The following is a 144,179-nucleotide window of genomic DNA, read 5'->3' as shown; positions in this document are numbered from 1 at the left end:
GGCAGGAGGCTCTGCCGTGAAATAAGACAATAATCACTAAACAGAACAGCAATGGACAAGGCATATTGACATTAGGGAGAGGCATGCATAGCCGAGTGATCATATGGTTCCAGTGATTAAAGCTGGCTGGAGACACGGCGATACTTTGAAGAATCAAAAATCAAAAATATATTTTGATTTGTTTAACACTTTGTTGGTTACTACATGATTCCATATGTGTTATTTCATAGTTTTGATGTCTTCACTATTGTTCTACAATGTAGAAATAGTAAAACTAAAGAAAAACCCTGGAATGAGTAGGCGTGTTCAAACTTTGACTGGTACTGTATGTCTGTAAATTAGTTTGATCAAGCTATGTAGCCTATTTATTTTTTTATTGATGAATAAATCAAACAAAAATTGGTGTTGTTTCTCTGTAATACTAGCCACCTAGCAATTTTATGAAGTTGACTTTAGCTAGCCAGCTAGATAGGTTCCCAATCTCCCAACTTCGTAACTCGCTACCAAGCCATCAGGCTATCAATGAAGTTAGAGTAGCTTATCTAACTATCTTGCCTGCTGGCAAGGTTTCTAGACTTTAGAAGACACTAAAATTGCTTTAATTATTTGGTTATGATACTATATCCCAGTGGTAGTTGTACTAAACTCCTAAGGCATAAAAGTTCTTAAAGAATCCATGTGCATTATTAAAATGACAAGACTGCAGGAAAAAGCTGTTTCAGGCATTTGAAAAATGAAACATTCTCTGAAATCTGGACCTACCTTCCTCTATACACATGTACTTCTTGCCCCTTCTAAAATAATGGGTGGATAACAATGGCCCCTCTTCATCTTCACCATGTCATGCTTCCTTCCCATCTCACCATCAGGCAAGCATGCATTTGACCAGTTTAGAGAATAATATCAAGAGGATGTGAGAACACAAATTACAGCAGACAAAACAAAGCCAACATTCCGGATGCTGTACCTTCTAACGTGTGCCTTTCTACAGCTAGAGGTCAGCAGAGTACCATGTACAGTTTTGAGAAAGTTATAAATAGTTGGTCGGACCACTTCTTTTCATTGTTCAATATTATCTGAAAGAACAAGATATTCTTCAATCTCAACTAAAAAATTCAAAAAGTTATACAATTGAGACCTGAGCTAAAAAAAAATAGTGTCTGAAATCATGGTACAATACTTTTAACAGAAAATCACCACTGCCACCAACCACGACAGCTTAATATTTTGTAATTGTAAAGCTACTACCTCATGACAGTTTCCCGCTCCCCACTTCCCTCTTTCACCAATTACTGCATGAGTTCAACCAAGCACAGGACAAGAATTTCAAGAATGGTCATTCTGTAAAGCCCTCACAAAAGCCCCACCCCGAGCAGTGCACCCCAAGTGTGTATGCTGCTTGGGCTGACAGAGGGGCCAGAGATGATCCCCACGCATTTAAAAGGTTGATTTGTTTGTTCTCCACAGTATGGCGACAAATGCAGGTCACGACCTGGGAACAATGACCTGCCAGCCTTGCTGAGAGGATAAGAAAGCCTTGTCTCTACTCTCTTTCTTCCTCTGTAGTCAACTGTAAAATACATTTAAAAAAATAATGAAGTCATATCTCCTAATGCAGCCTGGTTTCCACATATGGTGGGAGGGTGCATATCTCTTTAACACAAGGGATCAATCATGTCCTTTACCCCTGAGACCTTGGAGGACCTGCCCTGCTGTACTTTGGTGTCAGGTGCTGGACACAGGATCAATATGCTTCAGCAGGAAAATACTGACCCACTGAGTTCCATATTAAATATGGGGGGTGATATTGACACAGCTGCTTTGGCCAGACGATAAAATAATAAGTAGGATGAATGAGGTCACACTGAGAGGATCATAAAGCATTCACGCACCACTGAGGTCAATCCTTTCAACTTCCTCATACAACTAAACACTCTCCAAAGTTGCTTATTTTGTGTACCTAAATAGATCAGAAGAGACAGATGTGATCAGCAGTATGATTTACAGAGACAATAAGCATGTGAGATTAACTAAGGATAACTTTATTTCATTTTAGCAGGGTTTTTAGTCTCAGCAAAGTACAGATGTGTACATACAGAGAGGTAGAGGCAGTATTTCTTCTCCCCCCCCCCCCCCCACACACTCCAAAACGCCTGGAGGAGGCACACAGCCAGAGACCTCTTCTTCATTCCATATGGCAACAGCCTTGGAAACCTTCAGAAATAATCCCTCGGACAGTGCAAATCATCACAGTGTAGCTAAACAGATCGATTGTCAATACAGCTCACCTGTAGAAAGTCCCTCATCATATAAACTTGCATAACAGAGGACAGTCCCCTCCAACAGATAATATATAGGCACAACAGATGCTTATAACAGGTACTGACTGTATGGTCATATAGCATATTAATATGCTCCCCACAGAGCCACATAGCAAATACAAACACAGGTATTCAACAACAAAAAAATATTGTTCATTTTACATTAGATTGACTCGTATGTCCAATATTAACACTGTTTAGTTCTTGGAGGATATACCATAAATAGCTTCTTCTCACATTGTAACATGTTTCTGGTAAAAAGTCATATTTCTATGAAATACAGAGATGAATCACTTTTAAGCAAAAGTAAGGAATGTGTTTGTTACTATAATGCAAAACAAATTGACAATTGATTTAAACAATAATCTCAGGAGTAACAGAGCAGTCCCAGTAGTTAGTAGAAAAGCCCAACTAAAAATACACAGTAGAACCTTGATTTGAGAACGGTGATCTAACCAGTCTTTATAAAAGTTCTACTGTATCTTATTTTAATAAAGGCAGGGTTGAATACTGCAATAAGTCAGGAGTCATAAACCTGAAAACAGAAGTGATAAAACCGAGATGTGTTCTGTAGACCACGCTAACATTATGGATGGATTACTATTCCTTATTCGGGTTGGTTTTTTAAGAAACAAAAAAGCATCTGTATAAAGAGGAATCCCTCATACAAATGTCCCTAAAAACATATTGCCCTTCATTCAGCCATTTCTTCATATATTCAACAGTAAATAAATAGCAAATATTTCACTCAAATCAATTTAAGGCCTTACACTCTGCCTGACTTCATTACAAAATTGAATTGATATTCTAATGCACAATACAACAATGAATGTTTCAAATGACATTTGTTTCTATCAGACTTGATAAGCGGCTTGACATATTTGATTAAGGATATAAAATCTAGTGAGGGATTAATACATTTCAAAAAGGCATAAGAGGTTACAGAATGCTGTCCTTCACAGTGCATAATTGGACTCCCTTTACATCTCTTTGCTGGATCATTCATAAGATGTAAGAAGACACATGCAATGATTAACTTAGAAATTGTGCTGATAATTCAACTATTGCTAAATTATAATCAATAATTTACAATACATTGTAATTAATCAATAATTATTATCTAACCATTCCCTGTCAGTCTATGTACTGTGAAAGGAAGAGCAAACACGCATCACTATGCTATTTGACCGGTTTTCCAAAAGCACGTCGTGACCTGAAAGTGGTCTCTCTGAATAGGAGTCAGTCCACTTGGTCCTTGTGTAGTTTTAGTGACATTCTCTTTATTATGTTGGTTCACAAAGAGAATGTTGATATGATGTTGTCTTGGCTAGAGGAGCGTTTATAGCCAGATGAAGAGCGGAAGTAGGTCTCTCCGTCCGTGCTGATGTCATCCTCATCATCGTCGTCCAGAGGAGCAGAGTTGGTCTTACGCCTTCAGGGAGGGGAAACTAGTGTTATTCTGGGTGGAGGGCTGGGTGAGGTAGTTTACACAGTATGAAAGAGTTACAGTTTGAGAGAAAGTGGGCTAAAGCCTACACACATTGCATTTGACTATGTTCGTGTTAGACTACATTGTTCAGGAAGGTGTGAGTAATACCCTAGAGCAGTGGAAGGGAATATGTTCAGATGTTTTACAGTGGGTTTACATAATGTGCGTGCCCCTGTGAAACTTCATAAACATGTGCTTTACACTGTGGAATCTCTTGGTGCTGTTAGCTTCAGCTGGCTAGAGCTGCATTACAATTAACTAGGTGAACAAATATCAAAGGAGAATGAGCATGTTCTTAGTGTCTTCTGTTAGCCATGTGTATTTAGCATTTTTACCTCATCTCGCTACGCAGGGATTTGAGCTGGCTCTGGAGCTGCTCGTTGGCCTCCTGCTGTTCATCCAGGTCTCTCTGCAGCTTCTTCTTGCCGTGTTCCAGCCGGTCAATCTCCTCCTCCGCCTCGTCCATCTGCCTCTTCAGGGCCTTCAGACGCAGGTTCAGCTGCAAGAGGAACACCAAGGGTTAACACAGCTGTGTGTGTGTGTGTGTGTGTGTGTGTGTGTGTGTGTGTGTGTGTGTGTGTGTGTGTGTGTGTGTGTGTGTGTGTGTGTGTGTGTGTGTGTGTGTGTGTGTGTGTGTGTGTGTGTGTGTGTGTGTGTGTGTGTGTGTGTGTGTGTGTGTGTGTGTGTGTGTGTGTGTGTGTGTGTGTGTGTGTGTGTGTGTGTGTATGTTGCATCCTGACCTGGTCCTTCTGATCCTGCAGTGAGTGGTGCTCATCATCAACTTGCATCATCATCTCCTTCACCTTCCTCTCCAGCCTCCGGTTCACCAGCTGCAGGTTGGCACGGTCCCTAGAAAACAGAGCACCATGGGTAAGACTACCGATCTGCTACATGTCACATACTGTAGCAGTACATAGAACTCTCTGGAAACCACAAGGTAATTGGCCATATGCCACATACTGCATACATCTACACATAGTATGCAGTATGACCTAAGAATGTAAAACTAAACTAACCAACCCAATGAACCAAGGTTAAGTGCAATGTGACCTAATTACTATGAAAGCCAGACAGCTTCTGTAATGAGTCTGTAGGCAGCACTGGTCCCTGTAGCAGGACCTCTCTTCTCCCTCCAATCCCTACCCCAACCCCACCTCTCCCTAGGAACCCATCCCTACCCCAACCTTAACCATACCGCTCCTCTCCCTCCAGCCTCTCCTCCATCTCCTGGATCCGGCTCTCCAGTTGGCTAACCAGGCCCTCCTTGTTAGACTTCTGGGAGCCCTCCAGATGGGCTATTCTGCTCTTCAGGTCCTTGTTCTGTTAGAAACAGTGTGAGAAACAACTTTGATACGCAGTCTTAATCCTACTTTATTTAGCTAATGTTTTGTTCAACAAGACCATTTTCAGAGCAGGAGTATAGAGATAGAGAAGGAAATATAAAAGACAGATGGATTAGATGAGTGCATGTTTTGGTATGAGCCTAATGTACTTTTCACAGATAGACTGCTGTTGTTTCCCCCCAGACAGGAAGGGAGGAAGGAGTGGGCAGAACAGAGCAGTGTGTACCTGTCTCTCCAGAGTCATCTTGTCACACTCCAGGTCCTGTCTGCCAGCCCTCTCCTGCAGGAGTTCATTCCTCATCTGCTCTACCTGTCAACCAGAGCGGAGAGGACTGTCATCGCAATGGTTACACACTCTGAGAACACAATTATTATGAGAGGCTGCTTGTGTCGGTAGGAAGAACCCTTCCTGTATGTGTAGGTGTGCAGTTGTTGTAGTGTCTTACTCAAGGTGGAAGGAGCCTTCCTGTAGCTAATTGGGGTTTTGGATATTCTTATTTGGTTGCATTCCCCTGAACTGATCTCACGTCAGCTCTCAGTAATGTACATTCAGATAGAGTGGTAAATCAGTTATATTTAGAATAACCTATCATAGCTAGTGCTAGGAATGCACTTAAGCCCTACAATTTCTCAGGGAGTTGAACTTCTCTCCAAAAACCAGACAGAGAAAAATGTAAATGTTAGCTTTTAAGCTTGACTATTTCTGTGAAAGATTAGCAACCAAGAATAATAAACAACCTTTGACTCCTGGTTGGTTTGCTTTAATTAGTTATGATTACAAACTCAAACTACTTCACTGTCTCAGAGAGAGACTAGTTCAAGAGAAGGGAATACAGAGGAGGATGGAAAAAAGAAAACTAATCGACACATTTTCTTGCAAGGGGAGCTTAGTATGGGTGATATTTTATGCCAATTAGTGTGTGACAGTGGGCTGCTCTGATGAGCGATGGGCCACATAACTGGTGTGCCCGGTGCAGTGCTTGAGGGAGCTGATTCAGCAGACTGGAACATACAGCAGAAACTAATCTGCTTTGTGAGAGACAGCGGGAGGAGAGATTACTCTCATTTAGACAGGAGAAGAGCACCTGGTGCCAGGAGAGGCGCAGGTGTTCTTCCTGCCGCCCCCGCCCCCCTTCACTTCCAGCCATCATGGCCGTGCAGACCCCACTCTCTCCGCCCCCCTCTCCCACTGACCACCACATCCTCCTATCCTAACCCCATCCACTTCACTATGACTGTACACCATGCCACCGTTGCCTTGGCAACTCACCTTGACCCAGTGTTGCGGTGATGCCACTTTGTCTAGTGCTACTCTTTTGTCTGTGCCAGGAGTTTCTTGCCTTTAAGGAGATGTAAGTACTTGTTCACTCCTTTAGGCCTCTCATACTTTAGTTCAGTTCTTTACATTTTCATCCATTTCAAGGTTGGAGGACTGTGCAGACTTAGCCCTTTAATCTTACTACTGCGGAACAATGAGCCTGACTGTAAAATAACTAGTCCTATCTTTGTTAGACATGAAGAGTGTATCATGATTGCACTGGCAGCATGTACATCAATGAGAGCACAGTGAATTGCAGAGGTATTGCAACAGGGCAGAACCTTGGAGGTAAATGCCCTTAGCACGTGTTGAATAATACAAAATACATCCTAGAGGAAAAAGCTTGTCCTGTATATGAATTGTATCTGGAATAATTCCTCATGAAAAAGCACCGAACCAAACAGTCTCCTGATCTGAGTTAGCAACCCTTTCTGACAACAACCCTTTCTTCAGGGAGCATGTACTCTGATCTCAATCTGAGTTTATAATGGCCACATCAGCAGGTTTATCAGAGGGGAAGGAAAGCTGCAGTGTTGAGGGCTGACTCCCTCAGGATGTGAGAACTATGATCAGCCACAATAAATGGATTTGTCCCTGGATTTGTCTCTTAGTCACAGCTAAGTGAACTCCATAGCCATAAACTCGATACATTTGGCAGTGTGCATATTTTGGCTGAGGTGTTGCATTAAAAGGGGTCTTTTGTGACTGATGCATGAAAATTGGATTGGCGCTTTTACACCGAGCAGGCAGCCTGCCAAACTGAACGATTATGCAAGATCCTCTTACATGGCAATAATCACTCTGCTCTCTCTAGAACACAAATTAACTGGGATAGTGGGATTTTTGGGCGGCTGTTCCATACGGGGGGGGGGGCACACACACATGCAATGAAGAATGGCTCGGTGTGTAGGTCTGTGTGTGTGGGTATTTGAGCTGCCAACGGCGGCAGGGGATGGCAGACAAGCACAAAGAACTGATACGGGGTGTAAGCTTAGATGTCACATTATGCCAAGCTGCTCTGGAAAGACTGTACTTGAAATGCTTTCTGCCTTTTGCAGATGATAATGAAGTTAATGGAGTTTGATTAGTGTAGTGTCAACAACGCACCCACTGCCAGCTAGCCTACTTCAGCAGTACTGTATCATTTTAATCATTTTAGTCAATAAGATTCTTGCTACGTAAGCTTAACTTTCTGAACTTTCGAGACGTGTAGTCCACTTGTCATTCCAATATACTTTGCATTAGCGTAGCCTCTTCTGTAGCCTGTCAACTATGTGTCTGTCTATCCCTGTTCTCTCCTCTCTGCACAGACCATACAAACGCTCCACACCGCGTGGCCGCGGCCACCCTAATCTGGTGGTCCCAGCGCGCACGACCCACGTGGAGTTCCAGGTCTCCGGTAGCCTCTGGAACTGCCGATCTGCGGTCAACAAGGCAGAGTTCATCTCAGCCTATGCCTCCCTCCAGTCCCTCGACTTCTTGGCACTGACGGAAACATGGATCACCACAGACAACACTGCTACTCCTACTGCTCTCTCTTCGTCCGCCCACGTGTTCTCGCACACCCCGAGAGCTTCTGGTCAGCGGGGTGGTGGCACCGGGATCCTCATCTCTCCCAAGTGGTCATTCTCTCTTTCTCCCCTTACCCATCTGTCTATCGCCTCCTTTGAATTCCATGCTGTCACAGTTAATAGCCCTTTCAAGCTTAACATCCTTATCATTTATCGCCCTCCATGTTCCCTCGGAGAGTTCATCAATGAGCTTGATGCCTTGATAAGCTCCTTTCCTGAAGACGGCTCACCTCTCACAGTTCTAGGCGACTTTAACCTCCCCACGTCTACCTTTGACTCATTCCTCTCTGCCTCCTTCTTTCCACTCCTCTCCTCTTGACCTCACCCTCTCACCTTCCCCCCCTACTCACAAGGCAGGCAATACGCTCGACCTCATCTTTACTAGATGCTGTTCTTCCACTAACCTCATTGCAACTCCCCTCCAAGTCTCCGACCACTACCTTGTATCCTTTTCCCTCTCGCTCTCATCCAACACCTCCCACACTGCCCCTACTCCGATGGTATGGCGCCGTCCCAACCTTCGCTCTCTCTCCCCCGCTACTCTCTCCTCTTCCATCCTATCATCTCTTCCCTCTGCTCAAACCTTCTCCAACCTATCTCCTGATTCTGCCTCCTCAACCCTCCTCTCCTCCCTCTCTGCATCCTTTGACTCTCTATGTCCCCTATCCTCCAGGCCGGCTCGGTCCTCCCCTCCCGCTCCGTGGCTCGATGACTCATTGCGAGCTCACAGAACAGGGCTCTGGGCAGCCGAGCGGAAATGGAGGAAAACTCGCCTCCCTGCGGACCTGGCATCCTTTCACTCCCTCCTCTCTACATTTTCCTCCTCTGTCTCTGCTGCTAAAGCCACTTTCTACCACGCTAAATTCCAAGCATCTGCCTCTAACCCTAGGAAGCTCTTTGCCACCTTCTCCTCCCTCCTGAATCCTCCTCCCCCTCCCCCCTCCTCCCTCTCTGCAGATGACTTCATCAACCATTTTGAAAAGAAGGTCGACGACATCCGATCCTCGTTTGCTAAGTCAAACGACACCGCTGGTTCTGCTCACACTGCCCTACCCTGTGCTCTGACCTCTTTCTCCCCTCTCTCTCCAGATGAAATCTGGCCGCCCAACAACCTGCCCGCTTGACCCTATCCCCTCCTCTCTTCTCCAGACCATTTCCGGAGACCTTCTCCCTTACCTCACCTCGCTCATCAACTCATCCCTGACCGCTGGCTACGTCCCTTCCGTCTTCAAGAGAGCGAGAGTTGCACCCCTTCTGAAAAAACCTACACTCGATCCCTCCGATGTCAACAATTACAGACCAGTATCCCTTCTTTCTTTTCTCTCCAAAACTCTTGAATGTGCCGTCCTTGGCCAGCTCTCCCGCTATCTCTCTCTGAATGACCTTCTTGATCCAAATCAGTCAGGTTTCAAGACTAGTCATTCAACTGAGACTGCTCTCCTCTGTATCACGGAGGCGCTCCGCACCGCTAAAGCTAACTCTCTCTCCTCTGCTCTCATCCTTCTAGATCTATCGGCTGCCTTCGATACTGTGAACCATCAGATCCTCCTCTCCACCCTCTCCGTGTTGGGCATCTCCGGCGCGGCCCACGCTTGGATTGCGTCCTACCTGACAGGTCGCTCCTACCAGGTGGCGTGGCGAGAATCTGTCTCCTCACCACGCGCTCTCACCACTGGTGTCCCCCAGGGCTCTGTTCTAGGCCCTCTCCTATTCTCGCTATACACCAAGTCACTTGGCTCTGTCATAACCTCACATGGTCTCTCCTATCATTGCTATGCAGACGACACACAATTAATCTTCTCCTTCCCCCCTTCTGAGGACCAGGTGGCGAATCGCATCTCTGCATGTCTGGCAGACATATCAGTGTGGATGACGGATCACCACCTCAAGCTGAACCTCGGCAAGACAGACCTGCTCTTCCTCCCGGGGAAGGACTGCCCGTTCCATGATCTCGCCATCACGGTTGACAACTCCATTGTGTCCTCCTCCCAGAGCGCTAAGAACCTTGGCGTGATCCTGGACAACACCCTGTCGTTCTCAACCAACATCAAGGCGGTGGCCCGTTCCTGTAGGTTCATGCTCTACAACATCCGCAGAGTATGACCCTGCCTCACACAGGAAGCGGCGCAGGTCCTAATCCAGGCACTTGTCATCTCCCGTCTGGATTACTGCAACTCGCTGTTGGCTGGGCTCCCTGCCTGTGCCATTAAACCCCTTCAACTCATCCAGAATGCCGCAGCCCGTCTGGTGTTCAACCTTCCCAAGTTCTCTCACGTCACCCCGCTCCTCCGTTCTCTCCACTGGCTTCCAGTTGAAGCTCGCATCCGCTACAAGACCATGGTGCTTGCCTACGGAGCTGTGAGGGGAACGGCACCTCAGTACCTCCAGGCTCTGATCAGGCCCTACACCCAAACAAGGGCACTGCGTTCATCCACCTCTGGCCTGCTCGCCTCCCTACCACTGAGGAAGTACAGCTCCCGCTCAGCCCAGTCAGAACTGTTCGCTGCTCTGGCCCCCCAATGGTGGAACAAACTCCCTCACGATGCCAGGACAGCGGAGTCAATCACCACCTTCCGGAGACACCTGAAACCCCACCTCTTTAAGGAATACCTAGGATAGGATAAGTAATCCCTCTCACCCCCCTTTAAGATTTAGATGCACTATTGTAAAGTGACTGTTCCACTGGATGTCATAAGGTGAATGCACCAATTTGTAAGTCGCTCTGGATAAGAGCGTCTGCTAAATGACTTAAATGTAATGTAAATGAGTTTAGGAGTGTGACTCCCGGTCACAGGAGAGTCAAGAGACAAATTGGTGAATGACCTTGGTGAACCACGGTAAATGAATGTTAGAATGCCCCACTGACTGGAGGTCAGTTCGAGTGGTCAGTCATAGTGATAGTGGTAATAGACTCACCTGTTCTCTTCCTCGGTCTATCCTGGCAATCAGCAGGTCTCCACTTTGCTTTTCCTCATCCAGATCCAGCTCCAGCTGATTGATCCTGTCCTGCAGTACACAGCATCAACATTGACATGGTAATACCAATGACATTATTATTAGACCTTGCTGTAAACATGGGGTTGCTTTTCCTCATCCAGATCCAGCTCCAGCTGATTGATCCTGTCCTGCAGTACACAGCATCAACATTGACATGGTAATACCAATGACATTATTATTTGACCTTGCTGTAAACATGGGGTTGCTTTTCTGAATGACAGCTTTAGATTTCCTTCTGCAGTGTTTTGCCATCACACCACAGTCAACAGCAGAGTCCACATGACTTCTGTCTATAACAAACTCAGGTAAGAACCCAGCTAGCACATGTGTTTCCTTGGAAGTTGTGGGATTGTATATTTTTGATTTCACATTGGTTATGGGAACAAAGCCATACGTTTCCTGACCGGTAAAACTAAACTTTAAAAATACAATTCTGAGAAAAAATTCTGAGAACAGAAGTAAAAATGTTGCCTGTTCTGGGAACGTGCATTTTTTTGGTTGCAAGGAGTTCCTGGGAATGTTTTACTCTGGTTCATTGAATGCTTTCCTAGGAGGTTTTATTAACGGTCTGAGAATGTTTTACTCTGGTTCCTTGAATGCGTTCCTAGGAGGTTTTATTAACGGTCTGAGAATGTTTTACTCTGGTTCCTTGAATGCTTTCCTAGGAGGTTTTATTAACGGTCTGAGAAAGGAATTTCTAGGTTATTTGGAGGTTTTTGAATAATTTAATTAAAATATTCACTGAATCGTTTAATAATACTGCCATCTTATTTTAACCCTTTATCTCCAAGCACAGATATTACTGTCTAAATTAATTTGTGTCCTATTTTATTGTGACACGGCATCAGTGAGATTCGAAACAATAAATTGTTGAAGGAAGTAGGTTCTTTTTAGATATTGCAAAGAGAAACTAGAGAGTATAAAGCATTAACATAATAGAAAACGGTTATTTCCAACATGACAGCGGATACAACATAGGTAGCACACTTGAATAACCTGGCCAACAACCAATGAGGGCCTGCCAATTAAGCTATGCGCATTCAATCAGATCCATATTTCCAATATCACACACTGAACACGTGCATAATAACATGCTGCTTATCTCTCAAAAACTTCAATAATCTTCTGTTCTCTATCAATGGAATTAGCCCAATCAGCAAGTACTGAAATACCCACAGAACAACGTTGTTTCTTAACGTTCTCTGAACTATTTGAGAACATGCCCAATATCAAATCAGTTGGTGAACGTTCCTAGAACATTACGAGAATTTTTACTAAATGTAACCATGTTTTAACTTTTAGGAAACATTCTGTTTTAAAGTAATGAAATAGCAAGAAAATTATGTTATTATCTTGTTAAGTTCTTTAAATGTGCTAAGAATGTTCTAAAACCAAGCAACTATCCTGCACCATTCCCAGAAAGTTGTGGGAAGGTTGTATGCAAAATAACCATAGGACAACCCTGCTCTCACCAAGCTCTGAGAAACATATGGTTCTCAGAACATTATGTGCTAGCTGGGAACTGTTCCTTCCTCGGGACTGGAGTACAAACAGAGACGAAATGGAAGGACTAGCATAGACTGAAGACTCAAAGATAACCAATTAATACAGCACAAAAAGGCTGACACGTTAAATGGCAGAAGAAAGTCTCCATGTATAAAGTATATAATTTAGAGACCATGTGAAATGAATAACTAAGATATTCCTCCATACCTCCATGAGTTTGACCTGTCGGATGTTGTCATCCTTGGAGTGGGCTTTGGTCTCTGCCTCCACCTCCAGGTGGTAGACTTTCTGATCCAGGACCTTCTCCTTGAGGACCGCATCATCCCTTTCCCTCTTACACTGCCTCAGATCTTCTTCCACGTGGCTCAGCTGCAGGACACACACACCACACATACTTTTAAAACAGAATGGGAATGAACAACAGCTTTTGTGAATGGCTTCTACTCATTTAGCAGTAGGCCACAGCGAACAAATAAACCACACCTGTCATACTGTTACAGTAACATCCATACCTGTCATGTCTGCTTTAGCAATGCAATTTCAGCAGTGGCCACAATATGCCATCTGTTCCTTTAACAACAGTGACTTAAGAGAAACTTTCACAAACACTAGCCTGGTGAGTGAAGAAGATGAAAGAAGAAAACACAGTTGCCTTTAGCAGGTCTTAACAGGCATGCTTATAAGATATATGTGGGGGTTGGGAGAGACTGGAGATCTGAAGCAGATGAAACAGTGACCTCATCACCAGGCCTTAGAGGAGTGTATGGATCAGCGGGGAGGAGAGGAGGATGTGTGGTCTGTCATTCCAGCTCTCACAACTAAGACACGACATCCCCCTCTTCCTGTAGACCAGCTGGACAAAGATACATCAGCATATCCCATACATTACACTGGGTAGACTACAACACAAAGATGAACCCTTAGCAGCAAGGAATCTCTCTTCTGTAAAACTGACACGTTTCCATGGAAAAAGTGAACACAATTCCAATGGAGTTTGGACTGTGTCGGACTGAGTCTGGCCACCTGTTTTTAACCTGCTGTAGGAAATAGGTTTTCTTTAATGACAGTCTGCAGGGGTTAGTAACTCAGACACACAATGAGGGAGGACATTATTAGATCAAATAAGCCATGCTTATCCCATATTCAACAAAAACATTCAAAAGGGGAAGTATACGAGGGGAGAGGACACACATTCCAAAGCCATGACCTCACTGTACAAACCCTGAGTTGGGACACTGAGTCAGGACAATGGGTTATCCTCCATTGTCATGGGGAGCACTGGCCAACCCACCTCCTCCTGCAGGGACTTAGCAGCCAGACAGGACTTGTCCAGCTCCACACCCCGTTCCCTCAGCTGTCTCTGAAGCTCAGCCATCTCCCGACGGTTCTTCTCCTTGTACACATTTATCTGCTCCTGCAGCTCCTGGGTGGACGACTGAGAGGCCTCCACGATCTCACTCATCTACAGGGAGAAGGTAGAGTTAGCCTTGCTAAAAAACAGACATGCATGCACACACTGACACATGCCTGTAGTGTGATATTTGATTGACTAAAGCAAGGATGTCTGAAGGCCTTTAGTTGGTCCACTCACCTCCCTCTGTAGTTTCTCCACTGTGCGGTCCAGCAGACTCCTCTCGTCCTCTATCTCATTCTTAGTGTTCTTGAACTGTTCTTTTTGACTCCTCTCCTCCTTCAGCCTCTCCTCCAGCTCTCTGTGGTCATGGTTCAGCTTGGTCAAGTTCCTCTGTAACAGAAAGAGTTTAGAAAGATGGGTCAGAATGGTAAGGAGGACCAGCACTTATGCTTTATTATTCTCACCAGTAAATTCTCCCGAGCTTGTAGTCAAAGCCTGGTCAATCTTACCTGTACATCCTCTAACCATGTTGTCAAAGTCCGGTCAATCTTACCTGTACATCCTCTAACCATGTGGTCAAAGCCCGGTCAATCTTACCTGTACATCCTCTAACCATGTGGTCAAAGCCCAGTGAATCTTACCTGTACATCCTCTAACCATGTGGTCAAAGCCCAGTGAATCTTACCTGTACATCCTCTAACCATGTGGTCAAAGCCCGGTCAATCTTACCTGTACATCCTCTAACCATGTGGTCAAAGCCCGGTCAATCTTACCTGTACATCCTCTAACCATGTGGTCAAAGCCCGGTCAATCTTACCTGTACATCCTCTAACCATGTGGTCAAAGCCCGGTCAATCTTACCTGTACATCCTCTAACCGTGTGGTCAGAGCACGGTTGGCACGTGACATCTCCTCCTCCTGCTCCTTGATTTCCTCCAAAGACTCTTCCAGCTGCCTCTTCTCTCTCTGTGAGCTCACACATACACATATGCACACACCAGCATTAGACAATAGGTAACAGATCTGGTCTTCAATGTGAAAAGTTTTATTACTGTCAATCTGATTGACACTCCTGTGCAGTTTACAGTGGCTCTCCTTTATATAACTAGCAGCTCATGTTACACCCGAGGATCTGTCTTTTTCAGCCATCTATTTCCTGTGTTTGAGGGACGCAAAATCCACTTGTAACTTAAATCTTGCTGGATTGATTGCTTTCATTTTACTCCTACGACTCTTTCATACTTTGCTTGTGCCTATTTGTTTTATTGGTTAACGTTACCGACCGCAGAAATGTTTGTAATGACCTGTCAAACACACTCCGGTAACTTCTGAAATGGGCTGAATGGAATACATTGTCTTTCCGTTGAAACGATAAGAACACTAAAGCTAAGAAAGAAAGAATTTAATACAGTTGAAATGTTAACAAATTACATGCACGGGAATGAAAGCCACTTCTGAAAATGAACACTCTAGATTATAGTGATATTATGTCTGATCTAGCAAACAATCTCGCAAACAATGTAAAGTATGTTTATATAGGTGTAATCTAGAGCCATCTGTGTTTATTTTTAATCCAAGGGTATAGGGTAGACAGAGTTTGGCAATACATTTTATACCTGCATTCCTACCAAAATCTCTGAACTCCATTCATTATTTGTCCGTGCCAGTAAATGTTTTATGCACTATAATTCAGTCAACATCTGATTGATTATACAAATTCTAAAAGTTTGGGTTTCTCTATTCCTCACCTCAAGCCGGCCGACTCTGTCCCCCAGCTTGCTCTCCTGTAGCTTGGCATCATCGATGATGCGGTTGAGTTTGGCCACTTCGTTCTCCAGCTCCTGTGCCCGCTTTCTCAGCTTCTCGGCCTCCTGGCTAAGACGTCCCGCCTGGCCCTCCACTGCCCCCTTGGCTGCCTCCACTTCAGCCTTCTCCTTGCCCACTGCAGCACTACTCTGGAGAGCAGACAGAAGGGTCAGTTCAAAGTAAATACAGGGTCGAAAGATGCACCGTTGCACAGAAAAGGACGCAAAACTGGCTTGACAACTGGTTAAAAACAAAAGTCTACGGTCTTATTTACAAGGCAACTCAAAATCCTTCACAACTCCTCTGCAAAGAGACTCCCAAAACAATTCCTTCATAACAAGCTCAAGGGGATTAAAGAGGTGGATGCTTGACAATAAATCTAAGCCTCTATTCACTTCCCATTGAACTGATGTAGCTTGGCCCACACAAAGACAGCATGTCACCCGCAAAAGGCTGGGGAGATTGAGGTGAATGGTCCAGTCCAGTAAATCTGCCCCCTGGGCACCAACACCAATGTCTCCATGGCTTTACCTGCCAGAGTTGTACAGTTGTGGGGCTGCTGCTTAAGCCTCATGGCTCTGGCTTGTTCAACGCTTGTCACTAAACAGGATCAAATTCCATAATTAGATGACCCACTGTTGGTGGCAAGCCTGTCTTTGTATGAATTTGGCTGCTGTGGCAGGACAGTGTGAAAGGAGGTCCCTGTGTGCTTTGCCTCTGCCCAGTTTTATCAATGGAGAGCCTGCCCTGACTAGCCTGTCTGGGCTGCTGCTGTCCTAAGGGAGAGCAGTCAATGCACTCTGGGAAACCTGAATTCTGTCTTCATGTAACCTCTTAGCTGACAACAACACATAGCACTCTATCTAGGCGCGCATTAAGTTTTGCATAGAAAAACAGATAGCAGGTTTTGCTGTGATGACGCTGTCAGAGAGGGATGTGCTTTATATCCTGAATGTGACAGTTTATGAAGATATAGTAGCAGCCAGGCTCCCACATATTTGTTCAGAAACGAGAATATCTGGAAATGAGGCTATGCTTGACAGAATGCCAGACAACAGGTTTGACAGTTTCTTGTTCTGTTTACTACAGTGAGAAATGTCTGTGCTGCACGCCTCCACAGAAACAACCAGGAACTGACATCCATATGGGGTTCATTACTGATACAAAGGGCCAGAATTTTCCCTAACCAGGAAAAACTGGAAGCCCTAGATAAAAGTTATACCCAGGGCCCAGATTTTTTCCTAGTCAGATCACGTGGCTCCTGGCCTTTCTCGTTACAGTACTGGGCCTATATTTAATTGACTAAATATGATTCTGTAAACACAGGTGATATTTAAGCAATAATGCACGAGGGCATGTGGTATATGGCCAATATACCACGGCTAAGGGCTGTTCTTATGCACGATGCAATGCGGAGTGCCTGGATATAGCCCTTAGCCGTGGTATATTGGCCATATATCACAAACGCCTGACTCGCCTTATTGCTATTATAAACTGGTTACCAACGTAATTAGAACAGTAAAAATACACGTTTTGTCATACCCGTGGTATACAGCCAATCAGCATTCAGAGCTCGAACCACCCAGTTTATAATATAGGCTATTAGTTTTCTCCCCATTCTTGTTATACAGTATGCAGGCAGGGAGGGACTTAGCATTTTCATTATGAGGAGGAATGTCTGCTCCCAGGGGGATTAGAGGTTAACGGTGCAGATTAACACACTGTGGTTCAATTCCCCTTAGCCTCGCCTGGACAAGCAGGCAGGCACCTCTCACTGGACAGGTCCAAGAGAAGCCTGTGTACACACACACTGCACACACCTGGTGCACGTACCAGTCACATACTCCACTCCCACTTGACGCACGCACACTGACGCATCTGTTTCTCTCTCACACACACACACACACACACACACACACACACACACACACACACACACACACACACACACACACACACACAGTGCTCCAGGTGAGCACCAACGCTGACTCCCTCAGTGGAGAGTGAAAACCATTCACTAATGAAACAGCATGATAAATAGCAGACACCTAATAACATGAAACTACTTCAATTACAAGACCTGTGATCATCAGTCATAGGTTTAGATACATATATCTTACTAAATGGGTGTCTTAAAAGGAATCTGACTTAGTGCTTGGGAATGTGTTTGAATCCCCTCATATGTCATTAGAACCACTGTACTATGGTCCCTTAGTGACTCATTATCTGTCCACAGAGCTGAAAGCGTCCAAAGTCCGACCACCTCGCCCCCTCACTCATCCCCTCACCACTGGGTGAAGTGGAGGACCCTCATTGGTCACTGAGGCTTGGTGTTCCAGTGTTTGAGCGGAGGGTGGTAGGTGAGGGGTTAAGGTCACCCAGTGGAGGGGAGAGCAGAGAAGACAGATCATTAACCATACCACCTCTAGGACCCACTGAGGCCTGTTGGGCCTGTTCCCCTCCCCGACACACTTATCCCTGCCTGGGTCAGCTGGGGCACAGGGGGAGCCTGCAAGTACACAGACTCACTGATATGCAGTTGTCATGACGTTGGCCTGGGGGTTAGGTTTATGACAGTCATAAATACCTCTTCCCCCCTTTTTCCTCTCTCTACCCTACTGAGGTTACATTTGCAAAACTCTTGGTTAACATAGAGATTCTGGGAACATCAGTAGGTGGGGTGAAATTAACTATATTCTGGTAATCGGAACAATTTAACATATGCGGTGGTACTTAATGAATATGATGTCAGTTCGGTTGTCATCTGAGACATTCTCATCAATGATAAGATGACATAAACTCTACAGTGGAAAGTCTACACATCAGAGTTATCGGATTCACATGGAATTGTTGTTCAATATAAATGTTTGAATATGAAATTATTTGTGATGGGATGAAATGTGATTTTAGCTTCTAAAATGTGAGATGTGGGTTTTCATAAGATAGGGCGGGCCACTGATTGAGCAGCCCTGTCAAGGGACATGGGCTATAAAACTCTCCTCTCCCTTCCTATATAAGCCCTTGACGACAATAGAACTTCCTGTTCCGGGGATGTGGGACGACGGTCCTATGTCAGAATGGTTCAGATAATAACTACAGAACGAAGCCAACATCAGTGTGAGCTTTGGTTGCGAATGGTATGAACTTTGAACTCTCATTCACTTCAGAAGTGATACCTCCTAGCCGTTGAGTTAGCAACCGCAGCTGCAACCGCAGGTTAGGAAGGAACAGACAGAGTATCCCGTCTACCACACAATGACGTTACTACAACGTATCCAATTGACCACCAGAGACATTCTTCAAAGGACTCGGTTGGGCAACACGGCCTTCCATCTACCACCAACCTATCGAAGTGCAGCTCAGAGTAAATATTTATTACATTTTCCTTTTCCAAATGGGCGGTAATTTAGAATGCATAATATACTGTATTTACGATAGCACAGCTTCTTCCCTTTGTTCCTCAGTCTTCCCGCTCTTTCACTCAACCCAGCCCCTTTTCCTTTGTGCTTTGTGTAACAAGCTGTCATATCCGTTCCGCCGCTAGGGACGTTTTCCTTTATGACGTAATTTGTAATCAAGTTATGATTTAATTATGTGTATGTGTAATTCTGTGTGATTAGTTAGGTATTTAGTAAATAAATGATTAAACCCAATTTTGTATTTACGAGTTTATTTGGAAGATAACAGCTCAATAAATATTATTTTGTGGTGCCCGACTCTAGTTAATTATATTTACATGATTAGCTCAATCAGGTGATATTAATTGCAGAGAAATGATTTTATATAATACCATGTCATATCACTTGATAGCCAAAGACACGACACAGGTGTCACTGGAATTACCTATAAACCAGACGAGGATATTCCCACACAAAAAAAAAATATCCTTAAAATGTGTCAATGAAGGCAGTCTTATCTCTTTCAAAACATTAGGCATCTTTCACCGGTCTAGGACTTTACAGAATCCAAGGACAGCAGGGGGTAGAAGCTTGTGAAAAACATAGCCTACTTAGCTGGAATATGTGAAGATTGTAGTATCATCTCTGTATTCAAAATGTAATCAACTGGGGCTGCGGGTTGAGGGCAGTTTGAGGGGGAGGTGAACATACAGAAAATGTAGAGTTGAGTTTTCAGTTTTTTCTCATACAAACATCCCCTCACTCCCTCTTTCACTGTCCCATTTCCCACCCTGGGTTCTTTGAGAGTCCAGTCTGGGCACTACCACTCAGAGGGTGAGGGGGAGAAAGACCCATGGGTGGTGGAAATTCACAGGGTGACCTGGTGATCATTGTTCCTTGTGTTTGCCATTTTGTACTCACTCAGACTGTTACAAAGCCTCAAAATTAACCATTTGGGGTTTTCACGGGCTGTCTTGTGCACTCTTAAACTGTGTGTCTATAGTCAGACATTAACTACCATTGTGCGGCCAGTAAAAAGAGTGGCACTAACAATGCAGTGAAGTATGCATGGCCCAGTGTGTGAACTCAGATTCAAATCAATCAGCTTTTCAGGGTGCTCTCGGGTCACTGAGAACACACACAAACCACTGCTGAATCTGCTTTGGAGCCCAGGGAACAAACAATGGAGTTTGCTGATATTCCTGCACCAATTACGGTCCATAAGAAACCTGCCAGGGTAATCCCACACCCAGCAGGGCCCCCTTCTAATCACATTTATAGGCACATAAATATAACTTTTTTAAATGACAAGGCAGTTAATCCACTCTAAATCCACAATGCATCAAAAAAGTATAATCTGATTAACTGAATCAAAATGTTTATTTTTAAACAAATCCTGGAAATAAAAGATAGTGGTGTACTCATGCCCTTGTCAGTGAGTAGCATACCCTCTGATTGGTTGTCACAGACAAACTGGTGTCATCTATACTACAGAGATTAATGTAAAAGTCCTGGCACACCCCATAACACATTTTATGTGTTCACTATCGCATGCATTTACGTGGTCCTTCTGTAGCTCAGTTGGTAGAGCATGGCGCTTGTAACGCCAGGGTAGTGGGTTCGATCCCCGGGACCACCCATACGTAGAATGTATGCACACATGACTGTAAGTCGCTTTGGATAAAAGCGTCTGCTAAATGGCATATATTATTTACAACAGTGAACACAACCTTTTATATGAGTGCACTGTTGTGGGCATACAGCATTCACACGGTTTTAAAAATAATACCTATTTCAGACAGTAACTCTCACAGTGTAAGATTGCAGTAAATCATAAATAAGTAACTATAGTAGAGCACAGTGTTCTGCTCCCTCTGCTCTACCATGACCTTGGGAAAGGTACAAAGCAACACTTCTTTGATTGAGCTGACACATTGTCAAGTTGCTATAATGTCCCTGCAGCATCCCTGACAGATAGGCTTTGGTTAGGAGCTGAGGGGCAGTGTTCCCCCTACCTAACCCAGGACATAGGCCAGGATGCAGAGAAACACAGGATATCCCTCTACCCCAGCTACAACAACACACTGGTGGTGACATCGTTCAAACAGACACATACTGGCCACAATCACAAGTGAATAAAATCAACATCACATAATTCTTCATTGTTTACTTCAGACTACCTTAGTTAGAGGGTACTGTGAGCCAAGGTTGATGCAGCCTCATAGCATTATGGTCCTGTTTTCAAATTTCCATTCATGTGCTCTCCCCAATGGAACGTAAACATGGGATAAGAGGGGAAGTCAAGATGGTCATCTTTGTGCTTCTATTTAGTCACGATTGCCTAAGGTCCTTCCAGGAACGGGTCATATCCTGTGTGATATCAGGTTAACGGTATTCAACACCATGTATTCTGTCTTCAAGGAAAATAAATAGCACCACAGATCACTCAAGCTCTTCTCTGGCAATGAATAAGTCTTAGTTTGTTTCACCAGCAAGAAGGTATGCATTACAATAGCGTCGCTCTCCAACAAAAGGCACATAGACTAGCGTCTGCCTAGTAAAGACAGGTTTGTGATGGCTTGGGAGAAAAGCTTGCAGTGGAAATTAAAACTTGCTGCTTGAGGAGCACTGGCATCTCTCCAGTCACCATAAGATGCCAGCCATCAAATCTTGTCTTGTCCTTCGGGACTTGAAAACAGAAACTTTTTTAAATGGCCAAATGATAGGATTTCAGGGATGTTTGGGTTTAATAGAGAATGAAATAGGCCAGTGCAGTGAGAAGGCAGTCACAGTAGAGCTTTGTAGGAAACTGGCCCTTTTGTGTCCCAAAAAATGGAACCAGAGAATGAACATTTACTGTCACAAAACTCCAAGCCTCCCCAGAATGTGGCATTATTATTGTGTAGCACATCGCCAGAAGACCAGTGGCTTCGAAAGAAGGCCACTGGGAAGTGGGATGACACAATGTCAAAGTCCACACACACAGTACTCTATTATGATCTTTTTTTTACCCCCTTTTTTCTCCCCAATTTCGTGTTATCCAATTGGTAGTAGTTACAGTCTTGTCTCATCGCTGCAACTCCCGTACGGACTCGGGAGAGACGAAGGTCGAGAGCCATGCTTCCTCCGAAACACAACCCAACCGTACCGCTTCTTGACACAACGCACATCCAACCCCAAAGCCAGCCACACCACTGTGTCGGAGGAAACACCGTACACCTGGCGACCTGGTCAGCGTGCACTGCGCCCGGCCCGCCACAGGAGTCGCTAGTGCACGATGAGACAAGGATATCCCTTCCAGCCAAACCCTCCCTAACCCGGACAAAGCTGGGCCAGTTGTGCTTCGCCCCATGGACCTCCCGGGCTCGGCCGGCTGCGACAGCGCCTGGGCTCAAACCCAGAGTCTCTGGTGGCACAGCTAGCACTGCGATGCAGTGCCTTAGACCACTGCGCCACCCGGGAGGCCTCTATTATGATCTTAAATGGTTGATGTGAGGCCAACCCAGAGTGATTTATAATATCAAAAGACACTTCAGAAAGTCATTATGGTAGGACAAAACACTCACATTGAGCATAGTACTTCTTTTTACTCTTGGACGAAAGCCAGACCTTGGGGAATCATGATGCCTGGTCGGGCTGGGGAAAAAAATCACAGTCAAATGACTGGGCTTTGAATGTCAGAGCTGAGGTCAGATCCTGCTGGAGGGAGAGTGACCAGTGCCACTTGCAACCTGAGCAGACTACACCACTGGACAGTAAGTCCATGTTAAATACTTTGACTGTACTTGCCAGTACTCCCTACTCTGTTGGATGTTTAAAAGCAATGTACCAACACAAAACGGCCTATTGAGTGGAGAAACCACATATTTCCTAAGTCTCGGTGTGAGTGAGTTAAATCCTTAGCTTTCTGACCCTGGTCTTAAAGCTGCGGTACATCACAGTCTTGAGCACACTGACCCTCTCCTCCACACTCCTGGGGGTATTTGTTGGAATCCCCAAAGCCTTGCATGCATTTTGGCACAGTAGGCTCCCTCCCCACCAGCTCAGCTCTGCCAGGCAGTGACGCAGCAGAGGAACAATAGGCCCGTGAATTCAGGCCACAGCCTCCTTTCACACAGGCACGACCCTCACATGGCATGGGAACAACTTGTCTCACTACACACAAACAACCAGCTCTGTGCAAGGAGATGCAACCAAAATGGGTGTGCATCCAATGAGCCAGTGAAAAACTATTTCTGGGCAGAACATTACAGGCAGCAGCATATCACAGTTCATCTAAACAATTCTGAGAAGCCATCCTAACTCCCAAGTCTTTTTGAAGACAAATTCTTCAAACAGGGAAGAACATGATAGCAAACAGATGGACAAAAAAAGAGCGCTGAACTTTAGCTATGACACCCGTTCCTCTCTTTTGCTGGTAGATTTCCAGAGAAATCCCTTCCCTCTATCAATCCCTATATTTCTCCCTCCCTCCCTTCCCAGTAAATCCTCACCTTCCAGCTGTACCGGGAAGGGAACACAGCAGAGCGCTATCATCAACTGAGGAAACACACTGCCTCCTGTGGGACTCTTTACCTTCAAACAGCCCTGAGGAGGTGCTCACCAGGCCACATGGCTTCAATGATTACACACAAAATAAGTGAGTCACAGAGGAAATAAAGACAGGCAGGGATCACTCAAGTGGAGGGATAGAAGCTGGGGGGTGGGGCTGCCAGTGTGTCAGGGGATGTATGGGATAGGGCTATAAGGGCTGAGGCTTTTGACTGGGGCTAATTCATTTAGGAATGAAAATACAACAGGGACTGTATGGGTAGGGTGGAGGGGATCAAGGCTGAGGGATGAGAGTGGGCTGGAGCTGGGAATGGGGTTGAGCCTGGAAATGGAACTAGGGGCTAGGGCTGGGGCTGATACTAGAGGCTGGAGCGGGTACTAGGGGCAAATGGTGGTACTAGGGGCTAGGGCTGGTACTAGAGGGTGGGGTTGGGACTACCACAGGTTGGGGCTGTCTGGGGTCTGGGGTTGTGGCCCTCTGAGAGTGTTGAGAATAAGGAATGTCCCTGAGAGGGGGTATAACAGCAGCCCCCTGAAGAGGCATGGTCACGTCGCACCCCTCCCGACCCCACCCACTGGTCAGAGCTGGAGCATTGTAACAGAATATGCAGGACGGAGGGGGTCTGCTGGGTGCACACTCTCTAACCAGCCAGGAACATTCTCTGACACACCCTTCTCTCTGCACCTTATCAGTTCACATTTTTCACATTCCCTCAAGTCTCACTGCTGTGAAGAACCTGATTTACACAGAACTGATCTACAATAAGTAACTTTTAAAGTAAGTATACTACAGTCTGATTATAGATTCTCTATTAATATTGTTATTTGACCTCTATAGTTTCTACCTCTATAGATTAACATCTAAAAAATGGCCCATGCTACAACTAAATAAAAATACAATTGAACCTAAAATGCAATGACAGAAAACAAAAACAGATATTTTCAGGGAGATGTCCACTCCATAACTCCTCTGACCCACTTTATTCAGCATATCCCAACCATATCCCAAACCCCTGCTGCTATTATTGTGTGAAACAAACTCATCATTCATCTACTGAGGACCACAATTATCCCTGCCCTTTCAATGGATGAACAGAGAGAGAGGAGGAACAGTGAGGAACAATGCACAACTCATGAACTACAGCTCATTAGATTAGTGACGGCTTGCCACTGCAATTAACGGGCAACGGGAACGATTTAGCGCTCCAGGTTCCAGCATTATTCTCTGCATGGGGCAGCCCTATCAATGCACATTTCATGGCTGAAGGAGAAAGGAGCAGCGTTTCGATGGGAGACAGGACAGATTAATGGTTGACCGCGCACACTTTATACTAAGCAATTCAGCAGGCTGTGAGGTCGCTCACTCACACATGCAGAAATTATCATTACTTTCAATCCTGCAATTGCCTGGTGGATAAAAGTACAGTAGGCTGTAACCACTACAAATAGTTTTTGTGTGTGACAACCTAACAATGGATTGGTATTTTAAGGAAAAGGCCCAAATTACTGAAGATAAACTGATAGCAGCCAAACTGCCTGAATACTGAGTAACAATAAGGTTAGAATCTTGAATCTCACAATCTTGTCACTTGTATATAAAGCATTGGTGGCGAATTCTTGACAAAATCTTCCCCAGAAATGGAAGTAATTATTTTCAAGCAAGAAAATGATCTCAGAAGGGGCTGGCTGCTGTGTAGACCCCCACAACAGCAGGAGGAAGCTCGGGACAAGGAGAGGACTTCCAGGCCCTGACACAAACAGGAAGCATGTGAGCCAGGCAACACCTAGTCAACACAATGCTCCTCTAGCCTTGTCAGTGGTTCTCTTATGCCTCTCTCCTCCATTAGCCCTATTTATGCTCTTACCTCACTGTCCTCTCTAACACTTCCCTACCCTGTCTTCTCTTTACTAGTCCATTTGCCTCTCCCCATCCCCTCTCCCAAGTCTTTTAAAGGTTTTGTTTGGTCCTATTTTTCTTCCTGTTGAGCCACCCAGTAAAACATGTTTACAGCAAAACAACACCTCAACATCATTAAATACTTCCTCAAGCTTTTTAATGACACTGCATGTCATCTAGGGTAAACAGAGTCCAATAAGTTCCCATGAAAAGTGATGACAAGCTGGTTTAACTGTCAGATAGCTGAGTATTTTTTATCTTGGTTGGTTCAGCTGAACTACAGAGAAGGGCGTGTTTTTGCCCAGCACTGTTTAACAGTTTTTAGACTTGATTTTCAGCCTTCAGCTGGGGTTGTTATTAAAGTCTGTGCTGTGAAATGCAGTTAGGTAAGTGCAAGAAGAGAGAAGAGTAGAGCAGTTCATGTATAGAACTATGACATTCTCTAACACTGGCACCATGCAGTCAATGATTCACTAACTCCTAGAGGACTTTCCAGAAATTCATTCAAGTATGCATACTGTATGTAACATTTTCATCTCAATAAACACAAAAGCCTGATTTCCTTATAATAACGCATAATGAGGGTTTCATTTCCTCAGTAAATAAACAATGGAACACTAAAGTTATACAAATTCAATGGCCTTTGGATAGCAATCATTATTTACTTGTTCCAAACAAATGAAATATCTTAACAACTGGTGGACAATGATTGGGCGTAATCTTATTTTTCCAATTCCAATACACAGTAGTCATAACAAAAACAACTTAAAGAGTTTTTGTTCGAGGTAAAACGGCCGTATTGTGTTAGTTACTAAAATTGAGCTTAATTTTGAGGCACAACTTTGAAGCTGGTTGAAAGTTCCTGGTAATTTCACTTCAAAGCTATCGAATATCTACTGATGCCGAACATATGGCAACAAATACAATCCCAAACAAACCTTCTAAACAAACACTTTACTACCCAAAACGCACGTGATGCTATACTCTAAGGTTTGCCCAAATCTCCCATTAACATCAATACATCCAGCAAACAGGTGAGGACATGCTAAGCAATAATTACTGTATGAATAAACATACACAATGTAATCATGTATGTCAAATATGTAACACTGTATGTTAAAAGCTCTGTTTGTGGTGTGGGTGTCCCAAGCATTGCCAAAAGATAAAAACACGCACACCCCCTTAAAAAGATATTTAAAAAAAGACAAAGCGTTGTTACTGGATCAGTGGTCAACCAATCAGGGCTTTGATGGGCTTGGCAACAGTAACAAGAGGTGATGTGTAATTTAAGTAGGGTGCGTGTGCCCTGGGTAAAATGATTTTTTTTGGGGTGAGGGAGAATGTTTCTTTGCGACCAAGGCACCATGACACAACATCCCAAGAACGACCTAAAACTTCCTCAGGGACGTCACCGAGACCAACTGGGAACTAGAAAAAAAACCTCCAGGGGACCATGATACAACGTTCTGACAACCTTAGGCCATGGGTGGCTGGGGAACATCCGTTACCTGTTTGGCCTTCTCCACAGATGTCTGCAGCTTGCGGATCTCCTTCTCATACTGCTCCCTCAGTTTATCCACCTCCTGGTCGTGTGTGGCCACCTCTGCCTTCAGTGCTCCCTTCAGGGCAGTCAGCTCCCTCTCCCTCCTTCTCAGCACCTCCTCCTGCTCCTCCTTGGCCAGCAGCACCTCCTTTAAGTCCAGCTTCATTTGCATCAGGTCCTACACAGCAGGAGAGGAGGAAGTGGTGACAGTGTCTCGCTAAAATCTCACCCTGAGATGAACTGCTACCTCAACAGGTGACGTGCACAGAAATCTCCAGCACTGCCATTATTGCCTGAGAAATTCTGCTTCAGAAAATGTGCCAGGAAGAATAACATGTTTACACATTACCAACACTGGCACTACAATGGTATTGACATGGTGGTTATTATGGGACCGCAAAGCCTTTTCCACGCAAGCCACTAAGCTCCTATATGGCAACGCTCTCTCTCCTGAGAGCTGTGGGACCTGGCCTGTGTATTACCTCCATCATGGCATCCTTCTCTCTGTCGGCCACCACCGTCTTGGCGCCATCCAGCTCATCGTGCATCTCTGACAGCTGGTCCTGCAGGTCCCTGATCTCCGTCTGGTACTGCTCCCTCTCCATCTTCACCTGGAACAGCCTGCCAGACACAGAGCAGCATACAGTCACAACACACACGCCATCACCTGAACACCTGCACCTTGCTTCACAAAATGGAACGATACCACCTGCGCTCTGTCAGAAACGTCTGTTTTCCAGGCTAACAGGGGCTATGATGAGCACCCGGGCACTGATCTACCAATCACATCACCTCACACCACCCCCACTCCAACTGTAAGGGGTGCGTAACTGGTGGCAGACAAGTCAGACGCAGGGGAGCAGAACTGGGTAATAACCGGAGCAGTTTAAAATACAAAACCACCGGCATCCAGAAATACAACGTATGGGTACAAAACCCGTCGCGCACCAGACAACAATGTGCACAAGCACTTACAACAAACAATTCCACACAAAGACATGGGGGGAACAGAGGGTTAAATAGTCCAACATCAACAGACATTTAAGCCATGATGACATTTAAGCCATTGAACATATAATCCCCCTGTGACAACAGAAAACAAACTACAACTTTCTCCTCCACAAAAGTAATAAAAGGTATAGATAAAACTACTTTCTCCCAATAAGAGTTGTAAAAATGAGGATTATCCCCATTGTGCTGGTTTCTTAACCCGGGCCTTGTCGACCTGTCACTCCTTGCCTCACAGTGTATGCTCTGGTCTGGTAGTCAGTCATTTACTCCTCCAGTGTGGTGCGGAGCTCAGCCTCTGTTTTGGCCAGTTTGTCCCTCAGTCGGGAGCATTCCTCCTGGCTCCTCTCCAGCTCCGTCTGCAGGACCTTCACCCCCGCTCCGGCCTTTTCATGGGCCTCAGTCAGACCCATCTGCTTCTTTAACACGCAAGGACACACACACACTTTAAGAAAACACCATTCCTCTCACCACATCAAATCAATATGAAATGCATGGCGCTCATAGTATAGTATCTGAATTACAGTTTTGACTACGAACTATCTAACAAATAAACTCAGTGGTTGTGATGTCTACTGGTCTGCTTAAGTTAGCTATTATCACCAATAGGAGTATTGTGTCTTAAGAGGCAGGAGCTAGGGATTCTCATGTCCTGCACAGACATCCAAGATAGCAGCTAGAGTCAACATGTATGACATGGCATCATAGTATTACCTTGGTTTGCTCCTCCAGCTGCTTTTTCAGTTCAACAACATCCTTCTCCAGTGCCACCCTCTGTTCCTGTAGGGCTTTGGCTTGGGTAGCCATGTCAGGAGACTGGGAGGGGCAACAGAGACAGGAGTTCAATTTGACTCCATTTCCCTTTTCAAAATAACTCACAATATATTTGTATGATAGCATTTTCGTACAATACAAAAACATGTTGGTTGCTTTGGTTCATGGCAGATCTTAATGAAGAAAGGGAAGGGTGGTGACTAGTTTCTCTCCATACTGCACTGGTTTACACATGGCAGTTAATGGAGGCTGGTGGGAGGAGCTATTGGAGGAATGGCTCATTGTAATGACTGGAATGGAATATATGGAACGGAGTTAAGCATGTGTGTGTGATACCGTTCCATTTTTTCCATTCCAGCCATTACAATGAGCCCGTCCTCCTATAGCTCCTCCCATCAGCCTCCACTGTTGGAGGTGGTAACCACAGTGGCTGTTGTCAATGCTAGGTCAACACAGCCTTGTGGCTTGTATGCTGCTCACTAAGCTAAGGCTAAGATAAGAGGCTCACAGATTTAGCTGTTTGTTGAGTTTAATTACAACAACTCCACAACAATGCCTCACTTTGTTGTCGCTCCCCGCTGCCCGTGACTTTAATGTCTGGATCTTCTCAAACACCAGGTTGACCTTCCTCTTGGTGGTGTCCTCGTTATCAGTGCTCCTGCGCACGCACACACACACACACACACACACACACACACACACACACACACACACACACACAGTCAGAACACAGGTGCACTCCCACACTCGACTGATCTGAGGGTTAAGAGGGGTCTCTGTGTGTGGTAGGTGGATCAGATCAGGGTCTAATCCCAGACTGTTCTGGTTCCTGCTCTGCCGGGGGCCAACTGCTTTGATGTGTCACCTCGCAACCCGCTCAACCTCATTACAGCTATCCATTAAGAGGCACATTCAGGAGAATGTGTCTCCCTCCATCCCTGGCCCTGCTATACAACTGGGCTGTATGCAGGGTGCACCCTCTCTCTTCCTATATTGGGACAGAAAATGAACAGAACATCGGGTTGCCACAACCCGGAGAAGTTTCTATGGTTCCATTCAATTCCACTACCTGACAGGGGAGTTCTAGCCCCCCTCCTTCATTAAAGTTTAATAACTTCAGCGAGTGAATGTTTGTCCTTTCTTTGATGACTCAGCACACCACTTCCATCTGTGTTCCTTTCCATTGACTTCTGACCCCTGACCTGTGACCTGACACACCCAAAGCAGTTTCCTGAACTGGAGCACACATGGAATGTAGACACTTAGGAACTAAGGCACTTTAGAAGTTTAGGATTTAAATAGCAAATCTTCTAAAACTATGGACACAAATGTACAGTCCAACCATGACACAATGCTCTGTGAGAGACACAGAACTTGACTTGGGATTGGATAGGAACTCCAAGATCCAGCTTTACTGGTGCTGTGATTGACATGTTATCCTATTGGATATATGCACTGGACTTTCAGACTTGGCTTCTTGACGAACATACTTGGTTTAAGCTTTGTAACCCCCCCCCAAAGCCTTTTAACCTAGTCGAGCTATAAAACTTTCAGAGAGTGAAACCAGCTACGCTATAGTAAGCTTCAGCTGGTGTAGCTTGGTACTGAACAACAACAAAACTGTCTAGCGCCTCATCTTACTATTTAACAATATAAACCATCATGTATCATGATTACCCTTACCAGTTCATCTATCTTAAACCTGGAAGTACACCATAGAGATTGTAACGGCGTTCTTCTATCTCCTCCTCTGATGAAGAGGTAGAACAAGGATCGGACCAAAATGCAGCGTGATGATGATTCATGATATAATTTTAATGAAGGAAAAAAACAATACAAGTGGAAAATACAAAATAATGAAAAGTGAAAACCGAAACAGCCCTATCTGGTGCAAACACAAAGACAGGAACAATCACCCACGAAAACACTCACAGAGTATGGCTGCCTAAATATGGCTCCCAATCAGAGACAACGATAATCACCTGACTCTGATTGAGAACCGCCTCAGGCAGCCATAGACTAATTAGACACCCCACAAAACCCCAAGACAAAAAACACACCACAATAACCCATGTCACACCCTGGCCAGACCAAATAAATAAATAAAACACAAAATACTAAGACCAAGGCGTGACAGAACCCCCCCTAAGGTGCGGACTCCCGGACGCACCTCAAAACCATAGGGAGGGTCCGGGTGGGCGTCTGTCCATGGTGGCGGCTTCGGCTCGGGACGTGGACCCCACTCCATAAATGTCATAGTTCCTCCCCCTCGCGTCCTGGGATAATCCACCCTCGCCGCCAACCATGGCCTAATGGTCCACACCCAGAACCCCACTGGACTGAGGGGCAGCTCGTGACTGAGGGGCAGCTCGGGACTGAGGGGCAGCTCGGGACTGAGGGGCAGCTCGGGACTGAGGGGCAGCTCGGGACTGAGGGGCAGCTCGGGAATGAGGGGCAGCTCGGGAATGAGGGGCAGCTCGGGAATGAGGGGCAGCTCGGGAATGAGGGGAAGCCCAGCACTGAGGGAAAGCCCAGCACTGAGGGAAAGCCCAGCACTGAGGGAAAGCCCAGCACTGAGGGAAAGCCCAGCACTGAGGGAAAGCCCAGCACTGAGGGAAAGCCCAGCACTGAGGGAAAGCCCAGCACTGAGAGGAAGCTCAGCACTGAGAGGAAGCTCAGCACTGAGAGGAAGCTCAGGCAGGTAGTTGGCTCTTGCAGATCCTGGCTGGCTGGCGGATCTGGAAGAGTCTGGTTGACTGGCAGATCTGGAAGAGTCTGGTTGACTGGCAGATCTGGAAGAGTCTGGTTGACTGGCAGATCTGGAAGAGTCTGGTTGACTGGCAGATCTGGAAGCGTCTGGCTGACTGGCGGATCTAGCTGCTCTGGCTGCTCCATGCAGACTGGCAGCTCTGGCTGCTCTATGCAGACTGACAGCTCTGGCTGCTCTATGCAGACTGACAGCTCCATGCAGACTGGCAGCTCTGGCAGCTCTATGCAGACTGGCAGCTCTGGCTGCTCCATGCAGACTGGCAGCTCTGGCTGCTCCATGCAGACTGGCAGCTCTGGCTGCTCCATGCAGACTGGCAGCTCTGGCTGCTCCATGCAGACTGGCAGCTCTGGCTGCTCCATGCAGACTGGCAGCTCTGGCTGCTCCATGCAGTCTGACAGCTCAGGCTGCTCCATGCAGTCTGACAGCTCAGGCTGCTCCATGCAGACTGGCAGCTCAGGCTGCGCTGAACAGGCAGGAGACTCTGGCAGCGCTGGAGAGAAGGAAGGCTCTGGCTGCGCTAAACAGGCGGGAGACTCCGGCAGCGCAGGAGAGGAGAAAGGCCCCCGACAGCGCTGAACAGGCGGGAGACTCCAGCAGCACTGGAGAGGCAAAGCGCACTGTCGGCCTGATGCGTGGTGCTGGCACTGGTGGAACTGGATAGAGAACACGCACAGGAAGCCTGGTGCGGGGAGCTGCCACCGGAGGACTGGTGTGTGGAGGTGGCTCTGGATAGACCGGACCTTGCAGGCGCACTGGAGCTCTTGAGCACCGAGCCTGCCCAACCTTACCTGGCTCGATGCCCACTCTAGCCCGGCCAATACGAAGAGCTGGTATGAACCGCACCGGGCTATGCACCCGTACTGGAAACACCGTGCTCTCCATAGCATAACACGGTGCCTGCCCGGTCTCTCTAGCCCCCCGGTAAGCACAGGGAGTTTGCACAGGTGTCCCACCTGGCATAGCCATACTCCCTGTGAGCCCCCTCCCAATACATTTTTGGGGCTGACTCTCAGGCTTCCATCCACGTCACCGTGTTGTCTCCTCATACCAGCGCCTCTCAGCTTTCCACACCTCCAGTTCTTCCTTGGGGCGGCGATATTCTCCAGGCTGAGCCCAAGGTCCTTCACCGTCCAGTTCGTCCTCCCATGTCCAGTCCCTCTCTCGCTGCACCTTGGTGCGGCTACACTCCCCTGGTTTAGCCCAGGGTCCTCTCCCGTCGAGGATTTCCTCCCAAGTCCAGAAATTCTTGTCGCGCTGCTCCTGCTGCCGCTGTTGCCTGTTACCACGTTGCTTGGTCCATTTGTGGTGGGTGATTCTGTAATGGCGTTCTTCTATCTCCTCCTCTGATGAAGAGGTAGAACAAGGATCGGACCAAAATGCAGCGTGATGATGATTCATGATATAATTTTAATGAAGGAAAAAACAATACAAGCGGAAACTACAAAATAAAGAGAAGTGAAAACCGAAACAGCCCTATCTGGTGCAAACACAAAGACAGGAACAATCACCCACAAAAACACTCACAGAATATGGCTGCCTAAATATGGCTCCCAATCAGAGACAACGATAATCACCTGACTCTGATTGAGAACCGCCTCAGGCAGCCATAGACTAATTAGACACCCCACAAAACCCCAAGACAAAAAACACACCACAATAACCCATGTCACACCCTGGCCTGACCAACTAGATAAAGAAAACAACAAATACTAAGACCAAGGCGTGACAGAGATACTAATCTGAGATGTTTCCCACCGATAACTCCTCCATTTCCCCTTACTGTAAGTGATGGGATTTATAGCATGGGGTGAACGGTGAACATCAAGAATCAGGTGATGAGCAGAGCAGGGTTGATACCTTACATTCCTCAGTAGAGAGGGAGAGAGAGAGACAGGGAGAAAGAGAAATGGGAAGAGGAACGAACACCACTAAGCAGCTGCATCGACCACAGCTTAGATATGGAGGTGGAGACTGAATGGGAGTATAAATTCCTTCCATTTTATCACGAACAGTCAGACACAGATCAAAAACATTTAAGTGCTCCCATGGGGCATTTTCCTTTTCAAATGATGCCTTCCTTAAAGATGCACTATGCAGAAATAGTTCCTACATTTCCTGTTTGCAAAATGTTTAATAGTTTGCTTAATTTCAGTTTATGTGGCAAAAGAAGCAAGTATACTGTATGGAATCATTGTCCATCTAAACCACTGTGATTTTTTTTTTTACATGACCAAAAATATTGTAATTTCAGCTGTTTGAAGCTGGTGTACAAAACCAAAAGTAAAAAAGGCAAAAACAAAACTCTAGAATGGGAAGCATAGAAATAGCGCACATAGAACAGATCTATCGTTTCATAGACTTTCTTTCAATGAGAATGAAAGCGTTATAACAAATATTTCTATGTGAATTTCCATGTGAATTTGGTGGGGTAGCCCAAAAAGTTACATATCGCAGCTTTAAGAGTGCAACTTGGCACATGCTATGTTTAGACTGTGCAGTTTACTGCCCGCTGCATATTGAAAGTGATACTCATGGCGTCATAATGTTGCCTACTAGTGTATTGATGTATTAGCAATTCATACAAAACATTATTCCATTAATACCGTTTGAATATAATAGACATTTCTGTAAAACTGGAAAATGTTCTGCGATAAAAAGTGAACCAGGAACATTACATCAGTGAGGTAAAAACTCACCCATCCTTGAGGTAATTAAACAAAATCTGTTTTGCAGTCTCTTCATGTGTTTGTTGTGAAAGCTCCTGCTGACCTTTCAAAAGATCAGGTGTCACCTAGATGCAAGAGGAAAGAAACAGAGAGCCATCAGAGTTCTGACAGATACTTTCACATGCAGTTACGCAGTAATAGAGAATGATTAGTTAAACAACTAACCTAACTGTAATCATAAATAATGTATTGTTTACCTGCACATCCATCTCTGCATTAGGCTTCTTGCCCAAGTTAGAGGAAGGGATGGATAGAGAGGTTGTAGCCACACTTGTTAAAATCTTTGTGCTTGGTGAAGATTGACCATCCACAGCATCTGTACTGTCCAGGGGTAATGTAGAGGAGCGATTTAGCACCGCCTTATACCCCTGGATGGAGCCTGCTGCTTTAGAGGTCATGCTCTGAGGGGAGCCTGGAGCACTGCTACCACAGGCCGAAGCTTTGGCACTTGGCTTCCCCTCCACCGCTGTCACCCACGAGTTTTTTCTCCCAGACACCTTCTGCAGATGCAGCTGTGAGGGGCGGAGGACGTGCTCCGTGGACCTCCCCTGGTTCTTGCTAAACGCATCCATGTATTCCGACTCTCCCTGGAGGCTAAAGGGAAGGGCGCTGTCGACACTCCTAGAGCGCTTCCTGTCCTCTGGGTTGATCCTGTTCCTGCGGCCTGCCCTGCCCCGTCGCTGGTGACCACCATCCTTGCCGTCAAACTTGCCGATGAGCTCGTCCACGCCGGGGATGGAGCCTGTGTCGATGTCTCGGCCCGTGCCGGGTTGGAAGGGGATGTAGCGTCGGTTCTGGTGGCGGTTGATGGTATCTGCGTACAGCGCCTCCAGCTGGTCGGTAGATGAGGTAGAGGAGTGGCGGGAGCGGGACGAGGACTGCAGCACGGGGCCGCTAGAGTCAACTCTGCACAGGGGGAGGATGTCTGGCTCATGGCGGCTGCGCTCCAGGCTAGAGTTGGCACTGCTAATGGAGCTGGCGGACCGGCAGGAAGCCTTAGTCTGCTCACTGGGAGGGCTAGACACAGAATAGGGCTGGGGTATGGGGACACGTTGGGGCAGCTGGGGCTGGGGTGAAGACTGAGACTGTGGTGGAGACTGGGGTTTAGATTGTGGCAGAGACTGGGGTTGGGGTTTGGACAGGTGCTGAGACTTGGGTTTGGACTGGGGCTGAGCCACCTGAGTCTGAGTCTTAGACTGTGGCTGAGCCAGCTGGGCTTGAGGCTTGGATTGAGACTGGACTAGTTTGGTTTGAGGCTTAGAGGGGGCTGGCTGTGGCTGGGGCTTGGGCTGGGGCTGTGTTCTCTCCTGCAGGGCAGGACTCCTCCTATGATCCAGGCTGGATGACCCGGCATGGGCGACTACTGGGGAGGTGGATCTGGGAGAAGTCTCCGCCAGGGACATCGGCCGGGGAGACAGGCTGTGGTTACCATCCAGGTTCAAGGTGTTGTTCTCTGGGTCATAAGGCTTGAGGATCTCTGGGTGTCTCTGGAAGTTCAGCTGGGTGGATGCTGGCTTCTTCCCCTGCTCTGTGACTCCATTGTGAGAGCCCCCAAACTGCATCTGTTTCTGGGACCTGTACTCAACAAAGGGGCTGTCAGAAACAGCCTCCCTGCTTCCTTTGAAATCATACTCATGGTAGTTGTCAATAAAGGAGCCCTGTGTGTCATTGTAGCCGTTACTATTAGGATCTGTATAGGAGTTGGACCCACGGTCCTGGTTGTTCAGCACCACGTACGGGTGTCCATCAATCCCCTGGACCCTAATGCTGAGGCCATAGGAGCCAGCTCCATTGTGAGGCCTGGAAGAGCGGGCCGGTTGATTGACTCTGTACGACTCCATCAGGAAATGAGCAAGATAATAAATCCCTCTCCCTGGATCAGGCCCACCTCTGCAAAAAAAGGACATAATCTGATTTAGTCAGAAATGAGATGCCATCAGATTTAATAACGTCAGCAAATGTTTCACTGCTCCATGGCCTGCTAATGAGAGTTAAAGCCTCACAACATTTGATTATGTCATCTGGTCTAATTTTCCTTTTTTCTGTACTTAATGGTCTCTGTGTGTAGAGAGTGGTTCCACAGAGAGCACCCTAACTGTTCAGCTCCACCACAGGTTGCCGAGCAGTTAAGAGCTTTGGGCCAGTAACCGAAAGGTTGATGGTTTGCCGAGCCGGCAAGGTGGCAAAATCTGCCATTCTGCCCTGAGCAAGGCAGTTAACCCCCAACAACAACTGCTCCCCGGGCACCGATGACGCCGAATAAGGCAGCCCCCTGCACCTCTCTGATTCAGATGGGCTGGGTTTAAATGCGGTTCAATGCATTCCGTTGTGCAACTGACTAGGTACTCCCTTTTCCTGCTAAATGAAGGAGTGAGACACTGCACTGCCGTAAAATAACATAAGAGAGCCCAGTCTTTATCAACACACTGAACTTGAAAAACAGTGAATTAACATTTGCTACACTCTTTTGAAGGGCAAATATGACCAGGTACTGTGTACGAAACCATAACAAGCAGGTTACTAACTGGCATCTTAATGCGCTGTAATTGGCTGTTATTAACAGGCATAAATGAATCATTTTAAACATGGTGTGAATGAATATTTACTGCACATAAAGGTGTAAGCAGGTCTAATGGCCTGACAATAACAATATGGTATTACAGCTTAGTGACAGACTCCAACGATATGTCACACTACACCTGGAAATCCCATGACTGTGCGTAGCTGTAGCCTATACAGTAACCTTCTTGAATGTCTTTGCTAATGAATGTATGTGTGTGTGTGTGTGTGTGTGTGTGTGTGTGTGTGTGTGTGTGTGTGTGTGTGTGTGTGTGTGTGTGTGTGTGTGTGTGTGTGTGTGTGTGTGTGTGTGTGTGTGTGTGTGTGTGTGTGTGTGTGTGTGTGAATCTATTGAACCAACCTCTGCCAATCCTTGTACAATACACTGTGATTCGCAGTCCCTGTAGAGGGCCCTGGTCGGTGTAACAGTGTACCATAGGAGGAGCAGGGTAATAGACCTACAGCAGGGCCATTGTCATCAACCCCACTTAACACCACAGCATTAAGAGAGGTACTATACCACTGAAGACAGGAACTCGTGCTGATAGGTTCAACTGTTTTCTACTATACTTGCCAAAAATATACACAAGTAACTGAATATTTAGACCACCTTGATACTTTTGGGTATTCACATTATAACACACAGATAAAGTAGAGATCAAGTTCTTTGACTCAAGTATCTGAGTGTCTTCTGTGTAAAGACATATATTTGTGAATTATCTGCCAGATTACAAGTAGTGTGTAGTCTGAAGCTGAGGACAGAGCATAGGGACATTTGACCCTAAGAAACAGGTCTGTATCAGCTAACAGGAAGGCCAGCAGAGACACACAGCATCACAGACATCAGTGGGCACCATGTGTTTGTATAGACAATGGGCTCTTATCAGAGACCTGTAGGCTCAGCTGATAATGTCCTATTCCACCCCCAAACAAACAAATACATAGGTGAATGTCATGAATGGCCTGGTTTTACAATAGCAGGACAAATGGTGATAGTGATGGGAGGGCTATGATAAGGAAACAAAGGTGACAGCAGATAATGTCACTTTGTAATGAAATGCACAGACATGCCCGCAAGGCCTTTGAGGAAATCTCAATAAATCACTCTTTCAAACTGAAAACGAGTATTGCCTACTGCTCTACAGAACTGAACCAGCATGTTGATATAGAAGCGATGCAGCAGGCTCTTCCTGATTCTATTAATACTCAGAGGACAGAACCTCATACTTTCCAGCCATTGAAGGGAAGGGAGAACAATGAGGCCAAGTTAGCCCCTTATCCAAAAGGAAAGGCACTGTGGAGGACAGAAAGCAGCAGAAGACGACACAATAGCCTCTTTCACTCCAAGTATCACATGTATCCAACAACACAAGGGCTGTGAGGTTTGAGTGCAGCTCGTTTCCTCTCATTGTGTTACTCTCTGCAAGGGAGGAAACACTTGCTGAGCCAATTTCTCCCCCCTTCTCCCCTGCAATCCATAACTAGAGCACTACCCTCGCCACGGTCCCCCTACACCTCAGACCAAAGGTCAGTGCTGAGAGTGGGTTAGGATGTCAAGGCCCTGCCTTTGATCTTTCCAGGGAAACATTGAGAACAGAAAAAAATGAGAATAATCTACATGTGCAGTGCACTGGCTCGTTCTCTACATCCTGGGGGTGTGTTGTTATCACAATACACCATTCAGGCCTGTAAAAGACAACTATAGGAGAGCACATTAGGACACTGCCTTGATTCCAGATTAAAAACTGAATAGAAAAGAGTTACATTCACGGCAGATTTGATATTTTTACTGTAGTCATGACAGATTGAGTTTATTCATATTCCAGGGAGAGCTATTAAGCCTTAGAGATATGATGTAATATGATATGATATAATTCATAATTCAAAATCCATAACACAGATTATTTATGGAAGAATATCAGTTACTAATAGCATGTTATGACATGTAGATCTCATGCATTCATACCAAGTAAATAACAGCAAGTAATGGAAAACCAGGAGAAAAGAGGTGGACATTTTATTCCAAGGAATTTGCTCTTCGGTAAAGTTAGCCATGCATGGTTTTAATAATTGTTCCATACTGAATAGATGAATTAATCTATTCATATTACAGAATGTGGTATATGATATTAAAGAATGTGTAACATGTTTGAATAAAAATAATTTTTGAATGCAAATTAGATTCATTTAGTATACAACAATTCTTCAAATTCTAAATACTGTAAGTAATTTATACAATTTATAAATTGTATACAAACATATTCCTCTTTAATATCTATTGACTGAATAGAAGTACTGTGTAAAAAATGGCATTGATATTTTAATTGGAAAAGGGCAAGATAAGCTAAGTTTTCAAAAGTTTATACTGATGCATTAGTTTAGGGTACAACAGGTGGTTTAACTTCTTATTTACATGAACATGAAATAACTCGATTTTGAATGTAGTTTTCTCCATGATTATTATTTCAAACAAGTAAACAATTTATCTGCATATATGTGTGTTTATAGCGGCCACTGCCCAGTCAGTAACCTAAAGTTCCCACGCTATGACGCATTTAATGACTACTGTAACAAAAAGTGTAAGAAGAGAAACTTGTCACTTACCAGCTGCGCTTTACGAACAATAATCGCGTATTAGTTGTTCAATGATGGACAGCCGTTTAAGTGGCATACTCCACGGAATTGTTCAAAATCTATTTGTTGCAGGTCATGTTTTCTGAATCAGTTCAGTTTAGAGACGCCTGAAGCTCTGCAATACCCCGCCCCCTGCTAAGAACTCTGTAAACCCGCCCATCTCAAACCCTACTACCAAACACTAAACGTCAAAACACTGATCTAGGACTAGATTGACAATGTCAACCTGAACACTCCCAACTTTTTGTCAGTCAACCTGTTTGACGAAGTGTCCCTTTATCAGTTTATCAAAGATACTCTGTTGCGAGCCACAGTTGCAACAGTTAGGCCCTACTAAAGTTCATTGTGGCTGATATGAATAGCCCATACTGATGTTGATTGCAATTTGTGAATTAAAATTAAAATGTACACTGTATGGAACACGTCATATGGCAGGGCCCATCACGTTCTATATCATCCTCATTAATCATAAATGAAAATGTTGGTGAGCTATTTTACAAAATCCTTCAGGCCCAGTTAATGGGTTTTCCATTAGCCTTACTAGGAATTTGTGGTTATAATAAAGCTACGAAAGAAATTATAACTAAAATGTCCGCAATTAATAGTTGAACTTGTTTTTTGGATGTTGTTGTTTGTTTTTATTTTTTTTTGTACGCAGATAATGTTTGTTTACTGAAGCATATGGATTCACTGCACCGTGTGGACCACTCCCATTTTCTAATCTATTTTTAAGACCAACAGCGTCATCTAGTGGATAATTACTTACCTCTATGCAATTTGCCAAGAGTTTACTCTGGGTAAATGCTGCAGTTATACACTGTTATACAGCATTTTTATACAGGATGATGTCCAATTTACGAGATACCTCCCAAATGTGTTGAAATTGAAATGCAAAAAAATGTGCAATGTTGACGTTGATTTTTGTGAACATTACAGTGGTATAAAAGAACACATTACAGTAGCTATTTTTATATTTCTATTAAAATACTTCCCGTTATTTTTTACACCTGGTTCCCAAGCTTGATGATTAAAAAAAATATTATCATTCTTTAGTTGCTCTGAACCTTTAGAGAGAGAAAAAAAATTGCCCTCAGTCCTTGTTGTGGCACAGAGTAGGCATTTCAATGGCTCACACAAGGACTTTAATAAACGTTAAAATCGAAGTTCTTTCGTTTAGAGGACAGCAAAGGGCATCAGCCACATTTTATTTGTGGCCTCAGCTGCCCCCTCCCTTTGTTGTGGCCCACTGTGTTTTCATTTCTGTGTCTGTGAGAGGACTGAGAGTGGGTGGACTGTAAATGTGTCTTTAATCTCAACTCTCTGGCGCTATGTTGTGTTAGTTACAGTGCTGCACAATAGGGGCTCTGTTCTCCTCCGAGGTGCAGCAGCTGGGACCTCCAAGCATGCTCAGTAGAGTGCGCTGTCTGACCCTGGCTGAGGGAAACTGGAGGCGTTCTAGAATGGCAATGGAACACAATGGCTATACAGTCAGGTCACGGTCAAGTTGGACTCTTGTGATGGTGTGGCTGATGTTTTTATGTAACATCTTTCTATGTAAGAGGGGAAATTGCCCGTTGGGTTTAGAAAATAAAATGTACCGAAGAAGAGATACTTAATAATAAAAGAGGAGTGGAGACAGATCATTCTGTGGGAGAGAACAATCAACAAATAGACAGACCAACAGAAGGACAGACAGACCTACAGACAGAGATAGAATTGGGATCCACTGCGTGGCAGTAGGCCCTTTGGTTTGGCTCCAGAGACATGAGCCAGGACTCATCTGTCAGCAGGCCCACCATGGCTCACTCACAGGCAGCCAGAGCCACAGGAAGTCAGCCTTCAAACAAGGTGGTCTCACTCTTATATAAAACATGCCCATGACTCTAGGTGACTGCAAATAGACACCCCCGGACATGATAAAAGCAGGAAGGAATAAATACACCCACGCACACAGGCAGAAACACACAATCACACACACACACACACACACACACACACACACACACACACACACACACACACACACACACAGAGTGCATAACTTAAGCGATCCACGGACTTTACAGCAGTCAGCATCTTCTCTTGTCTGTCACCCCTGTCATTGCTCTGAACTTGGATCTGGCCTGTCAGGATACCGTGAGGAATTGTCTCACAATCTCACATACAAAAGGATAATGCTCTGCAGATGTGGTGGGTCACTGAGACAACTTCTGGGATTTAAATCTGTCTTATAATTGGACAAGGAGGGCTCACTGATGTCACAGCACAAATATGTGCATATGAGTTCTTAGTTAGGAGAGGACAGCCAACACTATGTTTCTGCAAATGTCCATGCAAATATCCTCATGTTATAGGACTTGCATGCCTGTTGACATTTTGTTTAAATGCAATGGTCACCCTTTAAGCTCTTATTTGTGAATGACAAGTGTGGCATTTTTATTGTATTTCATACATGTAAATGAACACAGCAGCTGAATTTGACAAAATGTGTTGTCTATTCTGTGATGCCTTAATACTCAATACAAAAGTACCCCCCTCAAAGTTATTCTGTAAGTGAGCATAAAATTTCAAAAAGAAAACAGCCTTTAGAAAAAAGGGACTAAATATATGCTGCTATCACACTTTATTAAAAATAGAAACATATATTCCATACAGACTACAATGGTCCACTGATATTGTTTTAAAAATTAGTAACATACTATAAAACACACTCTTGCACAGAGTTCCTCATTTGGCTAAGATCCACTGTAGAAAGGTCTTCTGAGGGGGAAAACCTGGGAAGGGTTGTTGCGTCAGTAGCTCACTTGAGTGAACACATCATGGGACTGTACTTGTATTGAGCTCAACCAAATGCACCACCAGCACGTCATTTCATAAAACAATCACACAATTCGAAATTGAATGTAAATAACTGAAAAATGAAAGGTGGAGAAACAGAAAATAAAGATGACGTCCAAAGAAGGAAATATATCCACAATTGTGTTTAAAAAAGATGGCACATTTATTGCTACATAAATGTTATTTACATGCTGTGGTTTCTGTTACAGAGACAGATAGATTTCTTGCTGCTAGTTTTTGATGTGCATCAACAATACCTAGACTTTTTGGATGCAAGTACATATCTTTTATCCACCAACAATAGAGACTGAAGATCAAGATGGAGATCACACCGTCTTAACATTTGAGCTTGTACAATACCTCAATGTACTAGACTGCCAGCTTACAATCCTACTATGTTTTAGGATGGTATTTGTATGTTTCGGATAATAATGGTCAGGTTATGGTAAATAACCATACATTTTACTATCTAATATAGTAAAATAAAGTAAGAAACTTTTTACTCAAAACTTTCGATTTAAAAAATCTAGAAAGAGTAAAATTTAGAATTCAAGAAATGTTCTTACAATATTATTGTATAAAAGACTAATAACTACAGTGAAAAATAAGCCAAATGTTTTTTTTAAATCTTATTTTTGTTCTTTTTTCATATATTATACGAGGAAAATCAGCTGGGAATAGAGAAAAGTCTAACATAGGAGCAAAGAGACAGACAGCAGAACATTCTAAAATGACGGGGGAAATGAGAGAGCAGGCAGTGACATACATTTTAACCTCAGAGTCTGCCAGCAACATGAATACAAGCTCATGAATACTGAAATGATGAACAAGGCCACATACAGTCAGAGAAAACACAATACGTTTCCAAATTGATCACAAAAAGAAAATGATTGTAAACCCCCCCAAAAAATGTATAAACTCCTTGGAGTGGTTCTCAATGGCATCCTTCGTTCTATGACTATATTTTCACAGAATAGGCTACTTGTCTCTGGATGTGGCAGCCTTGTTTTAAAGGTGGATAATAATGGAAGACAGTATACAAGGAAACAAATGGAATAAAAACCAGGAGTTAAGACCAAAATACTTTTTTTAAAGAAAGTAAAGCATGCAAACAGATAAACATGTAAGTGGTGACCATTGTTCTTCATCCTGAAACATTAAAACAAAATCTGCTCAAAACTGCGTTTGTTCATCATTGTACTATACCTATCTGAAGGACCAGCTGTTTGTGATGTTTAACAGCATGTGAACTCTTAAAGCTCCCCCTTTCCTTCACCAGTAACTTCACTGCTTGGATCAAAACAAAGCCATTCTAAATAACTTAGAACTCCTCTCTGCTATTTCACGCTTGACATCATATGCTTTACTATGAAGCCTAGAGAAATTATTTGTATACAATTACAAATAAAACATATAACTTTTGATAACTTTTAATATTTTTTTTTTAAACTTTTTTCTTTAGTTATTTTTAACAGAAAAAAAGTTATGTGAAAATTTTACTCAGGCCAGGTGATAATGTGGTCGTCGTTTTGATTCTACTTTTTCACTAAGCAATCTTTGATAAGACAGTGCTAGGCTATTACAAAGAGCATGGATGTTCAACTAACCAGAGACCATACTGTAATAATAGAAAGCAAACTGCAATATCAGAAATATGTCATTGTTTACATTTAACACTATATGGCATAGGAATGAAAAGGCAGTGAAGTCCCTTTTCCTTTAGTTAAGACACTAAGAAATATGCAGGGAATGCTAAGGTTTGTAAATGGTTTGCTTTCTGTATTTGAACTGCTCACTCCTGATAATAAACACCTTATAAGTCTTTAGTTGACCTTTCAGGGAAACTAGAGTTTGCCATTCGTCTGTCACCTGTGACACAGAGTTTATAGTGTTCAGGCTAGTGTATGTGTGGAACACTATTTAGCTGGACTCATACCCACCACTCATGTCTAATCCTCTTCCTCTAATTATGTCAGTAACATGAAGACTGAGCTATAACAAACGGACACATGAGCAGGTCGTTTTGGTTTAAACATGCTGTTCATTGCAGCATGAATAAAATATAAATAATATATGTTATTTTTCTAAATGGGATGCTTAAGTCTTTTAGTACTAAATACCGCCAAATTATTTTTAGTTTGGCCCTAAAGATCACTTTAAATTGCCGAATATATTAATTTGTATCTTTCTCAGGAGCCTGAGTATCTTAATCTTAGCTCAGGTTAGCCCGAGACTGGCTAGGGAGAAGGGCTGGGCCATACTAGTGACACTGGCAAACTGTAGATCAACTGAAAAGCCACAGGCTTCTTAAAGCATATTCATAACTTTCCCTTTAGACATAGACTTTATAGCTCAGTAACATAATAAATAGAAAAAATAATACAAAACAAATAAACATAATTGCTGTTACAATGCATTCGTCAATTCAGTTTAGGCACAAGGCAAACTTCCACATGGGAGGGTGGAGGAGATCGCGACAGTCTCTGATTGTTCAGATGCGACACGCTGCTTGCAGACAGTGATATGTGCTGAAGTTCTCTCGTGGGCAGAAATATGTTGGATGTCATCACAGGGACCTGGACACTGGGCTTTTCTTCAATCTAAGGATTGCGTTAGTCTGGGGTTTAGCTTCAAGTGGTCTGTCGCCTCCAATTTGTGTCACAAACTGTGAGTCCTGTCTGCCATTGGGAAGCAAGGGCACCATCTCTATCTTACAGAATTGATCTGGATCATGTTGATCTGAAGGGGCAAAAACAGGAATAACTGTTTTGATATGATGTTTCATAAAGTAAGTCACGTAGTATCTCATCACAGCTATTACTGACAGAGAGTGTGTGGATGGTGCTCCATGGAGATGTACTACTGTACCTGTGTGCTCCTCAGAGTCGGCCCATGGGGTTGGATGTGTCGGTGAGGCCGGGGTGGACCCCATGGTGGGCCTGCTGGTCCCCAGGGATCCCATGGCCAGACACCTTCTCCTCTTCCCTCCTCTTAAGGCAGGCTGCTTTGGGGTTCAGATTCCGCTCTGCGTGTATAGAAACAGATTAACATGTGTCATTACTCTTCATTAGCGGTGTTATAACTCTTCATAAGAGGTGTTATAACTCTTGTGTGTTACATGTGAGAGTGTAGGAATGCTGACCTCTGACTTGTTGCTCCAGGCTCAGTATGACTGCCACAGCCTGGTGCAGGATGAGCAGCTTGGTCTGGGGCTTCTCGCTCTTCAGGTGCAGCTGAACCATGCGGCCCAGCTCCTTGAAAGCCTCATTGATGTCTCGCACCCTCAGACGTTCGCGGGCATTGTTGGCCATCCTCCTCTCGCGCTCCCGCTCAGCCTTCTGCTCTGGGTTCAGGTTGTCATCATCCTCATTGATGCTGCTGCAGAGGGAGAGAGGCCCAGAGGCGCAACAGTAAGACGGAGGCTGATTGTTTTTGGCTATTCACATGATTGGGCTCCAGGGAGATTTAGGGACATTCTAAAACGGAATGTTTTAGACAGAAGGTCAGAAAGATTCATGTTTGTGGTTATTAGGTTAATTTACCTTGTCCTTGTACCTCCTCTGGGAGTCTTGATGTCTCTCTTGTCGCTTTCGTCTCCAGAGCCGAGGTCGTCGGAGGAGTGGCCATCATGCATGTCGTCTCTGTCCTGGTTCTCTACCTTCAGCTCCAGGGCTGCAGCCACCTGACCAGCCAGACCTGCTGCCAGACCTGCAACACGCAGACATAAATGTAGAGAGTCAGTTCAAATGGAATCTCTGATCATTTACAGCCAACAGACATTTCACATGTAGTTATTTTTGTTGTGTAGTGCAGAGATGGGATGGTCATGGGTGAAGTTGGGAGTGTGTCATGTCATACCTCTGAAGGTTTCCACTTGGTGGTTGAGTTCAGCGGTGGACATGCTGGACATGTTGGACATGGAGCCCACGCTGGGCGGCCCTCCGTGACTGTTGATCAAACTGCCAGCCTCATCCCGGTGAGAACCACCCTGTCAGAACACAGAGAGCGAGAGAAAGACAGAGACAGAGAGACAGACAGAGAGAGAGAGAGACAGTACATGTTCAGCTGTAGGGAAAGGTTCTGGTCTGAATGAGCCTGGAAAGGAAGGAACGATGTCTATTCAACCAGAGAGAATACTTTTATGACTCAGATCTCTCACACTTGAAAAGCAGAGAGAGATAGAAAGAGAACTTTGTTGTTCAACTTCACTTTAGACTGACCTTCACAAATGGAATGCTGTTGCTGTCTGTTCAAAAAAGAAATAACAACCTCCCAGAGCCTGGCTCAGAGCTTTGAGGGAGATTTTGTAGTCTACAAGCCGATGATGAGAACCTTGGTGGAAAACTGTCCATTGAAAACACTTGTAAAAACGCATGTTTGGCTTGGATTTCACAACAGGTTTTTCTAAACACTTGTCATGACAAATTGAACACAATGCCTGACCTTTCTGGTGAGCTAAACAATCATATTTCCTCATATTAAAAGCAGGATATACAGGTGGAGCTGCAGTACAGGAGTCCGTTTCTGAGAACTAATGATGGTTCCCAAGTCCCTCAGTTCTGACACTGGGGGGTGCTTTGGTGCGGTACTTCACCATAACAAAATGCATAATTCATATTCAGGATAAGGGAAACACAAACATACATTTGCATTGCTGTATAATCTCTTCATAATAACGAATGCAGTGATGTGATGGTAAACCTATCCCCTTCTCTCTTTTCTTTCTGATAGCTTTTCTCTCTTAGGTTAGCCACGGTCATTATGTTCCGAGGGTTCTTCTTCCTCTTATAGATACATCTAAACTATCTATCTCTGATCTATTTGGATATAAGGCAAAACCCACTCCAAAGACAGACCATTTCCTTATTTTCCCTCCATATTGCTTGTGAAACAGGTTCCTCCCACCATGCTGCATCACCATCGCTGTGCTCGCTGGAGTTTACCACATGTTCCCCACTCAGCTATCTGGTTCTCTTCTGGGAACTAGGGGAGGAGGAGAGGAAACCAGTAGGGGGGGGGGGGGGGTATCTTCCATTTTTCTTATGGAATGTGATCCCAAGTCACTGTTGGCCTCTGTTAACCCACTGCCCCCAAACCCTCCCCCTCCTCCTCACTACGCTAATCTCTGCAGCGCTCTCAACAGGTGTCCAAACAAGTCTTTGTCTGGAGGAGGAGGAGGGGCGTGGGGGTGCTGGCGAGGGAAGAACGCTGCCATTTTCCTTGCTGGGTCTGATTACCATACAGCTGAGGACCTCTATTTGGGTGGAGACTGGCCTCAGGCGCGCGCTTCCTACCATTCAGATTTGTTGAGTTGGTTAAAAAGAGGCAGTGAACGAGTGAAAAGGGCTGTCCTGAGTAAACGGCTGTGGCTGTGCCACGCTGAGGTGGCTGAGCTCTGTCTGTGCAGCAGTCTGAGGGGACCCTCTCTCTCTACCACAGAGGCAGCTCTGTGTTCATGCAGACACAGCCAGTCCTCTTTTAGTCTCACAGCTCACCAACATCATCACTATAGTCCCTTAACACTCTGTAACGAGCACACCAAACTGAACTGCACCATGGGAGAAGCACTAAAAAATCATTTTTAGTCACAGACCAGTAAATACTATCCTGAGAGTTCCAAGGACCACAACACCAATATCAAAATGGCCATGACTGAAAACACATGGTGCGCTGGGACATTTTCTTACTTCTACAGAGAGTAACAAGCCAGAAATACTAGTCCCTGTATTTAAATTATTCTGGGCAAAAGGGACACAGGCTGCAAGCTTGCATGCTGCGAAGGCTGTGAAAGGTTGTAAACTGGTCTGTAAAATGGCACTGGTTTTAGTTTTGGCAATACAGATACAGGGGCACCAACTCCAATAAATGAACAGTCAGGGGAGAAGTAGTACGGCAGAAACACAGAACACATCCAAACCTTGTCCACTTGAAAATTGGATATGATTGTTACCACAGACCAGGGATCAAGTGTCTCCCAATTTTCTTGTGGGTTTGTTGGCCCGATTACCATGTGAGTAATGCAAGGACTAGTCTCACAGATGCTACTCCACAGCAAGAATGTTTACTAATCAGCCAGTGGTAGGGGGACAGGAGCTGGGACTGAGGCTGAGGTCTGGACAGTAAATGATGAGGTAAGGAAATGTTGAGCATGTTTCAGTCGTCGGCATCCTCCCCTCCTCCATCACTTCCCCTGAATGCCTCCATCCATTTTCTTAGAAAAGGGAGTTTAATCCAAGAGGATCTTAATCCAACCCTCCACCCACATACGCCAGGACTGATTCAGAAAATTCAGGAAAAATATGGCCTAAATTATTTCCCATCACCTAGGGATTAGTGTAGAACTGTCTCCCTCTGTTGAAACTTCCACTACAGATGTGCTCAAATCCCTCTCCTCACCGAAATGAAATAGTTCAGATGGAGGATGGGCAAACACATTATGCTCTGCACCGAGACCTGCATCCCCCCGTTCCCCAGGAGCCGCCTCATAGGAGTGCAACTGACAAACACTTTCCAGACCAAAGCAGAACTTCACTCCGTTTTGCCTGGTTTTCTCATTCAAACCTGTGTACGAGCTCTTTCTTAAGGAGAGTAAGCCTTCAGGCCAACCATTACACATATGGAAAGTATGTGAGTTTAAATTAAACTGCTCTCTGTGGAAAAAGGCAGCGTTTTTGCACATGGCTGTGGACTCATTCTGAACAGGTGGCCAAGGCTTGTTTATTAGCCTATTTGGAGAAACGCAATGCAAAAGCACATATGCCTCTCCTCAGTCGAAAAAACAGACTTACTTTTAAGTATTCAAAGTCAATTCTTAAGTTGCAAAAAACATGAAACATAATATCCTTAACATCTAAAACACTCAAGATATTTTTCTTCTGCAAAGTTAATTCATACCATTGCTGCTGTCCGACTAGCAACCAATCCGGCGGCAGGGAAGTTTGCTCCAAGGGTTGCAATTGGCCCGTTCTGTCCCAGCAGGCTGTGCATGTCGCTGGGCAGACTGGTGGTGGAGCCCACGGCATGGTTCCGCAGGACGAGGATGGCATCATCCAGTCTGTCCAGGCGATCCTCCATTCGAGACTGGGAGGACCGAGAGAGAAGAGGGGAGGGGAGGGGAGAGAAGAACAGGAGAGAGGACAGAGCAGTTTACTATAAGCACATTAGGACAAGAAAATGGAGAACATTGTGATTTTATGGCGTGATCTTGGAGTGAAAAAACACCACAGGGATAACAAAAGCATAAAAGAAAGACACTCAAAAACAGATGAAGATAAGCCATTTCTACCTGAGGAGGGGCACAAGGGATGCATGTGTTCATAACAGACAAGCATCCTCATTTGTATCTATAGAAACTGATAAACGGGCTGGCACACCACTCATTTGGAGCACCATGACTATTCACTTGGTATTAAAGCATCTTATGCTCCTAAGCTGATTACTGCAAGCTGAAATGTCAAAATAGAAATAATAAACAATAAAAAGCATGGCAACAAAACATTTGAAACTCCAATTAAATGGAACGGAACGGAGGCCAAGCTGGCGAAAGAAAGAAAAACAACTAAGGATGTGAAAAGGTGTCAAACACTGATGGGTAAAGTCTCCATCTAAAGGACAGGAGTACCTCGCATACATCCTTTAAGAATGACATGGCATCCTGGAGATGCTCATGAAGCTGCTGATGGACTCGAGTTTTCTGCCAAAATCAGATAGAACAGGAAAGCATGTGAGCACAAATAAACAGTAGTGGAAGTGCCAGAGATAGTGTCGACTGAGATAGAGGGACGGAGAAAGTGTTGACTGAGATAGAGGGACGGAGAAAGTGTCGACTGAGATAGAGGGACGGAGAAAGTGTCGACTGAAATAGAGGGACGGAGAAAGGGTCGACTGAAATAGAGGGACGGAGATAGGGTCGATTGAGATAGAGGGACGGAGATAGGGTCGACTGACATAGAGGGACGGAGAAAGTGTCGACAGATAGAGGGACGGAGATAGTGTCGACTGAGATAGAGGGACGGAGAAAGTGTCGACTGAGATAGAGGGACGGAGATAGTGTCGACTGAGATAGAGGGACGGAGATAGTGTCGACTGAGATAGAGGGACGGAGAAAGTGTCGACTGAGATAGAGGGACGGAGAAAGTGTCGACTGAGATAGAGGGACGGAGATAGTGTCGACTGAGATAGAGGGACGGAGATAGTGTCGACTGAGATAGAGGGACGGAGATAGTGTCGACTGAGATAGAGGGACGGAGATAGTGTCGACTGAGATAGAGGGACGGAGATAGTGTCGACTGAGATAGAAGGACAGAGATTGTATAGACCAGTGGCTCCCAAACTTTTGGGGAACTCTGTCCGGTTTTCAACTTACTCTTGAAATGTCGAAATTGGGTATTGCTTCATCAGTATTTATTTTGTCATGTCAGTCATTGCATACCTTAGAGAGCTTTTTATAACTTGTCAGAAATGTCCAGATCAACTAGCCCATGTCAGATAACGTTCTTTAGCTAGTTTTTTTAGCCCATGTTCGAGTCACTCAAATATCACACGAATACACATTAGACATGGTAGAATGTATAGAATTGCAAGACAATTTGCTTTAAAACTGCAAAAATGTTCTCTGCACCCTATTAGAAAATGTGATGAATTGCAGGAAATAACATTTTGTAGGTTTAAAACATATTTCCACCAACAAGAGGGTGTAAACAGTGCTTGTGCACATAGAAATAGACATGGCATGCACGCGCGTACGCAGGGGGGGTGCGCGGGATGTTCCCCAATGCTGGAGTTTGGGAACCCCTGGTGTAGACTGAGATAGAAAGACAGAGAAAAAGGAGAGTCAGACAGAGACAGACATATGGTAACTAATAACTGTGTCAGGCAGCATCAAACTGTGGTCCTGTGTAGATAATAACCCCTGACCCCTCGTCCTCTCCTCCCACACGTCCCATCCCTCCCACACATTCGCCGTTCACACTGATCATAGATTTGGTCGCTTCACAAAAATCCCATTGTAGGTGGCATTCAAATATAGTGAGTAAATATTTATCGCCACAGACGATGGTGTGAATGTGTGATGTGGGCGTCAGGCGGCGTGGGGTGAAAACGGATCCCAAGTCGTGTTTCTGGTCCGCAGGCAGCTAGAGCTGGAATCCTGGAGCAGTGGTGGTTCAGTCAACGCAACAGCTGCCAGGTTCCCCAGCCCCCATAACACCAGCCCCCCCAACCCCACGGAGTAGGGGACAGATGGCAGGAGACACGCCCCAAGGGACGGTTATTGTTCAGTAGCACCCCCCCCCCCCCAACGCATTTGTCAGCCAAGAATCTTCATGTAATGCTACCCTGCCCTACGTGAGAGAACCCATCTACTGTGTGCTTGTCCATTAAAAAGTGCTCAGGGTGTGGGGGAAGGGAGGGGGGGAGGCAGGGAGACTTACCAGTGAGTGCAGGGAGTTCTCATAGTTGGGGGAGGAGGGGCTCTGCCCGGCTGCACCACGGGACCATTGGTTGTTACCTGAGAGAGACAGAGCGGGAGAACCACAGTTATCCACCTGACATGGCTGATTCAGACATCCCAACATGGCCAATGATTAGAGACCTGCATCCTGCTCCACTCTACAGGGACTGACTGACACACTGCACATCCACATCCTGTCTGGTCTCTTGTTGTTATGCTGTGAGAGGTATTTTCAGCATTTGGGCTCAGCTGCATCATTTCCTGGTGACTGGGCTGCATCCTGCAACATGAGCCAGGTCCGTGGGTGGAAGGCCCCAACATACACCAGCACACTGGGACATGGCCTACATGTACATCCGCTCATTAATGAGCTAATAGCCCAGGGAACAAAGTGAACAGTGATAAGAGGCCCGGCTGGGACCGAGGCTGTCTTCCACTGACAGAGTGATTCTTCCATGTCAAAAGGACTCCCTTACTCCATCCAATGAGCCAGAAAGTTCCAGAAGGCTCTAGCAAGGCTGCACTCATGGGTGCTCCTCTTGTCCGCTGATCTAAGCCCGATGTGATTGGCTTCCAGGGTTCACGACACAAATATCCTCTGACCAATCACATGCCAAGCTGAGGTATAGTGTAACAGTCCAACAGCTCCGTGGCTTGCCAAAACTCGCAGGCCAAGACAGACTCCGAGACTTGACCTGAATTAACTTTCCATTCTGAGATTCTAGAGACAACCAAGAGACGGCAATAGTCCAAACAAATGGTGGAAACATCTAATTAAGGAATTCCATTCTGTCCCAGACTGGGTGATCTCTAGAGCACATTTGAATTTTACATTAAGCAGAGGGGATCACAATGTGTGGGAATGGTTATAATCAGTACATGAAATGTGCAATGGCACATACAAAACAAATCAACTCAATTTGATTAGTGTGAAATTAAAATCATCTGCGTACCAAATTGAGGTATCCAATGCAACAAAATATATGTTTATTTGTCTCTTTATCTTAGCCAATGTTGTCTGAAATATTCCAACTAACAAACAGTGCACCAGGAGGTAATGCATTACACCAAACCTGTTGTGTGCACATGAGAACAGTTCAAGTCTCCTTAATCGATTGTGACAACGAGGAAACCTCCCAGGTTATTTATACTGGGCTGTGTTAGTGGGCCAGCCCCAGCTATGGGCCCTCACTATACCGCCTGGTCTCCATTACTGTGGCAGGAGGTCAACACCCAGCCCACGTACTCTAGCATACTCTACAGATGGATACATTGTTTAGCTTACCTCTCATTCTCTCATTTAGGCTGTTTGTCAAAACCAACAGCAGGCCCCATTTTCTCCCTGTTCTCCTCTAAAATTGTATTTCAGTATTTGAGAGAGAAAGATCGGGAACTGGGAGATTGCTAGCTAATGTTAGTTTGTTTCTGACAAACACTAGGATTACATATCCACTTGACCCGGGGAACTGTTTCCATCGATTCATCGTCAGAAGTGTAAACTAAGCATTAGTCGTCTTCTGAAAGAAAGTCTCTCCACGCAATGGTCCTGGAAAAGCCCGGCTTTAATTAAGAGGCTATTAAAAGTAACTTTTGGAACAGGAAATGAGGGAGCCTCTCTGCTCAACCTCAGCGTTTCCCTGGCGTGAACCAAACAGGAAGTACTCATAACTATGCCTCCCTGGGCCTCTGGTCCCCACGTGGAGGAGAGGAGGAGGAGGAGATAGCTTATTGAACACACCAGCCAGAGTTGAGTTGAGCAGCACCAGGGTGTATATCTGTTCCTGCCTGGTTAGGTTATGAAAGTAGCTAATCCTAATGAACAGATGGAGCAATTTGTGGTTAATCTGAACATCATGCCAAATCATGCCCCAACTGATCTCGAAGTAATGCCCCCTATTCTAATTAACAAACTTCAAACAAATAAATGGATATTAAATCGCAAAACATGAAACAAGAAATTCATTTTCAATCATCCCAGTTGCCCTTTTAAGCTACATTACATTTAATTTTTATGGAGGCGTTCTATTAAACTAATGGCAACAGATTTGGAAATGGACTTTTGGGAAGGGTTTTGGACAAAGGCAGATGTTTATTCATATGGAAAGTCATGGATGTGGAGTATTTGTTTTGCATTTGTAAATTGAACAGAAACTGTAGATTCACTGAGGATTATGATTGTAAAGAGAAACTCTGTTTCACATTGTAACAAAAGTTGGTGCCCTTGGTATCATGTTGTATCATTATTTGTATAACAAAACAATCCACACCCAAATAACCACTGTACCTGCTTCACAATCTCCAGGTGACAGGAACTTCACTGATAAAATCTAAATGGCTGTTGGCATTCTATCCCCGTCCTCCCAAGTAGGGCATGCTGCCCTGAGGCCTGGCTGGCTGAGGTGTAAAGAGGGTGCGTGAGGGGTTGACATCCCTCTGTGTGAAGCCAATATAATCCTCCTCATCAGCTGAGTCACTGTCGCTCCTCGGGCAGAAAAATGAGGCCCTTTGCAGGCCGGCCGGTCCATGGGGAGAACAGCTGTCCACAGACCAGAGCAACAGCTGAGGACGAGGGGGGCATACGTGGAGACAGCTGTCGCCACTACATCACCACACACGGCACAACTGCCCACTAAAACAGCACGCTGGGCTTTCCCTCTCTCTCTCTCTCTCTCTCTCTCCCTCCCTCTCTCTCTCTCCTCTGCCAGTATCTCTCACAATTATTAAATGTCCCCTCCATATTGCTCTGCTACTTATGGAAACTGATTATCTGAATTATCTGGTAGAATGAATGCAGTGACTGAGAGGAGAGGATGTCAAACTCTAAGATAGTCTCTTGGGCCCCTTCAGCAACTGAAGAGAGCCGACTCCTTATCACTATGTAGCTAGGGGTTGTCTGGGGAAAACTGCATCATCTGTCGCCATGAGGCAATGTCGTCAAAGTCAGAGACTCTGAAAACCATTGTGAGATAAACATCACTTGCAATGTATGGAGGAAGCAGTGTGAATGCTCTGAGGAAGCAATAACCAACATCTCTCCATGGCATTGGTTTAGGCACTAGTTTAGGCTGGTATATTGCTATAGTGCAGTAGATCAGAGTGCAGACTGATGTTCTACCTGCCCTGCCAGAGGGGGAGCCGGTGGTCACCACTGTACCTGCTGAGGCAGCAGCACCTGCTGTGCCAGTCAGGGGCGACGGAGATCCTACAGGGGTGGAGGGGTTGGATGGAAAACTACTGCTGGTGTGGTCAGGTGAGTAAATCTGTAGAGAGAGGGGAGAGAGAGAGAGAGAGAGAGAGGAACGGAGGGGAAAAGAGTGAGGGGGATGACAGAAGGAGGGAGAAAGAGAGAGATCTGTCAGTAAGGCAGAACATGCAGCTCTTTAAAATCACAACCTATCGTTTCCCCATACTTTTTATAGCCTGTGTCACCATCTTTCTGCCGGCGCACGGCCGAAATTGGCTCATCAATTCTGGGGATTTTCCAACCAGGGAGCCCATAAAAATGTTCAGAGCATACATATGGGCCTTTAACGGTGAGCAGCGGCTTCAGTGAAAGCAACAAAAAAAAAGGGTACCGCAAACCATATTCACTGCGACACCTGAAGGCTCTGACCAGTCAGGTGTCCTCCTCCAACTCTGATTAGTGTTGTTTTATTTAGATCTCCCCCACTGGCCACAACATAGATAATATCATACAAATACTGTATCTACAGTAATATGGCTGATACACTATTAGAGGAGAAATTCAACGTCTTTACTTTGGGGGGGAAACAGGAACAAAGTGGTTGAAATCCTTTAAAGCTAAAGTGGACTAAAATCTGCCCTAAATCCCATTAATATCTTTCAAACATGGTGCTATATAACTCCAGTATAAACCCAGGGTGGAGTGCTAGATAAGGGAGGTGACGAGAGAGGGAATGCCCAGCCATAGACAGGGAGAAATACAAAGGCCAGCATTAATCCCCCAATAGTGATGGAGCGGAGGGGGTTATCCTGGATGATCTGCACCACCGCACCTCTCCATGCTAGACCACGCCCTGAACTGAGCCCCAGTGAAGGGAGAGAACAGACCACGCCCTGAACTGAGCCCCAGTGAAGGGAGAGAACAGACCACGCCCTGAACTGAGCCCCAGTGAAGGGAGAGAACAGACCACGCCCTGAACTGAGCCCTAGTGAAGGGAGAGAACAGACCACGCCCTGAACTGAGCCCCAGTGAAGGGAGAGAACAGACCACGCCCTGAACTGAGCCCCAGTGAAGGGAGAGAACAGACCACGCCCTGAACTGAGCCCCAGTGAAGGGAGAGAACAGACCACGCCCTGAACTGAGCCCCAGTGAAGGGAGAGAACAGACCACACCCTGAACTGAGCCCCAGTGAAGGGAGAGAACAGACCACACCCTGAACTGAGCCCCAGTGAAGGGAGAGAACCACTAAAAGTGGAAGATTAGTCTACACTCAGATCGGACCAGTTGAGGTGTCATGTATGGACTATAAAATACAATGTCTCCTCAATGGCAGAAGAGCTCTGTTACCATACCGTAGCATGTACAGACCTTCCACTGTGTTTGTGGGGAATGTAAAGCTTGGGTCAATGAGGTTTTAGGGCGACATGACTATCTAGCGAAAGAGAGAGCGAGAAAGAGAGAGAGGATGATGTGATTCTGAAGCACACAGATTATATCTTTAAAACTTTCACGGGGATTTCATTTGTTTAGAGAAATGCTGGATTAAAGCTGACAACACATCCCTGATTTGTTCCCTTTAAGAGGATAGTTTGTGGCATAATGGAAAGTGTCTCCCAGTAAACCAGGGTATTAGAGGTTTGATTCCCATTAATTAGCAGAGGCAGTAGATCCAGAAGGATTTCTCAGTCCTCCAAGTAAACATCACATCCTACTCATAGGAAACCGTTTAACTTCAGTAAACACAATGGAACGCCGTTATTAATAATCTTCTCTTTTAAGCTTGATCACCAAGCTTTTGTGTTTCAATCAACTTTTGAAAATCCAAGTGGTTTGGCTATTGCATGTCACTCCGTGTACCAAAAGAGATGTTTTTCCCTGTGGGGATTTACACATGCTTCTTCTTCTCTATTCTTTTAAAATCACATTTCTCAGTCAAAATGATTTGTCACTGTTCAGTATCTTTACCCTGAGACACTCAATCCTGTTGAAAAGTAATGACCATCAACTGTGATCACGAGTGTATGTCTCAAATCAATGGGACTCAAAACGAATTAGCCAATATCTCTTCTCTTTCCAAAGCAGGCCGTCTATAGCCGTGACTCCTGACCCTGCAATATACAACGGGCCATTCTTCTTGTGCCGGGCTACTTCTGCTGTATTCAAACTGCAACACGACTCATTTTACCAACAACAAATGAGGCTCCGCCTCCTCATCGGTCACGCTCCCCCGGGCAGCGGGGGGCCAATAAGCATGGCCCGTTTAAAAGGCCGGAGAACAAAAGGCCCACAAAGGGCGGCCCGCAGAGTTGAGCCACAGCAGTTAGGAACCCCCTTCGCTCCCCCTGGCCTCCCCACCCCCCTCGTCTCACCCCAGCCCAACCGTGTCCATTTCACTGCAGCTTTGTCATGCTAATAGAATTGAGTCTGCGAATACAAAAATACTTAATTTGTGATTATCATACACACTTTTCTCTTTCGGGTGCGCACCACTGAGCCATAGCACTTCCCAAATGTAAACCCATTACGCTTTTACACATCCTACTTCTCTCACTTTTTACTAGGAATTAAAGCTATTGTCGGTTTCATTTCTCTGAGGTAAGATACACTTTATAGTCAAAATTATGTCGACTCCCCTTCAAATTAGTGGCTTCAGCTATTTCAGCCACACCCATTGCTGACAGGTGTATAGAAATCGAGCACACAGCCATGCAAACTCCAAAGACAAACATTGGCAGTAGAATGCCCTTGGGGTGGCAGGTAGCCAAGTGGTTAGAGCGTTGGGCCAGTAACCGAAAAGTTACTAGATCGAATCCCTGAGCTGACTAGGTACAAATCTGCCCCTGAACAAGGCAGTTAACCCACTAGGCCATCATTGTAAATAAGAATTTGTTCTTAACTGACTTGCCTTGTTAAATAAAGATAAAATAAATAAAATACTGATGAGCTCAGTGACTTTCAATGTGGCACAGTCATAGGATGCCACCGTTCCAACAAGTCAGTTTGTAAAATGTCTGCCCTGCAAGAACTGCCCTAGTGCTGTTATTGTGAAGAGGAAATGTCTAGAAGCAACAATGACTCAGCTGCGAAATGCTAGGCCCCACAAGCTCACGGAATGGAACCGCTGAAGAGCGAAGCACGTAAAAATAGTCTGTCCTTGGTGACAGCACTCACTACAGAGTTCCAAATTACCTCTGGAAGCAACGTCAACACAAGAACTGTTCGTCAGGAGCTTCATGAAATGGGTTTCCATGGACAAGCAGCAGCACACAAGCCTAAAATCACCATGCACAATGCCAAGTGTCGGCTGGAGTGGTGTAAAGCTTGCCGCCATTGGACTCTGGAGCAGGGAAACACGTTCTCTGGAGTGATGAATCACGCTTCACCATCTGGCAGTCCAACAGACTAATCTGGGTTTGGCGGATACTAGGAAAATGCTACCTTCCCCAATGCATAGTGCCAACTGCAAAGTTTGGTGGAGGAGGAATAATGGTCTGGGGCTGTTTTTCATGGTTTGGGCTATGCCCCTTAGTTCCGGTGAAGGGAAATCTTAACGCTACAGCATACAATGACATACTAGACAATTCTATGCTTCTAACTTTGTGGCAACAGTTTGACGAAGGCCCTTTCCCGTTTCAATGCCCCTGTGCACAAAGCGAGGTCCATACAGAAATGGTTTGTCGAGATTGGTGTGGAAGAACTTAACTGGCCTACACAGAGCCCTGAACTCAACCCCATCTAACACCTTTGGGATGAATTGGAACACCCAACCTCACTAATGCTCTTGTGGCTGAATGGAAGCAAGTCCCCGCAGCAATGTTCCAACATCTAGTGGAAAGCCTTCCCAGAAGAGTGGAGGCTGTTATAGCAGCAAAGGGGGGGACCAACTCCATATTAATGCCCAGAATTTTAGAATGAGATGTTCAACAAGCAGGTGTCCACATACCTTAGGTCATGTAGTGTATATTAGGCCGGGTTACAGATGAGTTCTGGGAGTTATTCAAATGAGAAATAATCAGTAAGAGGAGGGACAGAAGAGCTCTGTGAGGTTCTGTGGCTGTTGAAACCAAGAGGGCTCTAACTGGAAGGAGGACATTCATCCTCAGTAGCACAAAGGTTTATGAGTTACTGTCTGTCAAACATGATCAAAAATGGAACAAATACCAAGGCTGGATTATTCAAACTGGTGCGTAATGTTTTATTTTTTTATTTTTTACAATTTCCTTTCTTGTATACTCAGAGATTAAGTCTACAATTATCCAGGCTTAGGCCCAGAAACAACTGCAAACACATCCCTCTGGGCTTATTTAATCAGCATTCACTATAGCACTTAATACCCATCGTGACCACCAAGGTCGCTTCCTTTACAGACTGAAGAGGGCCATTAATATAATGCACCATCTCAATTTAACACAGGAATAAAAAATATATTTGATATTAAAGTGAGTGGAGAAGGTACTGTAGTCAAGAACACAGGATTCACACCCAGAGAGGGGACCAACCCAGAGGGGATATCCACAGAGGATTCCTAACCATCCATGTCAGCCTAACGCCTCAATCAAACTGCCATTCAGAGGGAGAGAGTGCAATTTTAAGTGCTGCATGGATTGTGCCTCCATTTACCAGTAAACCAATAGGGCTTTACTCCCAACAAACAACCTCTGTGGATTTGTAACATGGTTTCTATCTCTTTTGAGGCTTTCCCATTTACCCGGAGGACAACAGGGGTGTGCTATACTCACCGAAGCCAAAGCTTTGCCCAGTGCATCTCCAGTCTGCTGGCTTCCAGTGGCATTCCCCCGATTTGCAGCAACTACAGAAACAAGGAGAGGACATTTATAACACAGAGCATAGATTAAAGAAGAGATCATTATAGGAATTTATCTCGCCTATTGATATTTAAGAGTAGATCAACCAAATATTCGCCGTACCCATGACCCCGTCGGTGGTGTTGACGGGCGGGGTGTGTGTTGGGTTAACGAATGGTGAAGTGCTGGCGTTGCTGCGGTGGAAGCTGGACATTGGAGGAAGACTGGCATGGATGTCTGTCGGCGATACAGAGTGTGGAGGGTAATTCTGAAAGAGAAAGAGGGCAAAACACTTGTTCATCAGGACAATGCAATATTGTGTGTGCATACACTTGTTCAGTGGTAAGAATAGCATTGTGCATGGTGAAAAAATATCACTTGATAAAAGAGAGGTTATATGAATGTGGAGCCCAGACAGGCAGAGGGCTTTGGTTGGGCAGCAGCTGCAGGCTCCCTGTGAGTCCCAGTGAGACACATTGGGCAGACAGAGCAGATGAAACACTGATAGAGGGGGTCAGCCGTGTCTTACACAGATACTGCCCAGACAGCAACATCAGATAGAGAGATAGCCAGGCCACAGCTCAAAACAATCACTCTCACTACGGGCTCAGCAGAGAGGAGGGGATGTGCTCTGATGGGGCAGAACAGGACATGGAGGCTGAATACACATCAGTCACAGTGTTTTCCTGTAGCCAGACTTTTTTTGTAGGCAGGGTGGGCAATATTATGGGCTGCAATATTGCACACCACAAATATTCAATTGAAACCAATGCAAGCCAAATGTTTAATGAGCAAGGGGCAATAGAGCTTAACAGGGAGGGGGTAGACTGTCTAAGAATAGGTAGGGGAAACATTGAGACATCACTAGCTGGGTTGCTTACCAGGCGGTCATGTGACTGCATGTTGACGTAATTTCCTGACTGCGGCATGTGAGATGAAGATCCTCCCAGCATTCCTCCATAACTAGTCTGGTTGATCCCATTGGAGGAATTCCACGGATCAGAAGAGTTGTGGGACCCATCTAATGACAACAAACAGAGTTGAGTTGAAATGGATCAGTCTTGAGTTTCATCCCTATTCTTTACAGTATAACGACTCACGTAACAAAAGGATCATCCAATTGAAGAGTCATCCTGGATTTGATTCCAGAAGAGGGCAGACATTTAAATGGCTTTAGTTTAATAACCAGTCAAGTTGACATAAAATGCAATATGCCTGAACCGCCATGAAGCAAACCACAACAACAAACCACAACACACAGCTTGATTATGAGAGCCCAGAGAGACCTTTCCACAGAGGGCAGTCCCCCTCCTCTCTGCTGAGTTTCTGGATCACACAAGGGGGTTGTTCACTCTCCCAGTCTGGTCTTAGGACTGAAACACAAGCCCTGTCCTGGACACAGCTGAGATAACACTAAGCCTCCCTTGGCTAACAGAAACCAACCAGATCCCTTCAAAGACCAGTGACTCTGAGACCAGGCTCAGTGAAATACTGTCTACCAGAAGAAAGAAATTGCTAAATCAAGCTGAACATTTTAAACTGTTTAGCAACATCAGAGAGAGTGACTACAGAGAGAGTAACTGCGTGTGATGTTAGGATGTTTGTCCAGAAATATTTTCTCATGGGTCCACTGTCTATCAACAGGCAGGCGAAGACATTGACAAAGACAGCACCTCAGATTGAACAAACAGATAATACTGGCTTCTTTAGACTCCATGACAGAGACGGTCTTAAGTCAGAATCACTTACCAAAGAAAGTGGTTGCAAACATACTGCTGGGGGGTTTGGGAGATGAGTAGGAGGGAGAATCTCTGTTGAAGTCTTCTGTGTTGGGAGACGGGGCATACACCTGCCAAAAGAAAACAGACATTATTAACATGAATAACAACAGCAGGTGCATAGGGCAGTCTAGCATTTTGTCAAAGTCATTATCCTTTAAGATGTAACTTGTGACTGTTCTCTGTATGTGGCAGGAGCATAATGATGATGATTTGGTTGAGTTATTAGGATGATGTTGAAGAGGAACAATTCTAATGCCCCACCACCCTGCCTGCTGGGTTGATCACAATCTAAAGCCAGTGCATTAAGGTTCTGCTTCATTAACCATCATTAGATGCAAACGAGTACCTTCGCCTAAATTTGTCCCTATTCCTCACACGACTGTTATTTGTAAAGTAGAGCTGTATGTTGAAGCGGGAATCATGTCTACTTTAATGAATGTAGTGAACAAACTGAGCCGTGCCGGTTTAACAAGCCAGTGGTGTGGCAGCTGGGCTCATTTGGAAGGCTAGTGGAGGGAGGACTGGATCATCAAGGGGTGTTTGCATTTCAGATTGTCTCAGCTCTTAATGGAACTATAATGACACCAGCACACACAAGCGTTCATAAAAACACTGCAAATTGCAGCTCGCCAAAGAAACAAATCAAATCAGAAAATCAAATATGGAGCCTGTGCTTTTCTATATTTTGCTACCTGGTTGTGAGCTGGCGAGGGATTGTCGGAGGGGATGAGCGGTGAGGCACAGAGGGCTGTTGTGCAGCTGTGGCTGTGCCAGGCTGGGTGGGAGGATCAAAGGGTCGTGAGGCCAAACATTAGTGATGTGGTCTCTGACTTCATCCACTCCAGATGGAGGGAGCGAGAGCAAGGGAGAGAGAGCCAGTGAACTCACCACGCCACAAAGAGGGCCGGTCCCTCAACCCTAACACTATCACCATGCAGCACAAATCACTACCAGACCTGCCACCCAGCCCCCCCTCCTCTAGTCACCAGCAACATAAATTCCTTTTTTAATGACCTAATGGCATACTCATCTGTTTGCGTGAACAGAGCTCTTCAAGAACTTCAAAGGTTGCTTCCTAATGCAACAAGATGTGTCAGTGGGCTTGGAGAGAATGTTTCGTTGTCCTACTGAAGTATAATCATCTTATTTACGAGACACAACCCCAACAAATTTCATTCGTCATCACTTTACTACGTACGTCAAGAGAAAGACACACACATACTCACTCAGGTGAACAACATATCAGTCAGTCAGCTTAGCCAACACTCAGGGCCACAAGCAGTGTGTGTGAGCATGTGATTAGCTGTGTGTGTAACTCCAGCACCCTTTGTACATGTCGTTTAGCAGGGAGGGGATCTCTTGTGTCCTCTGGCTCGCACATGTGACCCAGGGTGTGGGGACTCCCGTGGAGATTCCAGGTTAGCCTCACACAGGAGCCCTGGCTTTGTGCCAGTCTGAGCCTCAATGGGCAGCATATGGCGGTGGATGATGCTAATTGTCCTCTTCACACTGGACTAGCCAGTCAAGGCATTAATAAAACACCCAAACACCGGGCGCCTCATTCCCCGAGCCTCTGGAGGAGAGGGCCCGCCTGGGTTTCCTTTTACTACCACATGAATTAAAGAGACATCACTCAGAGCCCGGGCCAGCAGGGCCAGTAGGACCAGCACAGTTGTTGGAGTTTGGGTGTTTAGTTTCTGTATATTTTCCACATCACGTTTAATTTAAGAATATCTGTAGCCATCATAATCCATAAGCAATCATTAATTCAGGGTTTGTGGTTCATACACTGAGCTTACTCATGTTTGACTTAATATCAACAAGCATCAGATTTCACTGTCAGATTGGAGAGAATGGGGACAGTAGGTTCTTGGCAGAGCTTCGTTCTGCAACTCTCTCGTCTCTGTGGCTGATCTGAGAGGGCTGATGAGTCCCTCCACATCTTTCCACACATCACCAGCCTACAGCACCCGCCTTTGATCTCAACACCACACCAATCAAAACAGCACATGGAAAAAAACATTATATTGTGTATAATATATAATATAATATAATATATAATATAATATAATATATATATAATTGTCAACATATGGATACACCAAATGACAACGGCAAAAATAACCTCTAAAAATAAATGATCACCGCAGTAAAAACTCACAAAAGAGAACAGCTGAGAGCAGTGGGCTGCTGGTGTCAACACAGTATCCTGTCTCTGCACGTCACTATGCGGAATCAAACCATGCCCGAGGGCCTTTCTTTTCAAGTCTAAATCTAACACACTTAGAGGCTAAAAGGCACACACGCAGCTCCAAAACAATGGTCCCCTGCTACACAGCCCCAGAACCACCTTCCTGATGGGGCATGTTGAGCGCTGCAGCCTGGTACCAGGCAACCCTTTAACGGAGACATCTCAAGCCTCAAGCTGTTGATGCTTAAAAACTCCAAGATTTAGGTCTCAAGAAACACCATTTTCAAAGACCAACTGCACTCTGATAAATGAGGTGATATCAGGTGTTATATACGTGGGAAGCTGTCAACATTCATGTTATACTCTGAGGCAAAACTCATACTCCTGGTGTTATCTTGTCATGTAAACAGTTATTCCATATTTCCTGAGAAAAACAGTCATTTACTGGATGCCTCCTTGGTCCAGTCCTCAGTGCACTTGAGGGATATTAGACAGGAAAGGCCACACCTTAGAAAAACACTCCACCCACCAAATCCTCCCAAATATCTGAATTCTCTAAATCTTGGGTTACTCATTTTCTATGGAACTGCAGGAAACGACGGAAATAGAAAACACTTAATAAGTCAAAAAACACAGAAATCAAAGACTTTAAGGCTCGTGCCATAAAAACAATAATCCCTCTCAAAACTCCAACAAGTAAATGTGAGTTTTGTTTATGCTCACAATAAACACTATTTATTTCTCCTCCGAAGACGAAGAGAAGATAAAGAGCTTGTTATTGGTTGGTTATTTATCGACTGCTTTGGATCATAAAGTTGACCCATGCTGCCCACACGTTCCCAATTCTCTCCCTCTGCCGGCCTGTAAGACATTCCTGGTAATCCTTAATATAAAAATATCAAAGGGATCTGTGGTGCTGTAGGAACAAAGGGCATTGTCCTAATGGGGTATGAGGAGGGCTAAAACACAAGCCTGAACATGTTGACCTCATAAAAGTGAATCTCACAATAGTATAGAAATGTTCAACTTCCTGGTTTCTTTAAATCAGAGAATGAGGTCCAATGAGGCCCTGACTCTGAATGGTGGAGTTCTCTTTCTGGATGGAGCTGGGGGGGTGTTTCAGTGTTTCTGCTCTCTGGAGAGAAGATCAGAGAATGAGGTCCAATGAGGCCCTGACTCTGAATAGTGGAGTTCTCTTTCTGGATGGAGCTGGGTGGGTGTTCAGTGTTTCTTTCTGGATGGAGCTGAGGCCCTGACTCTGAATAGTGGAGTGTTTCTGGATGGAGTGTTTCTGCTCTCTGGAGAGAAGATCAGAGAATGAGGTCCAATGAGGCCCTGACTCTGAATAGTGGAGTTCTCTTTCTGGATGGAGCTGGGTGGGTGTTTCAGTGTTTCTGCTCTCTGGAGAGAAGCTGGGAAACAGGAAGAGACTTTTCTCTGCTCATCTCTTATTCAGCAGCTGTGCCAGTGAGACTTTTACACCTGTGACACAATTACTGCAAACATCTGAGGAAACTCAATTTAGCTCAGAGGCAGGTAAACCGAAACACAAATGCATGCAGCCACACACACACGCACACACTACAGACACTCCCACATACAGACACATAAAATAAACGTTTTTGCAGGAACACAGAAATCAAAGAGTATTTTACTGAGCAATCCAGGAATCACATTAGGCTCCCTGTAGAGTCCAGAATGCCGATGTGATTAAAAACAGATGGAATAACAGCAACGCTGGTGCTAGGAGCTCAATCTACAAACAGGAAAGTCTAACCTTAACAGGCAGCCTCTTTTCCTTAATCATTTCCAGACTTCCACATGTTATTATTTCAACCCAGTCTCAGTGCTGAACCAACCAGCCAGTAAAAATAAATTCACAGCTAAAAAATAATATTTTCAGTCTGTCTGTCTACGAACAGAGGTGAGAGACAAAAAACATGATGTGTTTAACTTTTTTTTTCAACCACACACATCCACATATTGAGATTTGTTCCTACTTATATACAATTGATGTGTCTTGCTTATATTCTGCTTTATCTCTAATAGAGAAGTCTGTGCTGAAATTAAGTGTAAGTTTTGACATACATGGTTAGCTAAAAAAAGAAGAAGTGAACCATCTAACAGATTCAGGCTATAACATGTCTAGAACATATTGAGAAAGAAATGAAGTAAGTCCTCTATTTGAACTGCAAAGAAAAACAAATGGTACTGTCACACAGCTGTAACTGAGGCAACGGAAAAATCAGTCCACAGAGGAGAGAGGGAAAATGAGAGAGAGAGAGAGAGAGAGAGAGAGAGAGAGAGAGGGGGGCAGGGAGAAAAGGAGAGAGAGAGTAAAGCAGAGAGGAGTGATATACTCTTATAGCCGAGAAACATGCTGTGCAGCCGGACAACACAATGTTCTGCAATTCCATACCCGAGGGCCAATTACAAACATGGATACACACACTCTCTCTCGCTCTTTCTCCCGCAGACAGAACTCACCGATTTCCCGTTGTAGTAATACATTAAGGAGTTGCTGCCCATTCCAGGGACAGGGTAGGCGCAATACATGATAGCTTCGGCTATTATACTGATGACTGGAGCAAGTGTACTGTTTCAGAGCACGGCAGCAGCAGCACACAAGCCTTCTCCCTAGGACATACATCGAACCCGTTAAAAAGGGACTAATTCTTTCAGTCCTGGGCTGGCCCTTCACACATGGATCTACTCAGAGGAAACTTATGCAAAACAGGGCTGAACCATTGCCACAGTGTTAGGGGGGCGGTAGAGAGAAGGGGAGGGGCTGATATGGTTCTTCCCACTAAGCTTCATAAGTGCTGAGGCAAAGAAGAAAGCAGATTGGGGGAGGGTAGGCGAATGGGGAGGGGGGGATAAAAAAGTTAAAGCGAGGAGGTGGGACAGAAAACAAATGTGTGAGTTGATTTAGAAAGAGGAGAAAAAAATGATAACTCCCAAAAATAAACATTTAGATTTTCTGCAGGGGAGATTGAACTAAAACTATTTAGCTTTGGGCACGATATCATTAATTTACGTTATTCAAAAGCAAACAAATTACTGGGTAAATAACTGCAATAAGCATGCTCTCCCACACAGGTTTTAATCCTAAACAGGCTAAACTGTTGTTTTTGTAATAACTGAATTAGTCCGCTAGCGGTAAGGTAACATGAAGGGATAGGGTTTCTACACAACCATCTAGACAGGAGCTGAACCTGTTCCCACACTCAACGTTATACCAATTAACAACCAATATGGGAAAGTGGACTCTCAATAAGGAAAGGAAAATAGGAAGGGAAAATAAGACCTCAAATTAAATGTGGATTCTATTTCTTAGGTAGAATACACAGAGTCATAAAAACAGACAGGGAGAAGGAGAAAGAAACGTTTAGAATGTTGTAGAACGTCTTAGTGAGAATGTTCATGTATACTGTGTGCTTCCATAACAATGACACTTTCCCTATAGTCAGAATGAACCCCCTTGTCACGACGGTGACTGTAAACAGAGAGAGTTGTTAAACACACGCCACAGCTGCAGAGGGGCCGGGCCTTGACGTCAGACAGGCAACAGAACTGTGATGCTCCATTTCCTAAACCCCCGGGGGCCTCAAGCTCAGACGTACACCACAGTCCAGAAGGAAGCAGAGGGGTGCAACCATAACAGCCACAGCCATTTCATTTCACTGTCTGCCACTCTCAGACCACTCTGCTGTTCCATGTCGGCATCCATTGAAGGAGGAGAAAGAGGAGAGGAGGAGAAAGGGAAGAGGAGGTAGAGCGAGGCGAGAGGTGAGGACTGACCCGTGTGCCGTACAGAGCCTTTAAAGCCCACTCCATCCAGCCTCCCTGGAGCCTTTCATGTCTGCCAGTGGAAGCTTCCTGGACTAAACACAGTCCTGTGCACTCATTGAGAGCATTATTGTTATAGAAAGATGAAAGTCTCCTTTCCCAAAGAAAACGAGGCTTTATTATGTTTTTCCTTCAGTACTATTATTATGTATTCCTCTTTCTTCTCTGAGATTCTTTTAAACTCTTCCAAGGCACTGGGGTCCACATGCTGGTACCACTTTATATCTGGACCCGTTTCAAGTTGATGCTTTAAGGAAAATGTGCGTTTGAAGGGTCCAAAAACGGGTCCAGACACAGAAGGCCGTGCTGAGAAAAGAACATGAAAGCTCAAAGAGAATGAGTAAAGAGAGATGGACTCAACATTGATAAAAGCAGACGCATTACTACTACTCACAAACACAGCATACAGCATGTAGCTGCAGACACAGGGTGTCACGCTGGCATGAAGAGAGTCGGGAGACAGGTGCAGGAATGCGTAATAGGGTTTTTTATTCAGCCCAAATTACGGTGTGCGGTGTAAAGGCACGGGGACGAAGACCAAACAAACACGTACACAAAACACAGGGTTGAGACCCAAACAAAAGAGCAAGGAGTACCTGAAATAAATACATCTGCGCAATTCACAAGGGCACGAAAGCCCGAAACACACAGCACAGGTACTCACACGCACCAACGGACATGTTAACAATAATGGACAGCACCATGGTAAACAAAGGGCACATATATATACGAATACAATCAGTGGGAATAGGGGCCAGGTGTGCGCAATGAAAGGTCCAGAGGGATCTGTGACACAGGGACACTTTGGGATCATTTACATTTGTCTAACAGACAACCAGATATTAGCTGTATTACTGAGAAGACGCCCATGTTGTCATACTTCATTTCCTGAGCTTCTGAACCATGTCAGTTCTCATCCTAAACACTAATCTTCTTAAGACAGAGCCAGGACCACCACCCTCGATCACTTCATCAACATTGAACCTGGGCCCGGGCCCTGACCCATCAGCCACCAAGAAACAGGACCAGTCTGCATCTGTGTCAAAGTGTTACCTCACTGGCAGCCACCCAGCCATGCACCTGTCCACACAACTCCCCCCTCTAATCACATTTGAGCCAGTGGCCATGCTTTTCCCCCTGGGATTTGTTTGGGTGTTAAAAAAGATCCACTGCAAATCCACCCACTGAGGTCACCTCCATCTCACACATGGATTTAGCCATGATGTCATAAGACTGGATGGGGGGATTGTTTCCTGTAAGAAGCTCTGGTTTTTATTCGGGGGGGTCGGGGGTGCTGAGGGGGGTTCTTAATCTGCCCAAAACCCCACAAGAAGTTTATAACACAAAGCTTTGCCTTGACTTAGTTACACATTCATTACACGTTAACTCCAATGATTTACGACTGCATAAACCAGCACAGAACAGGCATTTTGTCATCTGTAGGCTGTTCCAGAGCAGGCATACAGTGCAGTGCTACTGGCTCTGCTTCAGTTTGAGATGTTAGAGTATCGCTAACTGCTGAATCTCTAACGACAGACACGTTTCCTCCTCTTCCAACTCCCCCCCTGACCATATTTCCCTAACACTTTGCATGTGTGTATGAAGCAGAAAGGTGCTTTACGGTTATTTATAAAGCACTCATTCTGTGTGACTGAGTCAACATACACTTCTTCTAGTGCTGCTTCTGCCAGACATACGTACATGTAGCTATGGTAATCCTGGCTGAGCCACTCCTGGCCTGGCTGACTGATTGACCTGCATAGGAGATACACACACACACACAGAGACAGACCGACATGCAGAGATACACAGAGAGACAGGCAGACAGACACCCTGCCCTCCCCAGAGTTAACATGGATCTCCAGTCCACAGACATGCCTCATAGGATCTTTTTCAGTACACCCCTACACTTCTGTGAGTTCATTCAACATAGGCTGGAACACAGACCCGCTCTCTCTCTTCCATCCAAATATGATCTGAACCACATTCCCTACAAACCACAAAATAACACTCCACCCAATTCCCTTTCATCAACTCTGCCCTTTGTCATCCAAATTCTCCTGGACAAACAACTGTTCATAAAGTTATTTAGTGATAGGACACTGCTCTAGCGCCATAGCGCCGTCACATTGAATTCCTTCCATGTCTCTTTGTTTGTTCTAAGTCATCAAAAATGATTCTGGAACCAATGAATTGTATTAATATAAAGGGTGTCACGACAACGGCAATGTGTACTACACAAACACAGAGATCCAATACGCATGAATAAAGCTGCTGGATGGAAGGAGGCTATCTCTGAGCCACGGCATTAAGACTGAGCCTCTCTATCCAGTTCAGCCTAGTACAGTAGGTCAGTGTTCTTGCCAGTGTCCTCTAGTCTTGCACTGGTCCAATGCACAACCAGGCACCCAAGAAGGACCAATCCAATCAAAGCACCCTGACATGGCTCTGACTTACACACGCTGAGGAAACCCTCCACTGCGGATGCTCTCTTACACCAGAGGGGATACTAGAAAGCAGGATCAATGAGTTAGCCAGCTAACTTTGATAAACAACTATAAATAACTATTGATTTTCTGGTTCATTAAGAAGGATAAACTTAGATATGTGTTTTTGGTTGTTGAGCCAATTAGACCATACTCATTTCAAGCTTATCTTTCAAAAAAGACAAGTTAGCTGGCTAACTCATTGATCCTGCTTTGTAGTATACCCCACTGGCCACTCTGGTGTGGTTTAGAGTTAAACAACCTCCAACTAACACACTCTATTAACCTAATCACTAGTGATTGTTGACAGAGCACAGTGCCAAGCCTGCCAGACAGCAGTCTAAAACCAAGGTCTGCATTAACATGGTGCACTCACGCAGCCAGGCCCTACGTTAATCATTTACTACAGGCCGAAATGTGAGTAATGACTTTAATGTGTGCGTTCATTTCTGCTTCATGTTATTTTAACTCTGTTTCTCTCCTTGTAGATGAAAGCAGCAGGGACCTCTGGAGTTGTTGGCCTTCTCCTTTATCTCCGCCTCTCATGTCATTGTTGAATCTGAGCAACCCAAAGACCGATAAACACAACAAGGCAAGGCCCTGGGGAGGGAGGGGGTGAGGATCTCTGTTCAGGATCACCCCAGGCAAACGAGGGGCATATATCTAATGAGCTCATCCCCATAGGGTCTTCAGACAGGGGTCAGAGCAGAGCAGCAGGACCCGGCACACTGCCCCCTGGTGGTCTGACTCTGACCTGCTGACCTGATAGGTGTTGAGATAATGGACATCATGCCAACCCAGAGATGGATGGGAGCTGGTCTGTTGCCAGGAGGCAGAGGTAGACAGAAAGACAGTCCTGTTCTGTTTAGTACTATTCATATTCTAGAATTGATTTTAGAAAATGAAATGGACCATGTCAACCCACATTCCATGACCATGTCACAATGACCATACTCTTAAAACCCTTATTGAATTAAAAAAGAGAAAAATGTAAATAAATGCTTAATTTAAAAAAAATGGATAGAAGAATGTCGAGGTACAGTGCATAACGACCGTTGTCTGGTAAGTCATCTGCTGCTGTGAAACAGTCAGACAACAAGGATATCCAGATCACTTGAGAAGATACAACCGTGCCTACATGAAAGGGCCACATCAAACAATGATTGTTTGGCTGTATTTGCAGAAGGCTTTGCTGACGCGTTTCATCCAAAGGCACGTCTACACACAAGAGCTGCCCTCTGCCAGGTCCTGACCTGCCCTGGCTCAAAGAGAACCCAAAATGAGCTCTGCTTACTGCACCATCCTGCTCTGCCTGCAGATGGCTGTCTAGTCAAAATACATGTAGCTGCATCGATGAAAGGGGACTGTAGTCTCTCGGAGTTCAGCTAAACACACACACACACACACACACACACACACACACACACACACACACACACACACACACACACACACACACACACACACACACACACACACACACACACACACACACACACACACACACACACACACACACACACACACACACAGGAGATAACCTCTGCGTGTCATTCACCCAAACACTGCGAGGCAAAATCCTGGGTCTTAGTCTCAGAGCCCGGAGCAGAGCAGACTTCCTCTCTTTGAGTCCCTGTTTCCCTGCTAAGTGAAAGTCTCTCAGAAACGAGGGTGTCTGAGTGATCTGTCAAAAGCAAATGACAATCTTTTTTGTCATTCACAGCCAGGGTTCTCGCTAGCAAAAGTCCCTGAAGGGAGTTGATTCTGCCTCCCACCTCCTCCCTCTCCCGCCACTTTCTTTCTTTCCCTCCTCCAGACTAGCATCACCACAGCCATGGAGGAAGTGTCACATCAAGCCGTTGTGCCAGTGACAAGGGCGCATAAAAAAAGCCTGGCTATTTACACACACACCAGCAATGCCCTCCTAGCTACACATGAATATCCTACAAGATACAGCTTTTCCCCACGAGCCACAGAGCTGCCGCCGCGGCGCGTCTCTCTCCTCTGTCCTCCTGTCAGACAGACCCTTAACGCAGGTGCCCGTACAGCTGCCCGTCAGCAACCCTGCTCCGCAGCATGCTGTCCATCCACTGATAACCCGTTATGTCTTCACTCAGAGCGATGCTCAGTTTACAAAGTGATACATCTAGCTATGACCACAGTCAGCCCACTGTATCATGAAGACCGATACAGTCAACCTCTGATCGATCATCTGCAATGGCTAAGGAGCTTGTGTTTGTGTTTGTGTTCATTGTACTGAATTTATGTTCTACATTAATATAAATATCAGAAGCAATAAATAATGTGTTTGAATTGCCACCCTAATCTGGTGGTCCCAGCGCGCACGACCCACGTGGAGTTCCAGGTCTCCGGTAGCCTCTGGAACTGCCGATCTGCGGCCAACAAGGCAGAGTTCATCTCAGCCTATGCCTCCCTCCAGTCCCTCGACTTCTTGGCACTGACAGAAACATGGATCACCACAGATAACACTGCTACTCCTACTGCTCTCTCTTCGTCCGCCCACGTGTTCTCGCACACCCCGAGAGCTTCTGGTCAGCGGGGTGGTGGCATCGGGATCCTTATCTCTCCCAAGTGGTCATTCTCTCTTTCTCCCCTTACCCATCTGTCTATCGCCTCCTTTGAATTTCATGCTGTCACAGTTACCAGCCCTTTCAAGCTTAACATCCTTATCATTTATCGCCCTCCCGGTCCCCTCGGAGAGTTCATCAATGAGCTTGATGCATTGATAAGCTCCTTTCCTGAGGACGGCTCACCTCTCACAGTTCTGGGCGACTTTAACCTCCCCACGTCTACCTTTGACTCATTCCTCTCTGCCTCCTTCTTTCCACTCCTCTCCTCTTTTGACCTCACCCTCTCACCTTCCCCCCCTACTCACAAGGCAGGCAATACGCTCGACCTCATCTTTACTAGATGCTGTTCTTCCACTAACCTCATTGCAACTCCCCTCCAAGTCTCCGACCACTACCTTGTATCCTTTTCCCTCTCGCTCTCATCCAACACTTCCCACACTGCCCCTACTCGGATGGTATCGCGCCGTCCCAACCTTCGCTCTCTCTCCCCGCTACTCTCTCCTCTTCCATCCTATCATCTCTTCCCTCTGCTCAAACCTTCTCCAACCTATCTCCTGATTCTGCCTCCTCAACGCTCCTCTCCTCCCTTTCTGCATCCTTTGACTCTCTATGTCCCCTATCTTCCAGGCCGGCTCGGTCCTCCCCTCCCGCTCCATGGCTTGACGACTCATTGCGAGCTCACAGAACAGGGCTCCGGGCAGCCGAGCGGAAATGGAGGAAAACTCGCCTCCCTGCGGACCTGGCATCCTTTCGCTCCCTCCTCTCTACATTTTCCTCCTCTGTCTCTGCTGCTAAAACCACTTTCTACCACTCTAAATTTCAAGCATCTGCCTCTAACCCTAGGAAGCTCTTTGCCACCTTCTCCTCCCTCCTGAATCCTCCTCCCCCTCCCCCTCCTCCTCCCTCTCTGCAGATGACTTCGTCAACCATTTTGAAAAGAAGGTCGACGACATCCGATCCTCGTTTGCTAAGTCAAACGACACTGCTGGTTCTGCTCACACTGCCCTACCCTGTGCTCTGACCTCTTTCTCCCCTCTCTCTCCAGATGAAATCTCGCGTCTTGTGACGGCCGGCCGCCCAACAACCTGCCCGCTCGACCCTATCCCCTCCTCTCTTCTCCAGACCATTTCCGGAGACCTTCTCCCTTACCTCACCTCGCTCATCAACTTATCCCTGACCGCTGGCTACGTCCCTTCCGTCTTCAAGAGAGCGAGAGTTGCACCCCTTCTGAAAAAACCTACACTCGATCCCTCCGATGTTAACAACTACAGACCAGTATCCCTTCTTTCTTTTCTCTCCAAAACTCTTGAACGTGCCGTCCTTGGTCAGCTCTCCCGCTATCTCTCTCAGAATGACCTGCTTGATCCAAATCAGTCAGGTTTCAAGACTAGTCATTCAACTGAGACTGCTCTTCTCTGTATCACGGAGGCGCTCCGCACCGCTAAAGCTAACTCTCTCTCCTCTGCTCTCATCCTTCTAGACCTATCGGCTGCCTTCGATACTGTGAACCATCAGATCCTCCTCTCCACCCTCTCCGAGTTGGGCATCTCTGGCGCGGCCCACGCTTGGATTGCGTCCTACCTGACAGGTCGCTCCTACCAGGTGGCGTGGCGAGAATCTGTCTCCTCACCACGCGCTCTCACCACTGGTGTCCCCCAGGGCTCTGTTCTAGGCCCTCTCCTATTCTCGCTATACACCAAGTCACTTGGCTCTGTCATAACCTCACATGGTCTCTCCTATCATTGCTATGCAGACGACACACAATTAATCTTCTCCTTTCCCCCTTCTGATGACCAGGTGGCGATCGCATCTGCATGTCTGGCAGACATATCAGTGTGGATGACGGATCACCACCTCAAGCTGAACTCGGCAAGACGGAGCTGCTCTTCCTCCCGGGGAAGGACTGCCCGTTCCATGATCTCGCCATCACGGTTGACAACTCCATTGTGTCCTCCTCCCAGAGCGCTAAGAACCTTGGTGTGATCCTGGACAACACCCTGTCGTTCTCAACTAACATCAAGACGGTGGCACGTTCCTGTAGGTTCATGCTCTACAACATCCGCAGAGTACGACCCTGCCTCACACAGGAAGCGGCGCAGGTCCTAATCCAGGCACTTGTCATCTCCCGTCTGGATTACTGCAACTCGCTGTTGGCTGGGCTCCCTGCCTGTGCCATTAAACCCCTACAACTCATCCAGAACGCCGCAGCCCGTCTAGTGTTCAACCTTCCCAAGTTCTCTCACGTCACCCCGCTCCTCCGCTCTCTCCACTGGCTTCCAGTTGAAGCTCGCATCCGCTACAAGACCATGGTGCTTGCCTACGGAGCTGTGAGGGGAACGGCACCTCAGTACCTCCAGGCTCTGATCAGGCCCTACACCCAAATAAGGGCACTGCGTTCATCCACCTCTGGCCTGCTCGTCTCCCTACCACTGAGGAAGTACAGTTCCCGCTCAGCCCAGTCAAAACTGTTCGCTGCTCTGGCTCCCCAATGGTGGAACAAACTCCCTCACGACGCCAGGACAGCGGAGTCAATCACCACCTTCCGGAGACACCTGAAACCCCACCTCTTTAAGGAATACTTAGGATAGGATAAAGTAATCCTTCTCACCCCCTCCCCCCTTAAAATATTTAGATGCACTATTGTAAAGTGGCTGTTCCACTGGATGTCATAAGGTGAATGCACCAATTTGTAAGTAGCTCTGGATAAGAGCGTCTGCTAAATGACTTAAATGTAATGTAAATGTAAATTGGGACTAGTGGACTCCAGTGCACATATACACTATATGAGGGTTCCCCAATATACAACATGCTTTGAAATTATTATATTTTAGTCAAATATCTGTTTGGGCTTCTTGCAGTCAATTTACAGTCCACATATTATTTGTAATTAAGTTCCGTCCCCCTGACCAACGGCTGAATCTCGTTGATGATCCCTGTACTACATCATGTTTGTGCCACATTGCTCACTTTATTTGTATTTTACTATGTACACAGTTTATCTATTGATCTACTGTTCAGAGGGAAATGGTGCTTATCAGGCTGACAAAGTTGGTGACACACCTACATATGTAGGATCTTCCTTTGAGCCAGAATAATACAATTATAATCCTGCAGCAACAGGAAATGTGAATTAGTATGTGGATAAAAATGTATGAAACTGTTTTGTAGGGGTTGATACATTTTTCATTAGGGCAAATCATGTTTGACTTTTTAAAGTGGAAATTACAAACTTTAGACTTTTTAAACATTGACTTTAAACACTACAAGTTTTCATTTCCTGCTGTACAGGAAAACTCTCAGTAACAAATGAGTAATCAAATTAAGACCCTACATCTGTACAGTAGCTCCTGTCCCCTAAAAGGAGCATGTACGTAAAATGAACTGCAAAAGTGGGTTAAGGAAAAAGTGTGTATATGAGATGAGATTGGCGTATAAACATGTGAATGTTTGCAATCAGCAGCTGGCTGGCTCTCCCTGATGGCCTCCACATCCTGGTATATACTGCAGGGAAACAACCTAAATGCACAGAGGATGTGCTCCCATAAATATTATGATTGCAATATAAATCCTACATATACACACATCATATATACACACATCCGCCGCTCATTAAAAACACACCGCTCTTCAAATCCAAACCTCCTCAACCATTTTTAGGTGAGGATGAAAAAAAAATTAGTTTGAAATAAATAAAAGAGAATTCCCAGTAGGGAAAATAATGATATGAAGCATTGTGTTCACTTTGTAAATCAAGCAGCTCTTCAGGCCTCTGGTGAAGCCTGGGTGCTTACACACGCAAAAGCCTTTCAGCAGCCAGCTGCATTTCTGCATTACAGGTACACTGCAGGCTCCTCACCCAGTACGGCACAGCTGCCCTTGGCAACCCTGCTCCAGGTGTGCCCGTGCCCTCGACACCCCTAAACTCCACCTCCTCTGTCTGCTGCCCACAACCAGTCTAGGTCCCTGCAGATAACCCCTGTACACGCACGGACACGCACGCCCATGCACACGCACACACACACACACCTCCTACCAGCCAGTATATAACCTCTAGACACCTATAATCAGTTGCAAGACAAGCTATGGCAGCTCATGTCCCCTCCACCTCCTCGCCCAACACTTCCCACCAGGCCCATACAACACCTCCTAAAAGCCTCCAGACCAGCCCTCCATCACCGCCTACTCAACCTCCATCCCCACACACCACCCATACCACAGGCTCTCTCTCTTTACCTTTCCCTGCAACCAGAGGAAATAAGAGAAAAACAGCTCCCTTTTCCCTGTTAAAGTCTTGGCTCTGTCTTGGAATCAGAGACTAACTCCTCCAACATCCAGGCCTCGTCTTCTCCACACAGAGTGACAGAAGAAGAAGAAGCTGCATTAGCTCCTCTACTTATTCCACTCAGGATTGTACTGCTTTGATTCTACTGTTATGAGTCACATAGTGCACCTGCGCCCATGTGTTAAGCAGAGACAAATAAAAGCCCTGCGCCCATTTACACAACAAAGAGATGTACCCCGCAAGGCAACCAATCTTTCTCTGCCTCCCTCCCTGTCTCCTGGCACCACCCCCCCATATCCCCTTCACCTACTTCAGGAGGGGAGAGGCAGCGTGCCTTTCCCACTCCGCTGCTTTCCTCCCTCTGTTCCTGACAAACTAGTATTCAAACACAAATTCAGAGACAAAACACATCTCTCTTTTATGTCCTGTGTCTTGTTCCATATCTGATTTCAGAGGAACAGCGGTGGCATTCGCGATTATCACAACTCCCAAAAGCAAATCCAGTCTCTGAGCCACCCTCATCAAAGCCCCCTTGTTCTCTGGGGCTGAAGACTTCAGCACAAAAGTAAAGAGGGATCTCTGCTAAAACCATTTGATACATTTTTTATTAAAAGCATCGGCTGGTACCAGTGGCTGGGAAGTTAAGGCAAGGCTTAATCGCCCTCTTTGAGAATCCACCAGGATTTTCACAATGAACATCTGACTTAGTGATTTATGCATATTAATGAGGCCCGACCCAGGCGGAGGCAAGCTGAGCTCCACACTTCCTCTGCATTCTAATGTCTTCTGCTCCACCGGGATTATTACCCATGGAAATGTCTCTGCTTCTGCACTATTAATCGCTGTCTGTCCTCCTGTTTGGCTACATAATGACTAATTAAACATCAAAAGAGCAGCGCCGGGGATCCGCTCCGACAGCTCTGTACCCCGCGCCCCACATAGCCCTGCGTCCCAGGAGAGGAGCTGAGGAGACCACGCTGTGACAGGACAGACCCCAAAATCAATCACCCCAATGTACACACACATACACACACTCTCTAGTATACAAACACACAAACAACAAGGCAGGGCTATGGGCTCCCTTACACATCAACCAGGTACCACTGCAGAGGACGTCTTTGAAGAGTCAAGGAAAACAAGTAAAATCCCAGCAAAGTTTGTGTGACATTGATGTCAACAGCTCTCTTTGTGTGTGTGGGTGTGTGTGTTTGTTTGTGTGTGTGTGTTTGGTTAAGCTCACTGAGAGATCTATTTATATATGAGAGGCATGGCAGGCAGATGAAATGATCTTCCACTCACAGATGAAGGCAGACCAGGAGGGACCTTGCGAACTTTCTTTGTTTGTAGAGGATCTGTGAAAAGATAAAACAGGTTTGAGGCAATATAATGGGCCTTTGTGGGATGTAAACAACACAACACTCATTCACACACTGGCATAAAGAGGGGAACGATGAGGATGCCAACCCTGGCCTAAACATTCTTTCTTGCACACAATCAAGTCAAATCAAAAACAATTTGTCATGTAAAATGCAAAACAATTTGTGCGTGTTGTGCAATCTATTGAAATCACCAGGATAATCATTATTAGTGTTAAAATAGGAGTTTAAATGGCTAAGCAAAAGTCATTAATCCATTAAAAACACAGGGACTCCTGCAGGCTTGTTCATGGAGTTAGTGAAAACAGATCAGCACATACTGCTCTAAACACGATACTAGACTAAAATGCCATTGTCAGGGACTTGATAACTTGCCCTGCTCTGTATCTATAGGCATGGGTTAATTGGCACTGACCAATGGGAGTAGGTTCCGGTAGGGGGCGTCTTCTGGGGTTGGCCCCGGTGAAGGAGGGTAGAAGGGAGGGGCCGTTTTCACCGATGTGGTCACAGGACCAGGACTTACCAGACCAATGTCCGGCCGCAGATTGGCCTGGAGGTGACAACAGAGAAACAACAGATAAGTGGAGAACAGCAGATGTGTAACTAGTGTGTGTGTGTGTGTGTGTGTGTGTGTGTGTGTGTGTGTGTGTGTGTGTGTGTGTGTGTGTGTGTGTGTGTGTGTGTGTGTGTGTGTGTGTGTGTGTGTGTGTGTGTGTGTGTGTGTGTGTGTGTGTGTGTGTGTGTGTGAGAGAGAGAGAGGGGGGGGGGGGGGGGGGGTACTCATGCAGTCAACACTTGGCCATGAATCAGCCATTCCCCTAATGATCTATTAAATACCATGAATCAATCCATTGAACAGCTTTATGGAGATGTGCTCCAGTGGGAATAAGGGGCCACTGTGTGTTATGCTACCATAATTCACTAACAACCTGCCCTCAGAAAAAATACATCTCTTTAACGGTAAAGACAGTAAATAACTATTTTCACAGCAGCAGATGAGCGCAGACACCTCAATTAATGCATGTCCACTTAGCTGTAAAATAGTTATTTTTCAAAATGTCATAGATATGTGTTAATGAATGCTTCCTGTGGAGCTGACAAAAGGTATAATGTTCGTTTGAAAACATTCTGAAAAAAATGGTACTGTTCTATAATACTGGTAAATGGTGCTTTGTTATGGAGCATCAGCATAAGCAATCAAATACACATTTCAGTTTCTCTTTTTTATACACACAGTCATTTTTGTACTCCTGTGTGCACCACTGTTAGCAGCTTCACTGAACTACAAGGAGAAATCCATCCAATCAGTCTGACCTAGTGATTTCTCTCTCCTCCAGCCTGCAGTGGAACGGTATTGATCAGCAGCGATCACGGCCTGAGGGCATCTTCAGACACAACCAGGGACATGTCATGACTTGCAGGAGCAGCTGTTTGAAGGGAGAGGGCTCAGGGAGGTGCAGGGGGTGAGAGGAGGTGCAGGGGTGGGGGGCGAGAGGAGGGCAGCTCAAGGCTCATTAAACCATCAGTCTGATCCCAGGATCTGTGGGCTCCCCCGAAAACCATGCCGGCTTAACTGGACAAAACGTCCGTCCAAGAGACCTGGGAGTCACCAGGCCACCAGCCTGCTGGACCTGTGTCTGATCTCAGGCACACGTATCCAATTAGTGGAGGAGAGCCAAGATGACACAGAGCTGTCCCAAAACCTGCCTCTGATCTGACAGGCCCAGATTAGTGGGCTGGAGTCCTGAGTCCTCAGCACCCTCCTCTCCAGTTTACTGTGTCATGTGACTGAGTTGAGGCAGCCTCTGGAAGGTTCCAGCAGCCTCCAGGCTCCGCCAGTATCCACTCCACTCCAGTGACCATTGTGTCCCCAGCAAACAGGCCAATTAAGGGCATTGACCAATTAGTCTAATTTGCTGCGGACCGTAAGTGGAGAAGGAGGGAGGGTTGAGGTGAGTGAGGATACATCAGAAGAGAGTGCTGCTCTGGAGACTGGAGCCCTCATGTGCTTCCAGGAAACACTACAGTAGTTCCTAGCCACTGTGCTTCTACACCTGCATTGCTTGCTTTTTGGGGTTTTAGGCTGGGTTTCTGTACAGCACTTTGTGACATCAGCTGATGTAAGAAGGGCTTTATAAACACATTTCATTGACTGAGAGGGCTGTGGATTGACCCGGTAACCAATGACATTAAACTAACATACAGTTGAAGTCGTAAGTTTACATACACTTAGGTTGGAGTCATTAAAACTTGTTTTCAACCACTCCACAAATCTATTTTTAACAAACTTTAGTTCTGGCAAGTCGGTTAGGACATCTACTTGGTGCATGGCACAAGTCATTTTTCCAACAATTGTTAACAGACAGATTATTTCACTGTATCACAATTCCAGTGGGTCAGAAGTTTACATACACTAAGTTGACAGCGCCTTTAAACAACTTGGAAAATTCCCAGACAATTATGTAATAGCTTTAGAAGCTTCTGATAGGCTAATTGACATCATTTGAGTCAATTGGAGGTGTACCTGTGGATGTATTTCAAGTGCTACCTTCAAACTCAGTGCCTCTTTGCTTGACATCATGGGAAAATGAAAATAAATCAGCCAAGACTTCAGAAAAACAATTGTAGACCTCCACAAGTCTGGTTCATCCTTGGGAGCAATTTCCAAACACCTGAAGGTACCACATTCATCTGTACAAACAATAGTACGCAAGTATCAAAACCATGGGACCATGCAGCCGTCATACCACTCAGGAAGGAGACGCGTTCTGTGTCCTAGAGATGAATGTACTTTGGTGCGAAAAGTGTTAATTAATCCCAGAACAACAGGAAACAGGTACAAATGTATCTACATAGAGAGGCTTGCAAGCCGAAGAACACCATCCCAACTGCGAAGCACGGGGGTGGCAGCATCATGTTGTGGGGGTACTTTGCTGCAGGAGGGACTGGTGCACTTCACAAAATAGATGGCATCATGACGGAGGAAAATTATGTGGATATATTAAAGCAACATCTCAAGACATCAGTCAGGAAGTTAAACCTTGGTCGCAAATGAGTCTTCCAAATGGATATTGACCCCAAGCATACTTAAAGTTGTGGACAAATGGCTTAAGGACAACAAAGTCAAGCTGTTGGCGTGGCCATTACAAAGCCCTGACCTCAATCGTACTGAAAAAGATTGTGCAAGCAAAGAGGCCTACAAACCTGACTCAGTTACACCAACTCTGTAAGGAGGAATGGGCCAAAATTCACCCAACTTATTGTGGGAAGCTTGTGGAAGGCTACTTGAAACGTTTGACACAAGTTAAACAATTTAAAAGCAACACTACCAAATACTAATTGAGTGTATGTAAACTTCTGACCCACTGGGAATGTGATGAAAGCTGAAATAAATCATTCTCTCTACTATTATTCTGACATTTCACATTCTTAAAATAATGTGGTGATCCTAACTGACCTAAAACAGGACATTTTTACTAGGAATAAATGTCAGGAATTGTGAAAAACTGAGTTTAAATGTATTTGGCTAAGGTGTATGTAAACTTCCGACTTCAACTGTAGGTCAGAGGGAAGACTTTGACCTTGGTCAATTTCCACAAAAATGTTATTATTATCTGGATTCCCTGGGTATTTCACCTACTATCAATACAAAATATTTCCCCAAAATCAAAACACCTCACAATAACACCAAAATGGCAATGAGGTGGTACTCTAAAAATACCATAGATTCTGATTTTAACAGATTGGAATGAAGGCCATCAAGTCCTGTGAAAATCAAGTTTGCCACTGCTTTACTGCAGTAGAAATGAGGGGAGAAGCAGGCTCTGCAAACTAACAACCTGTCACAGAGGCCACTGCATTGACATTGACATGGCACAACAGACCAGACCAGACTCACTTCTGCTGCCTTTGTTCAATGATATTGAATCCTTCCAGCTATATTAGCTGGTGTTTCTTTTCTAGAAACTATTGTAATCTACAGTACACATAGTAAAGCATAGGAAACTTCAGCGAGGCCAGGGTTTATTGGTTGTTGATTACATAGATCTTCAAATCATCAGAATTCTATTTAAAGATGACAGAAAATGTTGTTATGCTTTCATGAAACTAAACCCATAATCTTTGATATTCTGGAGAGAAAAAAAGAGACAATTGAGACGAAGAAGAAAACAGACAGAGAATTGAGTGAAATTGAGTTTAACAGCCAAGGCTTGTTCTGTAGTCAGTGTGTGACTGTCTAAGGAGAAAATGTCCTCCCCTAGTACTCCAATAACACACTTGCATCAAATGACGTTGCAGTCAATCATGTTGCTAAAGCCCAATACCCGACACAAGGCTTTATTATGTCAAGAATTTCCTGAATCACAGGGCTTTCTGCCCAAGCCTCTTCACATCTCAATGATCATCTCCACTGTGAAATGTCACGCAGATTTGAGGAGATAATGGGAGTCGTCTGTCAACTGCATCCTGTCACTTTAATCAGGGTAATCCGTCTCGCAGGAGGCACACAGGAGCTACCTGCGGAACAGAGTGCTGCTGGTGCCACGGCAACACAGCAACCCGGCAACCTGCCAACCCCTCTCTCTCCTACTCTCTCTTCCCTGTTCTCCCTCTTTCTCCCCCCACACCCCAGCCCTGTTCATTACCTCATCCCGCTGGGGACATAGGCCCAACACAGAAGAGTATGCCCGCACTCCCAGTGAGAGAGAGAGAGAGAGAGAGAGAGAGAGAGAGAGAGAGAGAGAGAGAGAGAGAGAGAGAGAGAGAGAGAGAGAGAGAGAGAGAGAGAGAGAGAGAGAGAGAGAGAGAGATGATATGGTGAAGGCCTTCAATTAAATCAGATTTCCTGCTATTATGATGAAGGCAGAATAGCACCTTACCATACCACAAAGACTGGATACATTGGGATCTTTTTCTTTTACTGGTGTGCAGACAACAACTGTCCAAAAAGATGACGCCAGAAGGTTTAGAACACGGGTTGATTATGGTGAGACTGACATGTTCGGTGTAAAAAAGGAACAGTGGAATAAGGGGCCACAGCTGGCTACAGCACTCTGAATATCTAACCCAATAAGACATGGGGAGTTCTTCATCACGTTCAAATGATGCAATAATCCGTTGCTGAGCGAGGCAATTTGCTTAGACTTGACAAGCCCACAACTGACGGTCTGTTTGGCAGATATCTGCCGCTATTACAGTAGTTTCCAAAAAACGACCTCTTGATAGCTTGATTGTTTGTTTCGAATTTCCATTCTTGGTCCTCCGAGAAGAAAATACAAAGTTACCTTTTATTAGGTTAGTGTGGATGGATTATGAAATCTCCAGGATTTGGAGGTTGTGAACATTCAGGCTGCTCATTAAAAGATAAACAATGCCTGATAATCTTTGCACCTGAGATGCTTTGCTCATGCATGATTCGGCTGGGCAAGATTCAGAGGTGGAGCCCTGTCGATAATCACTAGAAGTGTTACACAATATTCTCTAAAGAATGAAATTACTTTTTTGGTCTTCCTCTTTTTTGTTTTTTTCTGGGACCAGACAAACTGAATCTCTGCCAGCCTCAGATCTCAGCAGCTGCAGGCCTGCATCAATTCCCCAGTTCCCACACAAAATGTCTGAACTGGCATTCCATCTCCAAAAGCTCTTTTATGAATGACTAAATGAGCTTTCAACTCACATCAGCTATATTTTCACTCTGTCTGACTGGAAGCGCAGACCTCTGTATGACCACATAGTTGTTAGTAGTAATGTGGACAGTGTGTACAGTGAGGGGATAGAGAGGTGAAGGGTACTACTCTGACACATGATTAGCTTGGGGTTAAATGAGTGGGTTAACAAGTGAGTCAATGAGGTCAGAGGCTCCCTTGATCTTTGGGTTAAGCCCAAAGAGGTGGGCTCTATCTTTTAAAGACATCTTTCAGACGTAGCCCTAAACCTAATCTTAAAGTCCAGACTCACAAAAACCCCTAATCCCAATATCATTGACCATAATGTGGAATATAAACACTCAGTACTGGGAACAGTGGAGGGTGAAGCAGACCCTGATGGAAGCCATTTTCCGTGGAACTTCTCCTACTGGTCTCACAGCCAGGGCAGAGGGAAAGGAAATAAAGATACTCGAGATAGAGTGGGCAGAGTCCGAAAAACAGTGAGTGAGAGCGAAAGAGGAGAACAGAGAGAAGAATGAACGAGGGAGAGAAAGAGGAGGAAAGAGAGAGAATATGAGCGCTCTCCCCATTGACTTGCTGACGTCAGACCGAGAGAGAGAGAGAGAGAGAGAGAGAGAGAGAGAGAGAGAGAGAGAGAGAGAGAGAGAGAGAGAGAGAGAGAGAGAGAGAGAGAGAGAGAGAGAGAGAGAGAGAGCTGTGGCTTGTGCACACAATCAGCCCTTTGTGTTGAACATCTGTGTGGCTGTGAGAGGGGATCTGGGCTGAGCTTGGCTGTGCTCACTGACCCTGGCTTAATGGAGGTGCGGAAAGTGGTGTTTCTCTGTGGTTTCGGGCTGCCCCTGATAGACCCTACTAGACATCACAGGGCACGGAGAAACTCCTCAGCCCAGGCAGCTCCACTGTAATCACTCACTCATTATCTCTAAGCCTTCACACCTCAGAATATTCTCATGAGCTTTCTTGTTCGCTTCATAAACCATCTCCGGTGCAAACGTTCCTTTTCACTCTAATTATACTACCAACAAAGGCATTTTATCTGATGAGCTGGACACGCCAATTAGTTTTAACAATGTATCAAGAATGCCCAAACAAGGAAAATTAAACAAGCAGAGTTCACCACACTATATTTACATTATAGTCATTTAGCAGATGCGCATATCCAAAGCGATTTACAGTAGTGAGTGCATGCATTTTCTTAGTGGTACCTGGTTACAAGCGCCATGCTCTACCAATGGAGCCACACGAAGCAGTAAATAGTAGATATCAAACTTACCTGGCAGCCAGACATGCCAGGCTCTCTCCCATAGGGTGGAAATTGAGCCCTCTCTGCTGATTTACCTGTGGAGGCACAGAGAAAAGATTAGACAAAAACCATTGACACCACATCATGGTCTAGAAATCATCGTTCTTATTCATTGTGTCTTGAAATAACAAGGTAATATCCTAATTCACTTTCACACTTATACAGGTCACATATGATGCCACACATTAGGACATAAACCACTGCTCCATATCGTAATGCAGATCTGTACAAAATGTTATGTAGAATACGTATTCCTTAAGCCAGAAGAGATCCTCCTAGACAGAGTTGCTCCATCAGTGTCACACTTTTGGTGTGCAGCACTCCTCCTGAGAGAGACGCTTCCCGGCAGCCATCAGGAAAACAAATAAAACACACAACGCACCACGCATATGAATCATGCTCCTCACAATATACTAAACTCAGCAGTTTTACTCCGGCGGAAAAAAACAAGAGGTTCCTACAAGGAAATGATAAACAACTTTAACCACATCGTACATTATTTTTGTCAGACTTTCAAACATTGCAAGCACCAGACGCAGCCCTGGAACAACATTGGGTTTACTCTGGGGAAAAGGTAGATATTCTAGTGAGTTTAAAACTTGCATAGCCAGGAGATTCTGTTACGCTCTGACTGAACAGAACATCATACTGGCATGCCCAGGTGAACAGAGGCACATGTTGGAGGATTCACATCTCTGAGTATTGCTGCGGGGCACAGTCGCACTGCATCTGCACACAGTCTCCAGAGAGCTTGAGAGGAAGCTGCCGAAATCAGGTAAGGTGGTTTTAACTGACAATGCTGCTTCCCTTTCAGTAGCAACACATAATGATATAACATTTCTGGGTTAGCTCTCTCACAAAGGAAGGAGCATTTAGTTGTGGGTTAACTACATACCCTGAGCCACCGCAGAGGGAGAGAACATCTGTCTTGGCTGACTAAAAAGGTTAAACCTGTTGTTGGTTTTTTACATTTCATGAGCTGCACCTCAGCCTCAGCGTGGTTTGGTCTCCATCGGTATCACTGAGTCACCCTGTCTCTCCCCTGTGAGGAGATGCTCGTGCCCACAGTGAAATATTCATCCCCAGCATGTGTTTTGTCACACACTCTCTGTCCACCATGAATAATTGATGGCTGAGTGTTATTGTTTCACAGGAAAACTTCCTCTCTCTCTCCAGGTCTGGCCCTACCTAAATACCTACCTACCTGCCAGGGAGAGAGGTAGCTAGCTAGCGGCCAGGCAGGCAGCTCACCTGAACCTCTGGAGCACGACCCGGCCAAGCCAAGCGTTGTAACACGCCCAGGGACCTGAGCACAGTCAACAACGCTGCAGTTCAGCCCAAACCGAGGGGAAAACATCCCTGAGGAACCCGACGGTAAACAGGCATTTAACTGTTTAGCGTGCCGCCACGCATGATCACACAGCGCTAAGAGCGCAGCATTGGTAAACAAAGAGATGTTCCCATTCTGATGTCACTGTACTTACCAGCACACCCCTGTGTTTACCACAGCAACATGTGCAGATACAGAGTATGATAACAATACTGAGATATAGATACATTTATTTTGGTCCTTCTGTAGCTCAGTTGATAGATAGATAGATAGAGGGTAGTTAGATCCCCGGGACCACCCATACGTAGAATGTATGCACACATGACTGTAAGTCGCTTTGGATAAAAGATCTGCTAAATGGATTATTATATATTATATTATAGATAGATAGATAGATAGATAGATAGATAGATAGATAGATAGATAGATAGATAGATAGATAGATAGATAGATAGATAGATAGATAGATAGATAGATAGATAGATAGATAGATAGATAGATCGATCTATCTATATATATCTATATCTATCTATCTATATATAGATATAGATATATATCTATATCTATCTATCTATATATAGATATAGATATATATCTATATCTATATATCTATCTATCTATCTATCTATCTATATCTATCTATCTATCTATCTATATATATCTATATATATATCTATATCTATCTATCTATATATATATATATATATATATATATATATCTATATATATCTATCTATATCTATCTATCTATCTATCTATCTATCTATATCTATCTATATATATATATCTATCTATATCTATATATCTATCTATCTATATCTATCTATATATCTATATATATCTATATATCTATCTATCTATCTATCTCTATCTATATCTATCTATCTATATCTATATATCTATCTATATCTATATATATATATATATATATATATATATATATATATATATATATATATATATACACACTGCTAAAATAACACATCCTAGATCTGAATGAATGAAATATTCTTATTAAATACTTTTTTCTTTACATAGTTGAATGTGCTGACAACAAAATCACACAAAAATTATCAATGGAAATCAAATTTATCAACCCATGGAGGTCTGGATTTGGAGTCACACTCAAAATTAAAGTGGAAAACCACACTACAGGTTGATCCAACTTTGATGTAATGTCCTTAAAACAAGTCAAAATGAGGCTCAGTAGTGTGTGTGGCGTCCACGTGCCTGTATGACCTCCCTACAATGCCTGGGCATGCTCCTGATGAGGTGGCGGATGGTCTCCTGAGGGATCTCCTCCCAGACCTGGACTAAAGCATCCGCCAACTCCTGGACAGTCTGTGGTGCAACGTGGTGTTGGTGGATGGAGCGAGACATGATGTTCCAGATGTGCTCATTGGATTCAGGTCTGGGGAACAGGCGGGCCAGTCCATAGCATCAATGCCTGCACGGTGTTGGGCTGTAAGCACAACCTCCACCTGTGAACGTTGGGCCCTCATACCACCCTCATGGAGTCTGTTTCTGACCGTTTGAACAGACACATGCACATTTGTGGCCTGCTGGAGGTCATTTTGCAGGGCTCTGGCAGTGCTCCTCCTGCTCCTTCTTGCACAAAGGCGGAGGTAGCGGTCCTGCTGCTGGGTTGTTGCCCTCCTACGGCCTCCTCCACGTCTCCTGATGTACTGGCCTGTCTCCTGGTAGCGCTTCCATGCTCTGGACACTACGCTGACAGACACAGCAAACCTTCTTGCCACAGCTCGTATTGATGTGCCATCCTGGATGAGCTGCACTACCTGAGCCACTTGTGTGGGTTGTAGACTCCGTCTCATGCTACCACTAGAGTGAAAGCACCGCCAGCATTCAAAAGTGACCAAAACATCAGCCAGGAAGCATAGGAACTGAGAAGTTGTCTGTGGTCACCACCTGCAGAACCACTCCTTTATTGGGGGTGTCTTGCTAATTGCCTATCATTTCCATCTGTTGTCTATTCCATTTGCACAACAGCATGTGACATTTATTGTCAATCAGTGTTGCTTCCTAAGTGGACAGTTTAATTTCACAGAAGTGTGATTGACTTGGAGTTACATTGTGTTGTTTAAGTGTTCCCTTTATTTTTTTGGAGCAGTGTATATATACAGTTGAAGTCGGAAGTTTACATACACTTAGGTTGGAATCATTAAAACTAGTTTTTCAACCACTCCACAAATGTCTTGTTAACAAACTATAGTTTTGGCAAGTTGTTTAGGACATCTACTTGGTGCATGACACATGTAATGACACAAGTAACAGATTTTTTCACTTATAACTCACCGTATCACAATTCCAGTGGGTCAGAAGTTTACATATACTAAGTTGACTGTGCCTTTAAACAGCTTGGAATATTCCAGAAAATGATGTAATGGCTTTAGAAGCTTCTGATAGGCTAATTGACATCATTTGAGTCAATTGGAGGTGTACCTGTGGATGTATTTCAAGGCCACCTTCAAACTCAGTGCCCCTTTGCTTGACATTATGGGAAAATCAAAAGAAATCAGCCAAGACCTCAGAAATAACATTGTAGCCCTCCACAAGCCTGGTTCATCCTCGGGAGCAATTTCCAAATGCCTGAAGGATCCACTGTTATGCAGGTGAATGAGGACCCAAAAGCGACTTGGCGAAAACAGAGTTTTTAATCCAGTAAGATACTTAACAAAACAAAAGACATAATACTACTCGTAAAGACGAGAACAGACTGGAGACTTGATCAAGAACTGCAGGTTGCCTCGGGAAGGCACTTGAACCTAGCAGACTCAGACACCTGCTCACCACGCAGCATCTGAGGGAAACACGACACGACAGGGCAAAACATAGACACAGCACGGTGAATATAGACAAGGATCCGACAGGGCAGGTACGGAAAACAAGGAGAGAAATAGGGACTCTAATCAGGGAAAAGGATCGGGAACAGGTGTGGGAAGACTAAATGATTGATTAGGGGAATAGGAACAGCTGGGAGCAGGAACGGAACGATAGAGAGAAGAGAGGGCGAGAGAGTGAGAGAGGGAGGGGGAGAGAGAGGGATAGAAAGAGGGAAAGAACCTAATAAGACCAGCAGAGGGAAACGAATAGAAGGGGAAGCACAGGGACAAGACATGATAATTAATGACAAAACATGACAGTACCCCCACTCACCGAGCGCCTCCTGGCGCACTCGAGGAGGAACCCTGGCGGCAACGGAGGAAATCATCAATAAGCGAACGGTCCAGCACGTCCCGAGACGGAACCCAACTCCTCTCCTCAGGACCGTAACCCTCCCAATCCACTAAGTATTGGTGACCCCGTCCCCGAGAACGCATGTCCATGATCTTACGTACCTTGTAAATAGGTGCGCTCTCGACAAGGACGGGAGGGGGGAGGGAAGACGAACGGGGTGCGAAGAAAGGGCTTGACACAGGAGACATGGAAGACAGGATGGACGCGACGAAGATGTCGCGGAAGAAGCAGTCGCACAGCGACAGGATTGACGACCTGGGAGACACGGAACGGACCAATGAACCGCGGAGTCAACTTACGAGAAGCTGTCGTAAGAGGAAGGTTGCGAGTGGAAAGCCACACTCTCTGGCCGCAACAATACCTTGGACTCTTAATCCTGCGTTTATTGGCGGCTCTCACAGTCTGTGCCCTGTAACGGCAAAGTGCAGACCTCACCCTCCTCCAGGTGCGCTCACAACGTTGGACAAACGCTTGAGCGGAGGGAACGCTGGACTCGGCAAGCTGGGATGAGAACAGAGGAGGCTGGTAACCCAGACTACTCTGAAACGGAGATAACCCGGTAGCAGACGAAGGAAGCGAGTTGTGAGCGTATTCTGCCCAGGGGAGCTGTTCTGCCCAAGACGCAGGGTTTCTGAAAGAAAGGCTGCGTAGTATGCGACCAATCGTCTGATTGGCCCTCTCTGCTTGACCGTTAGACTGGGGATGAAACCCGGAAGAGAGACTGACGGACGCACCAATCAAACGACAGAACTCCCTCCAAAACTGTGACGTGAATTGCGGACCTCTGTCTGAAACGGCGTCTAACGGGAGGCCATGAATTCTGAACACATTCTCGATGATGATTTGTGCCGTCTCCTTAGCGGAAGGAAGTTTAGCGAGGGGAATGAAATGTGCCGCCTTAGAGAACCTATCGACAACCGTAAGAATCACAGTCTTCCCCGCAGACAAAGGCAGACCGGTAATGAAGTCTAGGGCGATGTGAGACCATGGTCGAGAAGGAATGGGGAGCGGTCTGAGACGACCGGCAGGAGGAGAGTTACCCGACTTAGTCTGCGCGCAGTCCGAACAAGCAGCCACGAAACGGCGCGTGTCACGCTCCTGAGTCGGCCACCAAAGCGCTGGCGAATAGACGCAAGAGTGCCTCGAACACCGGGATGACCAGCTAACTTGGCAGAGTGAGCCCACTGAAGAACAGCCAGACGAGTGGAAACAGGAACGAAAAGGAGGTTACTAGGACAAGCGCGCGGCGACGCAGTGTGCGTGAGTGCTTGCTTAACCTGTCTTTCAATTCCCCAGACTGTTAACCCGACAACACGCCCATAAGGAAGAATCCCCTCGGGATCAGTAGAAGCCACAGAAGAACTAAACAGACGGGATAAGGCATCAGGCTTGGTGTTTTTGCTACCCGGACGGTAAGAAATCACAAACTCGAAACGAGCAAAAAACAACGCCCAACGAGCTTGACGGGCATTAAGTCGTTTGGCAGAACGGATGTACTCAAGGTTCTTATGGTCTGTCCAAACGACAAAAGGAACGGTCGCCCCCTCCAACCACTGTCGCCATTCGCCTAGGGCTAAGCGGATGGCGAGCAGTTCACGGTTACCCACATCATAGTTGCGCTCAGATGGCGACAGGCGATGAGAAAAATAAGCGCAAGGATGAACCTTATCGTCAGACTGGAAGCGCTGGGAAAGAATGGCTCCCACGCCTACCTCTGAAGCGTCAACCTCGACAATGAATTGTCTAGTGACGTCAGGAGTAACGAGGATAGGAGCGGACGTAAAACGTTCTTTTAGAAGATCAAAAGCTCCCTGGGCGGAACCGGACCACTTAAAACACGTCTTGACAGAAGTAAGAGCTGTGAGAGGGGCAGCAACTTGACCGAAATTACGAATGAAACGCCGATAGAAATTAGCGAAACCTAAAAAGCGCTGCAACTCGACACGTGACCTTGGAACGGGCCAATCACTGACAGCTTGGACCTTAGCGGAATCCATCTGAATGCCTTCAGCGGAAATAACGGAACCGAGAAAAGTAACGGAGGAGACATGAAAAGAGCACTTCTCAGCCTTTACGTAGAGACAATTCTCTAAAAGGCGCTGTAGAACACGTCGAACGTGCTGAACATGAATCTCGAGTGACGGTGAAAAAATCAGGATATCGTCAAGATAGACAAAAACAAAGATGTTCAGCATGTCTCTCAGAACATCATTAACTAATGCCTGAAAAACAGCTGGCGCATTGGCGAGACCAAACGGCAGAACCCGGTACTCAAAATGCCCTAACGGAGTGTTAAACGCCGTTTTCCACTCGTCCCCCTCTCTGATGCGCACGAGATGGTAAGCGTTACGAAGGTCCAACTTAGTAAAGCACCTGGCTCCCTGCAGAATCTCGAAGGCTGATGACATAAGGGGAAGCGGATAACGATTCTTAACCGTTATGTCATTCAGCCCTCGATAATCCACGCAGGGGCGCAGAGTACCCTCCTTCTTCTTAACAAAAAGAACCCCGCCCCGGCCGGAGAGGAAGAAGGCACTATGGTACCGGCGTCAAGAGACACAGATAAATAATCCTCGAGAGCCTTACGTTCGGGAGCCGACAGAGAGTATAGTCTACCCCGAGGAGGAGTGGTCCCCGGAAGGAGATCAATACTACAATCATACGACCGGTGAGGAGGAAGGGAGTTGGCTCGGGACCGACTGAAGACCGTGCGCAGATCATGATATTCCTCCGGCACTCCTGTCAAATCGCCAGGTTCCTCCTGAGAAGTGGGGACAGAAGAAATGGGAGGGATGGCAGACATTAAACACTTCACATGACAAGATACGTTCCAGGATAGGATAGAATTACAAGACCAATTAATAGAAGGATTATGACATACTAGCCAGGGATGACCCAAAACAACAGGTGTAAAAGGTGAACGAAAAATCAAAAAAGAAATAGTCTCACTGTGGTTACCAGATACTGTGAGAGTTAAAGGTAGTGTCTCAAATCTGATACTGGGAAGATGACTACCATCTAAGGCAAACATGGGCGTTTCCGAACCCATGCTTCGTCCATGAAACAACCCTCAGCCCCAGAGTCAATCAAGGCACTGCATGTAGCACCCGAACCGGTCCAGCGTAGATGGACCGACATAGTAGTACAGGATCTAGATGAAGAGACCTGAGTAGTAGCGCTCACCAGTAGCCCTCCGCTTACTGATGAGCTCTGGCCTTTTACTGGACATGAATTGACAAAATGTCCATCAAATCCGCAATAGAGGCACAGGCGGTTGGTGATCCTCCGTTCCCTCTCCTTGGTCGAGATGCGAATACCTCCCAGCTGCATGGGCTCAGTCTCTGAGCCAGAGGAGGGAGATGGTTGCGATGCGGAGCAGGGAAACACCGTTGACGCGAGCTCTCTTCCACGAGCTTGGTGACGAAGATCTACCCGTCGTTCTATGCGGATGGCGAGAGCAATCAAAGAGTCCACACTGGAAGGAACCTCCCGAGAGAGAATCTCATCTTTGACCACTGTGTGGAGTCCCTCCAGAAAACGAGCGAGCAGCGCCGGCTCGTTCCAGTCACTAGAGGCAGCAAGAGTACGAAACTCTATAGAGTAATCCGTTATGGATCGATCACCTTGGCATAGGGAAGCCAGGGCCCTAGAAGCCTCCCCACCAAAAACTGAACGGTCAAAAACCCGAATCATCTCCTCTTTAAAGTTCTGGTAATTGTTAGAACAATCAGCCCTTGCCTCCCAGATAGCTGTGCCCCACTCTCGGGCCCGGCCAGTAAGGAGTGAAATGACGTAAGCAACCCGAGCTCTCTCGCTAGAGTATGTGTTGGGTTGGAGAGAGAACACAATATCACACTGGGTGAGAAAGGAGCGGCACTCCGTGGGCTGCCCGGAGTAGCAAGGTGGGTTATTAACCCTAGGTTCCGGAGGCTCGGCAGGCCAGGAAGTAACAGGTGGCACGAGACGAAGACTCTGGAACTGTCCAGAGAGGTCGGAAACCTGAGCGGCCAGGTTCTCCACGGCATGGCGAGCAGCAGACAATTCCTGCTCGTGTCTGCCGAGCATGGCTCCTTGGATCTTGACGGCAGTGTTACGAGCCTCTGTAGTCGCTGGGTCCATTCCTTGGTCGGATCCTTCTGTTATGCAGGTGAATGAGGACCCAAAAGCGACTTGGCGAAAACAGAGTTTTTAATCCAGTAAGATACTTAACAAAACAAAAGACATAATACTACTCGTAAAGACGAGAACAGACTGGAGACTTGATCAAGAACTGCAGGTTGCCTCGGGAAGGCACTTGAACCTAGCAGACTCAGACACCTGCTCACCACGCAGCATCTGAGGGAAACACGACACGACAGGGCAAAACATAGACACAGCACGGTGAATATAGACAAGGATCCGACAGGGCAGGTACGGAAAACAAGGAGAGAAATAGGGACTCTAATCAGGGAAAAGGATCGGGAACAGGTGTGGGAAGACTAAATGATTGATTAGGGGAATAGGAACAGCTGGGAGCAGGAACGGAACGATAGAGAGAAGAGAGGGCGAGAGAGTGAGAGAGGGAGGGGGAGAGAGAGGGATAGAAAGAGGGAAAGAACCTAATAAGACCAGCAGAGGGAAACGAATAGAAGGGGAAGCACAGGGACAAGACATGATAATTAATGACAAAACATGACATCCACGTTCATCTGTACAAACAATAGTACACAGGTATAAACACCATGGGACCACGCAGCCGTCATACCGCTCAGGAAGGAGACGCGTTCTGTGCGAAAAGTGCAAATCAATCCCAGAACAACAGCAAAGGACCTTGTGAAGATGCTGGAGGGAACAGGTACAACAGTATCTATATCCACAGTAAAATGAGTCCTATATCAACATATCCTGAAAGGCCGCTCAACCAGGAAGAAGCCACTGCTCCAAAACCGCCATATAAAAGCCAGACTACAGTTTGCAACTGCACATGGGGACAACGATTGTATTTTTTGGAGAAATTTCCTCTGGTCTGATGAAACAAAATTAGAACTGTTTGGCCATAATGACCATCGTTATGTTTGGAGGAAAAAGGGGGAGGCTTGCAAGCCGAAGAACACCATCCCAACCGTGAAGCACAGGGTGGCAGCATCTTGTTGTGGAGGTATATATATAAAATGTATGAATATATTAGATGTGTATAAGATGTGTGCTACTACACTGTATAGAAATCCACAGCATGTGCTTTTGTTTTTAGAGGGGAGGACAAGACAAAATAATAAAGTCTGTACATCAAAAGGAAAACCACAAAAACAGCGATGATTCAAATGCTAATCATTATATTTGATTTTTTCGACTGTTTCAAATATAATGCCACACATTGTATTTTGGGGTGAGGTTGTACATTCTCATTGATAGAAATGCTTTCAATGGGTAATGTAGAAACCTTTCAGTGGATCATGTAGAAACCTTTAAGAATGTTCCAGTTTGAAAGAAAGAACAGGGTGACAAAGAGAAGCTTCTGTAGAAGATCCATAGGTGCTCAAACACAAAGATTAGAAAACCATGTGGGATCACTCATAACATACAGTCATCTACATGATGAAAGTCTCCAAAAAGGAATATGGGAGAGAAAAAGTGTCTTGGAATGTCAAATATCAACAATGTAAGACAGTCCAGCTATTGCAATTGCAATTTGTTTAAGTGTTACTGGCGAGTGTTTGTGCCAAGCAGGCTGCTGGCTGCGACGCTGATGTTTGAGGAACCGGTGCCAGCTAGCGCAGCTGTGAGGCCACTGCCCCACCCCCATCGCCCACCCACCCCAAACCTCACTCACCCCTCACACCCCCCACTCTCTCCTCCATGAGCAAAATGAGTCACCCGGAGGAGAAGGATGCAGTGGGCAGTGGCGAGGGGAAGGGCCAAGTGGGAGCGTGGCTAGAGATTAACTTCGGGATCTGGTGTAGAGGTCACTGATTAACAAGGTTCTGGGCTCGGCTCGCCTGCCTTGCTGCCTGCCTGATGCGGATGCTCCTCTAACCCCTATTTTATCTAATCACATCCTCCACCTCTCCTTAGCACTGCTAGAGGAGTGACAGGCTAGAGGGGCTCTGTGATCAATAACCTGCCTGGCCCAGCACTCCCCTCTGTCTCCCCCTGCCTGTCCCCCTGGAAGCCACCAGCAGGCACTTCCCCTCCGTAATAGGACACATCATACATTATAGAAACCCTCTGACTGGGATGATTAATGGAGCCAAATCATCACACTTAAGAGCAGAGCGCATGTGGAGTGTGATGTGTTGGTCGAGGACACAGTACAAGACCTGGGAGAGTCTCTCTCACATGCCAGTGGATGAGGGGAGGCAGACAGCCAGGGCAGGATCACTGTGCTTTGATTGTAGAGGGCACTGCTGCTGCTGCCGCTGCTGCTACCACTGAGACTGCTAACTCAGCCATTTAGAAACTTGGTTGAAGGAAACTTGGCTCAAGGAAAACCCAAGGAAGTTTTCTACAATACTTTAACAAAAGACGTCTAACAGAAAAGTAAAAGGTAGACTGGATAGCGTTCCATCACAGAGCACCGAAACTCTATGGCCTGGCTGTCTTGCCATGAAAGTTAATCCAGGAAAACACCAGAATGAATAGCAATTTACAGCTAATAGGTACTTTCAAGGGTATCACTCAATGTTTTTTAAGCCACTAATCATGTGAAGTGATGGAGAAGTTGATCACAGGTCTGGTGGATGTGTGTTCAAGATGCTGAAGCAGTGAAGAACAAGTGATAATAAATCAGGTGGAACAGATTGGCACTTAGGTTTTTCTTCTAGAGCCGAGCGAGCACCCAAATTAGCCCGACAAATACACCCTCATCACAACACAGCGCTCTCCTCTGTCTCTAGCAGACATAACTCAATCTGAGGAGAATAGGTCCCCGTAATAACCTATATTTACAGAGCCAGAACATGACTCGAGCCATTAAATCTTAATTCTCCTTTACGAAGCACTGAAGTCTGAAACAAGACCTCATCCATCAAAGCCCACTAACGTTGTGAGCGAAAAGAGGAACGAAAACCATGAGAACAAGAGACCAATTTCACCAGAGGAGTCGCAGGCCTGACACTTTCCAGGGCATTAGCCATGCTGTTTATTATCTCCCCAAGCAGGCCTGTCCTATCACAGCCAGCATGGCATTCACAACAGCAGCGCTAATATCATTATTACAATATTTGTTCTGAGCAGGTGCAGTCGGTCTACAGAAAGCAATATTCTCTCCAACTGTTTCATTTTTTGATTCTTGTCTGTGACAGTTTCTATTTTGTATTTCTTTTAATACATTTTTGTACTTCCCTAGACTACAGTGTGTGTTGATGGATATGATGGTAAGTAAATTCATCATTCTGCTAGCGAGGAAGAAGCCCAGGCTGTCCAGGTGTCCATCAAGAACAGTGTTGACACCGGACGCAATCCCCCAGACACATGATGCAAAAACAACAAGAATAAACCGGCTTAATTACAGCCATCACAGCAGATGATCTAAATAGAAATGAAGTCCACTGGGACAGACACCTTGGATAATACTGTGGCTCCTAGCCAAATCAATAGCACTGATGACACTGGCTCAATATGAAAATCAATTTGAACGGAAAAAGGCTTCCTTCAATTCTGGCATACGACTAACACTGTCTGAATGTATATGTACCACAATATACACGTGGCCTTTTGAATGGCCATTATGGTTATGATCGCCTAAAGTTGAAAACAGTTTTGACATTGAATGCAATGCAATAGAGGAGTTGCGAATCATTATGTTGAACAGTTACCATCAATACCAAAAATAGAACAGATATATCTATGCTAGTGTGCAGCAGTGGAGACATTGATTTGCCCTCCACCCTACAATTCAACCTTACTGAACTGAATGACTTCCTTAGATAGAGTATAATGAGTGAGTGAGGTATAAACAGCATCTGCAACATGAAATATTGAAATGAAATTGGGATGCAGCTCAGAGACCTCAGAATGAAGGCGTTGTGAGGAGTCATTCACAGTATGGCTCCCTATTGATTGGAGCATGGAGGTGCTGTGCAGTGCGCCTTGTTTTGATACTCTGGGAGGTAGTGATCTAAGCATCTCTAGGGATCAATTCAAAACCCCAGCCACAAAAACAGCCAATTAGTGAGCTCTGCTCCGCTGTGCTCTGCTCCGCTCTACAGCATCTCCGATGCATTCCTACCGAGGGCCTCTTTGTTTTTCTACCCTGAGACCCCTCGACTCGCCTCGCTGGTAAGGAAGGCACGGACCAAATAAAACAAACACACAACACAAAATCAAATCAAAGTTTATAGGTTGTGTACACAGATTTGCAGATGCTATCACAGGTGCAGCGAAATGCTTATGTTTCTAGCTCCAAAAGTGCAGTAATACCTAGCAACAAAACAGTACACATATTTACTTTTTGATTATTAGAACAAGCTATATCTCAACATAAATATAAACATATATACACTGAGTGTATAAAACATTAGGAACACCTTCCCAATACTGAGTTGCAGCCCCCCTTTTGCCCTCAGAACAGGCACAATTCGTCAGGGCATGGACTCTACAAGGTGTCGAAAGCATTCCTGTGTTGACAACAATACTTCCCAAGGTTATGTCAAGTTGGCTGGATGTCCTTTGGATGGTAGACAATTCTTGATACACACGGGAAACTCTGTAGCTTGAAAAACCCAGCAGCGTTGCAGTCCTTGACACACTCAAACAGGTGTGCCTGGCACCTACTACCATACCCTGTTCAAAGGCACTTAAATCTTTGTCTCGCCCATTCACCCTCTAAATGGCACACATACACAATCCTTGTCTCAATTGTCTCAAGGCTTAAAAATCCTTCTTTAACCTGTCTCCTCCCCTTCATCGACACTGATTGAAGTGGATTTAACAAATTACATCAATGAGGGATCATAGTTTTCACCTGGAATCACCTGGTCAGTCTATGTCATTGAAAGAGCAGGTGTTCCTGTGTTGTACACTCAGTGTATATACACTACATGACCAAAGGTATGTGGACATCTGCTCGTCGAACATCTCATTCCTAAATAATGGGCATTAATATGGAGTTGGACCCCCCTTTGCTACTATAACAGACTCCACTCTTCTGGGAAGGCTTTCTACTAGATGTTGGAACATCTCTGCGGGGACTTGCTTCCATTCAGCCACAAGAGCATTAGTGAGGTCGGTCAGGCCTGGCTCGCAGTTGTCATTCCAATTCATCTCAACGGTGTTTGATGGGGTTGAGGTCAGGGCTCTGTGCAGGCCAGTCAAATACATTCAACACCAATCTCGACAAACCATTTCTGTATGGACCTCACTTTGTGCACAGGGGCATTGTCATGCTGAAACAGGAAAGGGCCTTCCCCTAACTGTTGCCACAAAGTTGGAAGCACAGAATCGTCTAGAATGTAATTGTATGCTATAGATTTCCCTTCACTGGAACTAGGGAGCCTGAACCATGAAAAACAAGCCCAGACCATTATTCCGCGTCCACCATACTTTACAGTTGGCAATATGCATCTGACAGGTAGAACTATCCTGGCATCCGGTAAACCCATTCGTCCGTCAGACTGCCAGGTACTAAAGCGTGATTCATCACTCCAGATAATGCGTTTCCACTGCTCCAGATTCCAATGGCGGCGAGCTTTACACCATTCCAGCCGATGCTTAGCATTGTGCATGGTGATCTTAGGCTTGTGTGCGGCTGCTCTGCAATGGAGAACCATTTCATGAAGCTCCCCATGAACAGTTGATGTTGCTTCCAGAGGCAGTTTGGAACTTGGTAGTTGATTGTTGGAACCGAGGACAGACGATTTCAACACACTACATGCTTCAGCACTCAGCAGTCCCGTTCTGTGAGCTTGTGTGGCCTACCACTTTGCGGCTTAGCCATTGTTGCTCCTAGACATTTCCACTTCAAAATAACAGCAGTTGACCGGGGCAGCTCTGGCAGAGCAGAAATTTGACGAACTAACTTGGAAAGGTGGCATCCTATGATGGTGTCACGTTGAAAGTCACTGAGCACTTCAGTAAGGCCATTCTACTGCCAATGTTTGTCTATGGAGATTCCATGGCTGTGTGCTCAATTTTATACACCTGTCAGCAACGGGTGTGGCTGAAATATCCAAATCCACTCATTTGAAGGGGTGTCCACAAACCTTTGTGTATATAGTGTATATATATAAATGGTGTGTATATACAGTATGGACAGAATATGAATAGAAAAGGTGTGTACAGCAGTAGTTATATAGGATGAGCCATGACTAGAATACAGTATATACATATAAAGTGGGTAAAACAGTGTGTAAACATGAGGAAATAGAGGGTAATGCTAAAGCCAAATGAATAGATCATACATCTGTTCCCCCCTCTTTCTTTCCAGTGTGTGCTGTGCCTGTGAAGTATCCCAACCCATGCTCCTGTCCCTGCATTAGGAGTGCTAGCCAAGAACCTCATTGCAATCCATTATCGCTGTCAAGTTAATGTTCCATGTTGAGCCATATGGCAGGGCTAACACACGCAATAAAATACATTCCTTCAACTTGTTACAATCAGCACTTTCAGCTGTCCAAAAAACAAACATTAACAGATTTACATGCTGACCACACCGCTCGCTTCACGTGCACGAGTGTTGCAAAATAAATGCAAACATACATGTTATTCAATTATTGTACCCACACTACTCGTGTGTGCCAACGGGCGTCTGTTCTGCCAAGCGCTAAAATAGAAGTCAGTTCTATTTGTGACGCTGAATGCGGTGCAAGTCCTGCTTCTCCCATCTCATTGGTTTATAGAAGCAAATACCCACGTGCCATCTCCTCATTGGTTATACCCACGTGGGTAATTGAAAGATGAACTGAGTTCAGTCAGTCATCGTGGTAACTATGAAAGTTAAATGCCAATTGCCATATAAAGTCTGAAGAAGAAAAGGCCTGGAAGGAGGAGAGATGACTAGAAACGATTTGGTTGACCTCTTTATGTGTGGATTAATTGTCCGAGTAGAGGACCTTGTGCATTTCAGGTAAAATAACAACTCAACATTTATATCCCAGGACAAATTAGCTAGCAACTGCAAGCTAGCTAACTAAATTGCCATAAATGTTTAATGCTTTTCGACCTGTCTCCAAATTAATATAATTGGTTTAGAGTTTGTTTTGACATTTCAAAATGCGTATTGTGATCGCATCTGGTGTGGGGGGACAAAATCAAATTGTGCACATAGCGTACGCTTGTGGCCAGTTTGGGTACGGTGTTATTGTGTTTGCTGCATTTTCTGTTGATATTCATGACAAAAACAGGAAAGCCGACAGGAAAAGAGAGAGAGACAGAGGGGGTGAAGAAGGGGTGGACTCAGGGACCTACAGTGGGAAAGTAAAACATAGGAAATTGATTTTAGACCACGTACTACAGAGCAGCTCCTTTTCCACCCTGATATTCTACAATAACCCTGTAGTGGAAAGTTCTGGTCTCTTTGGAAATCTTGCATTGGGCATGCTCAGTAGCTCCCAAACACAATCCACTGGTTGGCGCGACATTACAGCCGTGAACAAAGCAGCACACCCACTCACTGGTTTCCCTGGCTTTTAAAATGGAGCCTTTTGTTTCCTTGTCTCAAGTGTTTGTGTACATCCATCCTGTTGCAGGCTTTTGATGTATTCACCAGGTTGTGTTTGACAGTAAATAAAAGCTGTGCTGTGAGCTGGGCTAGGGTTGTGGAGAGGTCAGCAGGGTGGTAAGGGTAGTACATCAGCACCTCCTCCCTCTCTGATGTAGCAGTCAGTGCCCACTGCCCAGCCAGCCCAGTCCAGCTACCAGCAAGACAGTGTCCCACACTGGGGGCACAATAAAGCTCTGGGGAAACAACTCTCTCTTCCCACCCTGAGCTCAGCATCAATTTCTGTTAATTACAGCCTTGTCAGCAGCAGCATTATTCAAACAGCCAGCACAAAATGTTAATGAGTTCTTTTGCATATTTATTTTTTCCTTTGTTGAAATGTCATTGATTATTACGTTCTACGATGATGAATGCCTTCGCTGATGTGCTCTGATATGTAATTAGTCATTAGGTGGAATGAATAGATCAATTAAAAGAGAGGGACCGGGATTAAGAATAATCAGAATCAAACGAGGAGGAATCTAAGTAGAGCAAAATGAAACAGACTTGTTAAGGTGAGACACGCTCGACAAAATGAAAAGGCTCTCTTTTAACAGCAAAGACAAGCTTCCTCCATCTCTCTCAAGTTCAGGATGGGAGGAGCATGAAATGATTTTTAATCATGACAAGGACTCTAAATATTCAGCTGGATCAAAGACGACCTTCATTATAACACACAGCTTTTAGCCTTGAAGTATGCCTTTCAAAATGAAGTACTACTGCCCCTCTGACTACCTAGAGACAGAAGGGATTTGATTCCCCTGGTGGTCTGTTCCTGTGTATAAGGAGAGGTGGAGAGGTGGATTTCCTGATTGTATTTATCCCAAATACCCCCAGCCCCCACCACACAGGATAATCAGACAAGAAGCTTGGTCTGTTTGATTTTTCCGCGTTGGTAAAAAGCAAAAAGGGGAGGGGGGAAATGTTTTCGTTTGGCCTTTCCCATTTTCGGAGCCTCACTATTCTCCAGCCAGTGCTTGCTATTCACAGGATGAAAAAAATGCATTACTGCAGACCAGATGGGAACATTCCACATGACCAAACCAATCAATCACCTTGGTGGGACGCAGGTGCGACACAGCCGTGCTGCAACACACCATTTCACAGTCTATCGGGCACAAACACATGGCCACCAATCAATGGCACCCCGAGGACCCGCGAGAAGGGGGGTGCCTCCCCAGCCCTACTGGTTCATGGCTGATGACTTCATAATCACGCATCCATTCTCTCAGCGCAGGAGGGCCATGAGCTACCTAACAAACTCTCCCACCACGTGGTTCACACTGACGCTGTGATGGAGGCCACCACAGTAGAGTCACTAACACACACGTAGTCACACGCCTATCAGACATGCATGTGAGACGGCCATGTTTCAGGCAACAGGAGTGTCGAGGGAAAAACAAGAATACATTTAATAAGCCATGGAAAAGGAGGGGAGAGAATTCTTGCATGTCCCTGGATGGATATTATAGTACAGTGTGCCACACTGTGTGCCACATCAATGGATGGATATTATAGTACAGTGTGCCACACACAGTGTGCCACATCAAAGTGTGTTTGTGTTGACGGCTGGTATTAGATGCCAGGCAACTGTTAAACAATGAGACATCAGAGGATCAGAGATGAAGGACCAGGAAGGATAACACAGGTTAGGAAGTTTGATCCGGCTCTTAGTCACGAAGCAGTTTGGGCATATTCCCTTTCACAGAAATCCCAGAGACCCAAATGTCCAAGGTCCAACAGAACAACCCAAAAACTAAACAGCCATATAGAGAGGGTGGTCAAATGGGACCAGTCCTTTGATAATAGTTTCAGAGCTGTGTGTGTGCGTGTGTGTGTGTAACGTGCGTGGTAGGCATTTAAGAGGTCTCAGTTAAATTCTCTGAGTTGACTAAGCATTTAATTCCCCACCTCCATCTCCCTGGCAGCAGCGGGGGGGGGGAGGAGGCTCCAACAGGGGCTGAGAGAGGTGGACAGAAGGAGAGGGGTATGAGGGGAGGAGGAGCATAGAAGGAGAGGGGGATGAGGGGAGGAGGAGGATAGAAGGAGAGGGGGAGGAGGGGGATAGGAAGAGAGGGTGGAGGAGGGGGATAGAAGGAGAGGGGAGGAGGGGGATTGAAGGAGAGGGGGATGAGGGGAGGAAGGGGATAGAAGGAGAGGGGGATGAGGGGAGGAGGGGGATAGAAGGAGAGGTTGGAGGAGGGGGATAGAAGGAGAGGGGGAGGAGGGGGATAGAAGGAGAGGGATAGGAGAGGGGGAGGAGGGGGATAGAAGGAGAGGGAGAGGAGGGGAGGAGGGATAGGAGGGGGATAGAAGGAGAGGGAGAGGAGGGGAGGAGGTGGATAGAAGGAGGGGAGGAGGGGATAGAAGGAGAGGGGGAGGGGTGGATAGAAGGAGAGGGGGAGAAGTGGGATAGAAGTGGAGGAGGGGATAGAAGGGGAGGGGGAGGAGGGGAATAGAAGGAGAGGGGGAGGAGTGGGATAGAAGGGGAGGGGGATAGAAGGAGAGGGGGAGAAGTGGGATAGAAGGGGAGGAGGGGACAGAAGGGGAGGGGGATAGAAGGAGAGGGGAGGAGAGGATGGAAGGAGAGGGAGGGGAGGGGAATAGAAGGAGAGGGGGAGGAGGGGGATAGAAGGAGAGGGGAGGAGGGGAGGAGGTGGATAAAAGGAGATGAGAGAAGAGGGGGAGGTGGATAGAAGGAGAGGGGAGGAGGGGAGGCTGAGCTTGGGCAGGGGAAACAGGGGACATTCTGACAGACATTCAGCCAGCTCTCTGTGAGGGCTCTAAATGAATCACAGGTCAGGTGTGGCAGAGTTTACGCTATTTCATGCTTTTTAGTGTTTTAACATGCACTTAGTGTTTGCTCCAGTTCCCCTGTTTCTGTGGCTAACTGAAACCTACAGAGATAACAGAAAGATGCAAAGTTAGAGCTCATGTAGGTGGATGATCATTTATATAAAAGACAACCTTTCATGTACAGTTAATGAAACATAACAAAGGTGAGTACACAATGACAAAGAGAATGGAACCAGACCTGCTCCCAGGTAAATATAAATGTTCCAGCTGAAACACAGGATTAATATCTCATTAAACCACAGCGCTCCAGGCTAGGACGGGAAGCAATGAATAAAATAAGATATATGTGTAATGAAAGATTTAATATGGATGAACAGGGACAAAGTGGGGGGGATTGGTGTGTGTGTGTGTGCTCAGTGGAGGTGTGTGTGTGTGTGTGTGCGTGCTCTTTGCCAAACCCTGCAGGTTGGATTATATTACACAGGCAGGGTAATGACGCTGTGGATTCCCTACGTATCCTGGGAGGAGAGGGGATTGTGCTGCCCTGCTCCTGGGACGAGCACATCTGAAAACTAACACGATTACATTGAATCATTTGCTACATTCATTTCTCTCCATGAATTGGATCCATGGGGGAATGGGGGTGGATATTTTTAGGGGAGGCCGTGGCAGGCGCTGCGTTTGCCACCTGAGATCCCTGGGCCAGGTGTGTGTGGTATGTGTGTGGTATGTGTGTGGACTGGAGTGTGTGAGGGCCAGAGAAGCGCACCTGCATGGCTCTGTAAGAGCACAGGGCACAGACACACAACTGTCTCCACCACTCTAAACATGACTTGTATTTCATAAAGTCCTATGAATTTAATTGGGCTGACTCATCCCAACAAGTAATTAAACACAGAGGTTTATGAATGGGTGTGTGATCACACTGTCAGTCTGAGTTATGGGGACAAAGTCAATTATTCCTGCTAGACTTATTCCTGCTAGACTTATTATTGCTAGACAATTGTAGCGCAGGATGTGTGCTCTCAAGGGTATATCTGCAAACTCAGAAGGACAGTACCAATGACAGTGCCAGCAATACAGTGCTGTGAAAAAGTATTTGCCCCCTTTCTGATTTTCTTTATTTTTGCATATTTTCAATACTGAATGTTATCAGATCTTCAACCAAAACCTAATATTAGATAAAGTGAACCTGAGTCTACAAATGGTGGCATTTTGATGGTTTGGGATGCTTTGATGCCTCAGGACCTGGACGACTTGCGTTAATAGAAGGAACCATGAATTCTGCTCTGTATCAGAGAATTCTACAGGAGAATGTCAGGCCATCCGTCTGTGAGCTGAAACACAGCTGGGTCATGCAGCAAGACAATGATCCAAAACACAAAATCAAGTCTACATGAAAATGGCTAAAAAGCCACCAATTTCAAGTTAGTCCCAATTGAGATGTTGTGGCAGGACTTGAAACGAGCAGTTCATTCTTGAAAACCCACAAATGTTGCTGAGTTGCAGCAGTTCTGCGTGGAAGAGTCGGCCAAAATTCCCCCACAGCAACATGAGAGACTGATCAATAACTACAGGAAGCTTTTGGCTGGAGTCATTGCAGCTAAAAGTGGCACAACCAGTTGAGTGTAAGGGGCAATTCATTTTTCACACAGGGGCATTGGGTGTTGCATAATTATGCTTATGAAAGAAATTAAAGAAGTTTGCAATTGTTGTATTATTTATTCACTCAGGTTCCCTTCATCTAATATTAGGTTTTTGTTGAAGATCTGATAACATTCAGTATCAAAAATGTGCTAAAGTTGAGAACACTAGAAAGTTGCAAAAACTTTTTTACAGCATTGTATCTCATGTAGAAATATAGCTTCTCATCAAACTTTAAAGGGACAATCTGGAGTTCAAACAATGGCCACATCACCACTTGTTATGAGGGCCAGTTCAAGCTGAGGCTTGAAAAATATAACCACTCTCACATTCATAGACAGAGCTATGGAGGCAAGGACTGACTAGCCATGAGATCAAAATGATAGTTTTAATCATGTTTTAAAGCAATACAGCTTCATTTTTATTTTTAAAATTTTACCCCTTTTTCGTGGTATTCAATCGTTTAGTAGCTACTATCTCAACACTACAACTCCCGTACGGGCTCGGGAGAGACGAAGGTTGAATGTCATGCGTCCTCCGATACACAACCCAACCTGGTGACAGCACTGCTTCTTAACACAGCGCCATCCAACCCGGAAGCCAGCCGCACCAATGTGTTGGAGGAAACACTGTGCACCTGGCAACCTTGGTTAGCGTGCACTGCGCCCGGCCCGCCACATGAGTCGCTGGTGCACGATGAGACAAGGATTTCCCTACCGGCCAAACCCTCCCTAACCCGGAAGACGCCAGGCCAATTGTGCGTCGCCCCACAGACCTCCCGGTCGCGGCCGGTTACGACAGAGCCTGGGCGCAAACCCAGAGTCTCTGGTGGTACAGCGCCCTTAACCACTGCGCCACCCGGGAAGCCCCAGCAATACAGTTTTTGTTTACATTAACTTTGTTTACAAACATTGGAGTAAATATTTTGGATATAATGTATGTAGCAACACCGGATTGGCCCTTTAAGGAGGATCACCTCAGTAAATAGTTCTCAAGGCTGGTCTCCCTGAATAGTGAAGAGCCATCCCAAGCTGTACCTAAAAAAGCCATTGTTGATGCTTTGTGTAAAACTGCCTAGCCTTGCCCTTTTGCGGAATAAAAGGACATGTGAAACCTCAGACTACCTCAACTCACGCAACACTGAGTCACAGAGACCTCAGCGCAGTACTTCAGTGTTAAAACTCTGGTACTGAACTGGCTGGACATGGAGCCTGGCAAGACTCTCCATCAGGGAACAAGATAGAGCACAATGCCAGAGACCGGCAGACAGACGGACACATTCCAACAGATATATGGAGGTACAGTAGCCAAGAGTGTGTCTGTGATGGAGATTCAGTGCAGTAGTGGAGTCAGGAGACTTGAGCTGTTCCACTGGCAGCATTCCTTCCTAATGAATCATTGCCCTTCAACTTTGTGTTTTCATTTAACAATCACTAACATTTTTATTGGCGTCAGCTGCCAGCTCGTGTAAGGGGAGAGTAAATCTACAAGAGAGAGAAAGGGGACAGAGAGAGAGAAAAACGGAAAGAAAGAAAGAAAGGATATGAGGGATAAAGAGGGGCGTGGTGGGGGAGGGGAGCGAACAAAGGGGGCTAAGGGAGGGAAAGGGATGTGGTTGGGAAAAGAGAGTGTGACATGGACAAAGTACAGCGAGATGAAGAAGAGAGAGAGAGAGAGAGAGAGAGAGAGAGAGAGAGAGAGAGAGAGAGAGAGAGAGAGAGAGAAAGAGAGAGAGAGAGAGAGAGAGAGAGAGAGAGAGAGAGAGAGAGAGAGAGAGAGAGAGAGAGAGAGAGAGAGAGAGAGAGAGAGAGAGAGAGAGAGAGAGAGAGAGAGAGAGAGACAGAGAGAGAGAGAGAGAGAGAGAGAGAGAGAGAGAGAGAATGCCTAGTCTCTGCTAAACGTATGGATGCTTTCCAATAGTGATTGTAGGCAGATTCTTTAGATGTGTGTATAAAGGGATTGGCTAAATGCTGGCAGCTCATGATTCAGTTGTCAAACCCTAGTAAGACACTGCCTCCACTATTCTGAAAATCCTTCCTTGCTGTAGATGTAGTATCTCACATTTGAGCAATGCACCAAGCTATGCTTTTTGATGTGTCATTTAGCATTACAGAGATTTCTATGGAAATAGGCTTGCCTGACTTTAGGTGGGCTTTACAGGAGTGGGTTGGCTTTGTCACCAAGGGAAACAGCAGACACAAGGTAGAGGAGTCGTGGAAAAGACAGGATGTGAATTACTGAACAATCAAACGCCCTTATATTTCATGAAACGGGAATGAAAAGAAGAGCTGGTTTTACTGAATGCTTATAATCCACAGTCAAACCAACACCAGAAATATTTCACTATGATGTACAGTATGCTGTGCTGTCAGAATCAGTGGAGTTGAGGTGACTATCTTGTACAATATTACATGCAATGGAAGAGGATGATATTTCCAGATGTTCCTGGACTGATTGGCTGGACCTGTAATTACGGTCATCGCCCCTCCGCTGCTGCAGCTGCCCCTCAGGGACCTGTTACATCACCTCACCTCTCCCCTGGCCCTCCTTCTTGGACAGGTAGCCCCCTCTGCAGCTGGGCTGGGCAATGCCTCACTTTCAGCACTGGCGCCAGGGCCTGAGGAGGGCAGGGACCGGGAGGGGGTGAGTGGGGCGGGGAGGGGGCGTGGGGGGATGTGTGGGAGTGGGATGGAGGAGAGGGATTTGTGCCCTTTCAGCTCGTCTTCAGCTCTTCACGCTCCACTGAGCACAGTAACAGATAAGCGCACCCTGCAGCTCTGCATAATGACCGGCTACATCCACTAGACTACAGCGCACCACACCTCCTCTCCCCACGCCTCCCCTCTCCTCCCTCTCCACTCTCTTTCTTTCTCCTCCTCTGCTGGCCTGACACATAGCATAACACCAGACACATTCAAAGATTCCCAGAAAAACAACCCACAAAAAAATGTATTCACCTATTGTTTAGTACCAGTAAACAAATCACAAGTAGCAATACATATGCTTGAAATGGTTGCAGAAATGTGCTCTCACTGTGCTAAGGCCTTGTGCCTTCACACAAGAGTGGATTCATTACAAACCAGTCTTCTCTCCTCGTGTGGTACCAAACCAGTGGAGTAGACAAAAGGATAATATCATCTATTCCATCTCTAGTTCAGTTGAGCTAACAGTGAGTATGGTTAAAGGACCAACCACCACAATCACTCACAGTCCTTAATGATCTACTGTGACTCACACCTGTGAGTACAGCTCACCATCTGTGCGTGTGTGTGTGTCTCCACACTCCAAAGGCATACCAGTGCCCCCTCCTCCTCTACCGCGGAGGCTGCAGAGGTTGGGCAAATTTGAGCGTAACCAGGAGAAATAGAGAAGAGAGAGACAGAGAGAGAGAGAGGAGGGGGGCGCAATCAGAGAGAAGGGGGGTGCAGGCAGGAGCGAGTGAGTGACAGACGGAGGAGAGGAGAGGGAGCAACCTTGGCAGCACCTGTGACCCACAATGCAGAAGTACCCGGTTGAACACCTGAGCAGCACCTGAACGCAATCACAGCCTGGGTCGGGGGAGGGGCCCTCGCGGGACAGAATGGCGAGCACACCGACACCTGCACCAGTTAAACACGCTCGGGATGCTAGCGCCATGTGGGATTTGGCTCTCCATGATAAGCCTTAAGGAACAATTAAAAACAAAAAGTAGAAAAAGACACTACTGAGGCACTGAGAGAGATTGATTTTTCCCCCCGCTGCACAAAAGGCAGGGAGAATACATCTTGGCGCTGTCATGGCCCCTCTTATGCACATAACCCTAGGCAACAAAATGCTCTGAACACTTTGCATTGTCACTAAACGACTGCATCATTTCATTTCCTGGAAACCCATTACGTTTCATAAAAAGGAGATGAAAAACAGATGAGAACAATTCTTCTGTGCACGGAGAATTCATTTAGCAGAAAGCAGAGGGAGAAGAGAGGAGAGAGAGGAGGAGAGAGAGGAGGGCTAACTGCAGAACACTCTGCAGGCTGGCAATGAGGATGCAAATCTCAGAAACGAGTGCTGCATGGGCTCCACAATTATTTTCCTGGTGACAGCAAGCATTACAGCTTTAATTACCCAGATAAGGCAAGCAGCATAAACTATTCTTGGACACTGTTCAATTTAAACTGTGTGATATTCATCTGTTCCATGGATACTGAGCAATGCTGCTTTTAAAAAAGGTGTACTTTCATCCACATTGAAATTGTTGTATGAAAAGCACTGATGCACTTGGACACATGGTCACAGTGGTCTTGGACACACTAACAGGGGTTGGCTGGCCTTCAAGGACAGATTGTGATTTAAACTCCGCCTTCACTGCTCTCCTCTCGTCCATCTATCAACAGCGAAAGCATGTCGGTCTGGACTTTTCCTGAGCATATACACAGACTTTAAGACTGGTCCAAGGCCTGGCTGCTTTTTATGTTGAGTAGCTATGGAGAAGGCCTCACATTTTCAATAAAGGAGACTGTGGAACCTAGTCTCCACATATTCTGGCCTGAAAACTAAAAAGCACTTACCTCCGGGAAATTATATGAAGAAAAAAAAATGAATCGACAATTAGGGTTAGGAGTCCAATGTACTTGGTGACGGTCCCAGTGGTATCAGGTGGAAACCCAGTAACCACTGTCTCTAGAGGAACAGGCAGAGAGAGGAGCTGGGCCCATATCAACAAAGCATCTCAGAATAGGTATGCTGATCTAGGATATGTTCATATAATCTTATTCATCATGATCTAAAAGGCTAATCTGATCTTAGATCAGCACTCCTACTTCGAGACGCTTTGTGGATACAGGCCCTGGGCTCTGGGCTGGTGGGAGCACAGACCACAGAGTAGGGCAGAGACTGCCTTTCCCTATCTAGGGGCCTCCAGTCTGTCTCTGGGGCCCAGGCCACAGTCTCCCCTGCTCCATTAACTGCCACCTAGTAGATTTAATCTGCCTGGAAATATGAGCAGTGGTTAAACAGGTTAGTTAGGGGAATTTTCACAGTAATCGGTAGGATGGTGTTCAACAACTGGAAGGCAACACAACACACACCTCTGAGATCATCATGGGTGACTCAGGCTAAATACAGTCCCATGCCACTGCAGACATGATGTAACTTGGAAATACCATTAGCCCACCAAATCAAGTCTAATGACAGAAGGCCTGGATGTGTGTGGTGAGCTAGTTATATTGATCAGATTTGTTTTAATAGTACTACACACACAGAGCATATGAGGTGCACTGGAGGAACGTGAGGTTGTATCGTAGCAGCTCAGCAGAGTTATTAATACAGACAGTCACATGGCTGAACACACACACATATAGTCAAAAGTTTGAACACACCTACTCATTCTTTATTTTTACTACTTTCTACATTGTATAATAATAGTGAAGACACCAAAACTATGAAATAACTCATATGGGATCATGTGGTAACCAAAAATGTGTTAAACAAATCAAAATATATTTTATATTTGAGATTCTTCAAAGTAGCCACCCAGTGCCTTGGTGACAGCTTTGCACACTTTTGGCATTCTCTCAACCGCCTTAATGAGGTAGTAACCTAGAATGCATTTCAATTAACAGGTACGCCTTGCTAAAAGTTAATTTGTGGAATTTAATATATTCTGAATGTGTTTGAGCCAATCAGTTGTGTTGTGACAAGGTAGGGCTGGTAAACAGAAGATAGCCCTATTTGGCAAAAGACCAAGTCCATATTATGGCAAGAACAGCTCAAATAAACAAAGAGAAATTACAGTCCATTACTTTAAGACATGAAGGTCAGTCAATCAGGAAAATATTCAAGAAATTTTAAAGTTTCTTCAAGTGCAGTTGCAAAAACCATCAAGCGCTATGATGAAACTAACTGGCTCTCATGAGGACCACCACAGGAAAGGAAGACCTAGAGTTACTTCTGCTGCAGAGGATAAGATACCAGCCTCAGAAATTGCAGCCCAAATAAATGCTTCACAGAGATCAAGTAACAGACACATCTCAACATCAACTGTTCAGAGGAGACTGCGTTAACCAGGCCTTCATGATCGAATTGCTGCAAAGAAACCACTACTAAAGGACACCAATAATAAGAAGAGACTTGCTTGGACCAAGAGACACGAGCAATGGACATTAGACCGGTGGAAATCTGTCCTTCATGGTTCCCACCGTGAAGCATGTAGGAGGAGGTGTGATGTGGGTGGCTTTGCTGGTGACACTCTCTGTGATTTATTTAGAATTCAAAGCACACATTCTGCAGAGATACGCCATCCCATCTGGTTTGAGCTTACTGAGACTAATCATTTGTTTATCCACAGGACAAAGACCCAAAACACACCTCCAGGATGTGTAAGGGCTATTTGACCAAGAAGGAGAGTGATGGAGTGCTGCTGTAACGGATGTGAAACGGCTAGCTTAGTTAGCGGTGGTGCGCACTAAATAGCATTTCAATCGGTGACGTCACTTGCTCTGAGACCTTGAAGTAGTAGTTCCCCCTGCTCTGTTATTTCATATATTGATGTCTTCACTTTAATTCTTGTCACGGTTGTGTGGAGAGATGGACCAAGGCGCAGCGCGATTAAAGTTCCACATATTTATTTAATCAAAACTTCCAAACAAAAGAAACCGTAACAGCGGTGCTACATGCACTAACTCAAAACAATATCCCACACAGCAGGTGGAAACAGGGAACCTTTAAGTATGATCCCCAATTAGAGACAACGACCCTCAGCTACCAAGAGCACCAACATAGAAATAATAAACCTAGAACACCCCCTAGTCTCCCTGACCTACTATACCTACTAGACCTACTATACCATAGAGAACCAAGGGCTCTTCATGGTCAGGGCGAGACAATTCTACAATTGGTAAAAAGAAAATCCCTTGAATGAGTAGGAGTGTCCAAACTTTTGACTGGTACTGAATACATACATTCTCTACATACGTACTCTATACACACACACACACACACACACACACACACACACACACACACACACACACACTAACTCTCATACTCAAACTCTCATTAAATCACTTTCAACATACTCAGCAAACAATGGTCACCAAACCTACTCCAACTGTCAAGAGGAAGGTTGCAACAGATTTTTTTGCTGCAAAAAAAGAGAAAAGTGATCAAAAGACAGCAACGATGTTTCATGTTTCTGGATGTCCTTGTAGGACATTTCCCCCTTCTTTCTCTTCTTCTTTGACACACAGCCATCAACGTGACTCACGGAATAAATCCTGTCTTGTGAAATTAAGCAGTGATTTCCAAGTGCCATCTGAGAGCCAGGCTGAAAGTCAATTGCTCTTCCTAGCCTCTGTTTTTAAATGTACATATAGGCCTTGTCTATGCCAAACTGAAGAAAAAGGCCAAACACCGCCAATTTTTATAGAATAGAACTCTCCCAAGGTGAATGAAGAAGCTCAAAGCCAAAATAAGTGAGAATTCAGTGGAGGACTTATTTAAACCGGCACCTGAAGCAGCGTACAGTAACCCTCAACACCTTTCCTCCTCACCTAGATGGGTGAATAGGCTCTGTGCTTCTACTCAACAGAAAAGGCTTGACAAAAAATGGTAATCACACTGCTGCTAGTCTATTTATATCTTCTCATCTGTACTAATTGTTCAAATTGCAACAGACTGTTAAACGTTTCCTCTCCATTCTACAGTAAGAGATGAAACTCAGCAGGAAATAAGATCCAAGTCTGGTACTCATATAGTCATCCCAACGAACCAGCATAGGGCTCTCAGGAAATACAACTCAATGAGTCCTGTCATGCTCTCAATGCAGGAGCAGATACAAGTATAACTATCGTTCACCATAGGTCTGGGTACTCTGAAAAATGAAACAACATTACAGGGCCAGGAGAATTCTCCATGTTCCGCTGTTAAATGAACATATTGAAGATATAGAACCACTCATATGTACATAAAGAACACCTTCCAACTATTGAGTTGCACCACCTCCTTTTGCCCTCAGAAAAGCCACAATTTGTCGGGGCATGGACTCTACAAAGGGCCGAAAACGTTCCACAGGGATGCTGGCCCATGTTGACTCCAATGTTTCCCACAGTTGTGTCAAGTTGGCTGGATGTCCTTTGGGTGGTGGACCATTCTTGATACACACAGGAAACTGTTGAATGTGAAAAACCAAGCAGAGTTGCAGTTCTTGATACAAACCGGTGCGTCTGGCACCTACTACCATAACCTGTTCAAAGGCACTTAAATCTTTTGTCTTGCCCATTCACCCTTTGAATGGCACACATACACAATCCACATCTCAATTGTCTCAAGGCTTTAAAATCATTATTTAACCTGTCTCCTCCCCTTCATCTACACTGATTTTAGTGGATTTAACAATTGATAAGGATTCATAGTGTTAACCGGGATTCATCTGGTCAGTCTATGTCATAGAAAGTGCAGGTGTTCTTAATGTTTTGTACTCTCAGTGTATATACACATATGCAGAGATGTGGACCACAAGCTGACCCAGAATGCATGGTGACACTACAGGGAAATCTCAGGGCTACAGTGGCTTCAGAAAGTATTCATATACCTGGACTTATTCCACATTTTGTTGTGTTACACCCTGAATTCAAAATGGATTAAATTGATAATTTTTCTAACCCATCTACACACAATAACCCATAATGTCAATGTGAAAACATGTTTTTTGGACATTTTTGCAACTTCATTGAAAATGAAATAAAGTCAATACTTTGTAGAAGCACCTTTTGCTGCAATTCCAGCGTTATGAGTCGTCTTGGGTATGTCTCTATCAGCTTTGAACATCTGGATTTGGGCATTTTCTCCCATTGTTCCTTGCAGATTTTCTCAAGAGCTGTTAAGTTAGATGGGGAGTGGCGGGGAACAGCAATCTTCAAGTCTTTTCACAGATTATCAAGGTTATTCAAGTCTGGGCTTCAGCTGGGCTACTCAAGTTATTTCACATTCTTGTTCTGAAGCCATTCCAGCGTTGCTCTGGCTGTATGCTTGGTGTCATTGTCCTGTAGGAATGTAAATATTCGCCCCAGTCTAAGGTCATTTGCACTCTGAAGCAGATTCTCATCAAGGATTTGCCTGTATTTGCCTCCATTCATTGTTCTCTCTATCCTTACCAGTCTCAGGTGGGGACTGCCCCCACCATGCCCTCAAGGTAGGGATGATGTTAGACGGGTGATGAGCTGTGTGTGGTTTTCTCCAGACATAGTGCTTTGCATTCAGGCCAAAGAGTAAAATGTTTGTCTCATCAGACCCCCGAATCTTTTGCCTTATGATCTCAGAGTCTTTTACATCCCTTTTTGCAAACTCCAGGTGTTCTGTCATTTTTCTCAGGAGTGGCTTCCGTCTGGCCACTGTCCCATAAAGCCCAGATTGGTGAAGTGCTGTAGAGACTGAGGCAGGTTCTCCCATCTCAGCCAAGAAACTCTGTAGTTCTGTCAGAGTGGTCATTGGGTTCTTGGTCACCTCCCTAACCAAGGATTGGTCGAACGGCCAGTTCTAGGCAGAGTCTGGGTAGTTCCATATTTTGTCAAATTCCTAATGATGGAGACCACTGTGCTCTTAGAAACTTTCAACGCTCTAGAAATGGTTTTATACCCTTCCTTTGATACACTGAGTGCACAACACATTAGGAATACCTGCTCTTTCCATGACATAGACTGACCAGGTGAATCCAGGTGAAAGCTATGATCCCTTATTGATGTCACTTGTTAAATCTACTTCAATCAGTGTACATGAAGGGGAGGAGACAGGTTACAAAATTATTTTTAAGACTTGAGGAAGTCTTTCTAAATCATGTCCAAACAATTCAATTACTTTCTGAAGGCACTGTAAATGAGAGACCTCAGTAACAAGCCCAGATCTTTCTTCTGATTTAGATTCATATTAAAGCAGAAAGATTTTCCCATCCCAATAATACAATTGAATCTGCTTAATTATGAGACTATATTTCAAGTGATACATATTATATGACCCAAAGCCAAAACAAGTGTGTTTTGCCTTGCTAACTGTTACTGTTTGTGTCTTGAATATCAACAAAAGACTAAACCAATTTCTCTTTGTGATCATAATCTGTTTGACCAGTAAATACTACACCCGCTGAAGAGGCAGGATTCCCTGTCTGCATGCATATTTCTATTTAATCTAAAGCTGGATTAGTGCTTATTAAATATTGCCTCAAACAACTACTCACAGTCAGCGTTATGCAACACCCTCCACTCCTCTCTCAGAGAAACACTGGTATACAGGACACATCCTCAGCCAAGAGAGAGACAGGGCAAGGGGGGCTGGACATAGGCCATAATCATCTTTTACCTTAGAGCTTCTAGAACTTGTTCTAGGATTCCGTACATGGAATGTAGAGTGAACAGAAGAATAGGGGGGGGAAAGGAAGCAGAGGTATACTTATTTAATACATCTAGATCCTCAGTGGGAGTTATAAATACTAAGAATATTGCATTTGTAACACTGGATGGGATTGAACAAGTCGTTCCATTATAATACTCACTCCATCCTTTCCCACTTTGTTTGCCGCTTACCATTATTTACTGTTTACTGGATCTTGTCAAGGAGCAGCATTTGCATACATACAAACATGGAAACACAATGAGCAGCATGTCCGTGTTGCTCACCACCTCGTCATCTACACAGTCAGTGATTGAGTCAGAGGGATCTACATGGCCTTCTGAGTGAGACAGTGAGCTGATACTGCACTACTGCATGTATGGATAGTGTAGCGTGCTGAGGAGAATGTGTCGTCGTGCAGTAAGAGGATTGGAGGGGGGGGGGGGGCTGACCGCCTGACCCGCTCTGACACAGGCACTATGCTAGCCCCAAGAGAGGCTGCTGGTGCCATCACAGAGAGCTCACACGACACCCTGCCCTTCTCCTCATCCTAATCCACATTCCTCACCCTCCAACCCACAGGCTTTACTCGTGAGGGACAGACAATAAGGCCATCACATTAGGCAAGAGGGGGTAATTCTGATCATCATCTATTTATGTAGATTCATATCTGATTCCTGAAAGACATTGGGTACTCCTGTTCCCATACATGTAGCTACATACGAATAGCTTCATTGAATTTATATGTACAACACAGTTTACTACTCATTTGTTATTCTACTATTCCCAAGCTGTACAAAGACAAAGCCCCAATGAACTAAAGATGACCTCTAGAATGAGCCTCCATTATTCAAGTCATGCAGCATATTCTGCTGGTAACTGTCATTAAAATATAATGTCAAATAAACAGTCATTGCCAGCCATCTGTTGGGCACTAACAACTGTAACATGTTCATTATCATACACAATAGCTGACCTCAAATAACCCCAAGCTGCTTTCAACATGTCATACTTCTCTTTGGTTGAATGATGGAGTCAGGTCTGAGCCAACCGTCTCCTCTGTTCCATTTACAAACCATGAAATTAAATACAAAGACAAAAACATGCACACACACACACACACACACAATACAATCAGGACAATGGCTTGCTGGCTTTTCTTTGACTAAGTACGTCTTAGGAGGTAAGATTTCTTATCTAAACTAAAGCTGATTTAGATGTTGTTCAAAAGCATTGCGAATGAGGTTTCCTGGTCATTGTGAGTCAGGTCTGTCGAAGCCAAGGACTGTATGGGTCTGAACACACACACAAAGCAGTGAGTAAGGAAGACCATTGTTCCTTTCCACCTGCAGAACTATCAGTAAAGCAAGGCACACTTAAATAATATAAACACTCAAATCAGAACAATGTACATTCTTATACAATACCAAATAGAATACCAAAAATACAGCTCAGTAAATGTGGCAGTGAGTCATTGAACCTATGCTTCCAATCCTTCAAAACATGTTATCTTCTTTTAAATGTCTTGAGTAACGACATACACTGAGGTATCTAAACAAAGGGTCTACATCATCCAAATATTTGTCGAAGGAAACTGCAGACCATTGAGATTTGGATTAAGATAATCCATTTAGATGACCATGGCTGGGTTGTAAAACTCCAATGGTGAGATCAAACAAAAATGGGTCACGTAGTACTGTACAACCAGAGGGTTCCCTTGGAAATGCTGCGTGTGTAGTTGTAATGCATAATTGTATAACGTCACCTGCATGCGTGTTCCACCTCTTTGATTGGTGAGGAATAACCTTTCAGGCTTGATTTAATAAGGTCGCTCCAAACTAGGTAATTCCATGTAAATCCCAGATATTACTGCTGAAATTCAATTGTATTGAAGACCAGGCTCATCTTCCAATCCCAGCCTCTGATAAGCACAGGCAATTTAGGCCCACAATCAAATTGTCTAATGCCCTGACACATCATTGCAGGAGATTATTTCCATATTGTGCCACTTATAAGCATAATTACAGCCACAGCCGGAGAACAGAGAGGAGCCCACCTACCCAAATGCATCCTGTGATCAATCGCCACAAAGATAACATTTCATTTTCAGTCGTCTCCTGCACCAGCACCCATCCGTAAACTATCCACCTTGCATGGCAACCAGTCTCCAGGGCAATCTTACAATGAGCCGGGGATTCAGTTGCCCATAAAACTGTCATGTGCTAACACATCACAATGACTCCAGGAGAAAGGCCAGTGAAATATATAGCTTTTAATTGTTAGAATGTATCCATCACATCAGGGGGGAATAAATAACCTTTAGAAATTCTAACCCACCATTTAGGTTTGATAAATCTATAATATGGTTTTATGATGGGGATTTCTTTAACCAGTGATCATCATTCTTATCTGTTCATACTCAACAGTGATTATATACTGGGGTGGCAAAGGACCAGCACAGTAAATTCAATCTCCTAAATCTCCAAAAGCCTCCCAATCTGAATGGAGTCACTACTGGCTTCAAAATAAATGCTTTTATTTGGAAGGGAATTATCATACTGCTGCTGGTAGCAGACAAATGGAGGTGGTGGTGCAACATCAGAGCAGCACAATCAGGCTATGCATGATTTAACAAACCCAAACGCTAAGTCTGCATAAACCATCACAGATCACCTGCCATTCAAGCATCTATTAGAAATCCTAAATGATATCCCACAATGGTGATGGTGGACTGTTTTTGTATGAAATGGTCTCTGGCACATCTGCTTGGTTAACCCCCCTTCCTTAGACACCACCTACCCTGCCACTGGAAGTTGCCGATGGCTTTTCTAATAGCTAGAAGACAGTCTTTTGTGATGGAAAACTGTACTGATGGCGTGACTTCCACCCTGGGGGAGGGTCAACTTCTGAAGATGGTCACCACAGGAGGAGAGAGGGAGATGGAGAGCAGGAGAGAGAGGGTGAAGTAAGGAGAGAGTGCGAGGGGAGGAGGGGAGAGGAAGTGGAAAAACACCCGACCTAGCGGGGCTGTGGGGGCTGCCACTTCCAGATGCGTGACATGCCTTGTCCACACAGGGCTAAAGGGATTTTTTTTAAATAAAATGGATCTCTGAGACCTTTTGGCATGTGAGGGGTGAGGTGTTGAGAAGCACCTACTTACCCATTATGCTGGAGTTCATAAAAGGTGTCTGGGACAATCCTTCATGGGACACTAATCGACTGCCACTCATGTGATCACCATAATGAGGGCTGTCTGCCAAACCCTGGGGGGAGAGATCAGAGTATTAAACACATTATTAGGCTGCTTGGCTAATTGAGTGGTATGACAGTACACTAATTACTGAGGAAGGAGAGCACAATTGGTCAACTGTCCCCTGAAACTGTACATTTTTCTCCTTTCCGTCATTAAAAATGACTTTTTAAATCTCTGACTGATTGTAAAAGCAGTAAAACAGAACCCCGATCAGCCTGTCAACGCATATGCCACGTTTCAGGATTAGAAAATACAAGGTTGATGATGCACATGTAATTCTGTGGATCTGAAGAGGCAGTGGGCTTTTTGAGAGAAGACATGTTGACATGTTAATTGTACACACATTACATGGATCAGAACATGCAGGATGCACAAACAAGCACATTCACATATGGATGAAAACAATTAGGAAAAACCCTTAGTCCAAATGGATACATAACAGCATCAGTGACTTGTGTCAATTCTAAGGCGTAGTTGCAGGGATTCATCTTCCAATGCCCTTCAAGAGTCTGTCGTGAACCAGTCCAAGAGATTCTAGCAAACCTCTCATAAAACGCAATACCCATTTCCAAGATCAGTTTTAAAATGTTTCCCCCATAAAAACTTTCTAGGTGGTGTATTTGTTTAGCTAAAGACAGCAAGTCTCAAAACGTTGCCAAGCAACACTAACACTAAACGCAACACATGCGGCTTTGTTTTTTTTAATGAAAACAAATCTCACTAACTTACGATAATTAAAAACCTCTATATACTGTGACAATAATGATTTTAATGTAAAACATTTAATAACAGGGTATTATATTCTATGACGGGAAAAACTGCCGCCCTCCATCCTACCACGGTACCTGCAGCTTAAAAAAATTGCCTTTTTCTCCTGCGGTCTTTCATGACAGTTATCAGCTTCAGGAGCTTAGGTCTAAATATCGGTCACAGTATGGTCTTTGAAAACGCAGGGTCCCCTGCAATAAAATATACTCTGTAGCAGTGCTAATCCCAGGCCCTGTGAAAATCCTCCTGCGCTCCAGTCAAATGCGTCCCTCCAAACTACATTAACTCCCACCGGAGGGACCGAGCAGCACTGGACGAGAATTTCTATAGAGCTTTTTTCCCCCAACTCGTACCCTCTGCATTCAACATACAGTAAAAAAAAGTAAATCTTGTTATCCATCTTTTTTGTGAGCAGACGGTGATGGAGTAATTTCAAAGGCAGTGGAGTGTTGTGCTGTGTCGAGGGAATCCACAGAGATTCCCCATTGTGTTCCTGCCAGGCCGCGCTCCCCGTTAATCACCCCATGAACGGACTCACTAATAACACCACCCCTGTGAGAGGCTCCGAAACACACACACAAACAGACAGACAGACACACACACACACACACAAATACACACACACAGGCAGGCAACAACAACCCATACAAATCTCTCCTGCACTACAAATCAAATCCCCCAGGTGTGTTTCAACTGACATTTAACCAAATAAAACAAAGAGTAGTAAGTAATGAACAACTTAATCTGGACATCTCAGTCCTCTATTTCCTCCTGGTCTTTTCTTCCTTGGAAAAGGCCAGCGAGGAGGGGCAGGTAGGGAGGACCAGAGAGAAGAAAGGCAGAGGGGATAATGGTCAGGGTGAGATCACACTACCCAGCCCACCCTGTGTCTGCTCCTCTGGGACCATTAGATCATCAATCACAGAACCCTCATCATTTACAAACACTTCTCGGCTACGTCTGCCCAGATGCTAACACATGCTGTCACTGCGACCAACGGGGCCAGTTACCGCCGGCTACATAACTGTCAAATCACTACTTAAGCATGCAGGCCACAGCTCCTGCCTTGCCCCTACCCCTTGCCACAGAGTTTAAAAAGTCATCTCCTAGATGGAGTGTGGCATCCCAGGTGAATGTGTGGCTGTGCCGCGGCGGCTTGGGGAGGCATGATACGGGCATGATGGACGTGTGCGGGGTGAGTGTCGCGGCAGGGCTGGGGCATGCGGGCTGCGGGGCCTCCTGCATTGGCGGTGGGCACAGCTCCGGCTGTCAGGCGGCTGGCCTGCAGCCACAACTGCCCATGATACGTTGGCTGGCTGGAAGCCAAGGTCAGCACGGAGGGCTGTAGTCTGTTCACAGTCCACTAATCATACACTGCTATCTTGAAGCACCCAAGCAGGCCCCACTCGGACAGACACACTACACTGAAATCTTTGAATAACAGAAACCTGCTTTTCTGAAAAGCATTTCTTCTGAGAAACCTTGCTTAGTATGAGTTGCTGAACACAATTTATGAAACATTACAGTGAGAATTATGGAAATACTATTTTTGAGACAAAAGCTGAACTGTAGATAAGTGCTTGTCTACTGTTTAATGGATTTAAAGGGTTCTGTTCCTAGACTCCTCTCTGTCTTCCGGCTGGGCCAAACACACTGCTTGTCAAGGGGTGGGTGTAGCTGGTGCATCGAAGTCAGGCGCAGGAGAGCAGAGATGAGTGGACAAAGCACTTTACTCAGGCAATTATTAAAACAGGATGCAACCGCGTCACAAAAACAAATGCCCAAAGAACAAGTGAGGCAGCAGAAAGTACACACAACCAAATACAAAGTACCGGCTGCCACAAAGCACTGGTACAAAAAACTAAACCCGGCATACACCAGCCGGAAGCGTACCAACCTGACAATAAACAATTTCACACACAGACATGGGGGGAACAGAGGGTTATATACACGACAAGTAATGAGGGAATGAAAACCAGGACAAAACAAATGGAAAATGAAAGGTGGATCGGCGATGGCTAGAAGACCGGTGAGGTCGACCGCCGAACGCCGCCCGAACAAGGAGAGGAACCGACTTCGGCAGAAGTCATGACACTGCTTGACCTAATACTCCCTGTCTTTCCAAATCAAATCTCAGATGAAGATCTAAACCACATCTCAAAATCAGAGAATGTCCTTCCTCTTATTTGGGAATAAGCACCATTGTGCTATAAATACCACTGGATAAGAACCAAGTAGTACTCAACACCTAGAGAGTATCTATGCATGTGTTCTGCTGCAGGCTATTTATCTGTGCACTCAGCACATTGCTAGTGAACATTGTAACTGCATTTTAGGTACACTGCTTCAACATGAATATGGCGCAGGAGTGTGGGGGAGCAGAGGCACAAAGACATAGCACACCATGGTCTGTACGGACAGACAGAGTGATGAATGGACAGATGTACTAGTGCAGGCAGAGATCAAATGTGCCTGGGGATTAAAGAGATTGGCTCCATTCTCTTTGGTCAAAGTCATCCGGATGAACCTTTGACAGGCTGGACACCAGTCAGTGTATAGTTGCCTTTCACCATCAATTTGGTGTCCATACTCACTCTCAATTATGTCTACAAAATCTCCCAAATAGCATGCGCTGCCAATAACAAAAGAAATGGTTTGGTATAAGGTGTAAATTAAGAGAACCCTGCAATTTGCTGAACAGAGAAACCATCCCCTATTTGGAGAATGGTTATTTCAGAGCAAGTCTTCTTCTCTGGCCTACATGAGTAATCACGTTGATAAAACACCTGTAAAACCTGGACAAACAACCCCATCTCTCTGGCTCTCTGGTATTTATGTGTGCATCCGTGCGTATCTGTGTAAAGGTATGTGTGAAGGAAAGTGTGAATGTATGTGGAAGTGTGTGTGAATGTGTGTGTGTGTGTGTGTGTGTGTGTGTGTGTGTGTGTGTGTGTGTGTGTGTGTGTGTGTGTGTGTGTGTGTGTGTGTGTGTGTGTGTGTGTGTGTGTGTGTGTGTGTGTGTGTGTGTGTGTGTGTGTGTGTGTGTGTGTGTGTGTGTTTTTCCATGTTTGTGTGTGTGTCTGTGTGTGTTTTTCCATGTGTGTGTGTGTGTGTGTGTGTGTGTGTGTGTGTGTGTGTGTGTGTGTGTGTGTGTGTGTGTGTGTGTGTGTGTGTGTGTGTGTGTGTGTGTGTGTGTGTGTGTGTGTGTGTGTGTGTGTGTGTGTGTGTGTGTGTGTGTGTTTTCCATGTTTGTGTGTGTGTGTGCAGTATGGAGGCACAAACAGCTGTCTGCTTACTGATGCCCGTCCCTTGCAATGTCAGAAACGCTGATTTATATGCACCTAAAGCAAAGATATCTCAAACGTCTACATCTTATAATTCGGATCAGGCAGCCGATGGACCCATAGCCTGTAGAGGTTCATTCGGGAAGGGCATTGGAAAATAAACAAGGTAATGCGGGCCGAGCAGACCTGACATTTAACTGATTTCTGATGGAAAGTGACAGGAGATTGACGTTAAATGAAATTCATACAGGGCACCCAGAACCACCATGGTGTAGGAGACAAACAACAAATACAGAGACACAGAATATATATTCATACTTTGAAAAGAAATGCCATACGAACCAGTTGTGGTATGATTTCATGTCACGCATCATTCTATTTTTTATGTCTTTGCATGATGCATGATAAATTCAACGCAACTAATCATGTATCAGAAATAACATTTGAATTACGGTCAAAATATTCATATGAGTCTAGAAATCCTAATGGAAAGAATTAATTAATCACTCGTTGCAGGTACTGAAATAATTTCTAAGGAATATTCATAACCTAATATAAACATTAGTCACAGTTATAATTTCAATCAACCAAAACAAACAATATTTCCATTGATGTCCACTACCATAAATATAGTTATAGTCCTAATATTGGCACAGATCTACAAATGGTGGAGTAATTTTCCCCAATTCAGAAATTCCAAAGCATGCAACATTAATCAGCTTCCCCTGACAAATGCTTAATATTTCAGATTAGCGCAAATAATCCAATGCAAATGACAACATATTTAAACCCATCACTTAAGAGCATATTGGTGCCATGCAATTAGGTCATACTGGAAAAGAAAATTATGCCAATTACAGGTCACACAACATGACTGGTGCTCTATCCCTCCCTGCCTCTGCAGTGAGCTGTGAACGTAATGTAACACGTTGATGTACTGAGTGTTAAATGATGTGGTGCAGAAAGGCCAGGCAGAGGGAGACAGAGGAGTGAGGTGAGAGAGACAGAGGAGTGAGGTGAGGGAGACAGAGGAGTGAGGTGAAAGAGACAGAGGAGTGAGGTGAAGGAGACAGAGGAGTGAGGTGAGGGAGACAGAGGAGTGAGGTGAGAGAGACAGAGGAGTGAGGTGAGAGAGACAGAGGAGTGAGGTGAGGGAGACAGAGGAGTGAGGTGAGGGAGACAGAGGAGTGAGGTGAGAGAGACAGAGGAGTGAGGTGAGGGAGACAGAAGAGTGAGGTGAGAGAGACAGAGGAGTGAGGTGAGAGAGACAGAGGAGTGAGGTGAGGGAGACAGAGGAGTGAGGTGAGAGAGACAGAGGAGTGAGGTGAGAGAGACAGAGGAGTGAGGTGAGGGAGACAGAGGAGTGAGGTGAGAGAGACAGAGGAGTGAGGTGAGGGAGACAGAGGAGTGAGGTGAGGGAGACAGAGGAGTGAGGTGAGGGAGACAGAGGAGTGAGGTGAGAGAGACAGAGGAGTGAGGTGAGGGAGACAGTGGAGTGAGGTGAGGGAGTGCACGGAGAGTGAGTGGGCCGGTATTCTTACCCTGGAGGACTCGTAGGAGGGACTGGACGACTGGCCACCTGGGGCCCAGGAGGACGATGCCTGGCTCGGCCTCTCATCCATACCTGTCAGAAGAAGAGATGCACAACTCCATCAGCACAGTGTCATCAGACTCCTTACCAACACACACACACAAACAGACTCTCTCTAATCTCACAAGAACACACACTCACACACACAGACATTTAACAGTTAGACAGAGCTGGAGTGACAGGTTACACATATAAACAAACACAGAAAGAGAGGGGCCATACAGTACAGGACAGGAACCAGTGTACCCCTAGAGGAACTGAATTAGATCACTTTTCAAAATGTGATTTAACAAATGATTTTGCATTGCTATCCAAAAGTGATTGTTTTTCACATTTCTTTATGATCTCTCCTGAATCAAAAGGCGAAGGCTGCAGTTAATCAAACAGGGCAGAGATATTTCACACGTCTAATGTCTCATAGCAACGGCCTCTCAGTTCTCCAGGGGCCTGGTTTAACAAAGGACATAACAGTGCATCTACAGTCATGTCTGTCCCTGGGCGAGCGAGCATGCTGCCATTCTCTTGGCAGGAGGACAGACGACAGAGCAGAGTAGAAGAAAGTGACTAATCTGTTATACCTCTATTCAAAGGCTGTGCTGCCTTACGAGTGCCAGGCACATTTTCACAGCGTCATTTATTTTGGTTTACATAAATCACGGACAAAAAAATGTGCACTCCTTAGCATGTGTGCATGCTCAAAATGTGCTTCAGAGCACAAGAGCTGTATGATTTGGCAGTGATGTATAGTCCAGCCCTGTCAAAACAGCTGAGCACTAAAACTTCATAAAACTCTTTTTTTTAACTCCATGTTTCCAAAGACAGCAAAATAAAATAATAGATAAACAAATAAATCAATAAAGTTGACACAATTGCATGAATTCAACATCTGCTATGTGATGAACAAATATAATATCTGACCTTTGAAATTACATTTATGGGGCCTGCTCAGTAAAAAAATATGATTCTGAGATTCTTCACGCTGTTTGAGCCAATATTGTTTTGTAGGTAACAGCATTCCACTCCCGGCCCCATGTAAGCTACATAATTGCAGGAGGGGGAGTAACATCAACATTTTGCAAGTTATTGATTGTTCCCTTTGTCATTTCACCCTGCTTCAGAAAACTGCAATAGCATTCATTTGATTTCGCCCTCAAATATAACAGATCAGATTTCAAGGAATTGTATATACAATGAATCAAATATAGCTATTGCAGGGAGTAAACAAACCTTTAAACCATAACACAGACTCTCAGAGGGCCTGTAATCCACTTTCATTTGTTTCAAATTTCTAAATGTTAGTGACAAAAAAACACAAGTCTTCGGCTGCCTGAACCGTGCCACTTGACCGTATGGCTGGGCACACACTAAACACCAGCTATCTGGGCACACACTAAACACCAGCTATCTGGGCACACACTAAACACCAGCTATCTGGGCACACACTAAACACCAGCTAGCTGGGCACACACTAAACACCAGCTATCTGGGCACACACTAAACACCAGCTATCTGGGCACACACTAAACACCAGCTATCTGGGCACACACTAAACACCAGCTATCTGGGCACACACTAAGCACCAGCTATCTGGGCACACACTAAACACCAGCTAGCTGGGCACACACTAAACACCAGCTAGCTGGGCACACACTAAACACCAGCTATCTGGGCACACACTAAACACCAGCTATCTGGGCACACACTAAACACCAGCTATCTGGACACACACTAAACACCAGCTAGCTGGGCACACACTAAACACCAGCTAGCTGGGCACACACTAAACACCAGCTATCTGGGCACACACTAAACACCAGCTATCTGGGCACACACTAAACACCAGCTATCTGGGCACACACTAAACACCAGCTAGCTGGGCACACACTAAACACCAGCTATCTGGGCACACACTAAACACCAGCTATCTGGGCACACACTAAACACCAGCTATCTGGGCACACACTAAACACCAGCTATCTGGGCACACACTAAACACCAGCTAGCTGGGCACACACTAAACACCAGCTATCTGGGCACACACTAAACACCAGCTATCTGGGCACACACTAAACACCAGCTAGCTGGGCACACACTAAACACCAGCTATCTGGGCACACACTAAACACCAGCTAGCTGGGCACACACTAAACACCAGCTATCTGGGCACACACTAAACACCAGCTATCTGGGCACACACTAAACACCAGCTAGCTGGGCACACACTAAACACCAGCTAGCTGGGGGCACACACTAAACACCAGCTATCTGGGCACACACTAAACATCAGCTATCTGGGCACACACTAAACACCAGCTATCTGGGCACACACTAAACACCAGCTAGCTGGGCACACACTAAACACAAGCTATCTGGGCACACACTAAACACCAGCTATCTGGGCACACACTAAACACCAGCTATCTGGGCACACACTAAACACCAGCTAGCTGGGCACACACTAAACACAAGCTATCTGGGCACACACTAAACACCAGCTATCTGGGCACACACTAAACACCAGCTATCTGGGCACACACTAAACACCAGCTAACTGGGCACACACTAAACACCAGCTAGCTGGGGGCACACTAAACACCAGCTATCTGCATTTGCATGAGTAGAACAAACAGGCCCTTTAGCGAGGGGAGAAGTAGACTTTTCCACTGTGAAAAAGAGCTAGGCCAACTTCACACAATCACGATGTGCGGGCTAGACCCCGTGCCAAAGACAATGTAGAGGCCGGCCAATGTGAGGCTGGCAGAACTGCACAGAATGCAGCAGTCAACTCAACTCATGGCACCTTCATTGGCATACTCTAGCAATACACAGTAATACACTTTTTAAAAGTGAAACAATATGTTAACACTACACATAATAATATAACATTCTAAAAGGGGGAAACGCTGTACTCCACACTAGCTGTAGCACTTGGCTCTGACTGTAGTGCAACCCTGCTTGGCTCTTTAGGGCACTAGTTGTCACCAGCTCCAGTCTCTAGACTCTGTCCTGACTGCCAGCTCCTGCCTGGGGCTCCAGGGTCCTCTCTCTACACACGACTACAGATATAGCTACACCAGCCAGGGACAACACAATATCACTATGCTTCACACTGATTGAGACAAACACAGAGCGGTAGAGTTGTCTTCAAATGAGGAGAGAATGCTAAAATAGTCATCTACGGAATAGCAACATGACACATTTTGTTAAGCATTCTCTACAAAAATAAATGTGTGAACGTGCTGGTTATATTATGAATATAAACACCAGTGGTATTTTCACAGATGTCGTTTTTGATTCTTCTGTGCTAAGCCGTTTCTTCAGGAGTATTTTTGTTCTCTAGCGAAACACTCAATCGAATCTGATGAGGGTAAATATGGCTGCCATTGATAGGTGAAATGTTAGGGAAAAGGACATGGGTTTTTATAACTACTACTGAAAGAAAGTGGCCCAGGGACTCAGATCGGTTCCAATTGGCTTGCGAGGAAGGAACCGTCTCTCTGTGGTTTCTACTGTTATGAGTCAGCCGCTCCATTTAACCACCCACCAAATCACTGACAACCAACGTCATGAGACACTGCTACAGTAGCTGAGGTCACACACACACCAACAGTTAAGCAGATAAAAGAGAGAGGCATACTATTACTGTAGCCTGACAAATATATTATAAGATCAATTCCACGTGTCTGTATTTCATCCAGGTCTCATCTGCTCTTAATACAGTCCATATTCACCTACCATTCATCACTTTCATCACGTTTGATGTGTAACAGGTTTTATGGAACAGGGTGCCCATGTCCTGCTGCTGGGAACAGAGAGGCTTCAGAGGTATGGCACGCAGACCTGTGAGCCCCATCTGTGGCAGCTCTGCTCTGCTCTGGAACAAACTCCATCATATATCCACTCCACTCCGCAACCCAGCACACTGGTCACACTGGACACACACTTAACATGGAATCATAATGCACTGCATTGACAGCCACATTGTCAGCTGTGCATGTGTGTGTGGCAAAGACCCTCTTCTAATTATTTCAGAACCCGAGTTCTCAATTATAGAATTGAACAGGAAATAGACAAAGACATTATGCAGATATGAATGCTTCAGTTTGACTAGTGGGATTTTGCTCTCTGGCGTGCCCCCACTGCATAAACCTATGCCAACGAATGTTCATTTACATGCAGTGTCTGTCGAGTAGAGGATTTAAATATGGATTTAACTTGGCACGGGCACTGCTCTGTGTGCAAATCTTTGTCTATCCTGTTTTCAAGTCTGGCACTCATTAGATATCCTCCTTTAACTTTTCTTCTGTTTAGTATTTAGGAAGAAATCAAAGCAACTCTTTGTTCATTGATTAAAATAACATTTGAAGGGCACTCTGGACATAGGAGACTAACTCCTAGGAGAGGTCTTAGGTTGGCATACTTTTATGAAGCCCTTAGCAATAAAACAAAATAAAAATAACTGATCACAGTCAGTCACAGTCCTTCTTGTGATGTGCATTTCAGAATGCAGCCTGACACACAACCTGGTACTCATTTGCCTAGTCTCTGTAGTCTTTGTAGTTGTTGTAGTCTCTGTATTCTTTGTAGTCTCTGTAGTCTTTGACGTCTCTGTAGTCTTTGTAGTCTCTGTTGTCTTTGTAGTCATTGTAGTCTCTGCGATACAGCCTAGGAACAAAGTCAGATCCAGAACCTTCTTTTCTTTTCAGAATAGCCTAATAAATACATCCTGTACCAGCTTTTAACATCAACAAAACATGTTAAACTAAAAGCATTTCTAGGGTCTATAATCTTTTCGGTTTATAAAAATAAAGACGTTTTCTGCTAATATCCTTTCAGAGGTTACCGTTTCTTTAGAGGAAAACAATCTCCCAAAAATAAGGACAGGAAATGTCTTGCTGATCTACATGTATGCCTAGAACTAGTTGAACTACATATGTGTGATCCATTCCTCAATGCATACCAACACCTCTATCTGCACTATTTAAAGAAATCAGTGGCAAATATATTTACGGTTACACAGGAGCTCGGAAGAGAAGCTTAGGAGCATCGTTAAAATCACACCCTTTCTCACAACATCCTAGGCACTGAATATTTTTTTAAAGTGAGATTGTCACAACAGTAAAAATGTCAAACAACAATTGAACGCTAGTAGCTAACACTCCTACATTTCATCTGCTATCTTCCTACATAACTGCTACATAACTGTATGGAAACTCAACATCTTGAAAAAAAAATGTATACATCAAAGAAATTACAACATTGTTTATTTACAGATTTATGGATAGAGACTGAATACAGACAAACAACTCATTGTAACTCTGCTTGAGCTAGTAAGAACATTTAATCAAAATAAGCCACACTAAACATTGGAACTGTGTCAAAGTGCAAAATACAAATAAAATCTACAGCATCATTTAAATGAGGTAGCCTGAACAGCAAATGTTTAGCCTTATGAGTAACCTCACATGAAACCACATATTCCACAGCCACTGAGCAGTGCTGTTATGTTCTGAGTACTCGGTTTGAGTGAACAGAGGTGTTCAGTGTGGGGAACTGGAGCTTACATCACTGCCAACTGACTGTCAGGAACAAACACGTAATATCCTCCACGTCTCAAATCAAACACGTGAACACAACCTTGAATTGGAGGGCAAATATTTATCTTGGCAATGTCTGCTCTCCTCTGTAGTTTAATTGTTGAGCAGGTGTCCACATCCCCTCAGACATACAGTCAAAAGGGCACCGCACCGATTGTTCAAACGGACCCTGTTTTCTGGCAAACCACACTGAAAAAAGAAATGCATTTGTTACTTCACACAACTGTGAACGACCACTGCAAAAAACAACAAGCACACCAGACGTGACATCACAAAGCGATGTCCAAGTCATTCGGCAGAACTGAAAACAGTTTTTCTTTGCCAAATTGCTAGGAAACCAAACATTCAGACCAAGCGGGCATCGCTTGTGGAATCACTGCGGGCTGCAATCGATACGGACCTACAGGGAAGCAACATCGTAAATGATGGCAAACAGTTGTGGCTGCCGGGGCATTACCATGTCTTTACCAGTTGTGCTCTGCCTCCTCAGAGAGGAAACACGTCCTTTAAATAGTCTAGGAGTGAAACATCAATACAGAAAGAAAGTGTACACAAGCTAGCCTCATACTTCACCTTACATGACTGAATCTACAGTGGGGTTAAAATAATAAACTAAACATTCTCAGAATCTTAAATAATGAACACTACGCTCAACTGACATTTGTCAAAAAGCAATGAAGGCATCAGGTATAGTAATGGATTTTTGATTAATTGTTAAAATAAGTAAACAATACGGTGATTATTTCATGGTAGTAAAAACCATTATAAAAATCGGACAAAAAAAAAGTCACCCCCTCACAATTAATATTTTTAATAGACTACCACTACTACAACTGCCTAGGCTCACCAGCCTGTTAATTGAATTAAGTCCAATTTGTGCAATGTAAAAATTGACTTTCCCATACACATGTAGCAATGAGAGGTTTGTCAGAGCTAGTGCAGTAGTGTCTTCATTAGACAGACTCTCTCTCTGCACTGAGATCCAGTCATCCACAAAGCGCTGTCACAGACAGAGGCCTTGACAAGCAAATGACATGACGCTTCTCCTTCGGGATCCCCTCCAACTCCGAGCAAACAGTCGTAAGGCAGGCAGCAGGCAGGTTAATAAGACATGCTGTAGCGATAGATAGATATACATTTTAATTTGTCACGGTATCTTTAATGAAACGCATCAAACAAGAGTGCCTGCAACCAAGCAACCAAGTCTGCCACGGTGCACAGCTTGAGCTGATTTGACTGTATGCAAAGAAGGGAGCTATTTTCGGTTGTTCACTTCCAATCTAACAGCTACTCTCTCATGTCACATGGAGACCGGCTCGGCTCGCTGCGAGGGACAACCCCTCACTGGGGCTGTGTGTGTGTGTTGGAGTACCCTAAACTGTTCACAACTCACATGGAAGTAGACAAAAAAATACATTTTGACTGTGTGCAGAGAAATAAATACAAATATTTTTAAAAGCCATCGACTAGTTTTGGGCAGTAACCACATTTTCATACCATCATACCATTTCTCCATACCGGGGTATACAGTATTATCGATTGTGCACACAAGGGGTGCTAATCCCCCCCCCCCCCCCCCCACCAACCCACCTGGCACAAAACCATTTAGGGAACATGGATCTTGATCTAGGATGGGATTGAATGTCTCTGCTGTAACCAAGAAGCTTGATCTTGACATCTAGCCACTTAGCTAGCAAGTTAGCAAATCAAATGCATAGCCGGAGCCCTGAGCTGGATATAAATTATTTGATACATGTTAGATTTCTTATAGTTATATTTAACTTATAATTAGTAATAAGCAATGGGGTAGCACGTACTTTGGCAGACCACGCGACATCCCCCAATTTTTATTTTTATATATATATTGAAAATCATACCGTTGGTATTTCGAAATACCCCAGTATACGGTATATCGCCCAAGCCTAATATCAACATTGTCAAATGTCATCAAATTACACCATAATTACTATCAATTTTATAATTAGTTTTATACTTAGTGATTTTAATTTGTAGAAATATCTCTAGGTAGGCAGAGGTATGGAGCCGGCGATTTGCCCAATGTCCCCCTGCTGAGCACACACAACACAAAACCGATGGCCTCTTCAAATTCATGTCATTAACAGGCACGAAGGAGAAACCGCAATTTCCCTCTGTTCAAGCTGCAGAGGTGTATATGTTTGTTTTGCTATCTCTGTTTCTCTGGCACACTTCGGAGGGGCCTTGAAGGGTCCTGGCAGTGCAGTTCTGCTGCATTTGTCTGGGTATGCCCAGTTCAGACGCATTAATCCAAACTCTCATTCCCTGCAATTTCCACACTTCCTTCCTGTGCTGCTGCCTGCGCCCCTCGCCATATGTTCACAGTGGCTTACGGAGGAAAGGTGCTTTTTCCTCTAGAGGAGCTGGAGCACGCAGGCTAAAGAGATGAGAAATTTATCTCTGCTATAACATAAACTGCCAGAGTGCAGTAGTTATGCAGAATAAATTAGTTTCTAATTTAACATAAATCAATTTCCCTTAGGTTTTTTGTTAGTAACGTGCATCTAAAATGTTTACAAACACCAAATCCACTCATATTTCATTCAAATGGCAAAAGGCCTTGGACTGGTTGAGAAACAGTTTAACTAGGCATAGTGGCAGACTAAATGAGCTAAGTGCTCTAATACTGCTACGCAATAATATTTCAAGTAATATTACATCAACAACAAAAAATACTCATAATTGCAGACTCAATTTACCCTAGAACCTGTACTGTAAAAATTCTCAAATTGCAATCCACTCAGCAGAAAGGTTAACTACAGAGAAGTGCCCTCGTGTGGTCATACAAGCAGACAAGTCATATATCTTTATTCATTCACCGTGCGTGGATCTTTTTAGGGTGAAACAAACACGGGAGCACAAAAGGATTAGCCTACCACACCAGCGGGTTCCTGCAATCAGCAGCGTGTTTATTACATCAGGAGGACTTTGTTTTATTGAGCTGCTCATTAGTAGGTTTAATCAGAGTCGTGTCTTATGACTGTTCTAACAGCACTATCAGATCCCTCACCAGAGGGCTGAGTACTATCTCACTCACTCACTCACTCACTCACTCGCGCGCACACACACACACACACACACACACACACACACACACACACACACACACACACACACACACACACACACACACACACACACACACACACACACACACACACACACACACACACACACACACACACACACACACACACACACACACACACACACACACACACAGCTGAGAGCTGAGAGACAATGAGAAAAATGGTAGGAAACACACACATCTTTACTGAAATGAAAGCACACGAAATCACAATGAAGAATGTAGCTAGCGTTCCCCCATATAGCTTCTGATACAGAGTCCCTTCTCATTCCTGTGCTCCTGGCCATAAATTAGCCAACATGGCAGAGGAAGGCCCATTGAGTCCCACTCCTCTGCCTCCAACTACAGTGCTGAATATAACACAGGCCCTGGTAGGCAGTGGACTACACCGGAGCCAAACGTTCCCTCATTCTCCCCTGGCCCTGACACCAATGGCAGGGCTGTCAGCACAGCAAGCTACTCTCACGCTTCTCATAGGAGGGGGACAGCAGGCTTTCCTGACTAATTTGGGCTTGTGTGATCTTCTCTTCCTCGTGACGTGTTTTCTAGTGATGAAGATGAACATGTGGGAGTGAGCGAGCCCTTCTTTGGTATCAAAAGTGAATTAACATGATGGGACAATATTAATGATGTAATAAAGTGAGTGACAGCCAATTAGAGTGCATGACCAGTGCCCCTCTGCTGTCCCATCTGCTTCACAGTCAGAGAGGATCCTGGGACGGGGCCAAAAGGAGGCTGGAAAAACGACAAGCTCTCTCAATTTATTAACTCACTTTTCATCACCCTTTTTGATCAATGTTGATGAGCACAAATAATCAAAAAGCTATTTTAAGTATCCTGGACCTAACTGTCAAATAATACGTGATTCATATTTCAGTCTTCTAGCTCAGTAATAATTATTAGATTTGCAGGAAGGGAACATATTCCCAGCTGAAAGACAATGAGAAAAATGGTAGGAAAGCACACAGTGAGTGTCATCAGTATTTCCTTCAAATCCTGTTATTTTTATTAATCTGCAATAACAATAAAATGCCATTTATGATGTAACACATGTAACTGCTTCCACTACCTCATTCAATAATGTAACAAAGCCAAAGAGAAAATGATTTCCCTTCATTACAATAATTACCATGGTAACAAACAAAATGAGGTTGCATGAATTGAAAGTTGAGAGCTTTACAAAAGATTTAGCTTGAGTCCGTCACCTTTAATTTATTACTGTAAATCCTTCAAAAGACAAATTAAAACCAGGAACAAATCAGTGGCACACAGTAATCCTCAAGTATTTTAAAAGAGGAGAGATTGAACTTCAATTTGATTGGTATTTTGCACAGCACAGCAACAAAATATTTCAGACCTCAGACCTAAAAATAACATGCCACATTCACTGCAAATGCAGTTGCAACCAAATCTATACATAGGAGAGACTGGCCCAGCCACTGCTGAGGGATTAGGCCTACACAACAATGACTTGGACTCATCAGCATTTTCTACATCTGAAATGGAAATCCTGACAAATGTATCAAGCCTCAGGTCACGGTCACGGTTATCCTCACAAACTAGCCACAACACCTCAGAAAGTGTGTGAGTGTGCGTGCCGCGTGTACCGTGTGTGTTTGTTTGCGCACACGAGAGAGAGAGTTTATGAGTGTGGGAAAGAGTGAAAGAAGCAGAGATGCCCCATTGTGCAACAATCCACTTTGTGATCTTCAAAACCACTAGAACAAAACATGACCCTATGATGGAAACCTATCTGATAAGGACAATTATTTGGTATGCTTTTTGGCAAGGCAGTGGTGTACATAGTCTGATTCCTGCATTTAAATCCCCCTCCCCTCAACACCTGCATAGAGTGACCAAATAGACAATTTCCTTATCATACCTTCCATCTTTAAACACAAATAGGACATAACCAGTGAAGAAACCCAAACAGCTAGGTAGGCAGAAAAGGAGCTGTAATAAAAACAGTGATAGTAGAGGGGTGGCCACTCCCTCCTAGCCTGCATCCCTCCCTCCTTATGAGATCCTGAGTAGATATGGTTAAACTGGTAAAGGGCCAGTCCCCAACTCAGCATCCCAGCAGCTCCCCAGGGTACCCCCACTAATGCTCTGTCCAGGGCTCACTGACTCCCACAGGGGCCTGGTAGATCAAACAGGGGATCATTACTCATTCCTTCCCACTAACCCCTGCTCTGTTATTCCCAATCGAAGCCCTGCACGCTCCCAGGCGCATCACTGACACCACACGGCAGGCCCGGCTGCATGCGATGGCCACGAGCTCTCAGATCATTATACGAGGACAACCCACACCTCCTCCTCCCGCTGCTGCCCCCAGATACGTCCTCAGAGAGTAGGGCCAGTCATTTGTGGTCAGGATGGAGGTAGGTAATGCTAATGCTCTCTCTCTGTGACATGTCCATGCGTGTGTGTCAAGGCCTGGTTCATGGTTGACCAATGCAACTCTGTATCTCTGAGGAGTGCTTTCCACCTTACACCAACATGCTCCCTTAAGTCCAGAGTACTCAGCATCAATGTACTGTATTTGGGAGTTAAAACGAACAGACATCCTGTGCTTCAGCAGCAGGTGTTCCCAAAGCATGCATGCATGCATACATACATACATACATACATACATACATACATACATACATACATACATCATACATACATCCATACATCCATACATCCATACATCCCATCCATACATCCATCCATCCATCCATCCATCCATCCATCCATCCATCCATCCATCCATCCATCCATCCATCCATCCATCCATACATCCATACATACATACATACATACATACATACATACATACATACATACATACATACATACATACATACATACATACATACATACAACTCACTACCTCAGTCCAACACCTAACACTGTGTCCATTCAGACTACATCAGCCAGAGGCCAGGCACAGATAAGCAGGAATATAAATATATCTCTGCCTGGTTTTAAATCCAGCTGCCTCAAGTCACAATAATGGTTGTTTGGTCCCCACCAACTAAGTGCCTTCACAACTTAATACAACATCAAATACATGGTAATAAACTGCTCATTTAAAAAATGAATTGGAATCCACATCAAAGGAGCCAAGTCAGATGTACAACACCAACTTTCTTCAATCAAAATAATGACAGTCTAGGAGAAGCCTGATAGTAATCTACCGCATATTGGGTGACTTGAAGACATTATTTGAATGCTTTTCCTCTTGGCAGACCTGCAAAAAAAGATGCAAAAGCTGTGCCAAGTCACCTGCCTTCAAAGGACTTCCATCGCTATGGCAACAGCACAGTTCTCCATAACCAAGTCAGGAGCTGACCTGTGATACATAAATGAGAGATGTCCAAACTCTCCCTGAATCTTCCCTCCAGTGGCGGGCGGGAGGCCCAGTCTGCCAGGGGAGGGTACCCAATTGAACGCATCACAAACGCAGTGTGGCCCAATGGTTCACCGAGCAGCCAGCAGGTTATCTAAAAATAAACTGACGTCTCAGAAAATAAAGATTCCTTCAGCAATACAAGCAAAGGCTTAAAACATGAAATTAAGTTTATCAAACTAAAGCTTGCTATAAGACCTGATCATATTTCTAAAAATGAAATAAAACATTTATTTAATTTTTATATAGACTATAATTTTTTCATGCAGCTTTTGTAAAAAAAGGAGATCTAAGACTACAAACTCAAATGAGATGATCAAAACAATGAGAGCCTATGAGAAATGAAATCAGTCAAAAGGAGAACTGGAGTGAGAAGCATGTCAAGGTACAACAGCTTGCGTGAGCAAAATAAAATAAAAGATTCAGCTCAGTCCTTCTTTAAGAACCTAAGTTGAAAGCTACTGTTGTGGTTACATATATTGAATCTGTTTGAACTAATCCACTGTAGAAGAAAAATGCATGGTTAAATTGAAGACCGACTTAGCAGTTGCTTTAAACAAAAAATACAACATTCCAAATCCTTTGAAAATGCTTTGAAGATAAGCTGCGTTCAAGATGAGTTTTGTCACCTTTTATATCTTCACACATTGTGACATGTACAGTGGAGAGGTTTCTGTGTGTGTTAAATTATCTTAAAATGCAAGCTGGGTACTTCTGCAAGTTCTAAGTCTTCTGACTGAACAAAACAATCCTTGCTTAATAATTATGAATGAGAATAAGTCATATTCTTCAACACTGTATTAATAATTAATCAGCAGATAATAATATTTTCTAATCCATGGGGATAAAAGCTGAAGAAAGAGCTTTAAACTGAGAGAAAGTTTGCTCAAGTGGAAGGAAACTGCAGTATAAGTCTATCACAAGCATATCATTTAAATTAAATTCACAAAAAGTACTGTAAATATAATTTAACAGTTCTGACATCCTTGTAACATCCTTATACAACTTCGCTTCATCTATTCTGTAAACAAGCGAAGGCAAAAACGCAGGTGAAATGTATCATAAATTCTGTTCAGGTAGTCAACACGCAGTAGGAGCAGAAATATTTGCCTCAGTCTGTCCCTCGAGGAGCAATAACAACCCAAACATAATTATGGCTTTTCTGATTCTTGGCTGACTTCTACAGCAAGTCTAAAGTAAACGGGACAGAGAGAGCAAACCATGATCTGAAAATATTCCTAATATAGCTCACCAAATATAAATGTGCCTCAGTGAGCTCTGAAGCAAGCTAACTGAGCAGCTTGGACATAGATGTTAACGTAAGTATTGCCTTATGCAGAACATTACATTTGAGGTATCAGTGGTTTCTAGTTTACTACTTACTTTAGGTCAAGGAGTATAGCAAGCTTGGAAAGCTTGGAACAGACAGGTGTGTGACTGTGACACACATAAAAAGCCTCATGGAGAGTCAGGTCAAAACAGATCCCACATACTATATTTTGCTGGAAATAGAACAAAAACAGAATCCACATAAGCCTCTACAAAACATGGCTCAATTCTTGTGACTTTTCTTACTGACTAAATAAATACCCCCAGGCATTTCAGCCATGACGATGAGCTTTGATGGGAAAAACAGTCTATGAACAGGCTCTATTTCTTTTCTATTCTAAACAAAAAGCACCATGCTGATGCTGGTCTATTTTGGAAGCCACAGCATTCATGCCCAACACATCAGGCTTAAAAGTGTCTGGTCACATGATGTCCATGAATGCCATGCTATATTAAATTCTAAAGCACACCGCAGAGTTTACTGAATTCAATTCTCCCACTTCTCACATTAGGAATTCAGAAAAGGAGTTCCTTTGTAACACTTGAATTGAAGCAACATTCTATTTTATATTTATTTATGGTGGGGCAAAATGGAAAGTATGATCACTGAAACAGAAGTAGGCCAATTCAGCAACACTTTACAATTAAAGGATGGTTGGGAATATATAAACAGACTCAAATTGATATATATTGATAATGCTCTGTATATTTGTTAATACTTATGAATGCACAGTGATTACTTTACACAAACTGATTTATGAATGTGCAAGTATATACAGTGCCAGCAGGTAGCCTAGTGGTTAGAGCGTTGGACCAGTAACCGAAAGGTTGCCGGATTGATTCCTCAAACTGAAAAGGTAAAAATCAGTCATTCTGCCCCCGAGCAAGGCAGTTAACCCACTGTTCCCTGTGTGTCGTGGATGTTGATTAAGACAGCTCCCCGCACCTCTCTGATTCAGAAGGGTTGGGTAAATGTGGAAGATACATTTCAGTTGAACACATTCAGCTGTACAACGGACTAGGTTTTCCCTTCGGAAAGTATTCAGACCCCTTGAATTTTTCCACATTTTGTTACGTTTCAGACTTATTCTAAAATGGATTAAATAAATAACAATCCTCAGCAATCTACACACAATACCTCATAATGACAAAGTGAAAACATGCTTTTAGACATTTCTACAAATGTATTAAAATTTAAAAAACAGAAACCTTATTAACATAAGTATTCAAACCCTTTGCTATGAGACATGCAATTGAGATCCGATGCATCCTGTTTCCATTGATCATCCTTGAGATGTTCCTACAAACTTGTATGGAGTCCACCTGGGGTAAATTATATTGATTGGACATGATTTGGAAAGGCAGACACCTGTCTATATAAGGTCCCACAGTTGACAGAACCAAGCCACAAGGTCAAAGAAATGGTCCTTAGAGCTCCGAGACAGGATTGTGTCGAGGCATAGATCTGGGGAAGGGTACCACAACATTTCTGCAGCATTGAAGGTCCCCAAGAACACAGTGGCCTCCATCATTCTTAAATGGAAGTAGTTTGGAACCACCAAGACTCTACCTAGAGCTGGCCGCCCAGCCAAACTGAGAAATTGGTGGAGAAGGGCCATGGTCTGGGAGGTGACCAATAACCTGATGGTCACTCTGACAGAGCTCTAGAGTTCCTCTGTGGAGATGGGAGAACCTTCCAGAAAGACAACCATCTCTGCAGCACTCCACCAATCAAGCCTTTATGGTAGAGTGGCCAGACGGAAGCCACTCCTCAGTAAAAGGCACATGACAGCCCGCTTGGAGTTTGCCAAAAGGCAGCTAAAGACTCTCAGACCACGAGAAACAAAACTGAATTGAATTCTTTGGCCTGAATGCCAAGTGTCATGTCTGGAGGAAATCTGGCACATCCCTATGTTGAGGCATTATGGTGGCAGCATCATGCTGTGGGGATGTTTTGCTGCAGCAGGGACAGGGAGACTAGTCACGATCAAGGCAAAGATGAACGGAGCAAAGTGCTGAGAGATCCTTAATGAAAAGCTGATCCAGAGTGCTCAGGACCTCAGACTGGGGCAAAGGTTCACCATCCAACAGAACAACGATCCTAAGCACACAGCCAAGACAACACAAGAGTGGCTTCGGGACAAGTCTCTGAATGTCTTTGAGTGGCCCAGCCAGAGCCCAGACTTGAACCTGATCGAACATCTTTGGAGAGACTTGAAAATATCTGTGCAGCAACGCTCCCCATCCAACCTGACAGAGCTTGAGAGGATCTGCAGAGAAGAATGGTAAAAACTCCCCAAATACAGGTGTGCCAAGCTTGAAGCGTCATACCCAAGAAGACTTGAGGCTGTTATCACTGCCAAAGGTGCTTCAACAAAGTACTGAGTAAAGGGTCTGAATACTTACGTAAATGTGATATTTCCGTTTTTTTTTATACATTTGCTTACATTTCTAAAAACCCGTTTTTTCTTTGTGATTATGGGGTATTGTGCGTAGATTGATGAGGGGAAAAAACAATTTAATCAATTTTAGAATTAGGCTGTAACATAACAAAATGTGGAAAAGGTCAAGGGGTCTGAATACTTTCCGAAGGCCCTGTACTTAAAGCATCAATTCAGCACTGACTTGACCTGGATCCCAAGCTATTTACTTCTGTGGAGACAGCATCCAGAATGGGAAGTGAGGATGCAAAGTACTCTGAAAAACATCCTAAAACTTCCCAGCCTTTTCACAAAAGCTCCCTTTTGGCCCCATTGTCTTGCTGTTCAGTCCATTGTCTTGCTGTTGTTTCCACTAAAAGTGTGTCCTTTAGAACTAACGACAAGGCAAGGCTTTGTTGTTTTACGCAAAACAAGTATTGAGGAGGCATAATGCTTGATTGTGCTGTGGATTAATGTCCTGGAGCCTTTACAGCAAAGAAATGATCCACATAAAAGCAGGGAATTTAAGCAACCCTTATTAAAACATCTATGACAATGAAGCAAGATGCATCAGCCTAAACAGCCCACTTCTGCATGAGAAATGCTCCTGGCTAAAAGTACACTACATCAGCTCACGTCTTCTAGTCATTGAGCCTGTGAGATAGAGATAGATGTGTGAAGGCCACATGAATGGCCAGGTCTTTAGGGACATGGGGCTGAGGAACTCACTGCCTTTTTCAAATGGCTCAGCACTGGGGGAAGGACACATGCATATGAAACACCACTTGATGCTGTAACCCCATACTGTACTTACTACACAACTGATAGACATGGGATATCTTTGTACAGCTTTTATATGGTGCACAAATCTAGGGAGCAATATATCACAAACGCAATCAATGCCCCACAGTCAATATGAGCAAAATTGATCTTGTGTCATAATCAATAGAAAATGAGTATGCTAAAAAGCCACAGAGCTCTTTTTGCACACAAAACACAAGGAAGGGTTATAAAGTAGTGCTAATTAAAATGATACTACACTGTCATAGCTGTTAGGTCGATAAGTATTCTTTCACATATGTAAAATAAGGCTAAACCATTCCTTATTTCCACATCTTTACAGCAGTCAGTCTATGATAATTTCAGGTGGAGGTGGCATGTTTCACACACACACACACACACACACACACACACACACACACACACACACACACACACACACACACACACACACACACACACACACACACACACACACACACACACACACACACACACACACACACACACACACACACACACACACCACTAAGGTGGGAGATGAATAGTAATACTATGTTTAATATGAAACCTTCCTCCTTTGGCTTTTCACAAAATGAATAACGCAAATATCCAAAATGCAGTGGGAGACATCAGGAACACTCATATGAACATATTTCAAACAGCAGTAGTTAGACAAGACACAACAGGGGGAGAGACAGGACCAGGGCCAGAACAGAACAGAGGACATATTAAAATAGGTTTCTAGGATAAAATCCTACCTGGTGCACTGAACTGGCTGCTTCCAAGAGTGGTTGGTCGGTTTTTCCCACTATTTACAGGTGGAGAAAACATCTACCAGAAGAAAAGAAATGGTCTGAAAAAATGTGACTCTGAGACAAATTAATATTTAGCCTTTGATAATCATGCATCTGTTACAAGCTGTTCAGGCGTCCTGTGTTTCATAATCAATTTCTTCACTGGAGAGACATTGACTGATATAGAATAAAGTGGGCTAAATAACAAAAAATAAAACATTATAAAAAGATAGTTAGATAGATAACTGTCCTACCGCGCTAAAATCCAGCAAGTCACTCAATTCCTTGTCTGTGCCGATTGCGGCAATCCGCTGTTGAGGATTCATCCTGCCAATCTTTAGACCTAAAGAAGAAACAGATTGTTTGCGTAGGTCCAATTATTTTTATATTTTTTTTATTGTCCTAATACCTTGATTTAAAAAAAGTATCCATTCAAAAACGAACTTCAGTAAAGTTAAATCTCATTCTAGATTCCGACTGAAATTGACAAGGAATATTCACAGAACACGTCGGTTCAGAAAATAAATCTGCACAGTGACCCTTGACATTGCTGTGCGAGTTAATTGATCAAAGGTAGGCTACTGCAACATCCGATGAAAGTAATTGTAATTGACCCCTTGTCATCCACGGTTGAACGCTCCCTTTTAGAAAATGTTATTGCACATTATGTAATCTGAACAGAATGAAAAGGAAAAGGTAGCCAATACGTGGTAAGGAAATTCCATCTACTTGGAATGGTACATACACATTGAAAATGCTTGGCGCTGCGTGTAACACCAGTGACACACGGAGACCTGCAGCATCGTTTTTCAAATGTTTATCTGACTCCCCAAACGCTACATTTGTATCAATCTTCCGCGACAGACTAAATTACAAAATAACTAACCTACTGTAGATTTTTAAATCACGGATTAATAATAGGCTATACAATACGTTGCTTTGCAATAGTCAGTAATGAGCCACGAATTCGATGTGTTATTAAATAGAAAGTGAATTTGCATGTTAAACAAAAACAGAAAATCCACCAATATGCTGTAGGCTACAGATTTAGACTGTGTAAAACGCCCTTTCAAGTAAAAGTAGTAAAGCAAATGCCAACCCTTTACTCCATACCAGCTCCAGTCTCTTGTATCCAAACTTCTTTCACCCAGTCCGAAACCTTTTTTGACAAACTCACTACAATATTTTACCTTTTCCCCTTTAAAATTCCAACTAGGGCGATCGGGTGTGGTAGTATGGAGCTTCGTTTTCCTGTAACGCGTCTCAAATACTGTAAAATAGTGGTTTAGGTTGTAATATTTAGCTAAATATCCCCTATATGTCACTTGCGAGTTAACCTTATGCAGACAGACATTTTTGCTTTGCAAAAACCTCAGCACCACAATGACATTCTGTGTTGTATCCTTCCGCTGA

At 44.9% G+C, this 144,179-nt stretch overlaps 2 protein-coding genes and 1 non-coding gene across 3 annotated transcripts; all 3 read right to left on the bottom strand.

Annotated features, from left to right (window-relative positions):
* Positions 1-2,532: 2,532 nt before the first annotated feature.
* On the bottom strand, positions 2,533-39,688 carry LOC124033737 (cingulin-like protein 1). The gene is made up of 19 exons (XM_046345955.1): positions 39,536-39,688; positions 34,570-36,262; positions 34,343-34,437; positions 29,438-29,534; positions 28,817-28,918; positions 28,373-28,521; positions 27,577-27,715; positions 27,060-27,272; positions 15,648-15,854; positions 14,761-14,865; positions 14,137-14,289; positions 13,837-14,007; positions 12,753-12,914; positions 10,959-11,048; positions 5,380-5,463; positions 5,006-5,130; positions 4,551-4,659; positions 4,146-4,309; positions 2,533-3,753 (listed from the first exon to the last, which is right to left on the bottom strand). Exons 2-19 carry the CDS (start codon positions 36,211-36,213, stop codon positions 3,615-3,617), a joined length of 3,948 nt encoding a protein of 1,315 aa, XP_046201911.1. The 5' UTR covers positions 36,214-36,262; positions 39,536-39,688; the 3' UTR covers positions 2,533-3,614.
* Positions 39,689-42,173: 2,485 nt separating this feature from the next.
* On the bottom strand, positions 42,174-143,646 carry LOC124033736 (transcription factor 12-like). The gene is given in 22 exon segments (XM_046345953.1): positions 42,174-45,142; positions 45,272-45,428; positions 45,546-45,781; positions 45,946-46,111; positions 46,262-46,391; positions 49,298-49,483; positions 50,025-50,096; positions 51,835-51,911; positions 55,009-55,114; positions 59,778-59,848; positions 59,967-60,111; positions 60,725-60,864; positions 61,593-61,692; positions 78,323-78,375; positions 78,815-78,869; positions 78,872-78,949; positions 85,342-85,406; positions 119,590-119,692; positions 125,276-125,358; positions 142,731-142,803; positions 143,021-143,109; positions 143,512-143,646. Coding segments are annotated over 21 exon segments (2,232 nt in total). The 5' UTR covers positions 143,570-143,646; the 3' UTR covers positions 42,174-45,142; positions 45,272-45,282.
* LOC124034761 lies at positions 54,754-54,836 on the bottom strand. The gene has a single exon (XR_006838646.1). It is a non-coding gene; the product is annotated as a small nucleolar RNA SNORD35 (small nucleolar RNA).
* Positions 143,647-144,179: the final 533 nt, after the last annotated feature.

This window comes from Oncorhynchus gorbuscha, linkage group LG04, assembly GCF_021184085.1.
Source record: "Oncorhynchus gorbuscha isolate QuinsamMale2020 ecotype Even-year linkage group LG04, OgorEven_v1.0, whole genome shotgun sequence".
Classification (NCBI taxonomy): domain Eukaryota; kingdom Metazoa; phylum Chordata; class Actinopteri; order Salmoniformes; family Salmonidae; genus Oncorhynchus; species Oncorhynchus gorbuscha.
This window is presented reverse-complemented; position numbering and strand designations above follow the sequence as displayed.

Coding starts and splice junctions, on each gene's coding strand:
- LOC124033737 (XM_046345955.1), bottom strand. CDS start 36,213: ATGGAGTCGTACAGAGTCAATCAACCGGCCCGCTCTTCCAGGCCTCAC. Junction 14,866..15,647: donor ACAGAGTCGGCCGGCTTGAG/GTGAGGAATAGA, acceptor GTGAGCTCACAG/AGAGAGAAGAGGCAGCTGGA. Junction 5,131..5,379: donor AGATGACTCTGGAGAGACAG/GTACACACTGCT, acceptor TGTTTCTAACAG/AACAAGGACCTGAAGAGCAG.